At 39.1% G+C, this 121,335-nt stretch overlaps 2 protein-coding genes across 5 annotated transcripts in view; one reads left to right on the plus strand and one right to left on the minus strand.

Moving 5' to 3' along the window:
- The first annotated feature begins 8,166 nt into the window (after positions 1–8,166).
- SLC5A8 (solute carrier family 5 member 8) lies at positions 8,167–73,480 on the plus strand. The gene is made up of 15 exons (XM_040234895.1): positions 8,167–8,517; positions 16,120–16,185; positions 18,394–18,445; positions 28,753–28,820; positions 30,045–30,199; positions 32,942–33,082; positions 49,075–49,204; positions 50,912–51,000; positions 52,093–52,205; positions 56,175–56,242; positions 60,696–60,782; positions 64,090–64,295; positions 69,426–69,529; positions 72,063–72,142; positions 72,406–73,480. Exons 1-15 carry the CDS (start codon positions 8,167–8,169, stop codon positions 72,529–72,531), a joined length of 1,836 nt encoding a protein of 611 aa, XP_040090829.1. The 3' UTR covers positions 72,532–73,480.
- A 28,868-nt stretch (positions 73,481–102,348) lies between these two features.
- Positions 102,349–121,335, minus strand: part of ANO4 (anoctamin 4) — a 356,708-nt gene continuing 337,721 nt past the window's right edge. For 3 of the 4 annotated variants that reach the window (XM_040234899.1, XM_040234898.1, XM_040234896.1), the window contains 3 exons: positions 108,176–108,281; positions 106,818–107,024; positions 102,349–103,116 (listed from right to left, as the gene is read on the minus strand). In XM_040234899.1, coding sequence (XP_040090833.1) covers positions 106,833–107,024; positions 108,176–108,281 — 298 coding nt within the window. In that variant the 3' untranslated portion in view covers positions 102,349–103,116; positions 106,818–106,832. The remainder of the gene's footprint in view (positions 103,117–106,817; positions 107,025–108,175; positions 108,282–121,335) is intronic. The other variant, XM_040234897.1, reaches the window with a different exon arrangement.

Below are 121,335 nucleotides of genomic sequence, written 5' to 3' on the forward strand. Positions count from 1 at the left end.
AAGAGGTGGATGAAACTGGAGCCGATTATACAGAGTGAAGTAAGCCAGAAAGAAAAACACCAATACAGTATACTAACACATATATATGGAATTTAGAAAGATGGTAATGATAACCCTGTATGTGAGACAGCAAAAGAGACACAGATGTATAGAATAGTCTTTTGGACTCTGTGGGAGGGGGAGAGGGTGGGATGATTTGGGAGAATGGCATTGAAACATGTATAATATCATATAAGAAATGAATCGCCAGTCTAGGTTCGATGCAGGATACAGGATGCTTGGAGCTGGTGCACTGGGATGACCCAGAGAGATGGTACGGGGAGGGAGGTGGGAGGGGGGCTCAGGATTGGGAACACGTGTACACCCGTGGCAGATTCATGTTGATGTATGGCAAAACCAATACAGTATTGTAAAGTAAAATAAAGTAAAATTAAAAAAAAATTCTTAGGAAATTCTTGACGCCAATAGGCATGGTAAAGTCGGTCAATACCACAGCATGTTTAGCATTTTTTTAAAGGCAACAGACAGTGCTGGATTCTGGGGATTCATGATGATGAGCAAGCCCATTCCCTTTTTCCAAGGAGTTTATTTCACTCTCACAGGGGATAACAGAATGGCACAGATGTTTGATAGAGGAGGTCCCTTTCAGAGCATCTGGCCAGCTCTCCACCCTTCCATATGGGAAACTAGTCCCCTTCCCCACTTTCAGGGTGAATCTGTGCAGCCACAGGGGGAACCCTGCCCTTCTGGTCACTGCTGATAGGATTAATGGTCCAGAGACATGGGACTCAAACTGCACCAATAAGATTTCCTCTGCTTGGGGATTTAGAATTAAAGTTCAAAGGTGCTAATTGGTCTCTGCTAGTTACTGAATTAAGGGCATATAAGCATAGGCTTCAACATTTCTGATCATATACCTGTGGCAATTCAGAGAAAACCCAGCTGGAGAGAGGGGGAAATGAAGCAGGCGTGTAGAGTGGCTTTCCAGTTCCTGCTTTTGGATGTACGGAATCCATGAGATTATCCTGCATTAACAGCCTTGGTTAAAACAGCCTTGATTAAACCACAATACCATATCAGTATGAAGGCCAAAAATGCAGTGCAAACATGCGGAAACAGCTCCAGGCCAGGAGAGAGTGGGCAAATAGTAGTAAAACATTCATGAAAAATGTTGACAATTCAGTCCCCATTTAACGACAGGCGAGACTCTATCACCCATCTCACCTAGGAGGAGGTGGGGTGATGGTATTTATACAGAAAAGGAACCACATAGGGGAAAGAAAACTTGGGACGGGGATGTGCCAAGATGAGTGGGGATAGTGGTCTTCTTGTGAAAGTTTGAGCTCTTTGAGCAGCTCTGATCCTCTTATGAGCTGTGGCACATGTCAGCACATTCTAGGGTTCTTTTTCCACTTGAGTATAATTACCAGTAAGTGTCAGTCTGTTCTCAGTGACCTCCCTAGCCACTCTCCTTAAAAAAAATTTAAAAGGCCATTCAGAAAAACTCCTGTGTTTCTACAGAAGACAAAAAGATATGAAGCAGCTAGTCATGCAAAGCTGTAATTTTCAATATGAATTTCTTATTTCCTTGTTTCAGAATAAGCAGTAAATTAACATTTCCCAGCACTGTGAGGTGAGTAAATGAATAGCAAATATTATTTCGCCCAAAGGGAACCTGTTTGGCTCTGTTGACCCTCTCCTCAATATCTGTATCTAGGACCTTCAGATGTAGCAGGCCACCAATTTTCAGGGCCACCATTTACTTTTCTGGGAAAAAAAGTTATTTTGCCAAATTTTAAAAACACATCATAAATAGGACTGGGGAAAAGGTGTAATATATACCTATTGTGGGTTAAGTTGCTATTTTTCACAAAATATTAAATATAAATATACTTCTAAAATGAATAATTATGCATTTATAAGGCACTGCATAAAGAAGCTTATTATATGTTTTTACATGTTTATAAATACACTAATTAGGGGGTAAAAGTGAACTCAGTAGGAAAGTTCTGGAGATAAACAAAAGAAGTGAGAACTTGTATCTTATAGCTAATATCATTTATCTTATTTAGTAAGAGATCTGGTTTATAACCTAAAATAACTTTTAGGTCAAGTCAGTGATGTTTTAAGCTTGATGGTAGCCCATGTAACTTTCTTAACTGCTGACTTGTTAACAATTTTAAATATTATTTGTTCCCAAACCGATCTTTATCCTAGCCTTGTATTAAGAACTTCCATGAGCTTGAAATCTTGTCCTTCCTTCACCAAGCATCTGACACAGATATAATCCCATTACAGCAGATGTCACTGAAAAGTTTTCTGTATCACGGGAAATGTTTCCTACTCTAGCCATGACTCTTCCTTAAAATAATGTAGTCCCAAAACAATTGGGATAGTGCCTGTACCTAATTTTAATGAACTTTGACTTTACTCCATCTTATGTACTGTATTCCTAAAATCAATGTACACTGATTTTTAAAGCAGCCAATCGCATGTGAAAATGCACAGGAGAAATGCTTTCTTCAAGGGCTATAGGCAAATGAGTAAAGGGTAGCCCACTATGAACTGGCACGACAGTGTTCTTCTGTGTCTCCCATTCTGACTCAGCCACTTCACTGCTTCTATGTGGCCCTAGTGTTATGGGTCTTCTGGGTGAGTTCTTGAGGAGAGAACAGCTGTTTGTCAAAACAAAAGGAAAAACCAGAGACTGACAACTTTACGTAGAGAAGGGTAAACTGGGAACCAGTCATTGGCGCAGTTGATTTGTGTTTTTAAACCTGAGCATGTCTAACTTTGTCTGCTAAGGATAATCCATGGGGAAATAGTAAAACTTCCTGGGAAACTGGTATCTGAGAAAGAAGTCTGTTTTGGTGCTTAAGTTGGATGTGGCAGAGACTGCTGGTGATCTCCCAGTGGCTATTCTTCTCTTCTTCTTTAGAAGTAGGACCCCCAAATTTAGTTTGGCACATGGCCCCTTGGTGTAAAAACTTCCTTTCCCAGTCTCCCTGGCAATTAGATGTGACCATGTGACTAAGTTTTATTCAATGTGATATAAATGAAACTGTCACTTAAAATTGATGAGAAATGTCCTTGAAAGATGTGGATGTACCTAAGCAGTCCTTTCTTCTCGATGAAATGGAAACCAAATCTGAGTATGGTAGAACTGTAGGAGAGGAGTTTGGATCCCAAATCATTTCATGTAGACTCACCCCTCTCCAACTGATCCCAATTCTTGCTACTTGTCTGTGAACATCTTTAAATGTGAAAGAGAGACATTTATCTTGTTTAAAGCATTGTTATTTTGGTTCCTGTCATTCTCAGCCAAATGCAGTATTAACTGATACAATGAGTAAAGAGAACATAATGATAAATTAAACTGTTTCAGTTCTAAAGGTAGCTTTAAAATAACAAGTAGTTCCTACTGTAGTTTCTCTTATTTTTTCCTTCAAAATGCCTATGAAACACAGAAAAAAATGAAATTTGCAGCATTAGAAACCAAGACTGAGCCAATTTATTTGAAAGTATTTCCTAATAATTCCTTCCTTTGTCTATTCACAAGTTCAACAAATATTTTTTAATTTTTAATTCATTTTTAAATTAATTAATTAATTTGTCTGTACCAGGTCTTAGTTGCAGTACGTGGGATCTAGTTCCCTGACCAAGGATCAAATCTTGGTCCCCTGCATTGGGAGCATGGAGTCTTAACCACTGGATCACCAGGGAAATCCCAACAAATATTTTTAAAAATAACTATTACGCATCAGGTTCTACACTCAGGGAGTATAATGGTGAACAAAGAAATTCCCTGCCATGATGGGGCTTCTGTTCCAGTGGGAAGAGACAGACTATAAACCAGATAAACAAAGAACTATGTCAGACTGTTTTGTGTATGAAAAAAAGCAAAACAAAACAAACCCAAAGTAAGGGACTAGAAAGTGATAGATGGAGTGGTCAGGGAAGGCTTTTGGAGGAGATAACATCTGAGCAGACACCTGAATGAAGTGGAGGGCAGAGTCATGATGATATCTGGAGGAAGAGCATCCAAGGCAGAGGACGCAACACCCGCAAAGGCTCTGAGGCAGAAACAGGCATGGCCTATTCCAGGAGCGCTGAGAAGGTAACGTGGCTGGGAACAGAGTAAAAGGGGAAAGAAGTGGCAGCAAAAGATGCCTGAGAGCTGGTCAAGGGGCAGATAATGTAGGATGAATTACTAGGAGGTCGCATTTAACTGAACAAAAAACATACATCATGGTCCATTATAGATTCAATGTAATCCCTATCAAGCTACCAGTGGTATTTTTCACAGAACTAGAATGAATCATTTCACAATTTGTATGAAATACAAAAAACCTCGAATAGCCAAAGCAATCTTGAGAAAGAAGAATGGAACTGGAGGAATCAACCTGCCTGACTTCAGGCTCTACTACAAAGCCACAGTCATCAAGACAGTATGGTACTGGCATAAAGATAGAAATATAGATCAATGGAACAAAATAGAAAGCCCAGAGATCAATCCATGCACCTATGGACACCTTATCTTTGACAAAGGAGGCAAGAATATACAATGGAGAAAAGACAATCTCTTTAACAAGTGGTGCTGGGAAAACTGGTCAACCACTTGTAAAAGAATGAAACTAGAACACTTTCTAACACCATACACAAAAATAAACTCAAAATGGATTAAAGATCTAAATGTAAGACCAGAAACTATAAAGTTCCTAGAGGAAAACATATGCCAAACAATATCTGACATAAACCACAGCAGGTCCCCTATGACCCACCTCCCAGAGTAATGGAAATAATAGCAAAAATAAACAAATGGGGCCTAATTAAGCTTAAAAGCTTTTGCACAATGAAGGAAACTATAAGCAAGATGAAAAGACAGCCTTCAGAATGGGAGAAAATAATAGCAAATGAAGCAACTGACAGAGAATCTCAAAAATATACAAGCAGCTCATGCAGCTCAATTCCAGAAAAATAAACAACCCAATCAAAAAATAGGCCAAAGAACTAAACCGGTATTTCTCCAAAGAAGACATATAGATGGCTAACAAACACATGAAAAGGTGTTTAATATCTCTCATTATCAGAGAAATGCATATCAAAACCACAATGAGGTACCATCTCATGCCAGTCAGAATGGCTGCTATCAAAAAGTCTACAAACAATAAATCTTGGAGAGGGTGCAGAGAAGGGTACCCTCTTACACTGTTGGTGGGAGTGCAAACTACTTCAGCCACTATGGAGAACAGTGTGGACATTCCTTAAAAAATTGGAAATAGAACTGCCTTTTGACCCAGCAATCCCACTGCTGGGCATACACACTGAGGAAACCAGAATTGAAAGAGACACATGTAGCCCAATGTTCATTGCAGCACTGTTTACAATAGCTAGGACATGGAAGCAACCTAGATGTCCACTGGCAGATGAATGGATAAGAAAGCTGTGGTACATATACACAATGGAATATTACTCAGCTAATAAAAAGAATACATTTGAATCAGTTCTAACAAGATGGATGAAACTGGAACCTCTTATACAGAATGAAGTAAGTCAGAAAGAAAAACACCAATGCAGTATACTAACACATATATATGGAATTTAGAAAGATGGTAATGATGACCCTGTATGTGAGACAGCAAAAGAGACACAGATATAAAGAACAGACTTTTGGGCTCTGTGGGAGAAGGTGAGGGTGGGATGATTTGAGAGAATAGCATTGAAACATGTATATTATCATATGTGAAATAGATCACCAGTCCAAGTTCGATGCATGAAACAGGGCACCCAAAGCTGGTGCACTGGGACAACCCTGAGGGATGGGATGGGGAGGGAGGTGGGAGGGGGGTTCAGGATGGGGGACACATGTACACCCATGGCTGACTCATGTCATTGTAAGACAAAAACCACCACCACAATATTGTAAAGTAATTAGCCTCCAATTAAAAAAAAGTAAGTGCGAAGACCTCTTTTTCCACTTACAACTACTACTATGCTGGGTTCAATGTCATAACATCTATCCCCTTCAGAGAACTGGGCAGCCCATCCTCTGTTGTCTGAGTGTTTTCCACCAAAATCCCTTTCTCTATACAGTCAGAGGCCAACACCTCCAGAGAACATATAATCTCACTTAATCCTTTGACAGGACACTAATGGAGTAGAGTACACTGGCATTGCACAGTGACGTAAAGCACTGTAGTTTGTATAGAGATGGAAGAACCCCAGATTCAGTGGACGCTATAACTTTTATGATGCAATTTTATGCTGAGAGTTTGAGCACCAGGCAGTGATAGCAGAAGAAAAATGCTGTCTCTGAACTATAGTAAATTTCATACAGGAATTAATTTCAAACCATATAGTTGTTTAAATAATGGAATTACTTGGATTTATCTTCTATTTCCTTCTTTATTTCCTTTCAAGAGTGTTATGCAAATAAATGTTGTTTAGTCACTAAGTCACATCTGATTGCTTTGTGACCCCAAGGACTGTAGCCTTCCAGGCTCCTCTGCCCGTGGGATTTCTAAGGCAAGAATACTGGAATGGGTTGCCACTTTCTTCTCCAGGGGATCTTCCTGACCCAGGGATTTAACCTGAATCTCCTGCATTGGCAGGCAGATTCTTTACCACTGAGCCACCAGAGTAGCCTTATGCAAATAATGCCAGTTTACAAAAAAAGTGATATAGCTTTCTTCACATGCCAGGCTGGTCTAAATGCATTCTGTGGATTGCCTACCAAGAGTCAACAGGTAAATTATAAGCATTTAAGAAAATAAACAAGGATGGCTTGAAATAGACCTATGCCAGGGCATATTTGGCTAGAGGGCCTATTTTAGAAGAAGAATTTAGGAATCACATTGCTTTACAAGCATGACTCATGTTGTTAGTAATATTTCAAAACAAGCCACTTAAAACACTGAGTGCTAATACTGGAAATGATCTTGTCTTCCACATGCTTTCAAGTGTCTTCATTTAAGTGTATATAATTGTGCCTACATTTAACAAGTGTCTATATTTGAACTCTACAAGGTATAGTATTGTGATTAAGAGAACAAATTCTGTATTAGACCTGGATTAAAAATCTTAATGTCCACCATTTTCTTGGGCAAGTGTTTTAGCCAGTTTCCTTATTTGATAAGTGGTGATGATTTCTATATGAAGGGTAATGGTAAGAATTACACTAGGTAATGTACAAAGTGCCAAGCATGTTACATGTCACATGGTAAGACTCATTAAATTGTACGTATTATTAATCCACCTGCCAGTGCAGGAGACACAAGAAACATGAATTCAATTCCTGGTTCAAGAAGACCCCCCGGAGTAGGAATTGGCAACCCACTCGTCTTCTAGCCTGGAAAATTCCATAGACAGAGGAGTCTGTCCTGCTATAGTCCATGGAACTGCAAAGAGTCAGACACCACTGAGCAACTCAGCATACGCATGTACACACACACATATATATTATAGCGACTATCATTACTAGGAGAAACTGCTAGGGATGAAAATTGTTCGTTGAATAAAAATACAGGCAACCAATAGCACAGATTTGTTCCTCTCCTTTATAGCTGCTCACCTGTCTAAGAACTGGGACCTCAGCTCACTGCACACTGTCACAGAAATCACCCATCAATTTATCAAATAAATCAGTCTAAAAACTCCAGCTGTACCTTCCCGTAAGGACCCGGTCTGTTGAACCGGAAAGCTTAAAGGCGTGACAATTACCCTTCGACCCACACTCCCCGATCGGTCACCTGCTCATTTAAATAGTGCGTCCCCTCGGGTGCCACTTGATAAAAATTTCCCTGAGCGCTCCTTGAAGATTCGCCAGAGGAGGCTGGAAGCTCCAGTTCTCACCTGCCCGGGTGTCTGCGGCGCCGGGCGAGCCACCTTGGTCTGGAGCCCAGTGAGAGCTCAGCGCCGCGTGGGTGGGGTGTCCCCGAAATCTCGTTTCGGAGGGCTCTGCTGGCTGCGGTGGGCGCAGAGGCTGCGCTGGGCGCCGGGGGGCGGACGGACAGACACCTGCCAGACGCCTCTCATCCCCGCAGGGCGCCACACCCGCCGCGTGCGCCTGGGGAATAAGTGAGTGCCCGGCACGCAGAAAAGCTCCGGCTCGGGCTGCGCGCCGCGGGGCCGCCAGTTTGCGCGCAGGACCCCGGCGACCGCGCGGCCATGGGCGCACCGCGGGACATCGGCACCTTCGTGGTGTGGGACTACGTAGTGTTCGCTGGGATGCTGCTCATCTCGGCCGTCATCGGCATCTACTACGCCTTCGCGGGCGGCGGCCAGCAGACTTCCGAGGACTTCTTGATGGGCGGCCGCAGGATGACCGCTGTGCCCGTGGCGTTGTCCCTCACCGCAAGCTTCATGTCGGCCGTCACCGTCCTGGGCACCCCGTCGGAGGTCTACCGTTTTGGGGCCATATTCAGCATCTTTGCCATCACCTACTTCCTCGTGGTGGTCCTCAGCGCGGAGGTCTTCCTCCCCGTGTTCTACAAACTGGGCATTACCAGCACCTACGAGGTAAAGGCTGAGGGGGTCACGGGGAGAGGTGATGAGGGGAGAGGAGGACTTTTCAGGCTCCTGGAGGAATTTTCCTGGGGGCAGACTCACCACCACATCGAAATCTCTCCGCGTTCATATCCATCACTTCTGCTGCCCTCCCCTTTCCGGGAGAGGTGTTCTGTAAAGGAGGGGAAAAAAATCTTGGGACTTAACTTTCATGAGCTTGAAGGAAAAGAGAGGCTTCTGAAGTAAACGGAGTTATTTCGGCTAGTGTTCACTGAGGTGATTTCTGCTTTAACATATTTGATTCCAAGTCAAGGGGAAAGATTTTTAAACTTATCCTGGGGGAGGGTACGTTTTTCAAGTCTCAGCTCCCCCTCCTTGAAATAAATCCCCTTCTTCCAGGTACTCGGACTTCATTTACTTTTCCAGGATAGCAGGAAAGTGTGTGTACTCTCCCCTGCCTTCCACCCAGGGGCAGGCACCCAAATGGTTGAGATTCTAAATTTCTTGTCCCAGCACCTGCATTTGAGACGGGATTCTCCACTTACTCACAGGAGTACCTGTACTGCCATTTAACCAATTGTGCCTCCTTCTTAATCTCAAAATGGAAATAATTATACCACCTACCTCATCTGGTTGTTGGGAGGATTAGAGGAGATGATGCAAGGATAGCGTTTAGAATAGTGTCTGGCACAGGGTAAGTGCTGAATAAATGTTGACCCTAAAGATTGGGGTGATGATGGTAGAGGGGGTTCCACTGGGATCACTAGGAGAATTTGGCTACAAGGTTCCTCATCAGCTCTGCCTTCTCCCTCTGTGGAAAGATGATTCAGGAAACTGGCTTTCCAATTGCACAGGTCCACTTCTCTCAAGTTGTCTGCCGGAAAGGGCTTTGCAAGGTAGTGTGAATGTCTGGTTTAGTTTAAAGAGCTGTTGAATGGGAGTGTCCGGGGAGAATAAAAGTTCAGGGTCGAGCTCAGTTCCCTGAGCTCCATGGGAGAAGTGTTCGATTCCAGAGGATGCCGAGCCTCTCAGCAGCCACCTTGTCCTTGAGTTTATGGAATGTTTGCCCTGATCCAGCCACTCAGTGAGGCTGCTTCAACTCGTGCTGGGGAAGGGCCCTAATGGCACAATAAGTGTTGGTGACAAACTGCCTGGGCTCCAGTGATGTCATTCAGGGCGAGGTGCCCCTGGGGTAGTGTTGCCTTCTTTGCACTCTGGTCATTGTATTTGAGAGTGTTTAGTCATCACCCCAGAAGTGAGCAAGATACAGTTTGTTTTGCTCAAAAGTGACAAACTGATTGCTCCAGGCTGAACTCAGTCTTAAGTCTTTTTGGTTGTTGCTGATCCTTATAATGCCTTGAAAAAAGTGAAGTGAAGGTTGCTCAGTCATGTCCGACTCTTTGCTGCCCCATGGACTATACAGCCCATGGAATTCTCCAGGCCAGAATACTGGAGTGGGTAGCCTTTCCCTTCTCCAGGGGATCTTCCCAACCCAGGGATTGAACCCAGGTCTCCCACATTGCAGGTGGATTCTTTACCAGCTGAGCCACAAGGGGGAAGTTAATTCAGCATTTAATGATGATAATGAGAAGTCAAGTAAAATTCCAGATTCCGGCTTCTTTTGAAACTTAAAAGATTAGTGACTCAGGGCTCACATTCCCTGTGGTGACAGGAACTTCAGTTTATAGCCACTGCTCTAATTCGCGATTAATTTCTGTATTGAGGCCTCTTCGCTATATCTGCTTGGTTACTTTCTTATGATAGAAAAATCTATCTGCATTTAAGTCTTTATAAAACATGCAAAAGAGAAGATAGAAAGGTGTGAAGGGAGTTCTTGTTTGGAGGGGGATGTCAGAGAACATATTTCTAGGTGGATACGAGGAATATTTCAAGCTGGTTAATATACGAATGCCTGATCGATTGACTTATGTATTTTACCTGATGAGATCTGCAGGCATTTTGAGTCTGTGAGCTCTGATCTGTAGTTAAACAACTCCAAAACCCAGAAGGGGTTTGAAGAACGTGGCAGGAGGATTTCAGTCACCATAGATGACTGCTCCTCTCATAGTCACTGACCCGTACCTCTCCAGGGCAGCAACATTAACTCAGCCAGAAACACATTTCCCACACATCTGCAGTGGTGGAGGCTAAGTTAGCAGGACTCCAGCTAGAAATGGCAAAAAGCTAACATTTGCCAAATGCTCAGTACAGGCTGGGTACTGGGCTGCCTGTTTTACATACGTTTTCTGTCTCAATACTCAAAATAATCCTTATACTGTGAGACCTCATTTTGTAAACAAGGAGAACTGGAGTAAACTAAGTTACACAAGAGAACCTGAAATAAAGTGGATTCATGCTGAGAGGCTCTACAGTGGTGCACTGCTGGCTGCCTCTGAAGGCTCCTGTGAGTGTTATAACCCCAAGTGGAGCTTAGAAGGGCTAAGGTGAAAGGGACGTGGTGTAGGACACAAGGGCTTGTGGGCACACAGGGGGTGTCCATGACTAGTGGATGCCAGGCCTCTGGGGACAGAGAAGTTAGGTTTCATGCTATGTCCCTGGCAGTTGGTCATGGAAAACTCATGTGGTGTATTTTGTTTGTTTTATGCTGACAGCTGGAGTCAACTATGCAGAATAAGAGGTCCAGCTTTGAGAACGCTGGCATTCTTGTACAAGTATAAAATTTCTCCCTAGTTTCCATTCGTTAGCTATGATGCAATACAGTGGGGCTTCCCTGGTGGCTTAGATGGAAAAGAATTAGCCTGCAATGCAGGAGACCCGGGTTCCATCCCTGGGTCAGGAAGATGCCCTGGAGAAGGGAATGGCAGCCAACTATTCTTGCCTGAAGAATTCCATGGACAGAGTTGCCCAGTGGGCTACAGTCCATGGGATTGAAAGAGTTGGACACAACTAAGCGACTAACACACACAAACACACACACACAGAAAACAACAGGCTATTCAGAAACATTTGTGATGTCTATCACTGTTTTCAAGGTATAGTCCTGAGAGGTGTTTAACAACTTCCAGACCCAGAGAAAAAAATACCGTGCAGGAGCCCAACTGCATTTCCCGTTTCTTCAGGATCTTTCTGGATTCAACAAAATCTAAGTGTTTAAACTACATTGCCCTTACTCTCTCTCTCTCTTTTTTAGAAACAAAATTCAATAGGAATCTTAGTGTCCCTAAATCATTCAAAGTACTAAGAACCATGAGAGATCTTGACTGACAATAGGTGATATCAAACCAAACTTGGGTCCACTTGCCCATACACAGGAATGCCGATTTACTGACTCTGGGTTGTGATGAAAGAAACTGCAGCTTTTATTATTAGTCTGGGGCAGCTGATTATCAAAAACTCAGACTCCCTGATAGGTTTTAGGGAAGCCTTTTTAAAGGCAAGGTAAGGAAGGGGAGTTGCCGACTATGTGATAAACTTCGGCACAATTCTCTGATAGGTTTATAGTGAGGTAACCAGGCAGTGTTACAGGGGTAAACATTATCAATCCTCAGGCTCCAGTGGTTCTGGGGGCATCAGTTTATTAGCTTTTTCCATTTGGTGGAGGTTTTAGCATCTGTAAAGCAATTGGGAAAATGCACATCAGATACTGTTATCTTGGTACTTCCGGAAGGAACTAAAGGTTCTGTGAGTGCTATATGGCTGATTTACTGTTTAAATTGTTACCAGTTCTTCTGCCGCAACTGCTAGTTTTGTCACTATGTCTTCAACATCTTTTCAATCATTAATTGTTGGGCCAGACTTTTGTAACTCAGGGTGGCCTGGGAGTCTACAGCTTTTCTATAAACAAGAGGTAGTGTGAGGACATGGGGGCAGGAATCTGCCCTGGGAAGGTCCCATAGTGTCCTGCTTGGTTACACAGATGCCTACTGTTACTCTATAGTTTTGTCAAGAAATCCTAGAGCTACTCTCTGAGCCTACAAGTCAGTGACTTGGTCTTTAAGTATTTCTTTAGCAGCCCAGTAGCTGAGGTGGACAAAGAATGTCTCTGCAATTGCAGCAAACAAAGAATATTGTGGCCACAAAGCCATCAGCCACTGCAGCTGCCATCCATGGTGCGCCCCGAGAGAGTGGAGAACAAATGGGATCCTGGCCCTAAATAGCTAAGATGTATATGAAAGGAAGGGTTTCAGTAAGCTCAGACTCTTGCATCTTTCCATACACAGAAAAGGACTAAAATCATTAACTTGAGATATCTGCTTTTTTGTGATTAGCAATAATCTTTTGATGTTCAACTACATATTCTTCCCTTGCCCCTAGTAAATACTCCTCTATATCCTGGCTCCTCCCTTATCTCTTTGGAACAGCTCCTCAGAGCTATCTGAGAGGCTGCCATCCTGGGCTATAGTCCTCAGTGAGGCCTCAGAATAAAGCATAATTCTCAGCTTCTACGTTGTGCACTTTTTTCACTCGACACTGAGATGGTCAGTGACATGGAATGTCACTGACATGGTCATGACCCTGGAATTCTTGGATCTGTCTTGAGTTAGTCTTGTATGAGGAAAAATATATACATGTATTTTGCTAAACCTGCTACATTCTTACCTCCATCACATTTTCCTCCTCAGTTTTTTTTTTTTAATCTCCATCAATTTGGATATACATGCCTAGAAAAGGCAAAGATTTCTCTGTCAATTCATGTACATTTATTTTTAATAGAGTTTTACTAAAACAACTTAGAAGAAATAACAGTGCCCTGTTTCCATGCTTCAAAACACCTCTTGGGTTTTCTAAAAAGTCTTTCAAAATATAGTTAGATAATTTTAACACATGGAATTTACTAAGATTCAAATTCTCAAGGCCTATGGCTTTGGTTCCCAGCTTCTTAATGTCTTAGATTTAAGTGAATGGTTTACAACATTTCCCCATCCATTTGCATCATTTGATGGTCTCCAAAATCCTGCAGAGTAAGCGAGGAAAGAATTATTACTATGATCCACGTTTTCAAGAGGAGGAAATTGAGATTTTGAGTGCCCCAAGCTTGTAGAGTCAAGAGTGAGGTTGGAACAAAGGCTGGAACTCTTGCTCCAATGTACTCACTGAACAGCACTGTGTGTTTTTCACTTATCAGTTATTTTAGGAGGTCCTACTGTGTGTCAGTGCCACTCACTCACTCTGGATGAACCTTAAACACACGGGCAGTTTACTGGCTATTTTGGACAACATAATGGTTCTGTACACAGAGTTTGACATCAAATGGTCCAAATTTGCATTGTCTCTAACAATTATTAGGTTACAACCTTGGTTTTCTCTCTGTACCCCAGTGTCCTGGTTTCTAATATTCACTTTGTATAGTAACCACCTCATGGACTTACCTGGGAGGACAAGACATGCAGCAAATACATTATAAATGTTATCCGTAATTATGAAGCAAAAATATCTAGTGTCTTTTCCTCTGATATTTACCTAGTATCAGTTTTTCTTTCCTTCTTTTTTCTTCTGTATGTGAAAAGACTACTATTAGCCTTAAAATTCTCTGTATATTATAGTAACATTATTCAAGTTGAAGAACATCTTGGACCCCAGCTTCCTCCCTCATAGTTCCATGAGTAAAGAATCTGCCTGCAGTGCAGGAGACCTGGGTTCGATCCCCAGGTTGGGAATATCCCCTGGAGAGGAAATGGCAACCCACTCCAGTATTCTTGCCTGGAGAATCCCATGGACAGAGGAGTCTGGCGGGCTAAGTCCATGGGGTCACAAGAGTCCGACACAACTTAGTGACTAAACCATGTACCCCAGCTTCCTTCCAGCTCTAAAGTCCTAGGATTCTAACTCTGTGACACATTATTATATATAACATAGGAGATAGGCACACTATTGACCTACCTCAGAGACATGGCAGGTTTGGTTCCAGACCACCACGATAAAGTGAATATTGCAGTAAAGCTAGTTGCATGATTTTTTCTTTCTCAGTGCATATAAAAGTTGTGTTTACACTATACCTTAGTCTATTAAGTGTACAATAGCTCTTTGTCTAAAAAACAATGTATACATCATAATTAAGAAATACATTATTGCTAAAAAATGCTAACCATCTTCTGAGCCTTCAGTGAGTCGTAAGTGTTTTGCAATAGCAGCATCAAAGATCACTGTAACAAACATAACAATAATGAAAATCTTGAAATATTGGGAGAATTACCAAAGTGTGAAACAGAGACATGAAGTGAGCAAAGGCTGTTGGAAAAATGATGCCAATAGACTTGGTTCATGGAAGGCTGCCAGAAATTTTCCATTTGTAAAAACTGCAGTGTCTGTGAAGAACAATAAAAAGAAGTGCTATAAAATGAGGTATGCCTCTATATTATAAGCTATTGCAGATGTCAAGGTTGGCTCTGAATAGAAAAATGGACTTAGGCACTGGGATGACCCAGAGAGATGGTACGGGGAGGGAGGTGGGAGGGGGGTTCAGGATGCAGAACACTTGTACGCCTGTGGCAGATTCATGTTGATGTGTGGCAGAACCAATACAATATTGTAAAGTAATTAGCCTCTAATTAAAATAAATAAATTTAAATTAAAAAAATTTTTTTATTGTAAGGATATGGGCATAGCTCACAGAATAGGAGGAAAAGCTGAGCAAACAGACTATGAAAAGGAACAGAAGCCAGGGCAGCCTCTTCAGGCCACACTGTCAGGATCAGTCTGCTTTCTGCTTCAGTCATTTTCTGTCTTTATATCTTGCCTCTAAGATTCACCTATTGAGAAGAGAAACTGACTGGCTGAACATAGGTCATGTGACTGCCTTTTAGCCCAGCAAGGCTCCTTGATTGACAGTTCTGCCACAGTTGCCTAAAGTGGGAAAGGGTTGATTCCTTAAGTGTATCAAGGGAAATTTATTGGGTAGATGCCAAGAGAAAGGGGAGGACCACACTTTGTTCATTCTAAAAATGCAGAAAATAATTGCATTGGTATGACATTCTGCAAAAGGCAAAACTTGTAGGGATGGAGAATGGATCAGTGAATGCCAAGGTTTAGGGATGGAAAGAGGATTTGACTACAAAGGAGCAACATGAAGGACTTTTCTGGGAATGATGAAACTGTTCTGTGTTAAAACCATTGAACTGGGACTTAACCTAGCAGTCCAGTGGTTAAGACTCCACACGGCCAATGTAGGGGACACAGGTTGCATCCCTGATCGGGGAACTAAGATCCCACATGCCACACAGTGTGGCCAAAAACAGACAAACAAGCAAACAAAAAAATTTTGAACTGTACTCTAAAACAAGGGTCAGTTTTGCTATATGTAACTTAAAATACTAAGTTAAATAATTTGTACACCTATGGCTGTACATATGTACATAGGTAGCATATGTACACCTATGGCTGATTCATGTTGAAATTTGACAGAAAACAACAAAATTCTGTGAAGCAATTATCCTTCAATTAAAAAATAAATAATTTAAAAAATAAAATATTAATTTAAATAACAACATTTAAATAATTTAAATTAAACTATTAATAGTGAAATAGAAATGCACGATTAAAAATTAGTTATGAGGTTTCTTTAAAGTTTTAGCTCTGTTACTTCTCAAGCTGCTGGTTTTTAAAAAATGTCCAGAAGTTTTATATATTAACCATTTTTCCTTTTTTTGGAAACAGTATTTAGAACTTCGATTTAACAAATGTGTTCGTCTCTGTGGAACAATCCTCTTCATTGTTCAAACAGTAAGTAGCCATCAGTTCATTTATTTTATCTTCTTTTCATCTACAGTGTTTTTTAAACAAGGCACCTGGGTCAAGCTTCTTTGATAAATATGTGAAAGAAAAGAGGTTGAGCATAGGAGGAAACACAAAAAGAAAAACACCTGTCACCACATAGCATCAATCCTTAAGATCATTAAACCTTGTCTCAGCAAATGCATTATTTCCTGAGAAAACAGTGAGTTAAGTGAACACGAATATTATATTGAACAAGCAACAGTTATGGTTAGGAAAATATGGTTTTTCCTCTTATGTCTCCCTCTGTCCCTACCAAAGTGACAGTAAGGGCATGGCTTAGATGACAAAGATATTTGAAGGAACTGTACTAGCTGATAGTAGGAATTATAATAAAGGGAAAAGAAGTTGTATATTTCATAGTATTTTTGCAGTGCGTTAAGTAATAGATTTAATAGAAAATATTAGCTGACATAGGAATAAAAAATTTGAAAATAATTTTCTTTGAAAGCATACTTTAAAAAAATGAATCAATGCACTCTTTCAGAGATTGAACTGTAAAACCTAATTGATATACTCACTGAGTATAAAGCAACAATATCATGCACTCAGGAGGAGTTTTTAAAGCCAAGTGCACAATCCAATGGGCTTCCCAGGTTGCTCAGTGGTAAAGAGTCTGCCTGCCAAGCAGGAGACTCAGGTTCAGTCCCTGAGTTGGGAAGATTCCCTGGAGAAGGAAATGGCAGCACACTCCAGTATTCTTGTCTAGGATATCCCATGGACAGAGGAGCCTGGTGGGCTACAGTCCACGGGGTCACAAAAAACCAACAACCCCCCCCCCCCCCACAATCCAATACTTCAAAAATATGCAAGTATAGATTTACTGATTGGTGCAAATGGAAATCAAAGATTTGCCAAGTCATCAGTGACAGAGATTGCTTCCCACCCATCATCTTGTCATGATCATTGTCACATAATTTAGACCTGTCTCCCTCTTGGCAGCTAAGTCTTTCATGAATGAGTTTGATAATGGAGGTCGAGGAGGGAGTTTTCAATCTCATCTCTATTTATAATTCCATTTCTCCAGTCAAAAGCTACCCAAGCTTTTGCGACAGCAAGACAGAGTGCCTTTGTAAATTATTTAACTTAGCTTCATTTTATATCTTTGCTAGCTATGTAGCTTAAATTATATTTGCCCTTAACACTTGAAGTATGAAAGAAAAGAGCCCTCTGGGGTCTGGTAGAGATTCTGACCCAGAGCTGAGGCTGGTAGCTTGCATTCCATCATAGAGTTCAGTCCCTCCTTGGATCATCATTAGAAGTGCCAACAGAAATGTAAGAGTGGGAACAAATGTTAAGAAGATGGCTGGGTCACATTTTTAAATCTTTAACTTGGACGATATAATGACTGTGGAAAGCTAGTGCATTCCTGCAAAGGGAGAGGAGCTTTAGAATCCACTGTTTGAAGGACTTACTTCTGTAGATCTACTCATGCAATTTAATCAAACATTCAAATACTGAATAATATGTTTTTTTCATAGTATGTTTTATAGCATAATCATAGAATTAGCCTCTATGTATTTGAAAGATCAGATGCAATTAAAATGATATTTTGAGAAAAAGAACATATTTATCTTACTGTTGTCCCCCAGATTAATAGATAAGTTGTTAAGTATATGAACGAAAAATAATAATATTAAAAAGGTAGAGTAGAATTTTTGTTGGCCCTCAGGAAATTTTAGGGCAAATTTATACTTTTGTTTAATTAGTGGTCATGCCAACTTTTGCAAACAAGTTTCCAAAATTTTCACTGCTTTACCACTTACATCTTCAGTGATTGACAAAAGTTTGAAAGCATATGAGCGAGCATCGCCCTTTTACATCTGTGCCCTTTCTTTCTTCCAAATTGTTCCAGATCTAGGAAAGTTGGTTTCAGAGTTGAATTGATGGATTAGTGACTATCTGCACTAAGCACTGCATGAAAAGTCCACATTTGTACATAAAATTGGTCATAAAAGGTTTTTGCAACCTATGACCATTCATTCCCCAAATAGAAAAGGAGAGTCAACTTCACTTAAATAACATTTTCAAGTTGCAAACAAATTTTGTTAAAGTATATTAAAACTATGGTTTTTAATTCCCAAGTAAATTTATAGAAAAATATCACTATTTCATTTTGTAATTCATACTATTTATTCGTTTTCTTTTTCCCTCTAGATTCTGTATACTGGAATTGTTATTTATGCCCCTGCCCTGGCTTTGAATCAAGGTACATTTTGGAGTTAATATGTCACTCACACTTGGAGGTTCACTTTTAACAGACTTTATTTTCTCTTTGGGGAGATGGGGAGGTGGAGGAATGCTTCCAGTAACCTGCGTCAGCTTGAAGCGGATCTGGTGAGTTCAGTGTCTACACTAGCAGCTTCTCTGGGTTCCTGAATCATAGCTCAGAAAGGTCTGTAAATTAGTAGAAGGTTAGAACACTGGGGGCTTCCTTGGTGACTGAGTGATAAAGAACATGCCTGCCAGTGCAGGAGATAAGGGTTCAATCCCTGGGTCGGAAAGATCCCCTGGAGTAGGAAATGGCAACCGACTTCAGTATTCTTGCTGGGAGAATCCCATGGACAGAGGACCCTGGCAGGGTACCATCCATGGGATTGCAAGCGTCAGACATGACTTAGTGACTAAACAACAACAGGCTTCACTGGGCTGTGTTTCTCTGGGATGTGCCAACCAGCCATTCTCCATTCCTTCAGAATGAACGCCCCCTGTAGTCTAAGTCATGAATGGACTGCATTTGCTCCCTTTGTGTTTGTAACCTGGAGCCCATCTCCAACAGTTCAGTTCAGTTCGGTTCAGTCGCTCAGTCGTGTCTGACTCTTTGTAACCCCATGGACTGCAGCACACCAGGCCTCCCTGTTCATCACCAACTCCCGGAGTTTACTCAAACTCATGTCCATTGAATCAGTCTTCTGCTGCCATCCAACCATCTCATCCTCTGTCCTCCCCTTCTCCTCCCACCTTCAATCTTTCCCAGCATCAGGGTCTTTTCAAATGAGTCAGTTCTTTGCATCAGGTGGCCAAACTATTGGAGTTTCAGCTTTTGCATCAGTCCTTCCAATGAATATTCAGGGCTGATTTCCTTTAGGATGGACTGGTTGGATCTCCTTGCAGTCCAAGGGACTCGCAAGAGTCTTCTCCGACACCACAGTTCAAAAGCATCAATTCTTTTGTGCTCAGCTCAGGCTTGGTCCCATTGTAAAATTGGGCAGGAGGAGAAATTTTTTTTCTCCCCACTTTGAATGTGATCCAAAATACAAGAAAAAGAGGTCTGTGTGATTTGAAATATTAGATTGCTCCTGGTGACCAAAGGACAGATGGCTATAGTAGCCTTATAAATAAATATGTGACAATTTTTTGGATCAACAAGTTACTCTCTAGATTTGGGAAGATAATAGCTGTGAAATTGGGATTGTTTATTGAGGCAAAGAAGTGAATTAGTCATACCCTCAAAAGGCTTCAGGGAAACTACATACTTTAAATTCTTATCAGTTAGAAGCAAATTTATCTCTGAAACTTTCTTCTAAAATGGACAAGTGGAGTCTGTGATGGGAAGAATGTGATGCATTTCCTCAAATTAATATAAAATGGAAAACAAGAAAAGAAGGGAAAACTCCTTCTAACTGCAGATTCTAATTTCTTGATTTCATGATACATAGATAATTGTTGTCATCTGTATTTATAAAGCACAGCAGTATCATTGCAAAGAAGAAATCCATTATATAATGTGATTGAATTCTGAATGTCTGGCATGTTTCTTGTAAATATTACCAACATCGTGAATGAATCACTTCATATGTAAAGAGCTGAGCTATAAACTTCATAAGTTACCTATTGGAGTTAAGTATAACTGAAATGTTGGCTTTAGAGTTTTAAAGTGCAGTTCTGGGAATAAGAAAGCACTACCTTCAGTGCTTCAAGGACTGTTCTTATCAGTTTATTGAGCCACTCCCTGGAAGTAAATTAGGATTCGAGGCATTGCATTTTGACCACTTTAATATCAGCCATGTATTTTACCGTGGGCTTCCCACATGGCTCAGTGGCTAAAGAATCGCCTGCAATGCCAAAGACACAGGAGATGCCAGTTCAATCCCTGGATCAGGAAGATCCCCTGGAGGAGGGCATGGCAACCCACTCCAGTAGTCTTGCCTGGAGAATCCCACGGATAGAGGAGCCTGATGGGCTACAGTCTGTAGGGTCACAGAGTTGGACCTGACTAAAGCAACTGAGCATACATGCATTTTACTGTAACAAAGCAGTAAACACAGACAGAGAGAGAGTACTTGGTGTGCAACAGATGCTCCATAGAAACATTTTTAGCTGAATTGGAACTTAACGTTCTCTATGTGCAATCTTTTTAATCTTTTTTTTTTAATTACAGAAAACTTCAATCATATGCTAAAATAGAATAGTGTACTGAACACTGACATACCATTAACTCTACACTAATAATTATCGACTTGATTTATTTCATTCCCTATTTCCATCACTAGTTTATTTTGCTGAAAATCTGAGATATTTTCTCATTTCATCTGAATTCCATATGTCTTTTACATACTTTTGTTCACTGAGGTGTAATTGACATATAACATTATATTAGTTGCAGGCTTACCGTAATGATTTAGTATTTGTATATTACAATGATCACCACAATAGGTCTAGTTAATATACATCATCATGGTGGTGGTGGTCATGTTGCTAAGTCATGTCCAACACTTTTGCAACCCCTTGGACTGTAGCCTGCCAGGCAACATTCTCCAGTATTCTTGCCTGGGAAATCCCATGGGCGGAGGGTTGCCATTTCTTTCTCTAGGGAGTCTCCCTGACCCAGAGATCAAACCCAGGTGTCCTGCATTGGCAGGCAGATTCTTTACTGCTGAGCCACCAGGGAAGCCCTGTTAAATGCAATACATGAATTGAATATAATCTGCAAATATCCATAATTCCTAAATTGGGGGGGTGGATTTTAAGGGATGTTATAGGATTGTAATTGCTTCCCTGGTGGCTCAGATGGCAAAGGATCCACTTGCAAAGCAGGAGACCTGGGTTTGATCTCTGGGTTCCATCCTAGAGTGGGAAATGGCAACCTATGCCAGTATTCTTGCTTGGAGAATTCCATGGACTGAGGAACCTGGCAGGCTACAGTCCCTGGGGTCGCAAAGAGTCAGACACCCCTGAGTGACTAACACTTTCACTTTTTTCAGCTATAATGTGTACTCTTCAGAATAAAGACTGAGTTTGGTATAGAGGCACCTGTAAAAGATCCAAGGTAACGAAACAAAGGACACTGAACAGATTAATGGTTCTACCCTTCATAATTATGAGATTAATGCTTCCTTTTCAGATATTAAGCTCACCAAGTTACCTTTTGATCAGAATTTGGCTTCCCACATTGACATGCTAATCAGTAGGAAATTATGTGATCATGAACTAACAATTACAACAAGTCTGCTTATGACCCCTATTTCTCATTGTATATTAGGAAACTTTGATGCTGTTTTACAGCAATGCTTATAGTTTACCAGTCAGCATGACTTTCTCCCCTATAACCCATTCATCTTTGCATTTCTAAATCTACAAAGTGAAAAGCCAAATTCTGGGAATGTAAAGATAGCATTAAGGTAAGATACACCTGGCCAAGCAGCATCTCTCTCTCTCTCTTTTTAAAATATTCAAATACCATTAACGCATAGGATTGAGATTCAAGAAGGATTTTTTAAAATTCATGGCAGTTGTTGTTCTTCAGTAGCTAAATCATATTAAGTTCTTTGCAACCCTATGGACTGCAATATACCAGGCTTCCCTGTCCTTCACTTTTTCCTGGAGTTTGCTCAAACTCATGGCCGTTGAGTCGGTGATGCTACTTAACCATCGCATCCTCTGCTACCCTCTTCTCCTCCTGCCCGCAGTCTTTTCCAGCATCAGGGTCTTTCCCAATCATTTCTTCATATCAGGTGGCTAAGGTATTAGAGCTTCAGTTTCAGCATCAGTCCTTCCAATAAATATTCAGGGCCGATTTCCTTTAGAGCTTGCATCACATATTCAATTATCTTTCCATTAACTTTATAAGGACCAAGTAAGTTATTTGGCTCTTCAAACTTGTTTTTTGTTTTTGTTTTTAAGGAAAAGCCTTTGACTAAATAGCTTTTATAGGATCAAGTTTTTCTCTAGGCCTGTGGAGAAAATTGTCTAAAATAAAATGACATTTCTAGCCTATAGTTTGAAGGACTGTGCTTACAAAAGAAACAAGATCATATCCAGTGACATGTTAGATAATTTACATTCAGATATCCTGGATTTAAAAGGAGCATTGAAAAAGTGATAGCAGGTAGAAACATAGCTATCAGCAAATAAAGAAATTTTTATTTAACAGTGAACACTGCTTCTGTGATAAAAGCATGAGGTAGAATAAAATTATGTAAAATATCATTACCCTTCAGATTTTCAGCTTATTTTTTATAAATGTCTAGAAAATGTATATAGTATTAGAGATTATTTGAGATGAACAGGAAGAATTAGAAGAGAATTTTGAAAAGCTACTCTGGAGGTTGATTTATTATTATCATATTTATTCCTAAAGGCCCAGTCATGATAATAGGAACTAGATTCCTACATATACAAAAGTAAAATGATCGAGAAAAAACCCACAATTCCACTTAGTTAAATATTATGACAATAGCATGAGGTCTAAATATACGTAGAAGAAAATACACATCATTATGTTAACAGTGACCACATCTGAGCAGTCAATTTTCTGATGCCTCTTTCCTCACATTGAATGCAAAATTACTCTTTGGGATATGCACTGCTCATAGTTATGAAATTTTTTCTTATGATGAGAACTTTTAAGATTTACTTTCTTAGCAACATTTAAAATATGCAAGACAGTATTATTAACCATGCTGTACATTGCAGTCTCGTGATTTATATATTCTGTAACTGACAGTTTTTACCAAGGTGTGTTTTTAAAATACAATTGTAACTTCCATCGTTTCTAAAACGTTAACAGTAATTGCTTGCTTGCTGCTGCTAAGTTGCTTCAGTTGTGTCCGACTCTGTGCGACCCCATAGACGGCAGCCCAGCAGGCTCCCCCGTCCCTGGGATTCTCCAGGCAAGAACACTGGAGTGGGTTGCCATTTCCTTCTCCAATGCATGAAAGTGAAAGGTGAAAGTGAAGTCACTCAGTCGTGTCCGACTCTTCGCCACCCCATCGACTGCAGCCCACCAGGCTCCTCCATCCGTGGGATTTTCCAGGCAAGAGTACTGGAGTGGGGTGCCTATCGTCAATAATGCTCAGTGGTAAAGAATCCACCTGCTAATGCAGGAGATGCAGATTCGATCCCTGGGTCGGGAAGATTCCCCTGGAGAAAGAAATGGCAACCCATTCCAGTATTATTGCCTGGGAAATGCTATGGACAGAGAAGCCTCATAGGCTACAGTCCACAGTGGTGCAAAAGAGTTGGACATGACTTAATGACTAAAAAACAACAATCGCCAATATGAGGTCAGTGTTCAGAGATCCCTGATGTTTTCTCAGTGTTTATTAGAATCAGGATTCAGATAAGTTTATATATCTGTAATTAGTTCAGCTGTTTCTTAAGTTTTTCTTTCTTGCTTTTTAAAATTGAAAGTCATATTTTATTGTGACATGGTGTATATACAATAAAATGAGCAGAACCTAAATGCACAGTTGGTTGACTTTTGACAATTCTGTGTACTTGTGACAACCATTTAACTCAAGATATAGAATATTTTTATCTTCATTTCCCAAAAATTTTTTGTTTCTTTCTAATGAGTTCCCCCCTCTATTCCAGTCAGCGAGCTTCTATTACCATGAATTACTTTTCCCTGTTCTTAGATTTTGTATAAGTGGAATCATATTGTGACTTTTTTGTATCTGGTTTCTTTTGCTCAATAAAATGTTTTTGAGGTATTCTTTCATGTTGGTACATGTATCAGTAATTCATTCCTTTTTATTGCTAGTATTTTATCATATGCATCTACCAAAATCTGTTTATCCATTCTCTTGTTGATGGATGTTGGGTTGTTCCAGTTTTAGGCTATTTTGAATGAAAACTGCTAAGAACATTCTTGTACAGGTTTTGTTTTGTCTTGCTTTGCTTTTTGACATGTTTTCATTTTTAGTGGATGAATACCTGGAAGCAGTGTAAAGTTAAATATACACCTGTTCTGACCCACATGTTCAGACCCACAGAGTAGTCACATGTACAGAATTTAAGAGAAACTACCAAATAGCTTTTCTAAGTTGTTGTATCATTCTACATGTCCACCCCACAACCTATAAGAGTTTCAGTGATTCCATGTCCTTGCCAACATTTTGTATTTGTCTTTTGAATTATAGCCATTCTAGTTGTACCATCTATTATCTTACTGTGGTTTTAGTTTGTATTTTCTTAATAACTGTTGATGTTGAGCTTACTGGCTCATAGAATAACAAAATCAATGGAAAAAAGATAAATAACCTAACAAAAAGTGGGCAAAAGACTTGACCTGTCATTTACATGGTCTGTCTATCCATTACTTGGCCTATTTATCCATTTACCCAGGCCTTTTAAAATTTGTCTCAGTAATGTCTTTTCATCATTTGTAAGTATGGAAAAATACAATTGCCTTCTATATGTTGATCTTCTATCCTGAGAACTTGCTAAACATACTTACTAATTCAAGTAGACTTTTGGAAAATCCTTTGTGGTTTTCATGTTGTTTCTGAATAGAAACAAAGAATATAATCAATCTGATTTCAGTATTGACCATCTGGTGATGTCCATGTGTAGAGTCTTCTCTTGTGTTGTTGTAAGAGGGTGTTTGCTATGACCAGTGCATTCCCTTGGCTAAACTCTGTTAGCCTTTGACCTGCTTCGTTCTGTACTTCAAGGCCAAATTTGCCTGTTACTTCAGGTATCTCTTGGCTCCCTACTTTTGCATTCCAGTCCCATATAATGAAAAGGACATATTTTGGGGGGTGTTAATTCTAGAAGGTCTTGTAGGTTTTCATAGAACTGTTCAACTTCAGTTTCTTCAGCATTACCGGTCGGGACACAGGCTTGGATTACTGTGATATTGAATGGTTTGCCTTGGAAACAAACAGATCATTCTGAGGTTTTGGGGGTTACATCCAAGTACTGCATTTTGGACTCTTTTGCTGACTATGATGGCTACTCCATTTCTTCTAAGGGATTCTTGCCCACAGTAGAGAAACAATGGAAACAGTGAGAGACTTTTTGGGCTCCAAAATCACTACAGATGGTGACTGCAGCCATGAAGTTAAAACATGCTTGCTCCTTGGATGAAAAACTCTGACCAAACTAGACAGCATATTAAAAAGCAGAGACATTACTTTGCCAACAAAGGTCTGTCTAGTCAAAGCTATGGTTTTCCAGTAGTCATGTATGGATGTGAGAGTTGGACTATAAAGAAAGCTGAGCACCAAAGAATTGATGCTTTTGAACTGTGGTGTTGAAGAAGCCTCTGAGAGTCCCTTGGACTGCAAGGAGATCCAACCAGTCCATCCTAAAGGAACTCAGTCCTGAATGTTCATTGAAAGGACTGATGCAAAAGTTGAAACTCCGATAGTCTGGCCACCTGATGCGAAGAACCGACTCATAGGAAAAGACCCTGATGCTGGGAAAGACTGAAGGCGGGAGCAGAAGAGGATAACAGAGGATGAGATTGTTGTATGGCATCACTGACATGATGGACATGAGTTTGAATAGGCTCTGGGAGTTGATGATGGACAGGGAGGCCTGGTGTGCTGCAGTCCATGGGGTCACAAAGAGTAAGACTGAGACACTGAATCCTGACTGATGAACAGAAACAGTTTTACTACTTCGTTATCTGTCTGTATGCCTTTTACTTCTCTGTCTTCATTCACTGTTAATGTAGAAAATTATATTGATTTTTCAAATGTTAAACCAATTTTCCTTCTTGGGATAAAATTTACTTGGTCATAATGTATTAACCTTTTAATATATTGGTGAATTTGATTTGCCAGTATTTTGTAAAGGATTTTTGCAGCTTATGAGGAGTATTGGCATGAAATTTACTTTTCCTTAAATGTCTTCGTCAGGGTTTTTGTATTAATTATACTGACTTTGGTTCAGAAAGCGTTTCTTCTTCTATTTTCTGAAGTAGGTATAAGACTGTGTATTTATTTCTTAAATGCTTGAAAAAATTCACAGTGAGGGCATCTGAGCCTGATACTTATTTTTGTAGAAAAGTTTTAGTTTATGGATACAGTTTCTGTAATAAATATAGTCATTTGGATTTCCTAGTTTTTATTCAGTCAGTTTTAGTCAACTGTCTTTTTTAGGACTTTAATTCATTTTATCTAATTTGCCAAGTCATTGGCATAAAGTTGTTTAAAATATCCTTTTGTTATCCTTTTAATGTTTATAGAATTTATAGTGATGTCCCTTCTAATTGTTCCTAATATTGATATATTTTTTGTCCTTTCTTCCTTGATGTATCTTGCTTGTCTTTTATTGATATTTTAGAATTTTTTCTAAGAACTAGTTTCTGGCTTTGTTGATTTTATGTATTTGCTTTCTATTTCATTAATTATGTTTACTGTTTCTTCTACTTAACTTTGGGCTTAAATTTTTTAGCTTTTTAAGGTAGAAACTTAGACCATTGATTTTAAATCTTTCTTATTTTCTAAAATAATATTTAAAGCTATAAATTCTATTGTAAGTACTGCTTCATTTGCATCCCCCAGACTTTGATACCATGTGTTTTTTTTTTTTAATCATTCAGTTCAAGCTATTTTCCAATTTCTCTTGTGATTTCTTTTACCCACGGGTTATTTAGAAGTGTGTTACATAATTTTCAAATATTTGGTGATTTTCAAACATACCTTTTTGTTATTGGTTTCTAAATTAATTCTGGTTTGGTCAGAGAACTACTATGATTTTAATTATTTGAAATGTATTAAGATTTGTCTTACAGCCCAGGATATGGTCTCTGTTCCTGAACATTCCATATATTTTTGTACAGAATGTTCATTGTGTTGGGGACAATGTTCTATAAATGTCAAAATTTCAGCTCGTTAATTTTCCAGACTCTTGGCTTTATTGATTGCATTACCATGGGGTCATTTAATGTTCCCTAGTCCTCTGTATTTAAGTATATCTAGAAGCATTCTCTAGACTTCATTTCAACTTTTTGGAGACTATTTCATACTGCAGTTTTCAACTCTTTTGAGTAAATACCAAAGGACACAATTGTTGAATTATATTACAAGAATATTTTTAGTTTTGTAGGAATCCACCAAACTGCCTTCTGAAATGGCTCTTGCCGTTTTGCATTCTTACCTGCAATGCATGAAAGATGTATGTTGCTCCATGTCCTTGCCAGCATGTGGTGTCAATGTTCCAAATTCTGACTATTCTAATAAGTGTATAGTAGTATCTCGTTGTTTTAATTTGCATTTCCCTGATGACATATGATGTGGAACATCTTTTCATATGCTTATTTGTCATCTATATCTGTTTTGTGAGGTATATGTTAAGGTCTTGGTATGGTTTAGAATCAGTTTTGTTTTTTTCTTTTACTGTTGAGTTTTAAGCATTTTGTATGATATGGAGAACAATCCCTTATCGGATATCTTTTGTAAAATTTTCTTTCAAATCTATGGTCACAGAGTTGTTATCTTTCCATTAAAAAATATAATTTGACCCATTGCTTCTTTTTTTAAAATTTGAATGAATTAATTAATGACACATTAATAGCTGCAGCTTATTACTGCAAAAAGTTGAAGTCTGAGAATGCTTCTAGATCTAGTTCACAAGAAGTACAGAGGACTGTGGAACATTAAATGACCCCATGGTGATGGAATTAGTAATGACACTTCAGTAGTTGCAGCATGGGCCTCTGTAGTTATAGCTCCCACGCTCTAGAGCACAGGCTCAGCAGCTGTGACACATGGGCTTAGTTGCCCCAAGGCATGTGGGATCTTCCTGGATCAGGGATCAAACCCATGTCTCCTGCATTGGCGGACAGATTCTTATCTACTGAGCCACCAGGGAAGTTTTGCCCCTCTACTTCTTAAATAAATGGTAACAAATGATATAAGCTTTTCTCTTTCTTGGTCCCATTTTAGTAACATGGACAGCTTGTCTTTCAAGGACTGGTAGAAAAATGTGTTTATTTGAACCATGACAACAAATATCCTATGACCCCATTCAGTCTAGGTAACCACCTCCCGATATCAAGCGGTTTCTCAGCTTAATTATAATATCAATGCTTTTTCATGTATTTGATTTAGCCAATGTTGGATCCTGTATAGTGTCTGAGGATAGATGCCAGGTCTATTTAACTCATCAAATAAATTTTGAACTCTATTTGTTTTGGTACATTTTTTGAGATTTGGGTCTAGTTTAGGGTAAGAGGGTATAGAGGTAGGTGCCCAATAAATGATATAGCCTCCCGCTGATGATATTTTGAGAAGTACTGGTATATATTTCACAGTTATACATGCATTTTCTTTTCTTCTACAGTCACGGGATTTGATCTCTGGGGTGTAGTAGTGGCTACTGGTGTGGTCTGCACATTCTACTGCACTATGGTATGTCAAGAACCTTATTTCTCCTTTTACCCTATACACTTGCTTTGCAAAATTAAAAGTTTCAATCAATGCATGCTGCAGTCTGGGTTGTTTATGTTTCCTTCCCACAATAACTTATTTTTTATAAGGAATATTCAGTCCAGGGTAAATTTTGATCCTTTGTAAAACATTGATCATAACTGATAGTTTTTCTTCATTTGAACCACGCAGTGGTCCCCAGTCTCGTTTCATAATTTGCTCGTATTTTCATCATGTTATTATAGCTATGCTGACAGTATTCCCTAGCTTAGTAACCTGAGATAATTTCCCATTGCCTTTAGGCAGGTGTGACAGTCAAAATATGTAAGAACCAGTATGGCATGGGCACTGATATTATCACTGATGCTGATCCTTAGCAGTGGTGCAAGTCTTGTGCAACCTGTGATACTCTCAGTCTTAATACTTTAGTTGCTCGATGATGTAGAAGACAAGGTCTACAAAGAGGGACTCGGTCAGGTTCTGGAGGGGTACACTTGGGCAGTGACTAGTACAAAGCAATTTTATTTTTTCATTAACTGGTATGTCCTTCTTTGTGCTAATACACTTGCCAGTACAGAAGATGTAGCAGAGGTGGGTTTGATCCCTTGGGATGGGATGATCCCCTGGAGCAGGAAATGGCGACCCACGCCAGTATTCTTGTGTGGAAGATCCTATGGATGGGGGAGCCTGGTGGGCTACAGTCCAGAGGATCACAAAGAATTGGATCCCCTCAGAGCATACATGCATGCCTTCTTTGTGCATACTGTTTGACTATCAGTCCTGCCTATAGGATAAAATCCATGATACTGCAATTTGACTCGGAGTTTTCTTCCTAACAATATCCCCACACCACTCCACTTTGCTCCAAAATATATATCTGGACACAGATATATATGCCATGTATTTTGAATTCTAGGAGCCTAGCAGGCTACAGTCCACAGGGTTACAGAGAATCAGACATGACTGAGTGACTAAGCACAGGCTTTTTGCCTATGCTGTTTTCTCTGCTAGGATGACCTTTCATTTTGGATTCCGTTTATATTTGAAAGTTTGATCTAAGTACTGCCTTCCTGACTATCTCCCTTAGGTGCATTTCGTGGTCAAGATTTGTGTCTTCCTTATCTTTGACCAGAAGAGTGTATAAGCATGTAAGTGCTTAATAATGTCTGGTAGAAGCGTTAATCCTAATGTACTTTTTCCTCAAAGGGTGGTCTTAAAGCAGTTATTTGGACGGATGTTTTTCAAGTTGGAATCATGGTGGCTGGCTTTACATCTGTGATTATAAAGGCTGCATTGATTCAAGGTGGAATCAGCACTATTATAAATGATGCCTCCAATGGAGGAAGATTAAACTTCTGGAAGTAAGTTGCTTTTTGGTTAAGTATTTACTTCTTGGTTAATAGAACGTTCCTTTTTTTTTTTTTTTTCTGTAAAAAGTCTCTTGGCTGAAATAATAAATTTACATTAGAAAACAAACTAACCATTAAGGTCATGGTACAAAAATTTGAAGCTGGCACATAAATGTGTAAGGAGTTTTCACTTTAAGGGTGGAAGCAGTCAGGTGGTATTTAGTTACACGGTGCTGAGGATGGTGCTTCCTCCTAAGAAGGGATTGATAGCAAAAAAGTATTTTCTTCCAGAAATTAAAATCTGAGATAGGTTGAAAGGTAGGGGTAGGGAGAGAAGGGAAGATATAGTGGAGAGGTAAGGAAAGGAAACTTTTTAAGAGAAAAGCACTGAAAGATAGTGATTCCATTTGACAATTCTTTGTTTCAAGCAACCTAGAGAATTCCTCTTTTAATATGGCCCTGGAAATATATAGTATATTATTATCATATGTGTATTTTATATGTGAATATTATTTAATGTACATTATATAATGTTAAATCTTATTTCTAAAATATTGACTCCAGAAGTTATGGCCAATGCCTCAGGTATCAGCATTACATAAGATATAATGTCTTCAACAACTATTCAACTTTCTTAAAGAAGGCTAATGGAGAAACTAGATATTTCATCATAAATATATCACACAATTTAAAAGACTATTTAAAACACTTTATCTTTTGGATTGATAGTGTCTTCCTTATATATCATGTTCAATGTGCAGAGGGGTTCATTTTGACATGAACCACCTAATTTTCTTTTTAAGCAGCCCTACTATGAGATAAGCAAGCTGAAATCACTGGCAAGAGGAAAGAAAATCACTTCACACTTGGCGGCTCTCTTCTGGTTATCTGAAAGAAGGTGTTAGTGTTTGGGAATAAAGTTAGAAATTGGACAGGGTCAATGTCTTAATTTGCAAAAATGAGTTACAGTGAATCAACTCCAACTGTTCTCAATATTTTTAAGGAAAACAGAGCCTCCAGTTGGCCTAGCTTAGGTTTGATTCCATCCATTAGCTAGGACAGAGTAGAACATTTTAATTGACCATCATTTAGACTATTTAATGGAGAAATGGTTATTTTCCCAAGGCAAATCTAGGTTGCTGTTACTAGAAGTGTTAATTTCTCAGTCATGTCCAATGCCTTGTGACCCCATGGACTGTAGCTCACCAGTCTCCTCTGTCCGTGGGATTCTTCAGGCAAAAATACTGGAGTGGGTAGAAGAGTGGAGAATAGATACCAAGAGGCAGAAACAACCAGTGACCACTTGGTAAACCTGGATTACTGCCAAATCTCTTCTTAGTCAGCTAGGTTGAGGAGAAAGGGTATGGAGTCAATCAATTTTTCTGCAAAATAACTGTCAGTTTATACAAAGGGTAAACACATTGCTGCATTGAAATAATAACTTATAACCAGTAAGAGATTCCAAAAAGTAAACGGTTAGATATTTTTATGACCCTTACAATGTTTCCAACAATTAAGGAATAATGAAAAGCCTTATTGTATATCCCTTGTTATTCAAATATGTTTTGAGAATATGATGGTGGACAATAAATCTGCTCTGGGTAGGATAAACGAAGAGAAGGATTTTGTGTTGATATTTTCCATATGGTCTATAGTTGGCATATATATTCTGTATTGCCAAAACCAAAACCCCACTAAATTGGGTGTTTTAAATCTTGTCTTACTTTCTTCCAGTAACTCACAGAACCCTTTAGCTCTTGCCGTTTATTAGCTAGTATAGTCGCCACTTTCTTTATCGGAGAAAGGGCCAACACCCTTGAAACTCTTAGCCTTTGATATTAACTATTAGAGAATGGAATAGAGGCTCTCATCTTTCCATTAGAATGCTTAAAACACATAAAATTGTAGCACTTTACCCAAATGATCTCAAATATAAACTTTGAAGTGAAATTGCAGAATTTCAGAAATGCAGAATGTTTCCATTAAAGCTAATTTTGTAGAAAATTTTCAAGCTTATATTGTGTATCAGAGATGAACAGGCTCATTCCTTCCAAGATGATACAGTAAGAAGAATTAAAAGATGTATTAAATGTGGAAGTTGAGCTTTCTTTGTAATCGTATTTTGTTTAAGTGCCATAATGTGACTTTCAACTGTGAGTATGTAGTTTGTGCACACAACATTTTAGGAACATGGTTATAATGACATGGTAGTTTTAAACCTGAAAACCTTTAAACTGCATCAGTTGAATTCTTCAGCTTGAATATAAAGTAGAACTGGGACTATAAATGTTCTGGGAGAGGAATTATACACATGAAATGTGTCAATATTATGTTTATTTCAGTACCATATCTGTTGCTCTAGTGTACCTAGGATTTGCTTGCTCTCTCTTTCTTCAGCTTCATGCTCTTCTCTGATTACAGCATGGCAGACTTGTTTAAATAATTCCCTGTGACCATGAGAGAACAGTTTCTATAAATGTTCACAATGATTGAAACATTCATTTTGCCCCCAGTCCTATCCAGAATTTCCAAATCTCTGAAAGTGTTGATTTTTTATTTCACTGAACTTAAGTTAGGAATATTTCTACCTTTTATATTACTTAATCAATCTGTACATATTTGTGTGTATATATATATATATATATTTGTTTATATTTATGTAAGTATACATTGCTTGCTTCCAAAACACTCGATAAAGATTTCTGTAATAGCTTACTGAGAGTTCAAATTTGTTTTCTGTTTGTTTTCATTTAGCTTTAATCCTAACCCTTTGCAAAGACACACATTCTGGACGATTATTATAGGAGGGACCTTCACGTGGACCAGCATCTATGGTGTGAACCAATCCCAAGTGCAGAGATATATTTCCTGTAAAAGCAGGTTCCAGGCAAAATTGTAAGCCAAACTATGGTATATGAATCATGAAAAACTATCAGTTGTCTTTATGGATGCTCAGAAGTCAAGCTTTGCTGGAGTTTGTCTTTTGTATCATGAAATTCTAAGAGATAAATGATATACTTACAAAAGGATCACATAGAACAAAGTGGTACTATATGTTTTGAATCAGATATTTTAAAATATTTATATCAAGGACCTCTGTTTCTTTTGTCTGCCTTCTGATGGATGAGGGTAAGAGGCTTGTGCAAGCTTTCTGATGGAGAGACTGGCTGTGGGGAAAACTGGGTCTTGCTCTTGTGGGCAGGGCCACACTCAGCAAATCTTTAATTCAGTTTTCTCCTGATGGGTGGTGCTGTGCTCCTGGTCGTCCAATGGTTAAGACTCTGTTTCCACAGCAAGGGGTGAGGGTTTGACCCCTGGTTGGGGAAATAAGATCCCAAATGCCACATGATGTGGCCAAAAGAAAATTTATATCAATTATTAAGTAAAACAAACCTTATCAAATAAATAGGCATTTATTTTGTATCTGTATAAGGAAATATAAGGAATAAAAATTATAAATATGTAGCTCTTACCATAAAGGACAGAGGATGAGATGTTTGGATGACATCATCGACACAATGGACCTGAGTTTGAGCAAACTCTGGAAGATAGTGAAGGACAGGGAAGCCTGGTGTACTGCAGTCTGTGGGGCTGCAAAGAGTCGGACATGACTTAGCAACTGAACAACAATCATGAAGGAACATAGCATCAAATTAGGAAAATATATGCAACTATGTGAAAAATGGAATAACACTGGAGGTATAACAGTTCCCTGAAACAATGTAACAGTAGAGGAAATGTTCTAGAATTGTACTGCCAGATGTATTGTTTCATTTCATATTCAGACACAGTTATGGGTTTATAACCTGCTTCTAACACTTGCTACTTGAGTAATGGGGTGAGTTCCTTAGACTCTCTGAACTTCAGTTTCTAAACTTATACAATGAGCATATCACACATCTTGTGGAGGAATTATAAAATACTGTGTTTGTCATGCGTGTGGTAGGGATCCAGTAAATGTGAATTCCCTTCTCCACCTCAAATCCTGGGATGTGAAGGCAGGGATGAACGAGAGATTCCTGTTGAGCAGGCAGGTCCTGAAGGAAGACCACATGTGGGCCGGTGGAGAAGAATGGGAGAGCATTCCAGGTAGGAAGTGTGATTTGCACAAAGCACACAGGTTGGCTTCCAACCTCTTATCATGAGCCCTCTGGAGGGCTTCCCAGGTGGCACTAGCGGTAAAGAACCTGCCTGCCAAAGCAGGAGACATAAAAGATGCGGGTTCAATCCCTGGGTCGAGGAGATCCCCTGGAGTAGGAGATGGCAACCCACTCCAGTATGCTGGCCTGGGAAATCTTGTAGACAGAGGAGCCTGACGGGCTAAGGTTCCATGGGGCGGCAAAGAGTCAGACACTACTGAAGTGACTTAGCACATGCATGTACAGAGGTCAGAAGGACAGCATGGTCAGGGGAGTCTCCAGCCCATCTTGGCTTAGGCACAGCGTGAGCAGTGGCTGGTTTCTTCTCAGGAGGCCTCAGATAAACTTGGTGACCAGCATTCTTAATACTGATAAATAAGGCTGAGTTGGCTTTCAGGCATTTTGAAGCTTTAAAACTCTAACAGTGACTGCAGTAGGAGGAGTAGCAATTCTATTTGTATTAAGGGAGAATATTAAAAATACGTGATGGGAGGAGAAGGTGGAGGAAGCAGCGGCGCTCCCGCCCGGCCGTAGAGCGGCTCTGGGACCCACGCGGCCGTGACCCCGCGGCTCCCCGAAGGCCGAGCGCGGCAGCTGCGGACAAAGGAGCAGGTCGGCGCCGAGGAGGGCGCGTCCTCCGGCCACCACGAGACTCCCGGCGCCGCGGGGCCTGCGCTGCGCTCCAGTCCGCCGGGGCACCGGGGCGGCCCGCTAGGCTAGCGCTGCGTCGCTCGGCCCGCAGGTCCCGGCCGGCCGCCCGGCCCGCAGCATGGGACGGCCCGGGCGCCCGCGGGGCCGCCTGCCGCCGCCCCCTTCTGCTGCTGCCGCTGGCGCTGCTGGGCGGCGGGGCCGTGATGCTGCCCCCGGGCTGCAAGCACGACGGGAGGCCCCGAGGGCCCGGGAGGGCGGCGGGCGCCGCCGAGGGCGAGGCGGTGGGCAGTAGCCTGGAGCTTGCGCAGGTCCTGCCCCCGGACACGCTGCCGAACCTCACGGTCACCCTATGGTGTGAACGTTGATACCCACCACATCCCCGTTAATGTGACGCTGCGTCGAATTGCCCATGGAGCAGATGCTGTGGCTGCCCAGTGGGATTTCGATTTGCTGAGTGGACAAGGAGGTTGGAAGTCAGATGGATGCCATATACTCTATTCGGATGAAAATATCACTACCATTCAGTGCTACTCCCTTAGTAACTATGCAGTTTAAATGGATCTGACGGGATCCGAATTCTATACCCAGGCAGCCTGTGGTCTACACTCCTGCTGTCGTTCTTCTCTTGTGCCTCCTAGCGGTCTTCCTCAGTTCCATATACCATCACAGTTTGATTAGAATCAGTCTCAAAGGCTGGCACATGCTTGTGAATTTGTGCTTTCATATTTTTCTGACCTGTGTGGTCTTTGTGGGAGGAATAAGTCAAACTAGAAATGCCAGCATCTGCCAAGCAGTTGGAATAATTCTTCATTATTCCTTATTATTCCACTCTTGCTACAGTACTATGGGTGGGAGTGACAGCTCGGAACATCTACAAATAAGTCACTAAAAAAGCCAAAAGATGCCAGGACCCTGATGAGCTGCCACCTCCACCAAGACCAATGCTCAGGTTCTACCTGATCGGTGGTGGTATACCCATCATAGTTTGTGGCATCACTGCAGCAGCAAACATCAAGAATTACGGCAGTCGGCCACCCTATTGCTGGGTGGCATGGAACCCTCCTTGGGAGCCTTCTACGGGCCGCCAGCTTCATCACTTTCGTAAACTGTATGCACTTTCTCAGCATATTTATTCAGTTGAAAAGACACCCTGAGCGCAAATATGAGCTGAAGGAGCCCACCGAGGGCCAGCAGCGGCTGGCAGCCAATGAAAACGGAGAAGTCAGTCATCAGGACTCCATGTCTCTGTCCCTGATTTCCACGTCAGCTCTGGAAAACGAACACACTTTCCATGCTCAGCTTCTGGGGGCCAGCCTTACCTTGCTCTTGTATGTCGCCCTGTGGATGTCTGGGGCCTTGGCTGTTTCTCTGTATTACCCTTTGGACTTGGTTTTTAGCTTCTTTTTTGGAGCCACGTGTTTGAGCCGCAGTGCGTTCATCGTGGTTCACCATTGTGTCAACAGGGAGGATATCTGGCTTGCATGGATCATGACTTGCTGCCCAGGACGGAGCGCCTATTCAGTCCAGGTCAACGTGCAGCCCCCCAGCTCCAGCAGGCCAAGTGGGGAGGCTCCCAAGTGCACCAACAGCAGCGCAGAATCTTCATGCACAAACAAGAGTGCTTCGAGCTTCAAAAACTCCTCCCAGGGGTGCAAATTAACCAACTTGCAGGCTGCTGCGGCCCAGTGCCACACCAATTCCCTACCTTTGAATGCCACGCCTCAGCTCGACGATAGTCTGACAGAACATTCAATGGACAACGATATTAAAATGCATGTGGCGCCTTTAGAAGTTCCATTTCAAACAAATGTGCACCCAAGCCGCCATCATAAAAACAGAAGTAAAGGGCACCTCTTTACATAGAACATAGGCTTGTATAAAATATGATTGATTATAATGAAAGAAATAGTTCCTATGACTATGTTTGGTCCCTGTCAAATGTCCAGTCCAGTCCAAGTCCTAAGTTCCTCAGTGCTTGCAGCAAGTTTCCAGATATCTCATTGTTTAGGCCCAATCTGTTTATCAAGGACGATTCGAGGAAGGGGGGGGAGCATTCCACCGTCAAGTCACCCAAGAAGTCCTCTGTCATGGTATTGTTGCATTGTAGTATTAGTAACCTCCTATGTTATTTGAGTAACATAATCACACACAGTGTTGTTAATATCATTTGCGCAGTTAGATAACCATATACTACGGGGTCCTCAACAAACAATTGTATGATTCAGTTCAGTTCAGTCACTCAGTCATGTCCGACTCTTTGCGACCCCATGAATCGCAGCACGCCAGGCCTCCCTGTCCATCACCAACTCCCGGAGTTCACTCAAACTCATGTCCATCGAGTCGGTGATGCCATCCAGCCATCTCATCCTCTGTCGTCCCCTTCTCCTCCTGCCCCCAGTCCCTCCCAGCATCAGAGTCTTTTCCAATGAGTCAACTCTTCGCATGAGGTGGCCAAAGTATTGGAGTTTCAGCTTTAGCATATGATTAGCCATAAACATTAATTTTCCTGATTTGGCCTGACATTTGTCCCAGTGAAAGAATATATTTAAAGTTCTTGTTAGTAAACCCTTTGCATAGTGTTCTTTTTTCTTTCCTTAACTCTTTCCCTAAAGTTTCAGTAGTATAAACATGGTTCACGGACAAAGAAAGGGTAGTAAATAATCCAAGCAGTGTCCAAAAGTCCTCTTTTAGAGGTAGGGCGAAAGCCTAAGTTTGTCGGCTAACATTTATGCATAATTCTGTTGGGCCAATATACAACGGAAGGACTTCATAACCTAGAGAGATATTAATTAGTTTTTCTTCTTTTTCAGGATAAGAGGGCCCCTCCAAGTTCCAAGGAGGGGGCATATGTGTTGAGTCATTAGTGGATATGATTGCTCCTATATCTGTCCATTCTAAAACCCACAATAAAAAAGGGGTGTTAGGTACATAAGTCCATTAAGTGTGATCAATCAAGTCACCCTGAGTGGGGAAAGCAAAAGCAAGCAAAGCAAGCATAGCAAAGAAAAATATTTTCAGGATTCCGAGGCATTCCCTGTTGAGAAATCAGATTTTCAGTTTGATTAGTAAGGGTTTTTATCTGTCCCCAAGTAGGGAGATTATAAGGTCGATGATGTTGAGTGCGGTGTTTCTTGGAAATTTTTAAAGTCGCCGTGGCTTGTTTTGGAATTCCTTCCTCGTGAGGTTTTTGTTGTATCATTTCTAGTCTGAACATTGGGGGCCCCCTTAAGTTGAATCTTCTGAAGAGGAAGTTGTATGAGTTCGTTGGATCCATCTGGAGAAATAGAAGCATATCCCTTTCCCTGTAAAATTAGTTTCTTAGATTTCCATAGATTAGTTAACCTGTCTTGATATCAAATGGGCAAAGGAAGGGAGGTGTCCTTTAACATTTCAAAATGCTTTTCTGCTTTTGTCAAAATATCTCCTTGAGGTAAGTTTAAAAATTTTAAAATAAATGAAGCTATATTAACAATAGTTATAGAAAGAAAGGAAAGCGATAATGATGAAAACATTCTTAGGAAATATTTCAGTCCAAAAGAAAAAAATCATCTAGAAATCTGTTTGGGACTGGTATTTGGCTGTGGTTTTGAATTAATGGCTTGATTTTCTCTTCATTCAGTATATACATTTTTCCTGATATATTAAAAAAAAGAATTGGATTTGACTGTGTTTTAAGTGGTTAGTGTTATTTGGGGCAAAGGATTAGGAGCAAACATTCAAATATTTTTTCCTAAGTGAAATTATTGAAAGTTGATGCAGAACAACTTGATAAATGAAATGTTGCTCATATCCAGATATATTTGACCTTGTCCTTGAAAAGAAATGCAGCCTGGCAGCTGTTAAATCTCTCTGTTCAGTGTGTCAAGGAAGATGATTATACTTTCAAGACAGACCTGAAAAGAAGGTGAATGTTTTGCACTTTTGATATTCTTAGGAACAAATAATTAATTTGGCAAATGGTGTCCTTTTTATGTTGTTTTTGTTTTGTATTGTGAAATAGGCATTGACGTTGATGCTATTTTGTTTTAAGAATCTTACAGACTGGAAATAGAAATAAAGCTATGTCAGTTTTCATTCCAATTCCAAAGAAAGGAAATGCAAAAGAATGCTCAAACTACCGCACAATTGCACCCATCTCATGCTAGTAAAGTAATGCTCAAAATTCTCCAAGCCAGGCTTCAGCAATACGTGAACCGTGAACTCCCTGATGTTCAAGCTGGTTTTAGAAAAGGCAGAGGAACCAGAGATCAAATTGCCAACATCTGCTGGATCATGGAAAAAGCAAGAGAGTTCCAGAAAAACATCTATTTCTGCTTTATTGACTATGCCAAAGCCTTTGACTGTGTGGATCACAATAAACTGTGAAAAATTCTGAAAGAGATGGGAAGACCAGACCACCTAGCCTGCCTCTTGAGAAATCTGTATGCAAGTCAGGAAGCAACAGTTAGAACTGGACATGGAACAACAGACTGATTCCAAATAGGAAAAGGAGTACGTCAAGGCTGTGTATTGTCACCCTGCTTATTTAACTTGTATGCAGAGTACATCATGAGAAACGCTGGACTGTAAGAAACACAAGCTGAAATCAAGATTGCTGGGAGAAATATCAATAACCTCAGATATGCAGATGACACCACCCTTATGGCAGAAAGTGAAGAGGAGCTAAAAAGCCTCTTGATGAAAGTGAAAGAGGAGAGTGAAAAAGTTGGCTTAAAGCTCAACATTCAGAAAACAAAGATCATGGCATCCAGGTCCCATCACTTCATGGCAAATAGATGGGGAAACAGTGGAAACAGTGTCAGACTTTATTTTTTTGGCCTCCAAAATCACTGGAGATGGTGACTGCAGCCATGAAATTAAAAGATGCTGACTCCTTGGAAAGAAAAGTTATGACCAACCTAGATAGCATATTCAAAAGCAGAGACATTACTTTGCCGACTAAGGTCCGTCTAGTCAAGGCTATGGTTTTTCCTGTGGTAATGTATGAATGTGAGAGTTGGACTGTTAAGAAGGCTGAGCACTGAAGAATTGATGCTTTTGACCTGTGGTGTTGGAGAAGACTCTTGAGAGTCCCTTTGGACTGCAAGGAGATCCAACCAGTCCATTCTGAAGGAGATCAACCCTGGGATTTCTTTGGAAGGAATGATGCTAAAGCTGAAACTCCAGTACTTTGGCCACCTCATGCGAAGAGTTGACTCATTGGAAAAGACTCTGATGCTGGGAGGGCTTGGGGGCAGGAGGAGAAGGGGACGACAAAGGATGAGATGGCTGGATGGCATCATGGACTCGATGGATGTGAGTCTGAGTGAACTCTGGGAGTTGGTGATGGACAGGGAGGCCTGGCGTGCTGTGATTCATGGGGTCGCAAAGAGTCGCACACAATTGAGTGACTGAACTGAACTGAACTGAACTGAACAGTAGTTATAGGCTTAAAAAATATATTGCATCAGAATCTAGTAAAATCTGCTCTGGATAAGGAAGATAAAGTGTTCCTGTGTATTTTTCTTTATTTAATTTCCTATTTGTAGTTACAGTGTGTAATGTGTTTGTTTAATTATGTCTTGTGTTTGTGGATTATAAGGAATGTTTGTAATCTGTTTAATAGAGAATGAATGTAAAATTGTTTGAATTGTTTAGAAATATAGGTAGGGCCATTGTCTGTTTTTATAGAATTAGGCGTTCTCATTATTGCAAAGTAAGCTAATACGTGGGTTATAACATGTTCTGTAGTTTCACCTCAGAGAGGTGTGGCCCCTATAAAAGAAGAATTTGTATTGATTGAGACATGTAAGAAGGAAGAGGAAGAAAGTTCAAGGTAATGAGTTAAATCCATTTATCATAAAATTTTCTTTCATTTGTCATAAACCCTGTTTATATTTTGTATTCATCATTTTGTTTGCCATTTCATATATCTTTTTTTTCTTTAGCAACTATGAAGTGTCTTGTATGTTAGTATTTTTATAGATTGGTGAATATATATATTATATTATATATTATAATATATATTTATTTTTTATAAATATATATTTTATATATTTATTAATAGTTTAAAGTCTCTTTAGTTTTTCTGTAAGAAAAACTTTTCATAAGAGGAAGTTAGTGTTCAATAATTAATGTTTTAAAATCTTATTTCATTTGGAAATGACCTAGTTATTTAATAAACTTTTATTTAGTTTAGTACAACTCTAGAAATTTAAGTTACCCCAATCTTAAGAGATTATTTTAGATTATAATAACAGATTATAATAATAGATTATTGTATTAAAAATATAATTATTTTTAATAGAGTTTATCTAAAACTTTTCATTTCATTTATATATTTATATATATAAAGAGTTACCTTTTTGTTGACAAATTTAGTTTACCTTAAACCTAGGCAAATAAAAGTATTACATAATGTTGATGATTTAAGACATGTCTCAATTAGATTAGCAACCAATTATATTTAAATTATATGTTTATATTTAATTAAATATTATATTTAATATTGAATATTTTTCAGTTCATGTTAACTTGAATTTAAATAGAGCTTATTAACTTCATATTATCCAAAAACAAAGACATATATTGAGACATAGATAATTTTAGATAGATAGGCATATCTTTCTACTTGAAATTTAAAATATCTTTTTGTTTTATTTTTATTTTTATTTTTTTAATTCCACCAATTCATTTTTGGCTGGAGTCCTAGATAGAGTGGGCTGTGTATCCCAAGGACATGATAAGAGTTAATTTTAGGTTTTGTCTTAGGCCTGTCTTTGTTTCCCAGGCAGAATTGGAGCTCCAAAAATGTATTTTAACAAGTTAACCTTTTCCTAATTGCATGTGTAAGAAGAATCGGTTTTGCAATTTCAAAAAAGATTTTAATTTAATCAGTTTTCTCTGGAGTCTAAAGAATATTTTCAGTGTCAAAAATATCATTTCTCCCTTTTGTAGTTACAGTATATTATTAATGATACATGCATGAGGGAATTGCTGTCATATAGGAAGTAAAGCCTTGGGTATAAAATTTTGACAAATATTAGGACTGTTAAGCATACCTTGAGGTAACATTGTCTATTGAAATCTTTTATGAGGCCCAATGTGATTAGGATAAGGGAGAGATAAGGTGAATTTATCCTGGTCTAAAGAGTGTAAAGGTATATTAAAAAAGCAATCTTGTAAATCAGTAATAATAATGTGCCAGTTTTGAGGAATAGTAGTAGGTGATGGGATCCCTGGTTATAATGCATCTATAGGTTTCATAGATGCATTAACTTTTCTGACTGTTAAGAGACACCATTTGTTAGATTTCTTCTTTATAATAAAAATAGGAGAGTTCTAAGGAGAGTAAGATTCCTTGATATGTTTCAATTCTAATTGTGTGTCTATAGGTTCTTTAGTAGCCTGTAATTTATCTTTCGTAAGGGGCCATTGCTCTGTCCAAATAGGCTCATCATTCTTCCAAGTTATTTTAATAATTGCTTTGTTTGTTAAATGAGCAGTGGCCCCTAGGAAAAATGTGGAATGTATATCTGAGTTTGCCACTGCATAAGTAAGTCTCTTTCTATTAGATTAAGGGGTGCATTTATCACATAAGGTCTTAATGTTGTAGGTTGGCCTTTTGGCCCTTGATATGGGGTCGCTAAGAGTCGGACACGACTGAGCGACTTCACTTTCACTTTTCACTTTCATGCATTGGAGAAGGCAATGGCAACCCACTCCAGTGTTCTTGCCTAGAGAATCCCAGGGATGGGGGAGCCTCATGGGCTGCCGTCTATGGGGTCGCACAGAGTCGGACATGACTGAAGCGACTTAGCAGCAGCAGCAGCAGCACCATGGGTAGATCTAAACATTTTGATAAATTTCTTGTACTTTGGCTTTGAGAAATTCCTGCAATTTGGCAAGAGACCTTTTGTATAGGCCATAAGTGTTTGGAAATAATAGTAATACTAGATCCAGGGTCGAGGAGACCATAAAATCTTTTATTATTAATTCTGATATTTATATTTGGTCGGGCATAATCAGATACCAATGATGTCCATAAGGATTGTTTTTGATCTGTATTGCTGAATCTGCCTGTCCATACATTATTAGAGGAGTTAACAGAAATGTAAGGCAAAAGAAGTAATTGAGCAGTTTTGTCCCCCTTTTTGAATTGCCATAGAATCTGAGATGACATCGTAATTTGAATCTCTCCAGAATAATTTGAATCAATTATTCCAGAGTTAACAGTAATTCCTTTAGAAGCCCAACTAGATCGGCCAAATAAAAGATGGAAGGTTTACGGGGGCAGTGGTCCAAGAAGTCCGGTAGGTACTCTAGAAGGGACTGCTTCAGTTCAGTTCAGTTCAGTCGCTCAGTCGTGTCCGACTCTTTGCGACCCCATGAATCACAGCACGCCAGGCCTCCCTGTCCATCACCAAACTCCCGGAGTTCACTCAGATTCATGTCTATCGAGTCCGTGATGCCATCCAGCCATCTCATCCTCGGTCATCCCCTTCTTCTCCTGCCCCCAATCCCTCCCAGTATCAAAGTCTTTTCCAATGAGTCAACTCTTTGCATGAGGTGGCCAAAGTACTGGAATTTCAGCTTCAGCATCATTCCTTCCAAAGAAATCCCAGGGTTGATCTCCTTCAGAATGGACTGGTTGGATCTCCTTGCAGTCCAAAGGGACTCTCAAGAGTCTTCTCCAACACCACAGTTCAAAAGCATCAATTCTTCGGCGCTCAGCCTTCTTCACAGTCCAACTCTCACATTCATACATGACTACTGGAGAAAGCATAGCCTTGACTAGATGTACCTTAGTCGGCAAAGTAATGTCTCTGCTTTTGAATATGCTATCTAGGTTGGTCATAACTTTTCTTCCAAGGAGTCAGCGTCTTTTAATTTCATGGCTGCAGTCACCATCTCCAGTGATTTTGGAGGCCAAAAAAATAAAGTCTGACACTGTTTCCACTGTTTCCCCATCTATTTGCCATGAAGTGATGGGACCTGGATGCCATGATCTTTGTTTTCTGAATGTTGAGCTTTAAGCCAACTTTTTCACTCTCCTCTTTCACTTTCATCAAGAGGCTTTTTAGCTCCTCTTCACTTTCTGCCATAAGGGTGGTGTCATCTGCATATCTGAGGTTATTGATATTTCTCCCAGCAATCTTGATTTCAGCTTGTGTTTCTTACAGTCCAGCGTTTCTCATAATGTACTCTGCATAGAAGTTAAATAAGCAGGATGACAATATACAGCCTTGACGTACTCCTTTTCCTATTTGGAATCAGTCTGTTGTTCCATGTCCAGTTCTAACTGTTGCTTCCTGACTTGCATACAGATTTCTCAAGAGGCAGGCTAGGTGATCTGGTCTTCCCCATCTCTTTCAGAATTTTCCACAGTTTATTGTGATCCACACAGTCAAAGGCTTTGGCATAGTCAATAAAGCAGAAATAGATGTTTTTCTGGAACTCTCTTGCTTTTTCCATGATCCAGCGAATGTTGGCAATTTGATCTCTGGTTCTTCTGCCTTTTCTAAAACCAGCTTGAACATCAGGGAGTTCACGGTTCACGTATTGCTGAAGTCTGGCTTGGAGAATTTTGAGCATTACTTTATGAGCGTGTGAGATGAGTGCAATTGTGCGGTAGTTTGAGCATTCTTTGGCATTGCCTTTCTTTGGGATTGGAATGAAAACTGACCTTTTCCAGTCCTGTGGCCACTGCTGAGTTTTCCAAATTTGCTGGCATATTGAGTGCAGCACTTTCACAGCATCATCTTTCAGGATCTGAGATAGCTCTACTGGAATTCCATCACCTCCACTAGCTTTGTTCATAGTGATGCTTTCTAAGGTCCACTTGACTTCACATTCCAAGATGTCTGGTTCTAGATGAGTGATCACACCATCATGTTTATCCAGGTCATGAAGATCCTTTTTGTACAGTTCTTCTGTTTATTCTTGCCATCTCTTCTTAATATCTTTTGCTTCTGTTAGGTCCATACCATTTCCGTCCTTTATTGAGCCCATCTTTGCATGAAATGTTCCCTTGATATTTCTAATTTTCTTGAAGAGATCTCTAGTCTTTCCCATTCTGTTGTTTCCTCTATTTCTTTGCATTGATTGCTGAAGAAGGCTTTCTTATGTCTTCTTGCCATTCTTTGGAACTCTGCATTCAGATGCTTATATTTTTCCTTTTCTCCTTGGCGTTTCACTTCTCTTCTTTTCACAGCTATTTGTAAGGCTTCCCCAGACAGCCATTTTGCTTTTTTGCATTTCTTTTCCATGGGGATGGTCTTGATCCCTGTCTCCTATATAATGTCACGAACCTCCATCCATAGTTCATCAGGCACTCTATCAGATCTAGGCCCTTAAATCTATTTCTCACTTCCACTGTATATTTGATTTATGTCATACCTGAATGGTCTAGCAGTTTTCCCTACTTTCTTCAATTTAAGTCTGAATTTGGTAATAAGGAGTTCATGATCTGAGCCACAGTCAACTCCTGGTCTTGTTTTTGTTGACTGTATAGTTTCTCCATCTTTTGCTGCAGAGAATATAATCAATCTGATTTCGGTGTTGACCATCTGGTGATGTCCATGTGTAGAGTCTTCTCTTGTGTTGTTGGAAGAGGCTGTTTGCTATGACCAGTGCATTATCTTGGCAAAACTCTATTAGTCTTTGCCCTGACTGCTTCGGGTAAAGGAAAAAAAATCATCTAGGGCTGGTATATTAACGGTAGCATTGCTGGATGTGGAGGGTTTGAAGGAAAAGATAGAATTTGCCCCTGGTTTTTATTGTAGGGGACCTGGGGTGTCCCCTGTTTGGAGTTCCCTGGAATAGGTTTTCCATCAATATCAAATTTAAATTTACAATCTTTGGCCCAATGCATTCCTCCATGGCAGTGAGGGCAAATTCTTGGAGGTTTTTTATTAGCCTTCTTAGGGTAGTCCCCTTTTAAATGGTTTTTATCTCCGCATGTAAAGCATCCTTCATTTCCCTTTTTAAAGGCAGTAGCCATTGTTTTAGCTAACATTTGCATCTTTTGAGTTTATGATCCTAGATTGTAACGAGCCTTCAAATAATCAATAATAGTCCTAGTCTCAGGAATTGCAGCGATAGCTCTTTGATATTCCTGATTTGCATTCTCATAAGCAAGTGATTTCTCTAGCTGTTTCTTGGTTTCTTTTCTGATTACAGTATGGGAAATAGCAGTTTCTAATCTAGCAAAAAAATTAGCATAACTTTCATTAGGTTCCAACAAAGGAGAGACTTTTGGAGTTGCGCCTGTTGGCAGAGCAGGAGCATATGGAGCAGCCGGGGCAGGGCTAGTAAGAAAATTTTGAAATATTTTATGTTGTTCCAATTGGGACTTTTGTAAAGTTTCATCGTCTAATTCATATACATGCAATAAGTGTTCTGTCTGTGGTTGAATATTAGGAGGGCTAGAATTTACCTTGAAATGGCCAGAAATCAATTGGAATATTTTTTCCTTGCTTGGCGGCTCATTCAACATTTTCTTTGACCTGGTGCCAACTTTGTAAATCAAAACTGTCTTTATCAGGGAACCAAGGATTACATTTAACCACTGTTTGAAAGCAAGCCTCTATTCATTGGCACGAAACCAAAAGTCCCTGAGCTTTAAACAAATGGTGAAGTAAAGTAGAGAAATGATGGGGCTTTCCAGCCGTTTGAACCATGTCTTAGTACTTATCAACCTCAATAGGTCCTGACCTCAAAAGGTCCCAAGTCCCTCCAACCGAAGTACCATGTATACCAGAGTCCCTGTTCTGGGATGCCACTTGTTGGGGTTCTTTAATGGACCAGGACCTGGCCGTCCGGAGAAGGCGACGATAAGAAAGTGAAAGAGAGGCTGATATTCCCTGGTTTATGCAGAAAACCAATAAAGCCCTTGACCCAGGACTTTGTCTCTCATGAAGGCACCGGGCGCCCTCTCTTGGGGGGTGAAGGCACGGGGCGCCTTCTCTAGAGAGTCTTAGAAGCCTGGGCAGGAGAGTGAGCAAGATGGGTGTCTGCGCTCCAAAGAATCAGCCGAGGGGGGAGAGAGAGAGAGAGAGAGAGGGAGAGGGAGAGAGGGAGGGAGGGAGAGAGAGAGAGAAAGAAAGAAAGACATGGGGACCCAAGCTCTGATGGAGCAAAGGTGCTTTAATGATTTCTCTGTGAGTATATAAAGGCTGTTGTACAAGAAGTTTCTTTCAACAATGATAAAGATCAGAAAACCAAATGTACAGCAACTGTCACCAAGGGAACAAGGGATTCATAATGGTCACAAGGTCAGGAGACAATCCATGTCTCAAGAAAGGGGATCGAGACTAAGCAGTCTTGTTGTAAAGAGAATGTTTACTAAAGGAGATTCAAGCCTGTCTCACACAATGACTTCAGTTCCTGAGAGCTGCGTGCTGTTCCGCTTAAAAAGAAACAAAGGACTTGTGAGAAAGAGCTGGTAGGAATCCTCCTGTTAAACATTCCCTGACAATATAGCAAAATGACTCAATTATACACATACATGTATCTATTATTTTTCAAATTCTTTTACCATTTAGTTTCTTGCAAAGTATTGAGCAGAGTTCCCTGTGCTATACGGTAGATTCTTGTTGGTTATCCATTACTCATTAGGCAGTAACAAAACACACAGTGGATGTAGTCAATCAAGGGAAAAGACTAGCAATCTGTTGTTTGGGACTTCTTGCAGGTTAGGTTCTCCTGGAAGCAGAATTTGAGATGGACGTTAGCATGCCAGAGTCTCCTGGAATAGAAGGAGAAGGAAGGGAAGAAGGAAGGGGAGATTAGCCAGAGGGAGAAGGTAGACTGAAATGCAGTCTCAACAGAGGCCTCAGCAGCAGGAGCTTTAGAGCGGAGATGACCCTTCAGGCTGTTCCGGGTTGGCTTGAGGGAACTCAGCCTTTAGACCTCTGAATCTAGTCATCATTCTGTGCAGGCTGCCCTGGGGAAGGAGATAAGAGTTGGTGGTGGGGTGGGCACCTCTCTTCAGTCCAGGAGTCCACTATAGTACCCTTGGTGGAAAAAACCATAGCCACCTTAGTGGGAGAAATATTTGCTATCAACTGCCTATTAAAATAGGGCTTCCCTGATAAGACATAGCATTCAATGATATTAACACTAGTAATATCACTAACTTCCATTTAACAAGTGGTTATTACATGCTATTGTATTACATGATAGACACTTTATTTAGTCTTACATATAACTCAGTGAGGTATGCATTGTTATTTCTAGCTGTCAGTGAAGAAACTGAAGAAACTGAGGATCAGAGAGGTTAATTTACTTGCCTAACGTCACATATGGTAGAACTAAGATTTATGCTCAGGACTGACTCCAGTGCTATTACAGAAACCTTTACATTCTACTGGAGCACATGCCATGTATTGAAATGCTGAACATTATTTTGGAAGATACCTGTCTAGGGGTGCAGGTTTGCCTTTCCTATTTAATGGATGGCATCACAAACCGCATTTAAACAACTTTGGTGAGTTGCTCTGTAGATGCTAACAATGTCACACAAAGGGAAAATGAATAAGTCCCGGCTCTGTTGACTATTAAAGTCTCTATTTCATGACAAAAGGTCCTGAAGTAATGTAATTCTGTTACAGTTGTTCTTTAGTCTCTAAGTCGTATCTGACTCGTTTGCAACCCCATGGACTGTAGCCCACCAGGCTCCTCTGTCTGTGGGATTTCCCAGGCAAGAATACTGGAGTGGGTTGCCATTTCCTTCTCCAGGGGATCTTCCCGACCCAGGGCTGGAACCTGCATCTCCTGCATTGACAGCTGGACTCTTTACTGCTGAGCCACCAGGGAAGCCCAAAGTAGTGTAGTTAAATAACATTATAAAGCTAATAACGCCCAGGGAACTCCGACCAGGAGGATACGTTCATTCAGTGGCAAAACCCCATCTACTCCAAATATTTCCAAATACAGTGTTGATTGACCTCATAAACAGAAGGTTATGCCAGAATAAAGAAGTAGCATTTTTGACACCCCAAAGAGAATGCATGTCTATTGAATATAGTCATGAAAGTCTCTTCTGTTTCACAATTTTCCTCATCTTTGAGATGGAAATTAAAATTGTCATTTACTTGTTTGTTTTCACTTCATTAGGTCTCTCTACATCAATCTCTTGGGACTCTGGGTGATCCTTGTCTGCTCGGTGCTTTGTGGGCTTGCCCTCTATTCCAGGTACCATGACTGTGATCCTTGGACAGCCAAGAAAGTGTCTGCACCAGACCAGGTACAGTATCATGTCTTTCTTACGTGCAGTAAGGACGTTCCCAAAGTTTATTGGCTGGGAGGAGAGTGTTCATGTTCTTGTAAAGTAATAGCAAATAGGCACATTATTCATTTTTAGTTTCTATAAAGCATTTGGCAAATGTTTATTTTAGCGGACATAACAAGAATGAAGAATGGTGAGATTTCCCTGGTGGTCCAGTGGTGAAGGATCTGCCTGCCAATGCAGGGGACATGGGTTCTATCCCTGGTCCTGGGATGATCCCATATGCTGCAGAGCAACTAAGCCTGTGTGCCACAACTACTGCAGCCTGTGCTCTAGAGCCCGTGCTCTATAACAAGGAAAGCCACAGCAATGAGAAACCTGCACACCGCGGTCAGAGAGTGGCCCCCTCTCACGGCAACTAGAGAAAGCCCAAGTGCCCTAACAAAGACACGGTGCCAAAAACAAACAAATAAATAAATAATAGAAAAATATATGGAAATACCTGGGAAAATTTTCAAGGCAGTTCATGCATTGACAAAGAAGCTGCAGTATGATTGCTTAACTTGTGAAAGTGAAAGTTGCTCAGTCATCTCTGACTCTTTGTGACCCCATGGACTTTACAGTCCATGGAATTCTCCAGGCCAGAATACTGGAGTGGGTAGCCTTTCTCATCTCCAGGGGATCTTCCCAACCCAGGAATCGAACCAGGGTCTCCTGCATTGCAGGCAGATTCTTTACCAACTGAGCTATTTGTAACCTAGTGCAATTGATATGATTACTTCATGCTCGCCTAGCCTATACCCTAATGAATGAATTGTTATAAAGTCTTGATGGCATACAGTATAATAGTCATATTCATAATATAGTGTTAAAAGCATTGTTGTGTGTTTTTTTTAAATCACTTACTTGGCGATGATTGGTTGTTGCAGTTTCTGCAGTTATTAGAGAGAGACATACTGTGCAGTAACACAATTCTTTGAAATCAGTAATAAAACAGTAAAAAAAAAATCTAACATGTTGTTTTCATATTAAATATCACTCACATCATACCTGTGTAAGGATAGGTTATCCACTTCAAGAAAGTCATGCATATGATGTTCTACATGTATATTTTTCTATATAAAAAAAATTCACGTATAAGCAGACCCACACAATTCAAACTTATTTTGTACAAGGGTCAACTGTATAAGCAGCTCTAATTACATTTTCACTCCGGAATAGTGATTGAAGTTCACAGGTATAAACTTGAGTCATCAAGTGAAGTTAAATTAAGTGAATGCTTCTTACTTAAGCACAGAGGTATGTAAAAATATTTCCTTTAAATTGATTTATTATTCCAAAAAATGAGAACAGCTGCCTATTACTGAGCCTTTACTATATTCTGTGTTCTATAGTAAAAACTTACATAGATGATCTAATTTAAATTTTGTAGCAACTCTATGAGGTTAGGATTATTATTCCTATTTTACAGATGAGGAAACTGAGGTTCAGAGAAACTAAATAACAAAAGCCACATCTGTCTGAATCCAGAGCCTGTACCCTTAACTACTATTCTATTCATTTATTTAAATGTTAGCAGGTAAAGAGTTTAATTTTTCATATTTGGACATTTCAGTTGTGGGCAATATCTTCCTTTAGTTCTTGAATACCACAAGATAAATGAGATGTTAATTGATTTTATTTCGTAGCCAATAGTATTCAAGAGTAAATTTTGGAATTTTTCAGCTCATGCCTTATTTGGTACTGGACATTCTGCAAGATTATCCGGGACTTCCTGGACTTTTTGTGGCCTGTGCTTACAGTGGAACGTTAAGGTATGAACTAGGACTCTAATAATACAAGTTTTCCCTCTTGGGATGTTTCTTTTATTATTGGATATTTGGGGGGATAAAGTTGAATTCTGGACATGGGCACAAATGGCCCTAAACAGGTAATTATTCCATGTCTCCTTTCTGTCAGTCTGACTCTTCTCTCTGAGGGTTGGCTGTCTGTTGTCATAAGTCTTTGCTTTTCTCTTTAGTCCCTACTGTCTAAAACATCATAACATACCCCATACAGTCACAGTAATGATAATCAGTCAATGGTGAATTTTGCTGATGGTCAAAAATAAGGACCTACAGTCTTAGTTTAAAATATGAATGTAACTAAAGCATGGTCAAATGGAAAACTCAGAATACAAATCTATTACAGGCTGAATAATATATACTGTCCAAAGAATCTTGTTTTGTGTTTGAGCTTATTCATTGCACTTTATTCCTGTGTTATTATTATCATGTACAACATATGTTAGTGAAGATCCAGCAAATTAATATTATTAATATTTATGGTGAATGTCAGTGAGGACTCATGATAGTCCTTTCTATGCATAAAGAAAAATGTGCTTTAAAGTCATTATCTAGCAATACTGCATGATCTAAGAAGTTCTTTCATGGATAATAAGGATTAATTGCAAAATGGAAGCAACATTAAATTATCTATTCTCACTATTAAGCCTATGGATTTGCCTGAATCATTCTTGGATGACAGCTTCCAGAAAGAGGATGATGTAATTATTAAAAAATAATATAGTAGGTAAAATAGATTAAAAAACCCCAAAGTCCTACTATATAACATAGGAAACTGTACTCAATATCTTATAATAAACCATAATGGAAAATAATATGACAAAGAATATATATGTATATACATATACATATAATCTATACATATATATACTGAGTAACTTTGCTGTATGACAGAAACTACCACAACATTGTACATCAACTATACTTCAGTAAATAATTAAAAAAATAATGTAGTAGAAATCTGGTTATATTTCAGAAGTGACAATGTTTTCTTTTTCTTGTACCTAGTTAAGGTATTATTAAAGTTTACATGTACATTAAAATTTTGATTGCCCTTTACAGCACAGTGTCCTCCAGTATTAATGCCTTAGCAGCAGTGACCATGGAAGACCTAGTGAAACCTCGCTTCCCAGCTCTCTCGGAAAAGTCTCTCTCCTGGATTTCACAAGGAATGAGTAAGGTTTCATTTCACAATTCCATCTTAACTCTGGGACATCATTTTTAGAGATACCAGAAATTAGTTTCCATGGAAAATAGTGTGAGTGTATGCATGCATGTGACTTAATGCAGTCATGGCCATATTTGCAATCAAGATTTGGGATATACTTCAAACAATTGTCCAGTGACCACAAAGGACAATTTCCGGGGGTCCTATTTGGCTAACTTTCTTTTATACCTTCTCCCTATCCCAAATCTATGTTAGAATTCTTAGTTACAGTTAAAAATTCAACCCCTTTCCATCAACCACAGTTTTAAGAGATATCCTTAGTTTGGAACCAAGAGTCACACTTTTTCTCTATTACCTAAGAGGGCACTGACAGTTTAAGATATATAGTCTTATGTGTATGGACTGACGATAAAGAAACAGAGTGTTATGATTCTTTTAAACCAAGCTTGATTGTTCTATCTGCATGTGTAGGCTGTCCAGGAGATAGTCAATAAAATTGTATGAGGAATGCTAAACTTTATTCAATATGAATTCTCAAATTCATAGATAGTAGGATCTTCAGTTCAGTTCAGTTTAGTCGCTCACTTATGTCCGACTCTTTGTGACCCCATGAATCACAGCACGCCACGCCTCCCTGTCTATCACGAACTCCCGGAGTTCACTCAGACTCATGTCCATCGCGTCGGTGATGCCATCCAGCCATCTCATCCTCTGTTGTCCCCTTCTCCTGCCCCCAATCCCTCCCAGCATCAGAGTCTTTTCCAATGAGTCAACTCTTTGCATGAGGTGGCCAAAGTACTGGAGTTTCAGCTTCAGCATTAGTCCTTCCAATGAACACCCAGGACTGATCTCCTTTAGAATGGACTGATTGGATCTCCTTGCAGTCCAAGGGACTCTCAAGAGTCTTCTCCAACACCACAGTTCAAAACCATCCATTCTTCAGCGCTCAGCTTTCTTCACAATCCAACTCTCACATCCATACATGACCACTGGAAAAACCATAGCCTTGACTAGACGGATCTTTGTTGGCAAAGTAATGTCTCTGCTTTTGAATATGCTATCTAGGTTGGTCATAACTTTCTTTCCAAGGAGTAAGCGTCTTTTAATTCCCTGGCTGCAATCACCATCTGCAGTGATTTTGGAACCCCCAAAAGTAAAGTCTGACACTGTTTCCACTGTTTCCCTATCTATTTCCCATGAAGTGATGGGACCAGATGCCATGATCTTCATTTTCTAAATGTTGAGCTTTAAGCCAACTTTTTCACTCTCCTCTTTCACTTTCAACAAGAGGCTCTTTAGTTCCTCTTCACTTTCTGCCATAAGAGTTGTGTCATCTGCATATCTGAGGTTATTGATATTTCTCCCGGCAATCTTGATTCCAGCTTGTGCTTCTTCCAGCCCAGCGTTTCTCATGATGTACTCTGCATATAAGTTAAATAAGCAGGATGAGAATATACAGCCTTGACATACTCCTTTTCCTATTTGGAACCAGTCTGTTGTTCCATGTCCAGTTCTAACTGGTGCTTCCTGACCTGCGTATAGGTTTCTCAAGAGGCAGGTCAAGTGGTCTGGTATTCCCAACTGTTTCAGAATTTTCCACACTTTATTGTGATCCACACAGTCAAAGGCTTTGGCATAGTCAACAAAGCAGAAATAGATGTTTTTCTGGAATACTCTTGCTTTTTCAGTTTAGAGGTTAAATATCATCTTGAATGGAAAGATATTTAACCTCAATTGCTGTATGTCCCAGGTGCAGTATTTGACTCAGAGAAACCTAGCTAGTGCACTTCTTCATTTTCATTTGGGTATACTTGTTTCAGGATGAATGACTAACAAATTTGTTTTTTTAAAAAGAATCTTTAACCTCAACTTAATAGCACTAGTAGACTGTCAAAGAAATAGTAAATAATATTCTGTTTTATACCACAATTCTTATGTAATTGCCATAACTGTAGCCTTGAATACATACTTAATTTATATTCGTCAGTATCCCTTAAATTTAAATAGCATTGTTTTATTTTATTATGTACCTGTACCTGATTTTAATCCTAGAACATAATTTTAAAAGAATGAGATAATGCTTCCTTAAAGGATATTTACATGGGCTCATTATGGAATTGTTGAAGCTTTGTGGTTTAGTAGAATAAATAGAAGCTTTTGAAGCCAGACAGACTTGCTGGCCTCACCAAACTGCTTCACTAATTTACTAACTGTTAGCCTCGAGCAAGGACTTCCCAGGTGGCTTGGTGGTAAAGAACTTGCCTGCAGTGCAGGAGATGTGGGTTCAGTCACTGGTTTGGGAAAAATCCCTTGGAGAAGGAAATGGCAACCCACTCTAGTATTCTTGCCTAGGAAATTCCATGGACAGAGGAGCCTGGCAACAGAGGAGCCTGGCAGGCTGTAGTCCATGGGGTTGCAAAAGAGTAGGATATGACTTAGTATCTATGCAACAACAAAGCCTTGAGCAAACCCAGTTGAGCCTGTTTCTTTATAAGGAAAATGAAAACAAAAATTATTCACTTTGTAGGTACTGTGAGATTTAGAGATAATCCATGTAAAACAATAGGTACTAGCTGATACTCAAGGAATGATGTTGATGATGATTAATAACAAATTGACTCCACTAGTGTAGATGAAGCTTTCATTCATTTTGAAGGGTTGAATATAATCATTATGTTGAGGTATGTAATGTGGCAAATGACTTAAATGTTTCTGATAATTTGAGTATGCAAAACCCACAATGGTGACCATTCATGAGTTACCAAGTAGAGAAGAATTTAGTATGTTGGAAATACTATTTATATTAGGATTTAGAGACATGGAAAATCATTGCAATAAAGCTCTTTAAAAAAATTAATGTAAAGTTTTCCATTCAGGCACAATGAGATTATTTACTCACTTTGCTTAACAAAAGTGTGAGTGCTTTTGTAAGTAAGATAGAAATAACATAAGGAATGCACTAATTTTTTTATGAACAAATTTCTCATTCATTTTATTTTTTATATTTTGAGGTTTATATGTGGGAAATTATATTAATGGATTTCAGGTGAGTTTTGTTGAATGGAAATCTTTAAAAACAAAAATGGGGGGTGGAATTTTCTTATGTGTGTTAGTTGCTCAGTTGTGTCCAGCTCTTTGCAACCCCGTGGACTATAGCCTACAAGGCTCCTCTGTTCATGGGATCTCCCAGGCAAGATTACTGGAGTAGGTTGCCATTCCCTTTTCCAGAGTTTTCCTAAAGCAATTTCAAAAGTAAAATGTGTAGTTAGAGAAAACCTGGAAAATATTGAAAGCCAAAAGACAAAAAAAAAAAAAAATAAATTTCCATAAACTGACCACCAATGATAGCTTGAGAATTTCTATAAAGAAGTTTTGGGGAAAGAGTTTGGTAGAAGGGAAAAATATAATACTTATCTTCAAGTTGCCTTTCTTTGCTTTTGTTTAACAGGAAAGGTTTGTGAATATTGATGGAGATTATAAGAAAGCTAAAGGTCCTAAAATACTCTGGTGTGGATTGCCACTTCCCAGGAGAAATGAACAGTTAAAGTCAGAAGACTCTCTGATATTTATTACTCCCTTCCCCCATCAGAGCAGAGCTAAACTGTGTCCTGTTTTTGGCAAACTGAAAAGAGAGACCTGAGCTTTCCTTTACAAACAAATGTTTATGGAGGATTAGATTAGTAACACAATGGTTTTTGGTTTTAAAATAACCTATAGTTAATTTTAGGGATTCTTTACTTATATAACCTAATGTAATAAATCCTGGGACACGATATCAGGGTTTTCTTTCCTCTTTGCACACTGCCGATGCTGTAGAAAAACAGCCCATTGCCTTTTTACCTGACTCTGAGGTAGGTGGCCATTCTTCATTATAGTCATATTATACACTTTGAATCAAGGTGTGGTAGCTTTTTCTATTGAGAATTCTAATCCTCTGAGTCTGGATTTTGCAATGGCTTTTATGTCATCCATATAGGTGTGCTGTTTGGAGCCCTGTGTATTGGCATGGCTGCACTGGCTTCACTAATGGGAGCTTTGTTGCAGGTAAGAGTTAATCCTCGAAGGTTTAAGTCATAATCACTAAATTCTTCTTTTTTTAAAGTTGATGTGATCATCCTTCTAGACTTCCCTCTTTATATATCTACCCATAGACATACCAAAGAACAGATATGAATAAAGTCTTTAAAATTTTTTTTAATTAAAATTTCCATTTTGAGAAAATCATAGGTTTACATGTAATAGTAAAAAATAATACAGAGAAACTCCACATATCCTTTAGCCAGTTTACTCAATGGTGAGAGACTTAGGTTACTTTTCCCTGTGGATGTCCAGTTGCTGTAGCACCACTTGTTGTAAAAACTATCTTTCTTCCATTGATTGCCTTTGCACCTATGTGAAAAATCAATGGAGCATATTTGTATGGGTCTGTATTTGGTTTCTTTGTTTTATATCATTGATCTGTGTGTATAACCATTTGCCAAGATCACACAGTCTTGATTACTATCATGTTGTAATAAATCTTGAGTCTGGATTTATTGACTCCTTCCACTTTATTGTTATTTTTCAAAATTGTTTTAGCTATTTTAGTTCCTTTGCCTTCCTATTTAAAGTTTATAATAATCTTCTCTCCATATATATATATATATATTTACATATAAACCCTGCTTAGATTTTGATAATATTGCCTTAAACCTATATAACAACTTGGGAACATTTTACCATATGATATGTCTATATCATATGACCTTGTTGAGTTTACTTATTAGTTTCTGGGATTTTCTTCAACTTCAGATAGGGACAGTTTCATATCTTCTCTTCCAATCTGCACATGTACCTTTTGTTTCCTTATTGCTTCAATTTGTTATTATTATTATATTATTCCTTGACTTCAGTTTCCACATCATGTTGAATAAGTGTAGGAGAGTGAACACCATTGCCTTGTTGCCCAGTCTGAATGAGGAAAGTGAAAGTGAAAGTTACTCAGTCACGTCCTACTCTTTGCAACCTCATGGACTATATAGCCCATGGAATTCTCTAGGCCAGAATACTGGAGTGGGTAGCCTTTCCTTTCTCTAGGGGGTCTTCCCAACCCAGGGATTGAACCCAGGTCTCCTGCATTGCGGGCAAATTCTTTACCAGCTGAGCCACAAGGGAAGCCCCTGAATGAGGAAAACATTTAGTAATTCATTCTTGAGTACATTAGCTGTAGGAGTTTTGTATATCCCCTTTACCAAATTAAGGAAATTCCCCTTTACTTCTATTTTTCTGAGAGTTTTTTATCATGAATGAGTGTTAAATTTTGTCAGATGATTTTTCGCCATCATTTGATATAACAATATGATTTTCTTCTTTAGTCCTTTGACATGGTATATTATCCTGATTGATTTTTAAGTGTTGATCCAGCCTTGCATTTCTGGAATAAACTTCACTTGGTTATAGCATAGAGCTATTTTTATATGTTGCTGAATTGTATTTGATGATATTTTATTAAGAATTTTTACATCTATATTCGTGAGAGATACTGATCTGTAGTAATATTTTTTTGTAATGTCATTGTCTCAATTTGGTATTAGGGTCATACCAGCTTCATAAAATAAACTGGAAAGAATTTTCTCCTTTTTTCTGGAAGAGATTGTGCAAAACTGGTGTTAATTCTTTGTTTGGTATAATGCTGTTTGGTATAATACTCTAGTGAAACCATCTGCTCTTGAGGGTTTCTTTTTGGGGGAATTTAAAATTATGAATTCAGTTTCCTTGGTAGTTATAGCTATTCAAATTACCTGTTTCATATTGGATGCATTATAAAATGGATCAAGGATTTGGTATATTTCACCTAAGTTGTCAAATTTATGTTTGTGAAGTGATTCATAGTATTCCCTTATTATGCTTTTGATATCTGCAGAGTTTGTAGTGTTAGCTCTTGTTTTATTCCTCACATTGGTAATTTTATCTTTTATCTGTTTTTTAGTCTTGCTAGAGGTTTGTCAATTTTTATTGATATTTTCAAAGAATTAGCTTCTTGTTTCACTCATTTTTCCATATTGTTTTTCTGTTTTAAATCATTGCTTTTTGTTGTTTTCTTCATTATTTTCTTCCTTCTGCTTACTTTGGATTCTGTTCTTGAGGTAGGACCTTAGATGATTAATTTCAGAATTTTATTTATAATTTATGCACTAATTGCTAAAATATTCCCTCTCAGCGCTTTTAGCTGTGTCCCACAACTTTTCATATTTTGTATTTGTATTTTAAAATTTCCTTTGATATGTCCTTTTGATCCATGGATTGTTTAAAAGTATGTTACTTAGTTTCTAAGTGTTTGGTGATTTTCCTGTTATCTTTCTGCTATTGATTTCTAGTTTCATTCCAAGGTGGTCATTCTGAACACATTCTGTATGATTTTAATTCTTTAAAATTTGTTGAAGTCTATTTTATAGCCCAGGATATAGTATTTTGGTATCTGTTACAGGGGAACCTGAAAGGAATGTGTGCTCTGCTGTTGTTAAGTTTATATTCTACAAGTGTCAATTATTAATAGATCTTCTCATTGATGGTTCTGAGTTCTTCTGTATCCTTCTCATTTTCTGTTTAGCACTCTTTAACTGTTTAACTCTTATTTTTCCTTCAAGTTTCAACTTAAACATTATTTTCTAAAAAGGCTCTTTCTGTTACCTGAATAGGTTTGAGCTCCCCTCTATTATGTTCCCAGAGCACCTCATATTTCTCTTATCATCCCCATTATAAGACTGTATTGCGGTCATTTATTTAGTGTCTGTTTTACTAAATAGGTTATAATTTCATGAAGGTGAGGATTATGTCATTGTTCTTTGATACTGTACCAAGTATCTGGTACAGTTCCTAAGACAAAATAGATATTTTATACATTCAGGTTGAATGTAACTATTTATGTATTGGTTCATAAATATTTACTTATCTGATCACCCCCAAGTGGTCCATGAAATTTCCATGGCCACATGGGTCTGACTCTGGGACTCTGGGACCTCAGCATGACCCAGAAACTTGAAGGTTAATGCTAGGCATAGCAAATGCTCCACACTCCTGCTTCAGGCCTAAGATTTGGTTCCTTTCTGGTTGGTTGTTGCTTGTATACCAGTTGTTAAAATAGTGTGCTCTTATTCTGATTATATGAATGAATGAATGATTTAGGTCTAGAAACTCTAACCTTATCTGGTACACCTAAGCTATAACCAACAAAACTCCTGTTAGTATGCTTTCCTTCATAGTCTGAATCATTATTTAGAGCTCTTATTATGATTGGTCCCCCCTTTTCCCCTTTTTTCATATACCAGCTCTGGCCTGAGTATAGGTAATGAGATATTCCAGGAGAGTCATCATGACTTTAAGACTGCTCTTCCTTGCTTCATCTCTAACCAAGGTCTTATTTCCTGAGACAGGCATTTGGTGGGGAGACTATTCCTGTATCTCCAGAACTGGCTCTAGGTCACACTGTCACAGTGACCACTACATGTGCCAAGTGACCTTTCACATTTTGCAGTGAAGTCTACCTTCCTTCCAACTGGACTCTGGTTCAAGAGACATTGTGAAATGATTCCTTAGGACCATTTTCTGAGTCCATGTTCTCCTTGAACACTAGTTCTTCTCTGTCAGCATATCCTCACTCCTTTCCTAGTCCACTAGGTAGAGCTCTTTTCTTGTGTTTTTTTTTTTTTTGGGGGGGGGGGGTTTGTTGTTGTTGTTGTTTGTTTTTTAAGCCAGAGCTGCAGTCTATACCCTCTAAAATTTTTTTGACTGACATTTTTTCTTTAATGTATTAATTCTGTTCCATCTGTCCCTTTTCCTCTGTGAACAAACCAGTGGGTCCCTGATTCTTCTTTGATGGTTCTATTCACTCTCAAGAATTAGCTGTCTGAATATTGTGAACATATATTTCTTGAATGTTTCAGCTATTTGCGCTTTTGCATTCTTCACACTGTAAACTTTTTTCACTATCATGATTTTGGTATCTGTCCATCAAAGCAAAGGTTGCAGTTAGCCAATCAGGTTAAAACTTTCTACATGATTTGATCAATCTTTTTTTTTTTTTGAAATCATTTCTCATTCTAGTTCTATCCTTAGGAAATCAAGGATAGCATTGGGTTTTGTTGCCATCTCTAGTCACTTAGTAGTACTTATCCACAATCTTGTTTTGCAGAGCATTTTGAGACTACCAAAGCACAAAGGAGTGATGTGATGATTAACATCTACAAGAACAATGTTAGGAAGAGTAGTGTCCCTCTTGCCTCATGATTCTCTGTCCTCTTTATACTTTGCTTCTTTTATTGAGGATACTTAATGAACAGATAGAACCTGAACCTGAGATGCAGAAGCTTCCAGGTTCTAACTATCTCTTTGTCAATGGTAAGACTGCCATGATTTTCAGGAGTCTTGAGTTTAAATCCTCATCTCAATGAAATTACTTTTAAATGTTTTAACTTTGGATTTCCAATTGCTGATTGATGACTTCTTATTAATTTTGTAGGCAGCACTCAGCATATTTGGCATGCTTGGTGGGCCACTTATGGGCTTGTTTGCTTTGGGGATTTTGGTTCCCTTTGCCAACTCAATTGTAAGTATAAAAGATGAACATATGTAAAGTCTACTTTTCCAACTACAGTAGCATTTCTACAATTTTTCTCAATTGTAAAGTTATGGTTCCTTTGATACTTGTCATTAGTGGCTTATCTTGATGACTTAAGTTATTCATATTGACTTTACTGGGACACACAAGGAATGTACTATGCACTGGGACCCTGCATGTGTGAAACTAAGTGGAAACTGCCAGAACAATATACATCATGATTGCTGCTGCTGCTGCTGTTGCTAAGTCGCTTCAGTCGTGTCCAACTCCGTGTGACCCCATAGATAGCAGCCCACCAGGCTCTGCTGTCCCTGGGATTCTCCAGGCAAGAACACTGGAGTGGGTTGCCATTGCCTTCTCCAATGCATGAAAGTGAAAAGTGAAAGTGAAGTAGCTCAGTCGTGTCTGACTCTTAGCGACCCCATGGACTGCAGCCCACCAGGCTCCTCTGTGGGATTTTCCAGGCAAGAGTGGGGTGCCATTGCCTCCTCCGATATTGTGACTATCACATAATTATATAAAAGCATAATTATAACTAAAATATAATATTGTTGTTTAGTTACTATGTTGTGTCTGACTCTTTGTGACCTCATGCACTGTAACCCACCAGGCTCCTCTGTCCATGGGGTTTTCTAGGCAAGATTACTGGAGTGGTGGTGGTGGTAGTTTAGTCACTAAGTTGTGTCCAACTCTTGTGACCCCATGGACTGTAGCACGCCAGGCTCCTCTGTCCATGGAATTTTCCAGGCAAGAATACTGGAGTGGGTTGCCATTTCCTTCTCCAGGGGATCTTCCCAACTGAGGAATCGAACCCAGGTCTCCTGCATTGCAAGCAGATTCTTTACTGACTGAGCTATGAGGGAAGCCCATTTCCTTCTTCAGGGCATCTTTCTTATCCAGGGATTGAGCTTGTATCTCCTGCATTGGCAGGCAGATTCTTTACCATTGAGCCACTGGGGAAGCCCAAAATATTATATTAAAGAGTATCATAAAGCACAACTAAAGGATATATATTATGAAATAATACATAATACGATATATAATATAATACAATATATTATGAATATTGGGCTTCCCAGGTGGTGCTCAAGATAAAGAACCTGCCTTCCAATGCAACAGATGTAAGAGACGCAGGTTTGATCCCTACATTGGGAAGATCCCCTGGAGGAGGGCACAACAACCCACTCCAGTATTCTTGCCTGGAGAATCCCAAGGACAGAGGAGACTGGCAGGCTACAATCCCTATGGTCTCACAGAGTCAGATATGACTGAAGCAACTTAGCATGCACATTAAGAATATTATATTATATAACTAAAGAAGGAAATGGCAACCCACTCCAGTGTTCTTGCCTGGAGAATCCCAGGGACGGGGGAGCCTGGTGGGCTGTCGTCTCTGGGGTCGCACAGAGTTGGACACGACTGAAGCGACTTAGCAGCAGCAGCAGCGAACAACATTTTGTTTTTATTTAATTTTTACCCTTCATTAAAATGAATCATTAAGATTTAAAAGAGATTGACAGCCTTGGATATGAAAGATTTCAGGGCAGTAGAGCCAAGGATACCTGTGAATAGCCAGAGTACAGTAAGGAGAAGCAGTAAGATAAATTCTTTGCCACTTTGGTCAGAAACTATTCTCCTGATATTTAAAGATGTAGCTCCAACAATGTGGTTCTGTTCCCAAAGGGGTAATCATAATTTAGAATTGAATTCAGAAAGAAGTAATAGCTCTGTTTAGAATAAATGAATTGAAATAATTTATCTGAAAGTCAGGCGGAACACTACTAATTTAGTCCTGCTATAAAGCTGAAGTTTAGGAAAAGCTTATAATGTATATGTGGTTGTTTCAGACAGATGGAGAATAACTGCAGAACTTTATACTTAGAATTCCATTTTCTCATGAGGGATTAGGAATTGATAAGGCAGATACAAATAAGGGCTATTATCATTGTTATTATTGTTAATAATAATTCTCAATGAAGTGTCATATGAAATGCTAGCTTGGTAGATATGAATCATAAAGAAAGAGGGCGGTTCATGTCCACCTCAGAATGTTGAAATTTTGATGAGATTCTTTGCATTATGAAATGCGAGGGGTTGGTTGAGTGCCTAAAATATTAAAAGAAGATTGACTTTTGTTTTTTGACATTTATTGCCGCCATGAGTTGCCTCCAGAAATGCTATAGCTAACTAGGTCCAACTTGTCCTTAGCAGAGGAAGTAAGATACTGTTGTTTCTGTTGTAATAATCTGATCATTATTCTTACAGTGAGGGGAGGAATTTCACCACAGAGAAAGGGGCTTTCCAGCAAGATTTGCTTCAAACTGCATCATCTGGAACTGGGGCTTAAATCATTCAAGGACTGACTGACTATCAAAAACAGTTCGATTGCTGGTGAAAAGTAGGAGCAGGGAAACCCAAGTCTTTCAAAGATTGTGAAACCAAGTGTCTTTAGAGAGGACATTTCCACTTACCTCTGGAAGTACTTGGATTGGTTATATGTACCATGGCAGTCATTTGTGAAAACATCTTGCTATTGTCCCCTAATTTACAATCATGCATGTTGCTAAGTAAAGGAATAAATTCTGTGGATGCTTTCTTCTTCATAGCCTGTTGCTCATGCATGCGTGTGTGCTAAGTCACTTCAGTCTTGTCTGACTCTTTGCAACCCTAGAGACAGTAGCCCATCAGGCTCCTCTGTCCATGGGATTCTCCAGGCAAAAATACTGGAGTGGGTTGCTGTTCCCTCCTCTAGGGGATCTTCCCAACCCAGGGATCGAACCTGAGTCTCTTAGGTCTCCTGCATTGGCAGGCAGGTTCTTTACTACTAGCGCCACCTGGGAAGCCCCTGTTGCTCATTTGACATGCCTTTTTTTTTTTTTTGTAAATTAAGTAAAAGTGGAGGGAACTTGAAGGGGTTTGAAGTCAACTGCATATCTGTCTGTTGTGGTCACTGGGTGTAAAGAGATGAAGAGACCAGAACAGAGTGCTGGCCATGGAGACAGAGTGGAAGGCGTGGAACTATGAGATATGTAATGAAAAGTGAAGAGGAATTGGTGATTGGCAAGATAGAGATATAAAATAGGGGTTGGGGGTTCCAGAGACAAGGGCTCTGGCTGAGGGACCTGGGACGCATGCTGCCCTTGGCGAGAGGCAGGGAGCTTGCAAGGGAGAAGAGTTTTAGGAAGGAAGCTGGTAAATTTGAGTTGGACCATGTTGAGCTTAAGCTCTTAATGTTAGCTTCTATTTCAAAGCAAACTGTATTATTTGTTTTGAAAGATACTTCTGTTTTTTGCAGGGAGCACTTGGGGGTCTGCTGGCTGGATTTGCCGTTTCTTTGTGGGTTGGAATTGGAGCTCAGCTTTATCCCCCACTTCCTGAGAGAATGATGCCATTAAGACTTGAAACCTATGGCTGTAACAGCACGTACAATGGAACAAATTGGATGACAACCACAGAAATGCCGTTTTCTACCAGTGCTTCTCAAGTACATAACATTGAAAGGTAATGAATTGAGCTTTGTAATGTCATATTTTTAAAAAATGAATGTGACAGATAGAAAACCTCTGTTGTTCTTTGTCTTGCTTGCAGTGCTGTGATTTTGCCTAATTCTGAAATGAGGAGAGTGCATGTGGCTTTCTGGCTATTATATTTTGTTCAGAAATAGCAAAAAAAAAAAAAAAGCCATATTTCCTAATTTCAATAAAAACTTCCACTTCACCTACAGATGCAGAGAAGACTTGAATAGTAACAAAAAATTCTACTGTGTGTAAATGCTGACAAATATTAGTTCCACTTGAATGAAAAATTGTCTTTGTCCACTGAAAAACCTTTAAAATGAAAAGCAAAATTATAAAAGACACATTGCATATATAGCCTTTGAAGTATAACTTTTACCAACTAGAAGCTGCAGTTCATTGAAATACATTGGATAATTGCTATTCATTCAGTTTTAAATATTCCAAATCTTTAGAGCATTGGCAATGAGTTGCAGCTGTGATCTTCCTGTTAGAGTTTTCAGTTATGCAGTACATTTTTGAGCTTCTGGTTACTGATGTCATCTGATTTAATGAAATAATGTAGACTTTTGGTTGGAGAAAGAAATGGCAACCCACTCCAGTATTCTTCCCTGGGAAATTCCATGGACAGAGGAGCCTGGTGGGCTATAGTTCATGGAATCACAGAGTCAGATATGACTGAGCGAGTTTCACTTAGTGACTAAACAGCAACAGACCTTTTGGTACATCACTGTTACACTGTACAGTGGATGTGAGAGCGAGACTACCCTTAGTGGGTATATACATCTTAAGTTTTAGAGCGCAAAACCCATGGATACATTCAAGGAATGCAAAGATGAGGGCACTTCCCCTAAAGTATTGCCCCAGTTCCAGCTTGCCTAGAATGAAGCCACTGGAGAATCATTTCTTTTGAGACAAGACATGGCATCTCCCTCTAAAAATGGGACACACTCCTGGGAGAAGGAATGTGACCATACATACAAACATCATTGGGATTCAGAGGGAATTCAGCTATGAGAAGACTTGTGTGGGAGTCAGCGCTGGTAATCTGCATGGGTAAAGAAAAAAGGTAGTTCTAGGGCCTGAGGCATGTGTGGGGGAAGGTTTGACTAGATGGGGATGCTATGGAGATAAGGGCACAGAAACACAGGGCATATTCTGGATAAGAATGAATGCATTTAGGTGGTGATCAGGAAGTCATTAGGGAGAAGGGAGAAGTGATGAATTAGTTAAGGGAGAAGTGATTAAGGGTAAATTGGAGCATGTTGAAGTTGTACTTTTCATTTCACAATTTTTCTTAGTGTTTGTCCTGATTATGTAGATGTATCTTTTAATTTAAAGGCAGATTGGTTATTTGGATTTCCAAAATACATAAATTAGCTGAGGTTTACCAGGTGCCTGGTACCGTAATAATCACTGTTCTATGTTAGCTTATTTATAAAATAGCTCAGCTAATAAATCAGAATTTTTTGAGCATGAACTAAGTACCCACAAGAATGATTATAAGCAAAGCTGAAATGCAGATTAGCACAGACTTCAGGGATGTACTAATACTTGAAGAATGCAGAAGTTGGCTAGAAGAGAAGGTCTGGAAAGTTATTCTTGTCACAGAAAATGACCCAAATGGAAGTTGGACAAGAGAATAAACAAGTAACACATTGTGAAAAGTAGTATTCACAGTCTATCATGACAACCAGAAGGAGGAGGAGCCTAATGATTCCTGAGTGAAAGATTCTTTTTAGAGGAGTGTAACATGGGTGAAATAATCAGGTGAACAAGATCAGGCAGGGGGAAAAAAGGAAGGAGGAGTGTATGTTGCAGAATGAAGGCAACATATGCAAATCAGGAAGGCCTGAAGCCACATGGTGTCTTAGGACATCATGCACAGTTCAGGATGACTAGAGTCCAAGGGGAGTGAACACACAGCTAAAGGTGACGTAGGATACTCTCGTTGCCTAGATACTAGGTTTCAGTTACTCAGATCAGTTTTTACTTTTTAAGTTCCTAATACTTGATGGGTAGTCAAGTATTAGTCAAGTATTGCATTTCCTTTATGATTAATGAAGTTGATACCTTTTTACATGTCTATTAGGCATTTGTATGAGATGGCTGGATGGCATCACCGACTCGATGGACGTGAGTCTGAGTGAACTCTGGGAGATGGTGATGGACAGGGAGGCCTGGCGTGCTGCGAATCATGGGGTCACAAAGAGTTGGACACGACTGAGTGACTGAACTGAACTGAATTGGGCATTTGTATAACTACTCTTGTGAACTTTTGTAACTTTATTGAAATCTTTGGTCCATTGAAAACTGAGTTCTCTGTTTTTATTTATTTAACTTTTCTTGATATATTTTAGATAAAAGATAAGTTTTGAAAATATTTTTCTCCCACTCTGTAGCTTACCTTTTTACTCTCTTAGTGATGCTTTTTAGTGGTCAGAATTTCTTAATTTTAATTGAGTTCAATTTATCAGTCTCTTCCTATATGGCTAGTCTTTTGTGAGTCCCATTTAAGAAATCTTTGCCTACCTTGAGGTCATAAAGATATTCCTCTAATTTTTTTTATTTAAAAGCTTTCTTGTGCACCATTTCCATTTGTGAATTGTAATTCACTTTGAAATTGTTTTCAAGTGATCAAGATTCATTTTTTTCCCCATATGGATATTCTATTAGCCAAAAACCATTTATTGAAAATATCCTCTTTTTGCACCATTTTGCCATGCAGTGGCAACTGTGACATAAACCCAATGACTATTTTTTGTGGGTCAGTTTTTTGATTTTCTATTCTGTTCTATTTTGTCTGTCTTTGGCCCAATATATCACATTATCTTAAGTTCACTAGCTAACCTCTGTGTTTCCCTTCTTTCTGGGATATTGACCCTTTAAGTTCTAATTGCCATGATCTCTCTGAGGTCTACAAAAACCTGCCTTGTCGCATCTCCAAGTTTTCAAATATTACTTTTGGCTGGATGGTGGGTCTATCAAAGCTGAATGTGGAATCCTAGAGCAGTTGTTTTAGAAGCAGATCAGGTCATGTCACTTCTCCATGACATGTGGAGAAATACTTAAAATACTACAATGTGCCTTCCAGGTCTATCCATATTGCTGGAAATAGAAGTGAAATCAGTCAGACAAACACAAATACTATATGATACCTCTTATATGTGGAATCTAAAAAATACAACAAAATAATGAAGATAACAAGCATAGAAGTGGGGAGGGGCAATATAGGTATAAAACTATTAGGTATAAAATAAGCTACAAGGACATGTCATATAACGTAGTGAGTATAGCCAATATTTTATGATAACTTGGAATATAACCTTAAAAAATTGTGAATCACTATATTTTACACCTAAAATGCCCAGCTGGATGAATCACAGGCTGGAATCAAGATTGCCAGGAGACATCATTTAAAAGTGGACATTTAATTTCCAAAATTCATGGAATTTTTAAAGTATCTTTGACATTAATTTCTCATTTTGATATTAATGTCTCATTTAAATGCTTTCTTCTCTACAATCAAAATGGGAATTATTATGTTTATTAATTTGTTTACTTAATCGTTACATATCTCTTTTAGAATGTAAACTTCCTGAGGGCAGGAACCCCCTTATCCACCTTTTCAATGGCAGACTTTTCAATGACAAGAACAGTGCCTGGGACACAAAGCAGAGTTGAATGATTAACATGAACAGAATGAATAAACATGGACATTAGTATTATAATAAACATTATTGGTATTATGAGATCAAGGTTCAGTTCAGTTCAGTTCAGTCACTCAGTTGTGTCTGACTCTTTGCGACTCCGTGAATAGCAGCACGCCACGCCTCCCTGTCCATTACCAACTCTCGGAGTTCACTCAAACTCATGTCCATCGAGTCGGTGATGCCATCCAGCCATCTCATCCTCTGTCGTCCCCTTCTCCTCCTGCACCCAATTCCTCCCAGCATCAGAGTCTTTTCCAATGAGTCAACTCTTCGCATGAGGTGGCCAAAGTATTGGAGTTTCAGCCTCAGCATCAGTCCTTCCAATGAACACCCAGGACTGAGTTCCTTTAGGATGGACTGGTTGGATCTCCTTGCAGTCCAAGGGACTCTCAAGAGTCTTCTCCAACACCACAGTTCAAAACCATCAATTCTTCAGCACTCAGCTTTCTTCATAATCCAACTCTCACATCCATACATGACCACTGGAAAAACCATAGTCTTGACTAGACAGACCTTTGTTGGCAAAGTAATGTCTCTGCTTTTGAATATGCTATCTAGGTTGGTCATAACTTTCCTTCCAAGGAGTAAGCGTCTTTTCATTTCATGGCTGCAGTCACCATCTGCAGTGATTTTAGAGCCCCCCAAATTAAAGTCTGACACTGTTTCCACTGTTTCCCCATCTATTTGCCATGAAGTGATAGGACCAGATGCCATGATTTTTGTTTTCTGAATGTTGAACTTTAAGCCAACTTTTTCACTCTCCTCTTTCACTTTCATCAAGAGGCATTTTAGTTCCTCTTCACTTTCTGCCATAAGGGTGGTGTCATCTGCATATCTGAGGTTATTGATATTTTTCCCGGCAATCTTGATTCCAGCCTATGCTTCTTTCAGCCCAGCATTTCTCATGATGTACTTTTCATATTAAATAAGCAGGGTGAGAATATACAACCTTGATGTACTCCTTTTCCTATTTGGAACCAGTCTGTTGTTCCATGTCCAATTCTATCTGTTGCTTCCTGACCTGCATATAGGTTTCTCAAGAGGCAGGTCAGGTGGTCTGGTATTTCCATCTCTTTCAGAATTTTCCACGGTTTATTGTGATCCACACAGTCAAAGGTTCAGTTCAGTTCAGTCACTCAGTTGTGTCCGACTCTTTGCGACCCCATGAATTGCAGCACGCCAGGCCTCCCTGTCCATCACCAACTTCTAGAGTTCACTCAGACTCAAAGGTTAGGTCACACTTAATTTCTGATCCAATAAGGTAAAATTGGGACAGTAAATTTGGACATTAGAAACATGATTAAGTATTATATTCTGACTTTGCCATGAGACTTATTGATACATACTCTTAGTTACTGGTAGCATGCATAAAACCTTACAGTTATGCTTTTGTTCTTTCTTAGGACTCCACTGATGGATAACTGGTATTCTTTATCATATTTATACTTCAGCACTGTTGGAACTTTGGTAACTTTATTTGTGGGAATGCTTATCAGTGTATCAACAGGTAACATTAATATTGCTATATTTAGTATTATTATTGCTATATTTAGTATTGCTGTATTTACCTTTGTATTAGTTTTTACTATATCTGTTTTATAGCTATTTATGTTATTATACTATATAAAATAGTAAAATACTATTAGTTCAATTATTTGTTCCATTTTACTCATGGAAAATTTTAGGGCCTAGTCTTGAAAACAGAAGACCCATCTCAATTTGAATCTGTTATGCCATTTACCAGCTGCATGAACTTATAACTCTAAGTCTGTATAGCTGCTCCATAGCTACTCTGAGCCTTAGCTATCTTATGTATAAGATGAGGGTAATAGCAGTTGACCTGCCTATCTCACAGGTTGCTGTCAGATAAAAATAAAATGCTTGTGTGTAGCTATTACAATGCTAGGAGTTTTATACATACTGTTATAATAGCCCTGTGCCATGATATTCTCATTGTCCTGCACCAACTCTTTGTAAACTGGAAAGAAGTTATGTGTACATATAAGGAGTATTCTTTATATCTAATTTTATGGTCTTTATATCTAAACATAGTGTGAAGGCTTTTTTCAGATGTCTGTAAACTTAAAAAAATACATTTTAAATAAAATCAAACCAATAATACACATGGTATACCCTGCTCTCTGGGATTGCTTTAGGACCATTATCCTGGGACTCCATTTTGCCCTCATTCTGTGAATTCCCTTGTCTCCTTCCTGTGTTGGATGCTCTGCTGCCTGAATCCCATTTCTCCTAATTCTTGTTTACTCCCTTAACTGAATGGAGTATATGCTATAGCATGTTCTTGAGAAAAGGTGGTCAAGAGATCTTGGAAACATTGCCTATCCGCTTGATAATTGTTGATAATGTGAGTAGAGGATCCTGTGTTGAGAGTAACTTTCTTGTTCCTGGAGCCTGTCTTACTTTTCTTCGACTTGTTTTGTTGCTGTTCAGAATACGAGTGCCCTGTCATGCACTGGCTGTTTACATGTGACCCATTTCACAATGACGGTCCTGCCCTAAATGCTCAGGAGGGTCTGAAGACCTATATCCTTCAGTTCCGGGGAACTTTCCTACATGCTTTCTTTTATAATTTCCTGCCATTTTCGATTTTCTCTTTCTGGAGACTCCTGTTAGTCAAATGTTTTAAACTTGGACATCCCCTCTGATTTTCTTATTTCTTCTCTCTATTTTCCATCTCTATGTCTTTTAGGTCTACTACACGGGATATTTTTATAAATACTTTTCCAATAATGTTCAAAGGAGCGTGCTGATCCAGTTTTGAGAGTAGTCTGTAAGGAAAGGAGGGCGGGTAGAGGTTATTGCACTTATCCAGGTGAGCAGTCATGGTGGTTTGGAGCAGAGCAGTAGTGTGGAGTTGGGGAGAAAAGCTGGGCTCCCTAATTTCCTATGTTCCCTCACATGTACACATCCAGAGCAGCCAAACAAGGGGCAGAAATCTCCATTGCTTTATCAAATGTGTTATAATCAGTTAGAAATCCTATACTTCATCCAAGTATGTGTGATATCTGCTTTATGCTACAAATCTACCAGCATGGTGCCCACTTTGTAGAATTCTACCACCTCTCATTGATTTTTTGGCATCTGGATAGCACTGTCTTTGATACTTCTTTGGTACTTGTATTATAATTAAAATTATATTAAAAATAATATTAATATAACAGATTATTATATTGACATTATATACTTGTCATTATTATAGACTTTACAATCTATAATTATTGTAAGTTTATAATAAAGTTTGTAGATATCTGTTACCTCGCAAACAGTTGTTTAAACTATTCTCTTTCTTTTCAAAAAGAACTATGCTATTTCTCCTAAGTAAAATTTCCAGCATGGCAGGTTTACTCTCTTATCTGTTGTGATATATTTTAAGACAGATTTTAAACTTTTCTCACCAGTAACCCAACCATTCAGATCTGGAACAAACATCTTTTACTATTTGACTTTTGGTCTTTTTCAACTCATTTTTTTCTTTAAAAAATGGGAGTGTCATAATACTCTCTTTGCTCCTCCCCCCCCCCAAATGTTTTGATTCTGATAACCATATTGGTTTTCATTTGAATAGTTTATCCAACAATTCACAGTTCCCTACATTTCTTCATACATTCATAGCCACCAGATTAAGGAAGGGAAACTCTGCTGTCTGAAGCAGAGGTAGATGGTTTGATATTTTATTGATAGAACATGAAGAATGGTTTTAAACCAGTTTTCCTACCAGTATTGGGCCAGATGACTCTTCCCTAGCTAATACTGGATGAGGCAGTTGGCTTACATTCCAGAGCCATTTCATTTATTTTTAAACACTAGACTCATATTGATCCCAGTGAGAGGCTTGCAGAATCTGGGACTGACTGAAGGAAGAGAAAGGGTGGGCTGAGTCTCCAGCACTATTTAAAAGACTCTTTGTATTTTGTAAGTGCATAAAAGTGCATGTGCTCAAGTTAAATGTGTGTATGATGGTCCATCACTGGGTAGTTACAGATATCTTTTTAATGATGTAAATAATGTCTGTTTTTCAGGAGGAAGAAAACAAAACATAGACTGCAGATTCCTACTAACCAAAGAGGACTTTTTATCTAATTTTGACATTTTTAAGAAAGTGAGTTGGCTTTCTTTTTCCTTAAATTCTTAAGACTGCTTTTATCACCAGTATAGAATACTCGTTAGTCCTCAGATTCTCTTTGGAACTCTGATGGACAAGGAAGATATTTGCCTTCCTTTTTAAAATGATTTATTTCTGTTGTTTATCTCTGCTTCAGTAGACTGTGAATAAGATTTAGAGAAAGAAAAGTAGTAGCGATAATTATTGCATTGAATGAACAGTTTCTTTTCTCTAATCATCATGTTAACATTTTCTTTTAGAAGAAGCAAGTTTTAGGCTATAAATCTCATCCAGTAGAAGATGGTGGAACTGATAATCCTGCCTTCAACCATATTGAATTGAATGGCACAGATCAAAGCAGCAAGATCAATGGAACTCGTTTGTGAAGCAGCTGTGATGCTAAATGATCTTAAGCAGTGTGCCAGTTTTATGTCTTCTAAAATACTTGAATCAGATTTTAGATTTTTTTTTTTTGGTCTATAATGAGTACTTTGGAGGGAACTTCGGGGGATCATTTTGTTTAAGCAAAGCCCTGACTTTTTTTTTTTTTTTAACTTTCTACACTCATTAACTGATGCAACTCTGGAGGTAAAAGTTTCAGCATCAGCATTTCCCTATAACTCTCTTTTACTTCAGTGAAGCTGTAGTTGTGAAAGTTGTGACTAATATGTGCTGAAAAGCTAATACATACATATAACATGTATTTGATGGTTAAAAGAATATTCTTATATTAGGGCATCATTAAAAATATTCCCCATGCACTTGGTGCTACCATGTTTTAGAGTAGTTGATATTGAAAAAGATCTTTCTCCCTCCACTCTGTTTTTAGGGAGCAATGAAATAGTGGGCCTATGCTAACTAAATCTTTGCTTCTCATCAACCCCTATCAGCCCAGGGCACATACTAATCTTGGAATTGACTCTTGCTCAGGAGGGTGGAAACAAGAAGCATCCTGTTTGGGACAGAACATGGGCCCAATAATCAAGGCCTTCTTGGTACTACACATCTATTCTTAGGCCTTTTTGATTGTTATCTATAGTTCCTGGCCACTGGCTGCTTATATTGCCTTTTTTAAACTCTGGTTCTTATCTGGATTCCAATTTTCTGACCCAATGACTTTGGTTTTGTTGTGCCTTTCATGCTTGCTTGCCTTCCTATTCATAATTTCCCATTCACTCTATTGCCTTGTGCTTGCATATGTCTTAAGACACCCAGTGTGAATCCTGTTACCCCAGATCCTGGTTCACTGCCTCCCAGCCTATAAATATAAACTCCCTCCCATGAGTCTTATAACTGACCAGAGTACTGTCAACTAGGTACTTATAGATTTGGTGGTCCAAGAACATACACAGAATTAAAAATGATTAAGCTCCATGGAATTAGAAGATTCCACTGAATACTATTAAGCTGCATTTTTAAAAGTCAACTAACCTGCAATCATTTAAATTTAAGGTACATACGCTTAGACATGGGTTGCCACCTGGCTCAGTGGTAAAGAATATGCCTTCAAGGCAGGAGATGCGGGTTTGATGCCTGAGTCTGGAAGATTCCCTGGAGAAGGAAATGGCAACACACTCTAGTATTCTTGCCTGGAGAATCCCATGGACTGAGGAGCCTGATGGACTAGAGTCCAGTTCAGTTCAATTGTTCAGTCATGTCTGACTCTTTGTGACCCATGGACTGCAACACTCCAGGCTTCCCTGTCTATCACCAACTCCTGGAGTTTACTCAAACTCATGTCCATTGAGTCAGTGATGCCATCCAACCATCTCATCCTCTGTTATCCCCTTCTCCTCCGGTCTTCAATCTTTCCCAGCATCAAGGTCTTTTCAAATGAGTCAGCTCTTTGCATCAGGTGGCCAAAGTATTGGAGTTTCAGCTTCAGCATCAGTCCTTCCAATGAATATTCAGGACTGATTTCCTTTAGAATGAACTGGTTGTATCTCTGTGTTGTCCAAGGGACTTTCAAGAGTCTTCTTCAACAACACAGTTCAAAAACATCAATTCTTCAGCGCTCAGCTTTCTTTATGGTCCAACTCTCACATCCATACATGACTACTGGAAAAACCATAGCTTTGACTAGATAGACCTTTGTTGGCAAAGTAATATCTCTGCTTTTTAATATGCTGTCTTGGTTGGTCATAACTTTCTTCCAAGGAGTAAGCGTGTTTTAATTTCATGGCCGCAGTCACCATCTACAGTGATTTTGGAGCCCCCCAAAATAAAGTCTGTCACTGTTTCCCCAACTATTTGCCATGAAGTGATTGGGACCAGATGCCACAGGGTCGCAAAGAGCCGGACGTGACTGAAGTGACTGAACATGTGTGCTTAGACATGGAGAAGGAAATGGCAAACCACTCCAGTATTCTTGCCTGGAAAATCCCATGGACAGAGGCTACAGTCCATGGGATTTCAAGTAGTCAGATGACTTAGTGACTAAACAGCAATGCTTAGACATACTGAATTCCAGTATATCCACCTGGTTGAAAGCTAAATTACATAGACAAATATTACTATTTTTCTTTAGTGTTCTGGAATTACTGAGTATATGCTATGTTCCATGTTTTAAAATTTCAAGTAGCAATCTCAAAGTTTATTTTGTTTCTTTTGCTATGATTCTAGCTAAGACTTTGGTTATAGGCTTTCATCAATAGCTTACTTTTTTCCTATAGTTCACACATTAGATACTGTTTAGAAGGGCTTTTTTTTTTTTAGCTTCACACTGTTTTATAATAATAATGTGTGAAATATTTAGGTACATTAAAATATTTTATAATTAGGTAATTTTGCTTATTTTTTGATACTTAGGTGACTATGCTGTGTACATTTAGAGGTTGCCAATTAAAAACATTAATAAATTAAAAAAATAGGAAATAACATTAATCTAAAACAAAGAGATTTGTATGTTTAAATTAATGATATATTCATATATTTTGTATATGTAAAGTTGTTACTTTTAATCAACATGTTTGTAAGCATATATCAAACTTTGTAAACCTTTCTGTAATTTTTTAATGAGTAGGAAGATATAATCTTGTTTCATGTGAGTGTGATTTGAACTATTGTTATTTATCTAATAATTCTAAATGCACATATGTATAGACTGCTTTAATTTAGGAAATAAAAATCAAGTTATTTAAATAATTTTTTCTTATCTGACTGCCAAGGAGTTATGCAATATGTTCTTTTTTTATGCCTTATATTCTTAATGAGAGATATAATACTTTGATTCTTGTCCACTTTCTTTTAACAAAATATGTCTTTGTGACATTAGGAATTGTAGATATTTTACTTTTATAAACGTGAGAGAACCAGATGGAATTCTTAAGAAATAAAAGTAATATTACTATTAAGTATTAAAAATTAATTATCTTGTCTAAATCTTTGAGTTAAACCAAATGAAGGTAAAATGTTAATATAATATGAATTTTTAAAAATCAAGTGTTCTTAATTGTTTTGAATCATAAAAGTGCTAATGGGAGCAAAAAGCCATGTAAGTTGCCTTTTTTTTTGTCACTAACAAGTTGTATTACCTTGAATTTATCCTTAATCTCCAATGAAGGAACTTAACACTAAACACATACCTACCTCACAAAAATATGTATGACTATCAGAGATCATTTGGCACTTTATTAACTCAAATAGTGTGCTTAAAATTTCAATTGAAATTGATTGGAAATCAAAAGTTGGGACAAAGGTTATTGCTAGTTTTGAAAAAAGTTAAGCTGTTAATAATTTTCAATGTAATGATGTGGTGATAGTTCCTTTCTCTAAAAGATATCTACCATAGAAATATTGAAATATAGGTAGGAATCAAAAGGCTACAGGCCAATCACATTCACTCCATAGAGAAAAGAAAAGTTTATATATAGGATGTAAAACAGGATACATGTATATTCATCTATTTAGTTGCTTATGTGTTCATTTTCCCTCTCAACCAGTGGTTCTCCATGGGGCAATTTTACATCTCAGGTGACATTTGGAAAGAATCGGGATACATTTTTGGTTGTCACAGCTGGTGAGGAGGTGCTACTGGCATCTAGTGGATAGAATTCAGAGGTGCTGCTAAATGTTCTATGATGCACAGAGCCGCCATCTCCTCCACAGCAAAAGGTGATCCTGCCTCAGCTAGCAATAGTGTTGAGTTCAAGAAATCCTGCCCTAGAGGCTAAAATCGAAATCTTTATTTTCCTGAAGTCACATACCTTGGTTATGTTCCTTTAGGAAATGGCCTTGACTTATCTATCTGATTATTCTCATCTACAGGTGAGGATAAAGTATTCTAGCATATGGAATGTTATGATGCAGAATAATAACCGTATGTTTTCCACAGCATTTTGAAAATATTAAGGCCTGTAGAATTGTGAATAAATATGAAAACAACTCTTAAAGGAGTTTCATTTTGCAACATGGTTTTCAATGTTAACATGCACTAGGATAAGGGAAATATTAATATATGAATATGAAGGTTTCATAATTTTATTTTATTTATGATAACGCCAGGAAGTTTAGAAAATGAGAGTCTGTCCACAGTGTAGGTAACATGGGACAGGGATGTGGTTGAGATGGAGGAAGTAGCTTTTGTATTGATCCTTATAGGAAATTTTGAGTTTCATCCAACAATGATTGTTGATACAGAGTCAACTAACTGCACGACCCTTTAGTTACTGAAAATTTGCTGTATAATTTAATAACTGTAAAATTCACTTTCACACTTAAGTTACATGCCCATTGTTTGTAAAAAAAAACTTGAGGAGGTTGAACATTATAATGTAAAAACATGATGGCATTTCTGATATTTCAACTTGATGATTAAACTCTACAAGTGTTTGCAGGTGTCTGTTCTTAGGGACTAAATGTCGAATTGAATATAATTAATGTTATCAGCCTTTATGGAAAGTTATTTCCACCCTACCACACAAAGGACTCTTCCTATGTACTATGTGTAGGTTATAAATGTGTAAGCAAATAAACATGTAGTACTTTTGTCACTGGAAGAATACTTTATATTTTAAGCAATTAAGACTGTATATGAAAATAGAGAGTAGCATATTTAATACTGGAAATTTCTTAGCTGTTCTCCCGTTTAATCTCCCCCCATCTCCCATTTCTCTGTTCTGTAACTCTTAACTCCTACAGATGAATGGTGTCACTTTTTGTCTCATCCTTTATTTCTTCTAATCTAATTCATAACTTCTGCATATTCATATTTTTATAGTCACAGAATTGGACAACTAAAATCTTAGAACATTTTAATCACCCAAAAGGAGCAGTCCATCCCCATTTTCTCCCAACACCGTTAGCCTTAAGCGATCACTAATCTCCTTTTGGTCTCCACAGAGTTTTCTATTCTGGAAATTTCATATAAATGAAATCACATGAAAATTGAAAAACCACAGTATGTCTTTTGTGACCACAGTGGTCTTTTGTGACTGGCTTCTTTCACATAGCATAATGTTTTCAAGGTTAATCCATGTTGTATACATCAGTACTTCATTCATTTTTATGGTCTAACAATATTCCATTGTATGGTTATATCACATTTTATTTACTCATGCATTAGTTGATAAACATTTGTGTTGCTTCTACTTTTAGGCTATTATGAATAACGTTAATTTGAATGCTGTGTGCAAGATTTTGTGTGGATGCGTGTTTTCATTTCTCTTAAGTATATACTAGCAGGAGAATTCCTGGGTCATATGGTAACCCTATACTTAACCATCTGAGGGACAACTAGACTCTTTCCAGAGTGGTGTGCCATTTTACATTTCTATCAGTAATGTATGAGGGTTCCAATTTCTCCATATCCTGATGAACAGTTGTTAACTATATGTTTGATTATAGCTGTAGTATCTTGCGATTTTGATTTAGTTTCCTGATAGCTAACGATATTGAGAATCTTTTTCTGTTTATTGGCCATTTGTACATCTTCTGTGGAGACATGTCTATTGAGATCTTTTGCTCATTTTCCAGTGGCTTATATATCTTTTATAAGAGTTCCTTGCACATTCAAGATGCAAGTTTCTTATCAGATAAAATTTACATTTTCTTCCACTCTGTGGGTTGGGGGAGAGTTTTCTTGTAATTCAAAGTCTCTCTCTCTTTTTTTTAATTTTTATTTTTACTTTATTTTACTTTACAATACTGTATTGGTTTTGCCATACATTGACATGAATCTGCCACGGGTGTACATGAGTTCCCAATCCTGAACCCCCTCCCGCCTCCCACCCCATATCATCTCTCTGGATCATTCCCGTGCACCAGCCCCAAGCATCCTGTATCCTGTATCGAACATAGACTGGTGATTCATTTCTTACATGATAGTATACATGTTTCAATGCCATTCTCCCAAATCATCCCACCCTCTCCCTCTCCCACAGAGTCCAAAAGTCCGTTCTATACATCTGTGTCTCTTTTGCTGTCCCGCATACAGGGTTATCATTACCATCTTTCTAAATTCCATATATATGTGTTAGTATACTGCATTGGTGTTTTTCTTTCTAGCTTACTTCACTCTGTATAATCTACTCCAGTTTCATCCACCTCATTAGAACTGATTCAAATGGATTCTTTTTAATGGCTGAGTAATACTCCATTGTGTATATGTACCACAGCTTTCTTATCCATTCATCTTCTGATGAACATCTAGGTTGCTTTCATGTCCTGACTATTATAAACAGTGCTGCAATGAACACTGGGGTACACGTGTCTGTTTCAATTCTGGTTTCCTCGGTGTGTATGCCCAGCAGTGGGATTGCTGGGTCATAAGGCAGTTCTATTTGCAATTTTTAAAGGAATCTCCACACTGTTCTCCATACTGGCTGTACTAGTTTGCATTCCCACCAACACTGTAAGAGGGTTCCCTTTTTTCCACACCCTCTCCAGCATTTACTACTTGTAGACTTTTGGATCGCAGCCATTCTGACTGGTGTGAAATGGTACCTCATTGTGGTCTTGAATTGCATTTCTCTGATAATGAGTGATGTTGAGCATCTTTTCATGTGTTTGTTAGCCATCTGTATGTCTTCTTTGGAGAAATGTCTACTTAGTTCTTTGGCCCATTTTTTGATTGGGTCGTTTATTTTTCTGGAATTGAGCTGCAGGAGTTGCTTGTATATTTTTGAGATTAGTTGCTTGTCAGTTGCTTCATTTGCTATTATTTTCTCCCATTCAGAAGGCTGTCTTTTCACCATGCTTATAGTTTCCGTTCTTATGCAGAAGCTTTTAATTTTAATTAGATCCCATTTGTTTATTTTTGCTTTTATTTCCAGAATTCTGGGAGGTGGATCATAGAGGATCCTGCTGTGATTTATGTTGGAGAGTGTTTTGCATATGTTCTCCTTTAGGAGTTTTATAGTTTCTGGTCTTATGTTTAGATCTTTAATCCATTTTGAGTTTATTTTTGTGTATGGTGTTAGAAAGTGATCTAGTTTCATTCTTTTACAAGTGGTTGACCAGTTTCCCCAGCACTACTTGTTAAAGAGATTGTCTTTACTCCATTGTATATTCTTGCCTCCTTTGTTGAAGATAAGGTGTTCATAGGTGTGTAGATTTATCTCTGGGCTTTCTATTTTGTTCCATTGATCTATATTTCTGTCTTTGTGCCAGTACCATACTGTCTTGATGACTGTGGCTTTGTAGTAGAGCCTGAAGTCAGGTAGGTTGATTCCTCCAGTTCCATTCTTCTTTCTCAAGATTGCTTTGGCTATTTGAGATTTTTTGTATTTCCATACAAATTGTGAAATTATTTGTTCTAGCTCTGTGAAAAATACCACTGGCAGCTTGATAAGGATTGCATTGAATCTGTAGATTGCTTTGGGGTAGTATACTCATTTTCACTATATTGATTCTTCCAATCCATGAACATGGTATATTTCTCCATCTATTAGTGTCCTCTTTGATTTCTTTCATCAGTGTTTTATAGTTTTCTATATATAGGTCTCTAGTTTCTTTAGGTAGATATATTCCTAAGTATTTTATTCTTTTCATTGCAATGGTGAATGGAATTGTTTCCTTAATTTCTTTTTCTACTTTCTCATTATTAGCATGTAGGAATGCAAGGGATTTCTGTGTGTTGATTTTATATCCTGCAACTTTACTATATTCATTGATTAGCTCTAGTAATTTTCTGGTGGAAACTTTAGGATTTTCTATGTAGAGGATCATGTCATCTGCAAACAGTGAGAGTTTTACTTCTTCTTTTCCAATTTGGATTCCTTTTATTTCTTTTTCTGCTCTGATTGATGTGGCCAAAACTTCCAGAACTATGTTGAATAGTAGCGGTGAAAGTGAGCACCCTTGTCTTGTTCCTGACTTTAGGGGAAATGCTTTCAATTTTTCACCATTGAGGATAATGTTTGCTGTGGGTTTGTCATATATAGCTTTTATTATGTTGAGGTATGTTCCTTCTATTCCTGCTTTCTGGAGAGTTTTAATCATAAATGGACATAGAATTTTGTCAAAGGCCTTTTCTGCATCTATTGAGATAATCATATGGCTTTTATTTTTCAATTTGTTAATGTGGTGAATTACATTGATTGATTTGCGGATATTGAAGAATCATTGCATCCCTGGGATAAAGCCCACTTGGTCATGGTGTATGATTTTTTTTAATGTGTTGTTGGATGCTGATTGCTAGAATTTTGTTGAGGGTTTTTGCGTCTATGTTCATCAGTAATATTGGCCTGTAGTTTTCTTTTTTTGTGGCATCTTTGTGAAGTTTTGGTATTAGGGTGATGGTGGCCTCATAGAATGAGTTTGGAAGTTTACCTTCCTCTGCAATTTTCTGGAAGAGTTTGAGTAGGATGGGTGTTAACTTTTCTCTAAATTTTTTGTAGAATTCAGCTGTGAAGCCATCTGGACCTGGGCTTTTGTTTGCTGGAAGATTTCTGATTACAGTTTCAATTTCCGTGCTTGTGATGGGTCTGTTAAGATTTTCTGTTTCTTCCTGGTTCAGTTTTGGAAAGTTGTACTTTTCTAAGAATTTGTTCATTTCTTCCACGTTGTCCATTTTATTGGCATATAATTGCTGATAGTAGTCTCATGATCCTTTGTATTTCTGTGTGGTCTGTTGTGATCTCTCCATTTTCATTTCTAATTTTATTGATTTGATTTTTCTCTTTGTTTCTTGATGAGTCTGGCTAATGGTTTGTCAATTTTATTTATCCTTTCAAAGAACCAGCTTTTGGCTTTGTTGATTTTTGCTATGGTCTCTTTTGCTTCTTTTGCATTTATTTCTGCCCTAATTTTTAAGATTTCCTTCCTTCTACTAACCCTGGGGTTCTCCATTTCTTCCTTTTCTAGTTGCTTTAGGTGTAGAGTTAGGTTATTTATTTGACTTTTTTCTTGTTTCTTGAGGTATGCCTGTATTGCTATGAACTTTCCTCTTAGCACTGCTTTTATAGTGTCCCACAGGTTTTGGGTTGTTGTGTTTTCATTTTCATTCATTTCTATGCATATTTTGATTTCTTTTTTGATTTCTTCTGTGATTTGTTGGTTATTCAGAAACGTGTTGTTCAGCCTCCATAAGCTGGAATTTTTAATAGTTTTTCTCCTGTAATTGAGATCTAATCTTAATGCATTATGGTCAGAAAAGATGCTTGGAATGATTTTGATTTTTTTGAATTTATCAAGGTGAGATGAGATTTATGCCCCAGGATGTGATCTATCCTGGAGAAGGTTCTGTGAGCACTTGAGAAAAAGGTGAAATTAATTGTTTTGGGGTGAAATGTCCTATAGATGTCAATTAGGTCTAACTGATCTATTGTATCATTTAAAGTTTGCGTTTCTTCGTTAATTTTCTGTTTAGTTGATCTGTCCATAGGTGTGAGTGGGGTATTAAAGTCTCCTACTATTATTGTGTTATTGTTAATTTCCCCTTTCATACTTGTTAGCATTTGTCTTACATATTGTGGTGCTCCTATGTTGGGTGCATATATATTTATAATTGTTATATCTTCTTCTTGGATTGAGCCTTTGATCATTATGTAGTGGCCTTGTCTCTTTTCACAGCCTTTGTTTTAAAGTCTATTTTATCTGATATGAGTATTGCTACTCCTGCTTTCTTTTGGTCTCTATTTGCGTGGAATATCTTTTTCCAGCCCTTCACTTTCAGTCTGTATGTGTCCCTTGTTTTGAGGTGGGTCTCTTGTAGGCAGCATATATAGGGATCTTGTTTTTGTATCCATTCAACCAGTCTTTGCCTTTTGGTTGGGGCATTCAACCCATTTACGTTTAAGGTAATTATTGCTAAATATGATCCTATTGCCATTTACTTTATTGTTTTGGGTTCGGGTTTATATGCCCTTTTTGTGTTTCCTGTCTAGAGAATATCCTTTAGGATTTGTTGGAGAGCTGGTTTGGTGGTGCTGAATTCTCTCAGCTTTTGCTTGTCTGTAAAGCTTTTGATTTCTCCTTCATATTTGAATGAGATCCTTGCTGGGTACAGTAATCTGGGCTGCAGGTTATTTTCTTTCATCACTTTATGTATGTCTTGCCATTCCCTCCTGGCCTGAAGAATTTCTATTGAAAGATCTGCAGTTATCCTTATGGGAATCCCCTTGTGTGTTATTTGTTGTTTTTCCCTTGCTGCTTTTAATATTTGTTCTTTGTGTTTGATCTTTGTTAGTTTGATTAATATGTGTCTTGTGGTGTTTCGCCTTGGGTTTATCCTGTTTGGAACTCTCTGGTTTTCTTGGACTTGGGTGATTATTTCCTTCCCCATTTTAGGGAAGTTTTCAACTATTATCTCCTCAAGTATTTTCTCATGGTCTTTCTTTTTGTCTTCTTCTTCTGGGACTCCTATAATTCGAACATTGGAGCGTTTCATATTGTCCTGGAGGTCTCTGAGATTGTCCTCATTTCTTTTAATTTGTTTTTCTTTTTTCCTCTCTGATTCATTTCTTTCTACCATTCTATCTTCTATTTCACTAATCCTATCTTCTGCCTCCGTTATTCTACTATTTGTTGCCTCCAGAGTGTTTCTGATCTCATTTATTGCATTATTCATTATATATTGACTCTTTTTTATTTCTTCTAGGTCCTTGTTAAACCTTTCTTGCATCTTCTCAATCCTTGTCTCCAGGCTATTTATCTGTGATTCCATTTTGATTTCAAGATTTTGGATCATTTTCACTATCAATATTTGGAATTCTTTCTCAGGTAGATTCCCTATCTCTTCCTCTTTCATTTGGTTTGGTGGGCATTTCTCCTGTTCCTTTACCTGCTGGGTATTCCTCTGTCTCTTCATCTTGGTTATATTGCTGCGTTTGGGGTGGCCTTTCAGTATTCTGGGAATTTGTGGAGTTCTCTTTATTATGGAGTTTCCTCACTGTGGGTGGGGTTGTATCAGTGGCTTGTCAAGGTTTCTTGGTTAGGGAAGCTTATATCGGAGTTCTGGTGGGTGGAGCTGGAGTTCTTCTCTCTGGAGTGCAATGGAGTGACCAGTAATGGGTTATGAGACGTCAATGGTTTTGGAGTAACTTTATATTGAAGCTCAGGGGTGTGTTCCTGTGTTGCTGGAGAATTTGCGTGGTATGTCTTGCTCTGGAACTTGTTGGCCCTTGGGTGGTGCTTGGTTTCAGTGTAGGTATGGAGGTGTTTGATGAGCTCCTATTGATTATTGTTCGCTGGATTCAGGAGTTCCCTGATGTTCTCAGGATTTGGACTTAAGCCTCCTGCTTCTGGTTTTCAGTTTTATTTTTACAGTAGCCTCAAGGTTTCTCCATCTATACAGCACCAATGCTAAAACATCTAGGTTAAAGATGAAAAGTTTCTCCACATTGAGGGACACCCAGAGACGTTCACTAAGTTACATGGAGAAGAGAAGAGGGAGGGGGTAGTTAGAGGTGACTGGAATGAGATGAGGTGGGATCAAAAGAGGAGAGAGCAAGCTAGCCAGTAATCACTTCCTTACATGTGCTCCACAGTCTGGATTGCTCAGAGATGTTCACAGAGTTATACAGGGAAGAGGAGAGGGAGGAAGTAGACAGAGGTGGCCAGGAGGATAAAAGAGGGAAATGAAAAGGAGAGAGATCCAGCTGGTAACCAGTTCCCTAAGTGTTCTCCACCGTCTGGAACACAGAGATTCACAGAGTTGGGTAGAGAAGAGAAGGGGGAGGGAAGAAACAGAGGCTACCTGGTGGAGGAAAAGGAGAATCCAAAGGAGGAGAGAGTGGTCAAGCCAGTAATCTCACTCTCAGATAAAATTGGGTACTGAAGATTGGGTTTTTAAATGTACAAAATTGACAACAAATACCAAAAAGCAAAGATTAAAAATCTAGAGTATAGGTTAGATTTTCAAAAATACAATATTAAAGAAAAGAAGATGAAGGAAAAAAAAAAAACAAAGCCACGAGAATTATTAAAACAACAACCACAATAACCACAAAACAATATATACAGCGTTTGCTTTAAAAATAGGGTCTTTTTTTTTGAAAAGTAATAGTAGGTTATAAAAATAAAAATTAAAGGAGAAATAGATTCATGTCAATGTATGGCAAAACCAATACAGAATTGTAAAGTAAAAAAATAAAATAAAATAAAATAAAATTTAAAAAAAAATTAAAAAATTTTAAAAAAAGAAGAAAAAGAAAAGAAGAAAAAACAATCACACAACAACATCAACAACAACAACAAAAAAGAATGATCGTAAAAATAGTAAAGATATATCTGGGACTTTCTCTGGTGTTGTGGGCAGTGTGGGGTCACTTCCAAGGTGGTTCCCTCTGTTTAGCTTCTTCTGTTTGCTGGTCTCTTCAGTGTCTGATTTCTGCCCTGACACAAGGGGGGCAGTGGTGGACACTTTTTTTTTAAATTTTTAGGCTCACTTGTTCAGTTGCGCTGTGGGGAGGGAGGGATACTGCAAACAAATAACACTGGCGTGTGCCCGCAGTGTCTCAGCCATGCTGGCCTGCCCCTGCTCACGGCACACACCGCTCAGGCTCTACGTTGCTCCGCTGGGAACCGTCTGAGGCTGGCCCTAGGCTGCACGCACCTCCCCGGTCTAAGCAGCTCAGGCTCGGCGTTCAGGTAGTCCTCAGAGGCGCAGATTCGGTTGGGCCTGCGTTTTTTGCCCTTCCCGGGTCCAAGTAGCTCAGGTGTTTGGCGAGGGTGGTCGCTGCAACTTATCGCCTTTCCCACCCTTGCTGCTCAGTTTTCTGGGTGTACCGCTGGCATCCCCTCTCAGGCGGATGATGACTGTCCAGAACCCCAAGAAGTCTTAGTTAGCAAAGAACCCTGCTTGCAGTTTGGTAGGTAATGTCTCTCTTGGGCTGCGATTGCCCCCTTCCAGCCCTTATGGCTCTGGCTGCCTGTCACCGGAGGGGGATGGTCTGCAGCTGGCTAATTCTGTTCCGTCCTTTGTTCTGTGCGTGGTCCTGGTGGTGTCTTATGTTAGAGCTTTTTGCGTGGTAGCTATCCCACAGTCTGGTTTGCTAGCCCAAGTTAGTTCGCTCTGGTTATGCTCTGGGCGTTCTGGCCCGATTCTTAAAAAGCACTGCAGCCCGCGCCTCCCTGCCCAGCCCCCACTTGCTAGTGGTGGATGCAGGCGTCTGCCCTGCTTCTCCGCTGGGGGAGTTACCGTTGGGCTTGTAATCTGTTGGGTTTAACTGTTTATTTATTCTTCCTCCCTGTTATGTTGCCCTCTGTGCTTCCAAGGCTCGCCACAGACTCGGCAGGGAGAGTGTTTCCTGGTGTTTGGAAACTTCTCTCTTCTTAAGACTCTCTTCCCGGGACAGAGCTCCCTCCCTACCTCCTTTGTCTCTTTTTTTGTCTTTTATATTTTTTCCTACCTGTTTTTAAAGACAATGATCTGCTTTTCTGGGTGCCTGATGTCCTCTGCCAGCATTCAGAAGTTGTTTTGTGGAGTTTACTCAGAGTTGAAATGTTCTTTAGATGAATTTGTAAGGGAGAAAGTGACCTCCCCATCCTATTCCTCCGCCATCTTAGGACTGCCCCCCCAAAGTCTCTTGATTACAGAGTAAAATGACAAGATCTAAACATATCTCAAGTTTTGAAGTGAAGAACATAAATCCTCCTATTCACATACTTAGAGTAGGACACATGATATTTCAGTAAATAAGAAAAAGTACATTGCAGTTTAAAATAGGGCCAGCTGTGGAGGTAGACAAAGAAACAGTAGGACATAGGTGAAGGAGATGGACAGACAAGCAATAGGAGAAAGATAAATACATAGATTTATCTTCCTGCTAAAGTCATGCATGGGCGGAAGACTGAAAAAAATGGTATGAGAGAGTGATGGAGACTTCCTAGGTGGCGCTAGTGGTAAAGAACCTGCCTGCCAATGCAGGAAACCTAAGATACAAGGGTTTGATCCCTGGGTCGGGAAGATCCCTTGAGGAGGGCATGGCAGCCACTCCAGTATTCTTGCTTGGAGAATTCCATGGACAGAATAGCCTGATGGGCTACAGCCCATGGGGTCGCAAAGAGCTGGACATGACTGAAGCAATTTAGCAAAAACAGAGAGGTAAGAGGCTTGATCAAGGAAGCCGTCTGCAGGGGAAGTGATCAAGTAAAGAAGATATTCAGAAAACTTAACCAATGATCTTCTCCATTCCCTGGAGCATTTGATTGACTACTTGCCTCTTCTTTCACATTCAAATAATTAAGCGTTTGGTGTTTTTAGCTCAGAAAAAGGATGCTTCCACAAATACCAGAGAAAAAAAAAGATTTCTTCTTGACTTTTGAGAGTCAAAAATCTAACCTCTTGGTTGACAGAGTAAAAATATCTTGGAAGGTAAGAGCTAACTTCTCAAACCCCTAGAATAGAAATGGATTTCTGATGCTGGGAGGATTTAGAGGAAGCCATGAGAGTCAATATATTAATGAGTCTCTGAGGAAAGACCTGTGTCTTGCTTTATGTAGTGAGCACTGAAGTGGTCACAGCAAACTGCCATAGGTTTGTGGGATTTGAGAAAAACAACAAAACTTGTGCCCCATCTCCTGGTTAGAGCTTAGAGTCATAGGACCCCAATGATTACATAGCTGAGCTGTATAATTACCCCAATAATTACACAGGTCAGGCATATGACCTTGGGTTGTTATACTCTACAGTGGTTTGTAACCACGAAGCAGAAATGACTGCATAAAGTGTCTAGGTGACTAGGACTTTAGCCTAACAATTTCCGACAACCTACACACTTAGGGTAGTGTAAGAACAGGACGGATGAAAAGAAGGAACCCAATAGGGGAATTAGGCTCAAACACCTGAGACCTACTGAGACTGACAATCAAGTATTTTTTGGTTTCTGAACAGAATAGAAATATTATAAGCTTAAATTAAAAAAAAGAAAAACCTAGGCAGATAGGGGAGTGAGGATGGAAAGAAGTAATATTCTCTCTTTTATTTTTAATAGCAAGTAGTCAACAATGCACGCATGCGTGCTGTGCTCAGTTGTGTCTGACTCTGATTCCCACCAGGGTCCTCTGTCAATGGAATTTTCCAGGCAAGACTACTGGAGCAGTTGCCATTTCCTACTCCAGGGGATCTCCCCACCCAGTGATAGAATCCAAGTCTCTTGTGTCTCCTGCATTGGCAGGCAGATTCTTTACCACTACATCCACCTTGGAAGCTCAATCAATGCACTAGCTAAAAATTGATTTCAACCTCTTAAAGCTTTTCATGAGCTCTTTTCTTAACCTTGGTCATCTTTGTTCACTGCTGTATTCTTAGCGTCTAAAACACTTTGGCCCAATAAATACTATTGAATGAATGAATCTATAAGATCACTGCCTGTTGGGGTTTTCATTCACTTGTTTGTTTTTAAATGAGCGTCACAGGTTTGATTTCCTGGGATGCAGAATCTGAGATGGAGTTTGGTGCACTTAACGTTTATTAAGAGGCGCCTTTGGGATCCACACCTGGGGCGGTGGAGGGGAGGGGCGTGGTCTTGGACCATGTGATCCTCTTCTATAAGTCCATCCCGAAGAGCTGAGAGCAAGACCGCAGCAGCAGCTTGCAATGGCTGGCGCAAGACGTCGTTCAGTGCAGGGGATTTCGGCATGTATTACGGTGTCCACTCACAATGTAACTGCATTTTAGAGACGTTAAATCATTTGTCCAAGGTCATACAGCTTGGATTTGAAGTTTAGTTATGTCTGACACCCATTCAAAGCCCATGATCTTGATATTTTACTTTATTGTACACGTTGATGTAAGCTCACTCTTAAATTGGTGAGCGCTAGGAGTTGGAGTTGGGAGGACTTATTCTCAGGCTTCTGATATACAAAGTGCAAGTCAAGGTGGCAGACCTTTGAATGGTCCTGACTCAATCTTTTAACAGCAGTCCCCAACGTTTTTGGAACGAGGGACCCGTTTTGTGGAAGACATGTTTTCCACAGACTGGTGTTGGGGGTGGGGGATGGTTTGGGGATGATTCAAGCACATCACATTTATTGTGTGTTTTATTTCTATCATGATTACATCAGCTTCACCTCAGATTATCAGGCATTAGATCCCCTGGGTTGGGTACCCCTGCTTTAAGAGACCCCCATTGCTCTGCTCAGCAAGAAAACTGTAGTGACAGTGTTTTGTATTAAGTGATATGATTAACAACTACTACAGTTTGAAGTTGCTACCTGCCTGTCTTTCCATCAGGGTGATACTCTCGAAAACATTATACGGTCATATAAAACTGAAAAGTTTAGCTTGCATTGTATATTCTAATTTTGGCAAAATATTGAGTAGATCAGTGGTTTTAAGTATGGATTCCCAGCCAAGAGTATTGACACGACCTAGTACTTGTGTCAATTGAAATTTAGGGGCCTTCCTTGAAACTTCTGAATTCAAAACCAAGGTGGGCGGGTTCAGGTGATTCTATTGCAAGCTAGAGTTGGTTTGAGAAGTACTGGAACAGATGGTACTGATAATTAGTAGGAAAAACAAGCTGGATTTGTAATCAGCAAATAAGCTGTATATAACTGATTCCTTTCTAAATGGTTTGAATATTTCCTCTGTTCACTGGATGTGCTTTCATGTTGGATCTCAGCCCTCCTAAATAGTCACAACATCCTAATGAGTGAGGTCTGAATTAATGAAAGTTAAAGATGACCTTTAAAGTCTTTTTTCCCGGGGCGGGGGGGGGGGGCTGTCTCTTTATATCTTTTGGGTCCAGAATTTGCCCCAACTGCATGTGTGCGGTTATGTTTAGTCCCACACAGTTTTTTTTTTGTATTCTGTTGCTCAAGGAGAGGTGTATCCAGGTGTAAGCATTACAGCACAGCAGCAAACGATCCCAGGTCACAAGCCTGTTTCAAAACCAGAGAGTCTGTGTGCGATCTGGGGAAACTAGCTGGACTTGAGTGGGCTTAAATTTTTCATGAATTGTGTGAAGTTGAGGTTTTACACTTAGCTCTTTCATGTTGAAATTTACTTACAGGAAAATGAGTTAACACTGCATCCTGTAAGCACTAAACGCTTGACTGTAGGCATCATACACTGTTAGGTGCTGGAGAAAGTGAAGATGGAGTTCTTTCTTTTATCACTTACAAGCTATCTGAGGATATAAGACAGATCTTCATGCACTGATGGAGGAATAAAACATGGGGAAGAGTCCAAATGAGTAAGGCATATTCTCCAGCAGGAGGCTTCTGGGGGGAGGGAATCCCAGTGGACAGGACGAGATGAGAGGCACACTTAAAAGTTGAAGTCCAAGCTAGACCTTAAAACTAGAGATGATAGGAAAAGGCAAAGAGGAAAGGAAATATGTTTTTCCAGGGTGTATGGTGCCTGAAGGAAGGTATAAGTAATGCTTTGGGAAGAGGGAAGAAATCTGCTTTTCTCGGGGAGTTGAGGAGATCTTGGCTAGCAGAGAGGTTGGTACTAATTTAAAGAAACATTGTACAGGTAAAGGGGCTGGTTTGAAGGAACAGAATGTAGAATTAGGACTTTTACCAGATCTCTTTGAATCCAGGAGGGTCTGCTGGCCTGGTAGGTGTATTTGCTATATTCTTAATCTGCCTCTACCACACACTAGCACTTCCCTAGTGGCTCAGATGGTAAAGAATCCACCTGCAATGCAGGAGACCGGGTTCGATCCCTGGGTTGGGATGATCCCTTGGAGAAGGGAATGGCAACACACTCCAGCATTCTTGCCTGGGAGAATTCCATGGACAGAGGAGTGGGGTTGCAAAGAGTTGGAGGTGAGTGAGCAACTAATTCTTCCACCATGCATGAGACAATATAATGTAAGAAATAGTAATAGAGTAATAAATCATCAAAAGAAGGATAAATTTCAGTTTCCTTTAGTTAAGAATCCATGGAAAGTGTTTTTATAGAACAGTTATATAGAAATTTATTTCTAGAGAGATTTCCATTTAAAAATATCAGCTAAAATAAAATTTAGTCAGTTCCAAGATTAATGCCCACTGTTAACTATTAATGGATAACTTTATATCCACACAGTCTAGATTTTAATGAAGATTATAGTGTTGAAGTTGTGTATTTCCAATATTCTAGTCTTATGAGGACTCAGAAGATTATATATATTAGAAAATCCTCAAGTTATGGCATACTCATTATATGTGATATTTAAAATCATTCTCCACCAACACTGGGAAACAGAATTCATCAGAAATATATGCTAATCTTTTGTTGGCTATATTGTTTCTGTGTACATTCATCCAATAAACACTTGATTTTTTTTCTTTTCCCAGTTTTATTGAGATATAATTAACATACTGTGCTGTGTAAGTTTAAGATGTACGGCATAATGATTTGACTACATGTATTGTAAAATGATTATCGATATAGGCTAACATTCATTATTTCATGTAAATATAAAAGAAAATGTTTTTTTCCCTTGTGAGACTTCTTGGGATCTGTTTTGAAATATGCCATTCAGCAGTGTTAACTATAGCCATCAGGTTGCGCAGTATATCCCTAACATTAATACTTATTGAACTTTTCTTGAGATATAATTGACATATACATTGCATTCATGTATGCCACATAATACTTTGATATTTCTATATATTACATTGATATATAGTGTGTATTAGTAAGTGATGTGTATATTAATAAGTGACCACAGTATGCCTAGTTAAGATACATCACAGTTATCAGTTTATTTTCTTTTGATGAGAACTTTATGATTATTCTCTTAACAAATATACAGAACAGTATTATTAGGTGTAATCACCATGCTGTACATTATATGTCCATGAATTAATTATATATAACTAGATGTTTGTAAGTTTTGAGTAAGTACTCTTGCCTGGAAAATCCCATGGACGGAGGAGTGCTGTAGGCTACAGTCTATGGGGTCACAGAGAGTCGGACACGACTGAGCGACGTCACTTTCACTTTCCCATATCACCTATTCCCTGCCCCCACCCCTGGCGGCCACCAGTTTGTTCTCTGTATATGTATTCTGTTGTTTAGTCACTAAGTCATGTCTGACTGTTTTGCAACCCTTTGGACTATAGCCCACCAAGATCCTCTGTGCATGGAATTTCCTAGGCAGGAATACTGGAGTGGGTTGTCATTTCCTACTCTGGAGGATCTTGCCGACCCAGGGATTGAATCCATGTCTCCTGCATTGGTAGGTGGATTGTTTACTGATGAGCCACCTGGGAAGCCCATATGTATTCTGAGCACCTTGTAATTGGTGCCTATGTGTTAGTCCCTGGGGCGAGTGAGTCTGAGCATATGAGCCCTCTCAGAGTCATTTATCAGTTTGCTATGCTCTTTTTTTAAAAGTTTTAAAAAAAAACTATTTTTGGCTCCACTGGGTCTTTGTTGCTTGCATACAGGCTTTCTCTAGTTGTGGCGAGCATGGCCTACTCCTTTGTTGCAGAGCACGGGCTCCTAGGGCACTTGGGCTTCAGCAGTTGTGGAATAGGCTCATCTCCCCCGAGAAATGTGGGATTCTCCAAGACGGGGGATTGAACCCATGTCCCCTGCACCAGCAGGCAGACTCTGAACCAGTGGACCACCAGGGAAGTTCTGCTATGCTCTTAAGGATGTGAGTCCTGTTGGTTTTGAAAGCAAGATGTTTCATCCCTCAGGTGCAGGTCTTAAAAGTTGTGGTACCTGATGTGGGGTTGAGACTCTTTCCTTCTCAGGGAGAAGGTCCTGGTTTTGAATTCTGATTATAGATTGCCACACTGGGGATGGGGTTTATGGTGAGATTGCATCTCAGCCTCTTCTACCCACTTTGTGGGGTTTTTTCTTCTTTTTCCCTATGTGTAGGAGTTGCTCACCTAGTTTTAGGTTTTGTTGTTGTTGTTTTTCCCAGAAGAAATTGTTCCATATTTAGCTGTAGATTTGGTGTGTCTATTGGAGGAGATGAATTCAGGGACTTTCTACATTACGATCTTGAACCGGCCATATTGCTATAATTTTATAATATAGCTTGAAATCAGGAAATATGATGTCCCTCTCTATGTTCTTTTTTGTTAGGACTTCTTTGCCTATTCAGGGTCTTTTGTGGTTCCATATAAATGTTAAGATTGTTTTTTCTACTTCTATAAAAAAAAATCCCATTAATGTCTTGACAGGGATTGCATTAAATCTATAAATGGCTTGATTGATTTTTAAAAATATTCATCATTGCTTTCTGTAGTTGTGTGAGCGGGGACTACCCTCTCGTTGCCACGTTCAGGCTTCTCATCGTGGTGGCTTCTCGTTGTGGAACATGGGTTTTAGGGGCAAAGGCCTCAGTAGTTGTCGCATGTGATCTTCGTTGCCTTGAGCTTGTGGAATCTTCCTGGACCAGGGATAGAACCTGTGTCCCCTGCACTGGCAGGCAGATTCTTAGCCACTGGAGGTCATTTAAATATGGGCATTTAAACAATATGAAATTTTCTAGTCCTTGAACAAGGATTCCATTTATTTGTGTTGCCTTTGGTTTCTTTCATTAATATCTTATAATTTTCAGTGTGGAGGTTTTTCACCTCTTTAGTTAAATTTATTTTTTAAGTATCTTATTTTTCTTGCCACTTTAAGTGGCATTGTTTTATTTCCTTTTCAGATAATCTGTATAGTGTATAGAAAAACTTTGGGTTTTGTATGTTAATTTTTTGTCAGGCAACTTGACTGAATTCAGTGATTAGATATAACAGGGTTTTTTTTTTTTTTTTTTACTGAAGTCTTCAAGATTTCTGTATATTAAATCATGTCATCTGTAAATAGAGACCATTTTACTTCTTCCTTTCCCATTTTGATGCCATTTATTTATTTATTTTCTTGCTATTTGCTGTAGCTGGGACTTCCAGTACTATGTTGAATGGGATTGGAAATAACAGGCACCCTTGTCTTTTCCTGATCTCAGAGGAAAAGCTTTTAACTTTTCATCATTATGTATGATGTTAGCTGTGGCCTTGTCGTATATGAACTTGATTATATTGATACATAAATCTGTTTATAATTTGTTGAATGGATGTTGAATTTTGTTAAGTGCTTTTTATGTATCTATTAAGATGATCATATAATTATTTCTTTCTATTAATGTGATGTATCCCATTTATTGATTTGTATAAGTTGAACCATCCTTGTAGTTCAAAGATAAATCCTACTTGATCATGGTGAATGGTCCTTTTATTGTGCTGAATTTGGTTTGAAACTATTTTGTTGAAGACTTTTGTAATTATATTCATCAGGGACATTGTCCTATAGTTTTATTTTCTTGTAAAGTCCTCCTCTGGCTTTGACACTGGGTCCACACTGGCTTCCTAAAATGAGTGTTCTCTACTCTTTGACTTTTTGGAAATGTTTAATAAAGTTTGGCATTAATTCTTACTTAACTGTCTAGTAAAATTCACCAGTGAGGCCATCTGGTCCTAGAATTTTCTTCATCAGGAGACTTTTGATTACTGATTTAGTCTCTTTACTATTCAGTCTGTTCACATTTTCTGTCTCTTCCTAATTCAGTCTTGATAGGTTGTATGTTTCTAGGAATTCTCCCATTTTTTTCTAGGTTGTCTAATTTGTTGGCATATAGCTGTTCACAGTAGTCTCTTATGATCTTTGTATTTTTGTAGTACCAGTTGTAATGTCTCATTTTCATTTATGATTTTGTTGATTTGTTTCCTATTTTTTCTTTGATTAAAGTTTTCTCAATTTTCTCTTTCAAAGAGTCAACTCTTAGTTTGTTACTCTTTTCTGTTGTTTTCCTGTTCTATATTTTATTTCTACTCTAATCTTATTTCCTTCCTTCTATCACTTTTGGGCTCAGTTTGGTCTTCTCTTTTTAGTTCCTGTAGGCATAGAGTTAGGTTGTTTTAAGGTTTTTCTTCTTTACTAATCTAGGCATTTATTTCTGTAATCCTTCCTCTTAGAAATGCTTTTGCTGAATCACATAAGTTTTGGTACACTGTTTCCATTTCAAGATATTTTTATTATTTCCCATTTAATTTCTTCTTTGATCCCTTGGTTATTCAGGAGAGCGTTGTTTAATTTCCCTGTATTTATGAAGTTTTCAGTTTCCTATTACTGATTTCTAGTTTCATCTCATTGTGATCAGAAAAGATACTTGGTATGATTTCAGTCTCTTTGAACTTGCTAAGATTTGTTTTGTGACCTAAAATAATGATATACATAGAAAATGTTGACATGCACTTGAGAAGAATGAGCATTGCTGTTTTCAGACAGAGTATTCTGTGTGTTAAGTTAGTTTGGACTATAGTATTGTTCAAACCTATTGGTTCCTTATTGACTCTGTCTGGATGATCTGTCTTATTGAGACTGGGGTATTAAAGTCCCCAACTATTTATTATGTTGCTGTTTATATTTCTTCTTTCAGCTCTGTTAGTTTTTGGTTTACATTTTTAGGTGCTCTGATATTGGGTACAAATATTTATGATTGTTAAATCTTCTTGATAGGCTGGCCCTTTTGTTTTTATTATGAATGATTTTTGCCTCATAACCATTTTTAATTTAAAATATATTTTTTCTCTGATAGAGTGACCCTATTTTTTAACTCTTAATTTGCTAAAATCTTTTTCCATATCTTCACTCTCAATTTCTGTGTGTTTTTGTGTCTTTAAGGCTAAATGAGTCTCTTTATTGTGGTGTGAATGTGATTACTATAGGCTTTTCCTTTGTGGTTATCATGAGGCTTGAATATAAAATTTAAAAATTTTATCATCCTATTTTGAATTGATAATGATTAAATTTTGATAGCACTCCTAAACTTTATATTTTTACTCTGCCCCTCACTTTTTAGGTTATTGATGTTACAGTTTATGTGTTTTTTATGTTTTGTATCAAATAACAGATTATTGTGGTCATTTTCTTTTTTTCTTTTTACTACATTTGTTTTTTAATTTTTAAACTAGAGTTGCAAATAAATTATGGACCACCATTACTATATTATAGAATCTTTCTTTGACTTTATATTTAACATTATCAGTGAGTTTAATGCTACTTTATGTTTTTATAATGCTGATTAGTGTCCTTTTATCGCCACATAAAGAACTCCCTTTAGCATTTGTTTGTTTTTTGGGTTTTGTTTTAGTCTTTAAAAGAGTTTGGTTTGACTTGACCCACTTATATTTCTCAGAATGGGAATATATACATTATTTACCAATAAATGCTTAATGCTTTAAATTTACAATTATTTACAGAAACTTGGAAATCATTCTAATTAAATAGGGAAAAAGTACAATTTTTCTGTTCTTATAATTCAAAATATATTTAAAATAACATTTCTGCAGCAGCCAAAACCTTTAATCAAAAATTCAGAACTTCAGTCTCTTAAGCTTAACAAAGTGGCTACATTCTAATTTAATTATCTTGATTATTAACACAGGAAAAAACTATGGTGGGTCTAAAGTAAGGCAGACCAGCAACTGGTACAGTGTTCTTTCTGGGTACTCAAAGCTGTCTTTATTATTTTTACTTCGTTTGTTCAAGCACAGACAAGTGCTCTAACTTTAAAGAACGTTTAAATGAACTTTTGACATTTAATATTGGTGATGTTTGCTAACATTTAAGAATTTCAGTAATGAGACTCAGGAAATGACCACAATTAAAATTATCTTAAAGGACTTACTGATACACCAAGCAATTTAATAGTGTTTTTGAATTACATAGTGTTTTTTTCATAAATATAACACCTTATTAAATACCTGGTAAACCACTTTGCCATCACAATAAGGGTTGGGAGACTAAGTTCCAAAGGGATTTTTAAAATTTGCTTAATCAATATTAGGAATGCAAATTGTTGGTTTCCACACTCTAAGGGGATGCTTATCTACATGGGAACCATCTTTTTAAGACATAGTATGCTCTAAAGTCCACAAAGTACATTAACATTGAAATAGACTCCTGCTTTACAAATAATCTATTAAATGTACCTGTAAAACTAAAAAAAAAAAATTTCCAAAAGATTGGAAGAAATATGGTTATTTTATCTCCTTACCCCAGGTATTTCTGATAAAAAGATACAAAATGAAATCCAATCTTAATTTGTAAAGTTTTGATGTAAAAGGTAATGTATTGAAATCCAGTAAAGTTTAACTCTTGTCTGTATTAATGTAACAAATACTCACTTTGCTGAGTTTTCGCAAGCTGAACTCTTGACCTAAGAATCACTTTTTTGTGCTGAGGAGATAGAGGAGGGGGATGCAGTCTGTAGGAGATGGGGATGAGGTGAGTCAGCTCCTCCATCAGACATACTTGGTGATGATGCCAGGTGGGGAACTTCCTTTCTTTCAAGGAATCCTCCCCCCTCAAATCCTTTCTTCTATAACTCTGTTTTCATCTTCTGATGACCTTTTCTTGGATTCTAGAAAATCTTTGGCTATTTTATACACCTCCACTCCCCTATCTGAGCCTCTCAAACTTTTAAATTTCTGTTCCATGAGACTTTCTCTTAGACACATTCCATTACCCTGTTGCCTGCTTTACTTCAGCTTGTATTGGACCCAAATTACTATTTTTAGGGACAATGCTTTCTATATTTCTGTTGAAGTTTACAGTCTGGAAGTCTCTGTAACTGTGAAAGCTCTCAGTCCTCCTTGCTCTTGCTTACAAAGGACTTTCTCTGGTAAGGTCTCATGGAACCATAAGTAACTGCTTCATGGATGGTTTCATGGTACTGGAGCTGAAGACTAGACTCTGATATCCAAAGATGGCTATGCTGAACCACAGAAGTTGCCAGACTGATCTGAGGAGTAGTGCAGTGAGATGAGCATAGATGACACTGAGCCAGTCTTTGGAGCCAGTCTTCAGTTAGACCACCTACATCCTTATCCTCACTTTTGTTAACCGTATCCAGGGCAGTGGTCATATCCCACACCTGAATGCGGCCGTTTGTGTGACCTGTGAATAAGTAGCCCCTTGGCCGTGAGCCATCCTACTGGAGCTTTCACATTCTCTCACTGTAAATGAGGATATTCCAGTATTGTCAACAACTTGGATTTCACAGATTCTTTTTCCAGTATATGAGTCCTACATCTTGTTCTACAAATTTACAAGTCTTAAAGTTTGTTAGTGAACAACTTTCTGGATAAGCACCTGTTAATCATCTCACTCTCTAAAAGGCTCTATATTGTTTCCAGAGGAAGAGCTTCCATGGCTGTCTGTCTCCTCCAGAGACAGTATCTTGAATGATGTCATTCATTCAAGACAATGCTAAATGATGCCATTTAGCATTTCTTGTAAGGCATGCCTAGTGCTTATGAACTCCCTCAACTTTTGTTTGCTTGGGAAAGTCTTTATCCATTACTTAAGGGCAGCTCTTCCAGGTATAGAATTCTCAGCTGACGGTTTTTTCTTTCAGTGTTTTGAATGTATCATTCCATTCTCTCCTGGCCTTCAAAGCTTCTGTGGGAAAAGCTGCTGATGTTATGAGTGTTCTTTTGTATGTAGCTCCACTCTTTTCTCCCACTGCGTTCAAACTTCTTTTTAGCTTTCATTTTGACAATTTAATTATAATGTGTCTTGGTGTAGCCCTATTTGGGTTCACCTATGTGGGGACTTTTGGGCCTCATGAATTTGGGCATTCATTTCTTTCCCAAGATTGGAGAAGTTTTTAGTCACTATTGCTTCAAATATGCTTTCTTTCCCTTTCTCTTCTTCTGAAATTCCCATAACGCCAATATTGTTTCCTTCAATTGTGTCCTATAAGTTACATATTTTTTTTTCACTCTTTACATTCTTTGTTTTCTATTATATTTGCTCCTCTGACTGGATTGTTTCAAATGTTCTGTCTTCTAGGTCTTCTGCTAGATCAAGTCTGTTGACTTTTGAGTCAACAGTTTGTGACAGTTTGACTTTTTAGTCATTGAGTTCAATCATTGTAATTTCTAGCTCTAGGATTTCTGTCTGGCTTTTTGATGGTTTCTGTTTGTTGAATTTGTTTTGTCATTGTTTTCCTGATTGTTTGCTTGTCTGCTCTGTCTTATAGTTCACCAGATTTCTTGAGGAGGTTCATTCTAAAGTCCTTGTCCGACAATTCATGTACCTTCATTCCTTTAGGTTCAGTTATTGGAACTTTATATCCTTTTGTGTCACATTTACACATTAACCTGATTTTTTTTTGATCCTTGATTCCTTATGTTGACATCTGTGCTTTTTAGTAAAAAGTCTCTAATTCCAGACTTCTAAAATTTGCTTTGGCACAGACAGTTCTTTACCAGTTGGCTCATTTTGGGTTTCTTTGGATATCAGATTCTAGTCTTCAGCTCCAGTACCATGAAAACATCCATGAAGCAGTTACTTATGGTTCCATGAGACCTTACCAGAGAAAGTCCTTTGTAAGCAAGAGCAAGGAGGACTGAGAGCTTTTACAGTTTCAGACTTCCAGACTGTAAACTTCAACAGATATTACCATCTGTTTGATGGTCATATCTTTGGACAGGTGGGACTTGCCATCAGGGTGTATCTTCAGATGAGTCCACTGTTCAGGCTGGGGTCTGGGGCGGTACTTCTGGCTGAGAATGGTCAGGTAGGACTTTTGGCTCTGCTCCCTTCCTAGGTAGGGCAGTAGGATGGGCTCCATGGTTACCTGAGTTCTCTGGTCAGACTTACTAGATAATTGGAACTGGATGCTATTCTCCACAGGAGGCAGAACTATGAATTAGCTTCCTTTCCTCAGTAGGGCAGCAGGACAGGCTCCAGGGCCTGCATAACTCACTGTCTGGGGATCTGAATCAGGCAGGTATGTGCACTGAATTATATGGCCAGATGAGGTCACTGGTTGTGCCCTGCAGACTGAAAAGCCACAGCCTGTGTTCTCTATTCAGGTGTCACTGTAAGTAGGGTTGTTGGGTGGGCTGTACAACTTCCAGTCTGCTCTGGTTAGCTTTCCTGGCTGGGCAAGCTAAATGCTGTGTATAGCAATGGGAGGGCAGCAAATCAGTTTCCTGCCCAGGTAGAACAGGAGAATCATCTCCAAGGCTGGCAAGGCTCTCTGTGCTCTTGTCTCAAGTCAACCCATTCTCCAAGTTCCCTGGCCAAACAGGGCCCCTGGCTTTGCTTTGCAGTCTATCATCTCTGCCTGCCATACTCTCTACTTGAGTGTTGCTGAGCTATGCAGCTTCAGGTGTTTTGGCCAGGTGGGCCAGGAGGTACAGTTACCAGTTGATAAAGGGATGGTTTAACTTCTCTGCCTGGTGAAATGGAAAGGTCAGCTCCAAGCTGTTCTCAGGTGTTCTGGATCAGGTTTTCTGCTCAGGAGAGGCCAGATGCTATACTCAGTAATGGATGGGTGTATGAATTAGTTTCCCTGCTTTGATGGAGCCCAGAACACACCCACGCCCGGCAAGATTCTTTGTGGTTTTGACTCAATCTGCCTTGGTCCTTCCAAGAACCCTGGCCCTATACTGACAGACTTTGCTTTGCAATGATCATAACAGCCTGCCATTCTCTGCTCAAGCAGAGCTATGTAGCTCTGTATTCCTGAGCTGTGTAGCTTCCAGGCTTTCTGGTCAGGGGGTACTTGGAACTGCACTCTGCAGTGGGTTAGGCTATGACTCAGCTCCTCTGCTGCAGTGGGGCAGACCAGACTCTAGGGATAGCAAGGCTCTTCATTTGAGGATCTGAATCAGGCAGACTTGCATCCCATAGGTTTCCCTGGTCATAGCTCAGCATGTGAACAGATTCTCTGATTGGGACAACTAGTTGGACCCTGCAAGTAGGAACTTGGGTCTGCCAAGATGCAAATGCTGGTTCTTGTAAGCCACTACCCCTTCTCCATCATAATCATAATTTCAGTGATCAAGCCCCACAGATTTCCCCACAATTCCCATGGAATGAAACCAGACTGGGGCTACCAAGATGTGACCCACAACACTGTGGAGGCTAGAGGTTCACTCTAGGCTCTCATTTCCCAATAGAGAAATGCTAGGCTCAGGGGAAGACTTAATGGGGGTGCTGTGCTGCCCTGGGGGAAGGGCAATGTCGGGTAGGGGTAGGGGCTTGCAAGAACCAGCATTTGCATCTTGGCAGTCCCACCTGCATGTTCTAGGATTTTCTTAGTGGTGTCTTACCCATAAATAATTGTCAGTTTTTTTCTTGGGAGGGACAGGGAAGTCAGAAACTACCTATGTCTTTATGTCCTAACTCCTAACTACCTATATTATTACTCCTAACACTTGATTTCTTACAAAGTCCCTCAGAAATTCCCCTCTACAACTTTCTTTGCCTTTCTGCCTCTACAAACTTACAAACATCTTAAGATGTTCACTATGTCTTCCTTGTACCAAAAACGGGGAAAATGAGTAAGTGTATTCACTGTGCTGGTAGAAAAAAATGAAGAGAGAGATGGGAGGAGGAAAGAGAAAAGGTTTTATGTTAGAAACATTATCAAGAATTGTGATTGCCAGAGGCACTTGCGATAGCAAAAACAGAATTCCATGGGGGAAAATATATTTCTGGCCAGAGAGTCTGAAGTTCAGTCTATGCTCAGACCGGGTATAAGCTGGTACTTACCAAATGGTTACCTCCTTATCCTGACCAGTGTGTTGCCTGGTCCTCTATGTAGTTCTGAATATTCACGGCCCATTTCAAACCCAAGAAGTTGTTCAGTTCGTTTCTCTGCCCCCACCACTCTTCCTGTTCCAAGGAACAGGAGAGAAGTTATGGCTAGGTCAAAAGCAGGGACCTTTTGGGCCATGATGCTCAAGGTAGAGCTTTACGCATAACAAGCAAAAGCCACAGGACTGGGTCAGTAGAGCAAGTTGTCTGTTTGGAGCATCTCTGTATATTTCATCTTTTGAGACTTTCCATGGAAATTTCTCTGGCCAACGTGTGAAATACTTCAGACTTCTTAACCATGATTGAAAACTCTGCCAGTAGCCTCTTGTTTTCAGTTCCCATACATATCCTTAGTTTAGGCTCTTGTAGGGTTAGTACAGTTGACCTTTGAATAATGCAGAGGCTGTGGGTGCCAATCTCTCTCCAGTCAGAAATCTGGATATAACTATACTGATGGCCCTCTATGTCCATGGTTCATGGATCCAACCAATAGCAGATACTATAGTACTATATTGTATATTTATTGAAAAAAATCTGCTTATAATTGAACCCTCACAGTTTAAACCTGTGGTGTTCAAGGGTTAACTGCATTTCACTCCCAGCAACAGCAGGTCAGAAGGAATACTAGAAAGATAAAACTACTAAATGGCTGAAGTTCTAGCCTTCCCAAAGCCATGCTGACCAACTGTCCCCATCTAAGGGAACATTTAAGGATCTTGGGACCCCATCAGCTCAGGATTCCACAGCCAGAATGAGACAGTGTTGATGGATGAGGTGCACTCCCATTTTCCTGACTGGCACAAGCAAGGTGATATAATAATTCAAGGTCAGGTTCTGCAATCTCTGGAAGAAGAGTAATTATAACAACGAGCATTGCTTAGAAGTGCACTCCTCGACCTGCCCCTCATGGCCCATCCAGACAGACAGTCCCTTTGCTAGGATTAGCAAAGCATACTAGCAGGCAGGGTAATCAAAACCATTGTATGTATCATTGGTTGTATTCCATATTTCCTCCACAAAGTATGTCAGTGGCATTTTCTGTCCTCTTCTGAGTAATTTCTAATTAGTCAGCCTGGTACCCTAAGAAGGCAGCATCAAGAAAGATAGAAGAGGGGCCTTAGGAATAAAAATGCAATCTCTCTGAAGGATGAAGTTATTTCTCAGGAGTGTTTGGGAGTGACAGACTTTCTTTAAAGATGACACTCTATGATTCCTCTTATTCTGTGAGAAGAAACGACAACAAAATTTCAGAAGACCCAGCTAAAAATATTCCATGTGCATAAATTTATTTTAAATTTTATTGCATCACATTATACAAGCATTAAACATGGCTTCACGTTGATGACTATTTAAATGTGAAAATCTGTCATTCGGGTCAGTACCTTTTGGCTATTTACAATTAAGGAAGTTCTATGTACTTTATATATCTCTGTATTTGTATGTACATATGTAAGAATATATGACTATACATATGTACACACAGAAATACATCTATGGCCATACACATAGCTATAGATATGTCATATATAATAATCTCCTCAGAAAGATCTGAAATTAAAAAAAGAAAAAGTTGTAAACAGGGTCTTGTTTGTGTTGTTTGATGACACGGAATTAGGACCATATGATGACATTCTAGGAATGTGTCCAGGTGTCTGAATACCCTTTTTAGCCCAGTGTCTGTAAAATTCACATGGGTTAGAATGCAAAAAAGATAGCAAACAGGCTGAAAAACAGGCCCAGTATACAAGTTCCCCTTGGGTTTAAACCTTGAGAATGTAACTGCCCACGATGTGCATGCTGGCTTGGTCAAGAATGGTCTGTGGATAGATAGCATTTGTGTGCTGGGCTGCAACGTGACTTCACAGCAGCGTGGTTTCCCAGGCAGTCCTTTCAGGGTGCTGACCCCTCTGCTGCTGCCGACCTCGGCGACATGCACTGCGGTTGCCTTACAGTCATTCACTTGAATGTGCTTTTGCACAGCCGGGAGAAGTAAACAACTATTCAGGTCCTAGGCCTGGAAATGAATGATTATCTGGAAAAAAAGGAGAAGGTATTAAGGTTCTAAGTATACATGATGGCTGAAAGGACAGAATGTGCAATGGTCTATACTTGTTAGCATGAAATCAAAGATATTCAAGGAATCTATAATCCTGAACCAAGTCAGGTAGGGTATAAACATGACTGTGCCCCCTTTACAGATGAACAGATGGAGGCACAGTCTGGAGGAAGGTGGCTTCCTGCCAACTGTTAGGAAAATAGAGACAAAGACTATGCTTTTAAGAAAAATTGAGAAATGGCCTCTTTGGGGAGAAAGCAAATCAAATGATGTGGCCAGAAGGAGCTCCCAAGGGTGAAGGGCCCTGCAGTGCAGAGTAGTCCTGGGGTGTGAGGTGGGGATAATCCACAGCAGCACCTTGGTCTCTGGGCCCTGGGCAGTTCTCTTCACTCATGTCTGCCTCCTACTCCAACTCAAGAGGTCTGCATGGTCAGCCTTTCTCCTCTGAGAGCTGACCAGAGCCAGAGAAAAGGTGGTCAAAATGGTGCGTGGGCCAGGGGGTTGGAGCAAATTATGGAATCCCAGAAGGTTAAAGCCAGATAGGCTCTTAAAGGATTGTTTAGTCCAACTCCTTTTTTTCTTGCAAATGTGGAAACTGAATCCACAGGAATGCTCCAACTCAGGTCAGACAGAGAATGGAAAAGCCAGATCGGCAATCCCCGGAACTAGAACATGGTGCTCAGCCACAGTGCAAATCCCCTATAGTATTCTAGAGCACTTTGTTTTGTACATGTCTCACATATTTTGCCTTATTTGAGCTGTATATTAGTTCCATCAAATAAGCAGACTCAGAAAAATGTAATTTTCCTGAACTCACATAGCCAAATGACAGCTGGGGAAAATGGCAAAATTACTAAGTAGCAAAACAGTTCTTGCCTTTAGTGAAGTCAAGGGCTACTTTTGGAATTGAGGGCAGAACCAGTGTTCAGCATCTATGTTGTTGTTATTCAGTTGCTCAGTTGTGTCCAACTCTTTGTGACCCCTTGGACTGCAGCATGCTAGGCTTGTCCTTTACTATCTCCTAGAGCTTGCTCAAACTCATGTCTGTTGAGTCGGTGATGCCATCCAACCATCTCATCCTCTGTCGTCCCCTTCTCCTCCTGCCTTCAATCTTTCCCAGCATCAGGGTCTTTTCTAATGAGTCAGTTCTTTGTACCAGGTGGCCAAAGTATTGGAGCTTCAGCATCAGTCCTTCCAATGAATATTCAGGACTGATTTCCTTTAGGATTGACTGGTTTGATCTCCTTGCAGTCCAAGGGACTCTCAAGAGTCTTTTCCAACACCACAGTTCAAAAGCATCAATTCTTCAGTGCTCAGCTTTCATTATGGTCCAACTCTCACATCCATATATGACTACTGGAAAAACCATAGCCTTGACTAGATGGACCTTTGTTGGCAAAGTGATGTCTCTGCTTTTGAATATGCTGTCGAGGTTGGTCATAGCTTTTCTTCCAAGGAGTAAGTGTCTTTTAATCTCATGGCTGTGGTCACTGTCCACAGTGATTTTGGAGCCCAAGAAAACAAAGTCTGTCACCTTTTCCAATCCTGTGGCCACTGCTCAGTTTTCCAAATTTGCTGGCATATTGAATGCAGCACTTTAATAGAATCATCTTTTAGGATTTGAAATAGCTCAGTGGAGGTGATGGAGGAATTCCATCACCTACACTAGCTTTGTTCATAGAGATGCTTCCTAAGGCCCACTTAACTTCGCACTCCAAGACGTTTGGCTCTAGGTGAGTGATCACACCATCGTGATTATCTGGGTCTTGATCTTTTTTGCATAGTTCTTTGTATTCTTGCCACCTCTTAATAGCTTCTGCTTCTGTTAGGTCCATACCATTTCTGTCCTTTATTGTGCCCATCTTTACATGAAATGTTCCTTTGGTATCTCTAATTTTCTTGAAGAGATATCTAGTCTTCCCTATTCTGTTGTTTTCCTCTATTTCTCTGCATGGTTCACTGAGGAAGCCTTTTTTATTTTTTTAATCTCTCCTTGCTATTCTTTGGAACTCTGCATTCTGATGGGTATATCTTTCCTTTTCTCCTTTGCCTTTTGCATCTCTTCTTTTCTCAGCTGTTTGTAAGGCCTCCCCAGACAGCCATTTTGCCTTTCTTTTTCTTGGGCATGGTTCTGATCACCATCAGCATCCATATACCATTACTATCCTGTGGCCTGAGGCTAGGGGCATCCACCCCAAGTCCACTGTCATACCTGACTCACAGTGAACTCCTGGACTATTAATACAGATCTGGATTGACAGAACTTAACTAATTTAACTACAAACATTTCTGCAGATATCTGCTATATTTTTACATATGTGAAAAGTAAAAAAACATACTTTTTCCTGTTTATTTCATTTTTCTTTTGGAGGCCAAATTTTCAAAGTTAGTCTCCAAACAAGCGGAGAGAGAAAGGAAGGCAAAACAAATGCTGCAGTATGGAGTATCAGAACTGAGGGCTCATCTTACCACTGAAGAAATCGAGCCCAGAAAAGCAAAGTGACTTGTCCAAGGACACACAGATAGTAATTGCCTTGCCAGAAGGGTTTCAGAAGAACTTTTGCATAAGAAATGTGGGAACATCATGGAACTTTCTTAAGTATAATGCACCTGACCTTTAAAAATGCACATTTAATTAATAAAGTCTTTACTGAATTTTTTACAATATTGCTTTTGTGTTTTTGGCCACAATTTATGTGGGATCTTAGCTCCATGAAAAGGAATGGAACCTGCATTCCTTGCATTGGCAGGTGAAGGTTTTAACCAATGGACTGCCAGGGAAGCCCCTAAATGTGAATTTATTTAATAGGTGCTGTGTGCTTAACACTGCACTAACAATTGGAAGAATCGATTACAATCCATAGGGACTTTCCAAAAGATGCTTACAATTGTGCTGGGGAAGCCTAATAACTGTTTGAAAATCACAAATTAATGTCAATACATGTGGTACTGATGCAGTAACTGGAGGTGTTTATCAGGAGTGAGTCTCTGTGGGCTAATGAGTCTGGGGAAACCTTTTTAGAAGGTGTGGCGTGACATGGGTCAACCTGGGAAGAAATGACGCTTGGGTGATGGAGGGGAGGCCATTGTGGGTGAGATGAAAAGGTGATTTAATATCCCCAGGGTAATCTGCCCCTTCTTTCTGATGAAAGAGAACAGCCAGACTGGAGTGGATGTGGTAGTGGGGCAAGGTTATTTTGGGGGACACATAGGCCAACTTGTGAGGATCTTGGCTGCCAGGCCAGAGTGTGACACAGAGGCAGAGAAGAGCTGCAGGAGTTGTGTGCAAAGGGCAGATTCAGTTAAATCAGCAATTAAAGTAAGAAACAAGCTGGTTTTGGAAGCTTCTAAAGGATTATTTACTCCTGGGCTTCCCTAGTGGCTCAACTGGTAAAGAACCTGCCTGCAATGCAGCAGACCTGGGTTCGATCCCTGGGTCAGGAAGATCCCCTGGAGAAGGAAATGGCAACGCACTCCAATACTCGTGCCTGGAGAATTCCATGGGCAGAGGAGCCTGGCTGGCGTGGTCCATGGGATCACAAAGAGCTGGACATAACTGTGCAACTAACTTTATAGGATTTATTTTCATCCCTATCAAGAGAACAATGGCAAGCTCTGTTTCAAGGAGTTGAAAGCGCCCCTCCCAGCCAAGGAGAGATTTCAGACTGCGAACGTACCTCTCACCGACCTGGTCACGGCCACTCATTGTGGTGTGCTTTTCCATTTTTCTTCCTCTCCTTTCGTTCCTTCTGGAGACGCTCCAGTTCTGCTTCATACATCATCTCCTGAATCAAGTACTTCTCTCTTCTCATTCGATCCCTTAGATCTTTTGGGAGGTCTGGGATCAGATATGAAATGAGGTGCTTTATACAAAACACGAGGTGCTAAAAACACAGGGGAGAATACAGGAGAGTCAGGTCTACTGTGCAGCCTGAACTGAAGGAGCTCTGGGAGCTGGTCAAGATCAGGGATGTGGAGCCTCTGGAGTTTCTGGAAAGTGGGATGAAGCCAGGGGAGGTGTGTGTGAGGAGAGAAAGTCACAGGGTAGGCGAGGACTGAATCTGGTGGGACGGCACCACATAGGAAATGAGGATTCGGGAAAGAAGGTGGAGAAGCAATGGCCGGAGAATGCAAAGGAGAACCAGAAGAAAGCACCATGGAGTCAGGGCCAGGTCTGAATCCCAGCACCACTGCTGGCACTTAAGATGGTTTACCTGAGGATAAGCCATTCTGAACCTCAATTCCTTCACCCACAAAATGGGTGTTGTTATGATAATTGGAAGAAAATATTTTAAAAGGCTCCACAGATGGCAAAATACTTTATTGTGGTGGTCTGGCACCAAACCTGCAGTATCTCTGAGGTATAGGAACTTTTAGTCTGAGCCAAGAGGCAGCCTTCACTTGCATTAATCTGGCTTTAATATATGTAATGAGAGATGAAATTTCCATTTTGGGATACAGTTATGGGAATGCAAACTATTTTTAGTACAGTTTTCTTAAAGACTAGGAGAAAATAGATGATGTAATTTTACTGACACGTAATACAGGCATAATCTACTAGGTAGATTATACTTTATAAGTTCATAAGTAATGTCATGATGATGCACAACCAGAGGCTGCCACTTGTAACAGTCATTTCAGTGTTTTCTAAACACTGTCCCTGAACATCAGAAGCATCTTGGAGGACTGTGAAAAGCAAATTGCAGGCATGATGTATCAGAATCTCTGGGAGTGGGGATGGAAAAATGGCAATTTTCCTAAATTTTAAGAACCACAGCCCTGGAATATTAAGCTTAGGACCAAAGATTCCTGACTTATCCATTAACAATCAACAGTGGACTTTCAAATATTTCTTAGAAAATTCAAGTACTTTAATTACAGAGAAGAAAATGAGAAAAAGATTGCACAGTATTACTTATCCTGCTTCTAGACAATGCATAATCACATTGAAAATTCTTGTAACTTATATTCATCTGCTACTTCTATTTACTTCATTAGGTCAAAGGAAATCAAGGAATTGGGTGAGAAAAGTTACCTCGAACACAATGATAAAAGCCAGTCGGGCTGCTAGGACGTGCCAGAACTGTAGTGTGTAGCCGTAGGGCACCAGTGAATGAGGAGGGTCACGGTAGTCTCGGTATCTATAAACATACAGGAGAATCTTACATTCCAAATTATGATTTTCCTGCCTCCCACATCTCTTCTCCCTACTAGGTAACCCTCATTCATGGGAGACAAGTATACAGAGTTTCTGTATACTAGACATCTGTGGTTTTGCATCTCTTCTTCTGGTGAAAGACTCTTCTTCTCTGGGGAATCATCCCTGTGGGCTGGGCAGGGTTTGCCTCTTCCCTGATCCCAGCTCAGAAGATGAATCAGACCTGATCAGTGAAACTCATTACCAGGTCTTCTGCTAAGAATGATCACTTAGTGAATTATTACTAAGTGCACAGAAAGTAAGAGCCTGGAGCTTCTGGTGGGTATCACAGATGCGTGTGAAGCCAGCCTTCTTGAGAATGCAGTCAACATAACAAAGCAGAGCCAGCACAAAGGCAGTCTCTTGCTGATGCTGCTGGAGGGTTGGAATCTAGTTGTTAATAATGTTAATATCATTAACAACCTCCTGGTCACCTGAACCAATGGATTTCTGTTTAAGTCAGTTTATACTGGATTTCTGTCACTTGCCACTAGAGTCCTTCCTAATATATGCTCCACCTGTAACTCGTGAGTCATCAACTTCCATGAATATTATGAACTAAGTGCCAAGTCTTATCCTAGGAACTTAAATCCTTGTGACTACACTTTATCCTTTACTATCCATTAGTACTATACGTGGGAGAACTAAGAAGTGACTGTCATCGACTTAGTGTTTTCATGTGTTTTGAATGTTCTTTTCATTAGCTTCAGAAATGTGAAAAGATCTAGAATATTGGTTATTACAACAGGTCTGCTGTGCAGACCTACCAGATTTCCTTTGTCTGAATAAAAATTATGATTGCCTAGGTTCTCCTATAGGGCTTCCCTGGTGGCGCAGAGGTTAAAGCGTCTGCCTGCAATGTGGGAGACCTGGGTTAGATCCCTGGGTTGGGAAGATCCCCTGGAGAAGGAAATGGCAACCCACTCCAGTACTCTTGCCTAGAGAATCCCATGGATGGAGGAGCCTGGTAGGCTGTAGTCCATGGGGTCGCAAAGAGTCGGACCCGACTGAACGATTTCACTTTCTTATAAGACAGTACCTAACTTAAGGTTGGCACTAATTTGTATATGAGGATATAGGGCACTTCCTATGCAAAGCATCCTTGAAAAGTATCAGACTACAAAAATATGAGCTGTGACTATTATAATCATCAATACAATCATCTTAATTATTATTAGTGTCTATGGAGTGTTAATAGTATTGTACTATGATTATTTTGCCAATAAAGTGATATTTTTGATGAGTACTTGCTACTGAAATTAAGAATGAATCTGTTTTTCTCTGACAGCTTCCCTAAGCATTACACTCTCCATGTTGCAGCAAATGGTGAAATTTCATTATTTTTTATGGCTGAGTAATATTTCATTGTGTGTGTGTATGTACACATGTATCTATCTTAATTGCATATCACATATTCATCCATCTGTTGATGGATGCTTAGGTTGATTCTATATTTTGGCTATTATAGATAATACTACTATGAACCCTGAGGTGCATATATATTTTTTGTCTCTATATTTTTTAAATGTTTAATTAGAGGATAATTGCGTTACAATGTTGTGTTGGTTTCTACATATATCGTTTTTAATTAGTGTTTTCATTTTCTTTGGATATATATCCATCTGCTTAGTAAAGTAAGTCAGAGAAAAATACCATATGTTTTCTTTTACATGTGCAATATAAGAAATAAAAACAAATGTAACAAAAACAGACTCATAGATACAGATAACAAACTAGTGGTTACCAACAGGGAGAGGGCTGTGCAGAGGGCCAAGATAGGGGAAGGGGATTAAGAGGTATGAAGAATAGGTATAAAATAAATAAGACACAAAGATGTAATATACAGCACAGGAAGTATAACCAGTGTTTTAAATAATCTACAAAAATATCAAATCACTGTGTTGTACACCTGAAAATAATAAAACACTGTAAATCACTATACTGCAGAAAAATTAATGAGTCTGTTAGTGCCTTCAAACTTCTCTCTATGATGGTGAGGATTTGGTAAGGTTAAATAATGTTATTGCCATAGGTCCAATAACAATGCCTGGAATTTTAGGAAGAATAATTTTATTTAAAAGTTTGCATAGACTATTGTAACCTTTTACTTTTGCAGAGCACAGCTAGTCAAGAACCCAGAATTGTGTTTTCTTCAATTAAGACAACAAATGTAGTTCCTTTGTTCGTCTTTAGCTACACATATTTCAAATACAGTCCAAGTCAACAATCTAGAAGAAAAATAGCAGTGTTTTATTATACACAAACTTAATTATTAGACAAAAGTATATATAAGAGGAGTGAGCCTATATTGTTTCAAGAGTCACCTTCATTGACCCCTTAAACTTTTCCCACAATAGTGTTCACTAGAAAAGGAAGTTCTTTTCAGGACCCACTCTTCTCTTTCCTATTTATGCCTCTTCTCTTGTCTTTTGCCCTTTGTTTTGCCTGCTCTATTTTGTAGCTTCTCAGACCTTGTTTGGGTTTTCATTTGAAGAATTTTGACAAATCTCTTCTTCCCCAGATACCTTCTAAACCTGCTGAGTAGAAAATCATGGCTTTTCCTAGATTTTTGTGGACCATTTCCCTTGACTATTTCCATAAAATACAATTCAGATGTATCATTTTTAGGATTTATTTATTTTACTTTCTGGCTGCTCTGGGTCTCCATTGCTGCATCTCTCTAGCTGCGGAGAGTGGAGGCTACTCTTCTTGTAGGGCATGGACTTCTCGAGGTGGCAGCTTCTCTTGGTGTGGGGCACAGGCTCTAGGCAGGCATAGTAGTTGTGGCTCAGGGGCTCTAGAGCACAGTCTTAGTTGTGGCACATGGGCTTAGTTGCTCCACAGCATGTGGGATCTTCTCATACGGGATCATTCCCTATGTCCCTTGCATTGCAAGGCAGATTCTAAACCACTGGACCACTAGTTTGTATCTTATAAGTCCTGCTATACATTCATAGCAAATAAATGAATTCATTCAGCATAGCTGAATAAATTAGGGACATGTCAAATATAAACAGCCATTAAATATAAGTATGAAAATTAGAATAATAAAATACTTTTCACGACTCAATGAGAATAGATTATCAAACACAATGACTATTTGTAAATTCACAAAAGATAAAAGGTTTGGGGGCTTCCCTGGTGGCTCAGATGATAAAGAATCTCCCTGCAGTGTAGGAGACCTGGGTTTGATCCCTGGGTCAGGAAGATCCCCTGAAGAAGGGAATGGCAACCCACTCCAGTATTCTTGCCTGGAGAATCCCATTGACAGAGGAGCTTGATGGGCTAGCACCTGGTATATTCTAGCACTAGTTAATTCATTCCCAATTTTTTTGAACTGTGAAAATAAAAACATATGTATGTTTAAAAGATTTTAGGTTGGTTGGTTTAGTTGCTAAGTTGTGTCCGACTCTTGTGACCCCATGGACTGTAGCCTGCCTGGCTCTTTTGTCCATGGGATTCTCTAGGCAAAAATACTGGGTGGGTTGCCTTCTCCAGGGGATCTTCCTAACTCAGGTATTGAACCCAGGTCTCCTGCATTGCAGGCAGATTTCTTGCCAACTGAGCTACAAGAGAAGCAAAAATTTTAGGTGGTGGTTTTAAATGTTAATTTATGTTTTTTCAAAATTAAAAAATTAATGTTCTTTATGCTTTTTCATATTTAGAAAACACAAACTCAAGGCTATGGTGAGTTGGCAACATTTTAGAAAATTTCTATGCAGGATTCAATTGTTGAGAATGTGCATCTATTTATTTAGACTATGAGTCATATATGCCCATTTGTGATAGATCACAGAGTTCTGCTAACCTGTACCCAGAGGAACACAACATGTCTGCGTGGCCACTTAGGTTCTAAGAGCAAGAATCAGAAGTTGTGAAATTCTTAGGAAGTTCATTTTCAGAAGCAGCAGATTTCTGGCTTCCAACTCTCTTAAGCCATTGTACCATAAAGTCAAGTTTCTCTCTAGAAATTTCTTCTTGCTACCCTAAGGGAATTAAAACTCAGTGGTAGCAATGAGTTTGTCATCTTCTTTGCTGCCTGCAACTGTCTCCAGAATTATGCACTAGAGAGTATATTAGAACCATGCTCAGGGTTTGCCTGACTAAATGATGCACAAAGCATCTCTGGACATGAGCTTTCCCTTTCAACAAACTTAGGGTCTGTGTCACCCTGCTCTAAAATTCTGGACTCACTCCTCTCTTCTATGAGCTTTTGAATGACTATAAGTGGAGCTCTCAGTTCACGCTCCAGCACCTACCCCTAATCTCATTTTTTCCATTTGACAGAGCTTTTGGAGAGGGTTGTGCTCAGATGTCATTTGTGTCCCATGTCTTTGTTTTTGATGCAAAGTCTAATCTTTCTTTTGCAAAATGGTTGGCTACATGTTCTCTGACGCTTGTGTCAATACAAAGAAAACACTTCTTGCCCTTCTGTAGAAACAGCCAGGAAACCAAGCCTCAAACTAATAAATCAGTGTCACTTTTCTGATCTTTTAGCCTAGTACCTTCCAAGACATTAAACAGTCCAGTAATGTTAATGTGTGGAGGAATTTTCCCAAGTGAGTCAGAATTTTCTTTTTGAAAGTAAAGCTTTAAGTTTCTTGGTTTCAACTTTACACATAGGAAAGGCAGGATGTTCCCTTTTAAGTCAGTGTATTCTCTAAAGTTGCTTTTATTTCTCAGGAAATGGATGGTTGGCTTGCAAATATTATTTTTCTAGCACCAGGTATATTCTAGAACTAGTTAATTCATTCCCATTTTTTTGTGAGCTGTGAAAATAAAAACATATGTATGTTTAAAAGAATGATAAGTGAAACTCATCCAAGTTAAAACAGTGTGGTCAGTGTCTTACTGTCAATGCCAGACACCCCAAGAGGAGACAACTGTTGCAATTTTCTATTTTTCTATATACTTATGCTACTCATGCAAGTGTTCCTAAATACAGCAGTGCTTAGTTTTATCTCCTTTGAATTCTGTGCCTCAAAATGCCTCACTGTCAATGCCAGACACCCCAAGAGGTGACAACTGTTGCAATTCTCTACTTTTCTATATAATTATACTACTCATGCAAGTGTTCCTAAATATGGCAGTGCTTAGTTTTATCTGCTTTGAATTTCTATATAAATGGATTCATAGTGTATGTTTTATTTTGCGATTAAATCTTTATTACATAACTTGCTTTGAGTTTTCAATTCTATTCCATTTTCTATTCAGATGTTAAACAACACACTGATATAATTACTATAATTTTATACTGTGTCTAATGTAAGGTAAATTTCCGCTTTGTTATTCTTCAAAAATATCTTGACTGTTCTTCATTCTCTGCATTTCTTTATAACGTTATTTTTGCAGAGAATTGGCCTAATTATGATTTTTAGTTTTTATAACTAATCTTATTTGCCCATTCATGTTCTTTATTTCTCTAATTTTTATGTTTATGTATTTAATACTGTAATAACACAATGAATGCTCATAAATCCTCCATGCAACCTAAGAATTAAAACATTATTGGCAACTTTTATCTACCTCTGGGCTTCTTCATCTCATCTCCTTGCTTCCCTTATCCTGAACTTCATTTTTATCATTAACATGTATTTGTCTGAATGGTATTGTTCAGTTCGGTTTGTTTTGAATTCTCTGGAAAGTATGCTATCCTATATGTAGTCTTCTGAGACTTTTTTTTTCCACCATTGTGCTACTAAGATTTATCTGTGCTGTTGCACGTGGCCATTGCTGTATAGCAGACTGTAGTATGAATATTGTTGTTGTCTTATGTAGTATGTGTTTAGATTTATATTCACAAGCTGGTAATTTCTCTCTTTTCTTTCAGATTCCCTAAGCATCAAAGTTTTGAAAAATAAAGCTTAAGTCTACCCAGTTCAGCAAATGCCCTTTGGGTAAAAGTTGGTTGCAGTGCTCTGCATAGCACTCTGGGTTCTGTTTTACTTATTTATTTATTTTCCAGTGATGAGAGTTTTTAAGATCTACTTCCTCTGCAACTTTAATATTATTAATTTTTGGCTGCATTGGGTCTTCATAGCAGCACACAGGCTTTTTCTAGTTGCAGTGGGATCAGACCCACATCCCCTGTACTGGATGGTGGATTCTCAACCACTGGACCACTGGAGAAGTCCCTGAAACTTTTAAAAATTGAAGTATAGTTGATTGACCATATCGTGTTAGCTTCAGATGTAGAGCACACGTAGACCATCATGTTAGTTTCACATGGAGAGCACAGAGATTCAGAAAACACACACACACGCACACATAAATATCAGGTTTTGTAATAATTCTTACTGGTTTTATGAAATATTGAATATGGTTCCCTGTGCTATACTGCTACTGCTGCTAAGTCACTTCAGTCGTGTCCGACTGTGCGACCCCATAGACGGCAGCCCACCAGGCTCCCCCGTCCCTGGGATTCTTCAGGCAAGAACACTGGAGTGGGTTGCCATTTCCTTCTCCAATGCATGAAAGTGAAAAGTGAAAGTGAAGTCGCTCAGTCATGTCCGACCCTCAGCAACCCCATGGACTGCAGCCTTCCAGGCTTCTCCATCTATGGGATTTTCCAGGCAAGAGTACTGGAGTGGGGTGCCATTGCCTTCTCCCCTGTGCTATACAGTGGGTCCTTATTGATTGTCTATTTTGTATATAATAGTGTGCATATGTTAATCTCATCCTCCTAATTTATCCCTTGCTCACTCTTTCTCCTTTGATAAGCATTAAGTTTGTTTTTTATGCCTATGAGTCTGTTTGTTTTGGACATAAATTCATTTGTATCTTTCTTTAAGATTTCACATATAAGCAACATCATATGATATTTGTCTTTGTTTGGCATAGTTTATTTAGTATTATAAGCTCTAGGTCCACCCATGTTGTTGCAAATGGTATTATTTCATTCTTTTCGTGGTTGAGTAATATTCAGTTGTATATATTACATCTTTTTTTAAATCCATTCCTCTGTTGATGGACATTTAGGTTGCTTCCATGTCTTGGCTACTGCAAATAGTGCTGCAGTGAACACTAGGGTGCAGGTACGTTTTCAAATTATGGTTTTCCCTGGATACATCCCCAGGAGTGGGATTGTAGGATCATAAGATAACTATTTTTAGCTTTTTAAGGAACGTCTACACTGCTCTCTATATTGGCCATGCCGATTTACATTCCAACCAACAGCATGTGTTATTTGTACACATTTTGATGATGACCATTCTGACCAGTGTGAGGCACTACCTCCTTTTAGTTCTGATTTGCATTTCTCTAATAATTAGTAATGCTGAGAATTTTTTCATGTGCCTTTGGCCATCTGTGTCTCTTTTTTTTGAGAAATGTCTATATCTTCTGTCCATTTTTTGGATTAGATTGTTTTTTGTTGTTGTTGTAGCATTGTAAAAGTTGTTTGTATATTTTGGATATTAAACCCATATCAGTAGAATCATTTATAAGTATTTTCTCCCATTCTGTAGGTTGTCTTTTCAATTTGTTGATGGCCTCCTTTGCTGTACAAAAGCTTTTAAGTTTAATTAGGTTCCATTTGTTTGTTTATATTTCCATTACTGTAGAAGATGGAGCCAAAAAGATATTGTGATTTTCGTTAAAGAGAGTCCTGGTCTCATATTATACTAGAGTCTCATATTTCCCTCTACAAGTTTTATAGTAACTAGTCTTATATTTAGGTATTTAATCTATTTTGAGTTTATTTTTGTATATGGTGTTAGAGAAAGTTCTAATTTCATTCTTTTACATGTAGCTTTTCAGTTTTCCCAGCACTACTTATAGAAGAGACTGTTTTCTCCATTGTGTATTTTTGCCACCTTTGTTGTAGATTCAGTTCAGTTCCGTTCAGTCACTCAGTCGTGTCCAACCCTTTGCAACCCCATGAATCACAGCACACCAGGCCTCCCTGTCCATCACCAACTCCCAGAGTTCACTTAAACTCACGTCCATCGAGTCAGTGATGGCATCCATACATCTTATCCTCTGTCATCCCCTTCTCCTCCTGCCCCCAATTCCTCCCAGCATCAGAGTCTTTTCCAATGAGTCAACTCTTTGCATGAGGTGGCCAAAGTACTGGAGTTTCAGCTTTAGCATCAGTCCTTCCAACGAACACCCAGGATTGATCTCCTTTAGGATGGTCTGGTTGGATCTCCTTGCAGTCCAAGGGACTCGCAAGAGTCTTCTCCAACACCACAGTTCAAAACCATCAATTCTTCGGCACTCAGCTTTCTTGACAGTCCAACTCTCACATCCATACATGACTACTGGAAAAACCATAGCCTTGACTAGACGGATCTTTGTTGGCAAAGTAATGTCTCTGCTTTTGAATATACTATCTAGGTTGGTCATAACTTTCCTTCCAAGGAGTAAGTGTCTTTTAATTTCATGGCTGCAATCACCATCTGCCGTGATTTTGGAGCCCCAAAAAATAAAGTCTGACACTGTTTCCACTGTTTCCCCATCTATCTCCCATGAAGTGATGGGACCAGATGCCATGATCTTCGTTTACTGAATGTTGAGCTTTAAGCCAACTTTTTCACTCTCCTCTTTCACTTTCATCAAGAGGCTTTTTAGCTCCTCTTCACTTTCTGCCATAAGGGTGGTGTCATCTGCATATCTGAGGTTATTGATATTTCTCCCGGCAATCTTGATTCCAGCTTGTGCTTCTTCCAGTCCAGCATTTCTCATGATGTACTCTGCATAGAAGTTAAATAAGCAGGGTGACAATATACAGCCTTGACGGACTCCTTTTCCTATTTGGAACCAGTCTGTTGTTCCATGTCCAGTTCTAACTGTTGCTTCCTGACCTGCATATAGATTTCTCAAGAGGCAGGTTAGGTGGTCTGGTCTTCCCATCTCTCTCAGAATTTTCCACACTTTATTGTGATCCACACAGTCAAAGGCTTTAGCATAGTCAATAAAGCAGAAATAGATGTTTTTCTGGAACTCTCTTGGTTTTTCCATGATCCAGCAGATGTTGGCAATTTGATCTCTGGTTCCTCTGCCTTTTCTAAAACCAGCTTGAACATCAGGGAGTTCACGGTTCACATACTGCTGAAGCCTGGCTTGGAGAATTTTGAGCATTACTTTACTAGCATGTGAGATGAGTGCAATTGTGCGGTAGTTTGAGCATTCTTATATTACAAAGAAATAATAATCAAAACAGTCACAGTAACAGTAATTAGTACTAATAGCTGACATAAAAACAGGCACATAGATCAGCAGAACAGAATCAAGAGCCCAGAAATAAACCCACACAAATATAGCCAATATATGACAAAGGAGTGAAGAATATACAATGGAGAAAGGATAGCTTCTTCCTTTCTGATGCTGGGAAGATGAGACAGCCTCATGCAGAAAATGAAGCTGGACCACTGTCTTACACCATACATAAAATTTAACTCAAAATCTATTAAAGATTTTAAGACTTGAAACCATAAAAGTTCTAAAAGAAAACATAGGCAGTAAGCAACTTGACAACAATTTTGGTGATGATATCTTAAATCTGACACCAGAAACAAAGCAGCAAAAGCAAAAATATACAAGTGGGAGTATATCAACCTGCACAGCAAAGGAAATCATCACCAAAATGAAAAGGCCATCTCCTGGACAGGAGAAAATATCTGCAAATAGTTTTTCTGATTAGAGGTTAATATCCTAAACATATGGAGAACTCATAATTCAATGGTGAGGGGAAATGTTATTTTTAAATGGGCAAAGGATCTGAACAGACATTTTTCCAAAGAAGGCATAAAGGTAAGTCAAGAGGTACATAAAAAGATAGTCAGTGTCACTAATCATCAAGGAAATGGGAGTCAAAACACAATGAAGTAGCACTTCATACCTGTTAGAATGGCTATTATCAAAAAAGCCAAAGAATACCAAATGTTGGCAAGGATGTGAAGAAAAGGGAACCCCCATGCACTGTTGGTGTGAATGTATATACAGGCAGCCACTATGGCACTAGTATTGGAGAAGGAAATGGCAACCCACTCCAGTATCTCCAGTATTCTCCCTGGAGAATTCCATGGACATAGGAGCCTGGCAGACTATGTAGTCCATGGGGTCACAAAGAGTCAGACACAACAGAGCGACTAACACACACACAGACACAGACACACACAGAGAGACACACCCACAGACCCAGACCCAGACCCACACACACACACCCACACACACACACACACACCCACACACCCACCCACACCCACACCCACACCACTAGTATGGAGGTTCCTCAAAAAGTTAAAAATTGAACTACCGTATGATTCAGCAATTCCACTACTGGGTATTTATTGAAAGGAAACAAATCCCTAACTCAAAAAATAGTCTGCACCCCCATATTTACTGTAGCATTGTTTACAATAGCCAAGACATAGACTTAGAAACAATCTTAAGTGCCTACTGACTGATATACATGTATAAAGAAAATGTGGTGTGTTTATACAATGGAATATTATGCAAACATAAAATAGGAAATCCTATTGTGACAGCATGGATGGATTTTGAGGGTATTATGCCAAAGTTAAATATGTTAGACAGAAAAAGACAAATACCATATAACCTCGCATATATAGAATCTAAATAAAATCTGAACTCACAGATTCAGAGATCAGACTGGTAGCTACCAAAGGCTTGGGGTGGCATGGGCCAAATGCATTATAAAGTAAGTTAATTCTTGGGATGTAATGCACAGTATGATGACTGTAGTTAATAATATTGTATTATATATTTGAAAATTGCTAAGATTGCCTTAGGTGGTACAGTCATTTTAACAACACTGATTCTTCCAATCCAAGAACATGGTATATCTTCCCATCTCTTGGTGTCATTTTTTACTTCTTTCATAAGTATCTTATAGTTTTTGGAGTACAGGTCTTTTGCCTCATTAGATAGGTTTATTCCAAGGTATTTTATACTTTTTGATGCAATAATAAATGGGATTGTTTCCTTAATTTTCTTCCTTAATGACTCAAGGAAATCTACAGTTTCAGTGAAATCTCTATCAAATTACCAACGACATTTTTCACACAGCTAGAACAAAAACAAATGTTAATTTATATAGAAACACAAAAGACCCTAAATAGCAATAACAACCTTAAGAAAAACAGAGCTGCAGGAATCAGGCCCCTTGACTTTAGACTATATTACAAAGCAAGAGTAATCAAAACAATATGGTACTGGCACAAAAATAGAAATATAGATAGATGGAACAGAATAGAAAGCCAAAAAAACTCTCTACATATTTGTACTCAATCTACAACATTGATAAAGGACAGAAATGGTATGGACTAACAGAAGCAGAAGATATTAAGAAGAGGTGGCAAGAATACACAGAAGAACTGTACAAAAAAGATCTTCATGACCAAGATAATCACAATGGTGTGGTCACTCACCTAGAGTCAGACATCCTGGAATGTGAGGTCAAGTGGGCCTTAAAAACATCACTACAAACAAAGCTAGTGGAGGTGATGGGATTCCAGTTGAGCTATTTCAAATCCTAAAAGATTATGCTGTGAAAGTGCTGCACTCAATATGCCAGCAAATTTGGAAAACTCAGCAGTGGCCACAAGACCGGAAAAAGTCAGTTTTCATTCCAGTCCCAAAGAAAGGCAATGCCAAAGAATGCTCAAACTACCCCACAATTGCACTCATCTCACATTTTAGTAAAGTGATGCTCAAAATTCTCCAAGCTAGGCTTTAGCAGATTGTGAATCGTGAACTTCCAGATGTTCAAGCTGGTTTTAGAAAAGGCAGAGGAACCAGAGATCAGATTGCCAACATCTGCTGTATCATCAAAAAAGCAAGAGAGTTCCAGAAAAACATCTATTTCTGCTTTATTGACTATGCTAAAGCCTTTGACTATGTGGATCACAATAAACTGTGGAAAATTCTGAAAGAGATGGGAACACCAGACCACCTGACCTGCCTTTTGAGAAACCTATATGCAGGTCAAGAAGCAACAGTTATAACTGGACATGGAACAACAGACTGGTTCCAAATAGGAAAAGGAGTCCGTCAAGGCTGTATATTGTCACCCTGCTTATTTAACTTCTATGCAGAGTACATCATGAGAAACGCTGGACTGGAAGAAGCACAAGCTGGAATCAAGATTGCCGGGAGAAATATCAATAACCTCAGATATGCAGATGACACCACCCTTATGGCAGAAAGTGAAGAGGAGCTAAAAAGCCTCTTGATGAAAGTGAAAGAGGAGAGTGAAAAAGTTGGCTTAAAGCTCAACATTCAGAAAACGAAGATCATGGCATCTGGTCCCATCACTTCAGGGGAAATAGATGGGGAAACAGTGGAAACAGTGTCAGACTTTATTTTTTGGGGCTCCAAAATCACGGCAGATGGTGACTGCAGCCATGAAATGAAAAGATGCTTACTCCTTGGAAGAAAAGTTATGACCAACCTAGATAGTCGGCAAAGTAATGTCTCTGCTTTTGAATATACTAAGGTCTGTCTAGTCAAGGCTATGGTTTTTCCAGTAGTCATGTATGGATGTGAGAGTTGGACTGTGAAGAAGGCTGAGCGCCGAAGAATTGATGGTTTTGAACTGTGGTGTTGGAGAAGATTCTTGAGAGTCCCTTGGACTGCAAGGAGATCCAACCAGTCCATTCTGAAGGAGATCAACCCTGGGATTTCTTTGGAAGGACTGATGCTAAAGCTGAAGCTCCAGTACTTTGGCCACCTCATGCAAAGAGTTGACTCATTGGAAAAGACTCTGATGCTGGGAGGGATTAGGGGCAGGAGGAGAAGGGGACGACCGAGGATGAGATGGCTGGATGGCATCACAGACTTGATGGATGTGAGTCTGAGTGAACTCCGGGAGATGGTGATGGACGGGGGGCCTGGCGTGCTGCGATTCATGGGGTCGCAGAGTTGGACACGACTGAGCAACTGAACTGAGCTGAACTGAACTGATAATTTGAAATAAGGAAGAGAGATGTAATATATACTTTGAAATAAGGAAGAGAGATGTAATATATACTTTG

This window comes from Oryx dammah, unplaced genomic scaffold, assembly GCF_014754425.2.
Source record: "Oryx dammah isolate SB20612 unplaced genomic scaffold, SCBI_Odam_1.1 HiC_scaffold_29, whole genome shotgun sequence".
NCBI classification, from domain to species: Eukaryota; Metazoa; Chordata; class Mammalia; order Artiodactyla; family Bovidae; genus Oryx; species Oryx dammah.

Coding starts and splice junctions, on each gene's coding strand:
- SLC5A8 (XM_040234895.1), top strand. CDS start 8,167: ATGGGCGCACCGCGGGACATCGGCACCTTCGTGGTGTGGGACTACGTA. Junction 8,518..16,119: donor GCATTACCAGCACCTACGAG/GTAAAGGCTGAG, acceptor TTTTGGAAACAG/TATTTAGAACTTCGATTTAA. Junction 16,186..18,393: donor TCCTCTTCATTGTTCAAACA/GTAAGTAGCCAT, acceptor TTTTCCCTCTAG/ATTCTGTATACTGGAATTGT.